The sequence below is a fragment of the Phyllobates terribilis genome, unplaced genomic scaffold (assembly GCF_046119375.1).
Source record: "Phyllobates terribilis strain yellow unplaced genomic scaffold, ASM4611937v1 Scaffold_10__3_contigs__length_209671492, whole genome shotgun sequence".
Taxonomy (NCBI): domain Eukaryota; kingdom Metazoa; phylum Chordata; class Amphibia; order Anura; family Dendrobatidae; genus Phyllobates; species Phyllobates terribilis.
The window spans coordinates 129,584,478-129,706,373 of record NW_027362770.1 but is presented as its reverse complement, the minus strand read 5'-3'; the positions used below and the strand labels follow the sequence as shown (position 1 = coordinate 129,706,373).

Below are 121,896 nucleotides of genomic sequence, written 5' to 3'. Positions count from 1 at the left end.
CACAGTTCTTATTATCCAGACCACTTCTGAAGGTAACGGCTGCCCACGTCGTACTGTGCTCACCAGGTGAGGGGCTCGGCCGACTCCCAGGTATCTCTGGAGTGTTTCACAGGACCCCCTTTGTGTGTTCTTTCTCTGGCCTGTCATACCCCGCCAGTGACCTCGCTTCTGTCCGGTTGCCTCGGGCCTTCTCTTGGTAAACTTGGCGCCAGTTTCCCTGACCCTATATAGTGCCTTCCTAGCGGGTGTAGCGAGGGGCTGCGCCACATAAAATATCACAGCCTCCGGTTTCTAGCTGAAGGTAGTTTCCCGCCTCCACTAGTTTCGGGGACCGGTCTCCCACTTTTGCCTGACCCTTCTACGCAGGTGGATTCGGGCGTGCGGTGGCGACTCGCCGGTCCTGGGGTCCCTTCTTACCTTGTTCCTGGAGCCTCCTCCGCTCCTCTTCCATCCTTCTCCTTCTTCCAGGCTCTGGCCTCTCCCTTAGGCCTGCCTGCGGAGCAGAGCCCATGCCGAGCCTCTGCTCCTGACTAGCCCAGGGGAATGTGGATGACTCGGTACCCGGGCCTTTGCCTTGGGGATGTCGCGGTGGTCGGCTTCCGGGCCCGTACCCTGGGGTCGCTCCTTTAAAAAGGGTTGATATTTATTAATTCTTATAAAAGTTCGTGACGCCACCTGTGGCTTCTGGTGAGGATCACCAGCGCTGCGCAGTCCACTGAGGTCGGTGATAAGGCAGCTCGATGGTATGGCTCCCCACAGGTGGAGCTAGGCCTCAGGGCAGTGTATGAAGGAGAATGCAGGACAGACGAGACCCAGCCAGGTCAGAGCAAGAACAGGGACAGACACGATAGTCACTTCAGTACCTTTTACTGATGGAAATTCAGGCACGTCCCGCAGCACTGTAGGGTGAAGGGTGCATATCAGGATCCTCCCCAATGAGCGGGTTTTGGGCCTCCTGTTTCTTGCTTCTGCGTAGTAAGTTTCTGACCTGCCTGGAGCTAGGCCTAACTTTGTCTCTGTCCTGCGCTGGCTGACTTTGTGGTAGGGCCTTTTCTTGAATTACACGCTCCCGACTTACGGGGCCTATGTGTCTCCTGGCTCTGGTACGTATCAGCACTTTAGCGATCCTGGGACTTGTAGTTCTCCAGGGATTCCGGTTATATCCTACTGAGTCATAGAGATCCCGGTAAACTTCGGACCCGGTGTCCGTTAACCGCTTCGGGGTGAGCCAGTTAAGCTCCTCTGCCCCCTATGTACTAACTCTCCACCCGCCTTCGGCCTACTCGGGCCCTCACTAGGCTATACACACTAACGGCAGCTTGACGCGCTTCACCAATCTTATGGCGCCGGCATACCTAAAGCTCACCTCTCTGAGCTACACGGAGTCTTGATCTGGATAAGCTCCACTGAAGGATAGCAATTGCAGGAGCTGGAACAGGCTTTTGTCCTCTGAGGTAACTCTTCTCAGACTGCACTGGACTCACTGCTAAACCAGACTCTGACTAACTGCTGCCTGGCTCCACCTTCCCTATTTATCTATCCCTAACGGGCTCCCTCTGGTGGTCTGAGGTTGAAGGTGAAGATGTGTGAATGGTTATGGGGGCCTCTTGTGGAGGAATCCATCAGTGCACTCTTCCAGGATCTGTGATACCAAGTGCAGCTGGGCGTCACATTCCCCCCTAGTTAAACTCAGCACTCCCGGGCTGAAGTACATTTTCTAAAACAACAACAATAAGAAACATGAACAATACAAAAACAATCTTCCCTTTATGGGAGGCACGAATCTTAAACGTTGCATAACAATAACAATACAAAGTGTCCTCAGAATCCAAGTCTCCTATGGTGAGGTTCCTAGCAAAGATGTCCATCTCACAGGGTAGAATACTTGGTGGTTTTTGAGGGACCTGTCCTAAACCCCCAACGTAGGCCCTGGGGTGGCTGCAGGGCATGAAGATCCCGAGTTGGACCTCCAAGAGAGCCACTCCAGACAGGTTTTTCTTCTGAGATCACCTAAAGGGGGCACTCCAGGGAGTGCAATTATATACAAGAGCAGTTTTTGGGCTGCACACAGTCCTCAGCCACGAAGTTCATAGGTAAGTAGCAAAGAGATTAATAAGGTGAAGCACAAATTGATAAGCATATGCACAAAAATAAACAATTAATTCAGTTCATTACAATTCAATACACAATACCCCAGGGGTAACTATCTACACTTGTCAGCAGTTTTATTCAGTGTACCTGACAGGGGTTTTACTTCTCTTGTTACGTGCTGATCTGCGCAGTACTGGTATGTGTGAAGCACTTGTAGGTGCACTACTTCCCAATGTGTCAGTAATAGGTGTGGAGGGGCTATATGACTGTATTGACCTCACTACTGGACTAGCTAGCATACCATTGGCTGGGCCTTCTTGCTCTGTTCCTACCGGGGATCCTTCATCCGGGGGTTCTGCTTGAGCAGGCACTTCTGCAGCACTTATAGGTTCCTCTTGCTGTGGGTAGAAGGTAATTACAGGGATGACTACTGCTTCTCCTAGTTGGGGGTTTAGGACAGGTCCCTCAAAAACCACCAAGTACTCTACCCTGTGAGATGGACATCCTTGCTAGGAACCTCACCATAGGAGACTTGGATTCTGAGGACACTTTGTATTGTTATTGTTATGCAACGTTTAAGATTCGTGCCTCCCATAAAGGGAAGATTGTTTTTGTATTGTTCATGTTTCTTATTGTTGTTGTTTTATAAAATGTACTTCAGCCCGGGAGTGCTGAGTTTAACTAGGAGGGAATGTGATGCCCAGCTGCGCTTGTTATCACAGATCCTGGAAGAGTGCACTGATGGATTCCTCCACAAGAGGCCCCCATAACCATTCACACATCTTCACCTTCCACCTCAGACCACCAGAGGGAGCCCATTAGGGATAGATGAATAGGGAAGGAGGAGCCAGGCAGCAGTTAGTCAGAGTCTGGTTTAGCAGTGAGTCCAGTGCAGTCTGAGAAGAGTTACCTCAGAGGACAAAAGCCTGTTCCAGCTCCTGCAATTGCTATCCTTCAGTGCAGCTTATCCAGATCAAGACTCCGTGTAGCTCAGAGAGGTGAGCTTTAGGTGTGCCGGCGCCATAAGATCGGTGAAGTGCGGCAAGCTGCCGTTAGTGTGTATAGCCTAGTGAGGGCCCGAGTAGGCCGAAGGCGGGTGGAGAGTTAGTACATAGGGGGCAGAGGAGCTTAACTGGCTCACCCCAAAGAGGTTACCGGACAGCGGGTCCGAAGTTTACCGGGATCTCTATGACCCAGTAAGATATAGTCGGAATCCCTGGAGAACTACAAGTCCCAGGATCGCTAAAGGTACCGTCCCAATTTAGGGTCACCTTGTCGCTGGTGGGACGGCTTGTATACTTTTTTTGATCAAAAATAGTTCACTAAGTACCCTATATGTCATATGCAACTTTGCTTTACATTTATATATAATGATGGTAGGGTATGAGAGATATTTTTTGTCTTTTGTAGGTTTTCATTCTGACTAACTGCTGCCTGGCTCCACCTTCCCTATTTATCTATCCCTAACAGGCTCCCTCTGGTGGTCTGAGGTGGAAGGTGAAGATGTGTGAATGGTTATGGGGGCCTCTTGTGGAGGAATCCATCAGTGCACTCTTCCAGGATCTGTGATACCAAGCGCAGCTGAGCGTCACACTCCCACCTCCTGCTCCCTCTTCTTCTGTCTGACTGAACTAAACACTGATCTAAGATGGTGCCCACCTTTTATACCTCCCTCTAGGTGCACCCAGGAACTGCTTCCTCCCTGCTCCTGCACTACAGGGTTCCCCCTTCCTCGGTGTTTCCTCCCCCCACTCCAGCCAGGAACAGGGACTGTCGTGCTCTACTTGCAGCATATCGGTCCCCCTGCCCCCCCCGGAAATGTGGTGTAATGCATGCAGGTGTCAGGGTCCTGATCCACACTCCATCCTTACCTGAGAGTGAGATATCGCACATCTGGCTGAGATGCAATACCTCTGTAGCAACCGAGCCCTCGGGGTGCTACATATACCCATGTGTGGGTGTGAAAAGGTGCATGGGAATACACCTCCCAAGAAAAGACACTGGATTTGAGTTTATGTTACGCTGCTATCATTCGGTGGTGTTGAGAAGTCTGGCCCAATCCAGCCTTTGTTCATTTTTATAAGAGTCAGCCTGTCAGCATTTTCAGTTGACAGGAGGGTGCGCTTATCAGTTATAATTCCATCAGCGGCACTAAAAACCCGCTCTGATAAAATGCTGGCGGCAGGGCAGGCCAGGACCTCTAAGGCATAGAGAGCCAGTTCATTCTACGTATCCAGCTTGGATACCCAATAACTATAAGGCACAGCGGAATCACGGAGGACGTTGGTACGATCGGCAAGGTACTCCCTCAGCATCTTCCCAAACTTTGCACTCCTTGTGAGAGTACCCCGCGCCTCAGGGCCTGTGCGATGGGAGAGTCTGAGAAAACTCTCCCAGAACTTTGACAGTGTTCCCCTGCCTCTGTTGGATTGAAGTTGTGTCTCTCTCGCCTGTACGCCTTGGTTGTCCAACGAAGTGTGCCCTCTGCCGCCAGCGTTTTCAGATGGAAATTTTTTTAATAGTTCCACAACAAGGGCCTTCTGGTACTGCCCCATTTTTGTAGACCTGCTCGCCTCAGGAATAAGAGATATAAATTTCTCCTTGTAGCGTGGGTCTAGAAGTGTCACCAACCAGTTATGACTGTCACTCAAAATTTTGAGAATGCAAGGGTCATGGGAAAGGCAACGTAACATAAACTCGGCCATGCGTGCCAGACTACTAACAGGCAAGACTTCCTTGTCCTCACCAAGAGGATGACTGACCATTCTCTCCTCCTCCTCCTCCTCTCTATCCTCTGGCCATCCATGCTGAACAGATGGTATGACGGCTGTGCTTGTAGTACCCTCTATAGTGCATGAAACTAGCTCCTGTCCTTCCTCCTCCTCCTCCTCTTCCTCATTGTCACCCAATGCACGTTGGGATGAGATGAGGTTTGGCTGTCTGTAATCACCCTGTATGGTTCCTTGCTCCATCTCATCGTGCTACGCCTGCACTGCATCCTCTTTGATTGTGAGCAGAGAGCATTTCAGAAGACAGAGAAGCGGGATGGTGACGCTAATCATCTTTGTGGAGTCCTCAAAGTTTTGGAGGATGGTACATATGTCTGACATCCATGTCCACTCCTGAGGTCTTATGTGTGGAGTCTGAACTGAATACCGACGGCCTTGTTGATGCTGGTACTCAACAACTGCTCTCTTCTGCTCACAAATCCTTCCCAACATCTGCAGTGTATATTTCCAACGCGTGGACACATCACACACCAGTCAGTGAGCCGGAAGCTCAAATGCTGCTTAAGCACGACAAGGGCGGCGGAAGCTGTAGCTGTCTTTCTAAAATGGGCATACAGGAGGCGTACTTTGACAAGCAGATGTGGCAGCTCCAGATAGGATTTGAGAAATCACTGAAACACAAGGTTAAGCACATGTGCCAGGCATGGTACTTGTGTGAGCTCGCCTCGCCTCAGAGCCGCCACCAGGTTCCAGCCATTGCCACACACGACCATGCCTGGCTGTAGGGTCAGCAATGTGAGCCACAGATCTGCCTGCTCTTTCAGAGCTGTCCACAACTCTTCAGCATTGTGCGGTTTGTCACCTAAGCATATTAGCTTCAACACAGCCTGTTGCCGCTTGGCCGAGGCAGTGCTGCAGTGCTTCCAGCTTGTGACAGATGTGGTCATTTCGGAGATGGAGGCTGAAGAGGGGGAGAAGGCTGAGGAGGATGAGGTGCAGGAGTTGTAGACTGTGGGGCAACCCTGATTGACCTAGGGCCTGTGATCCTTGGTGTCGGGAGGACGTGTTCCAATCCAAGGTCCCACTGGGTCCCGGATTCCACTATGTTAACCCAGTGTGCCATCAGCGAGATGTACCGTCCCTGCCCACAAGCACTAGTCCACATGTCTGTGGTTAGGTGGACTTTCCCGGTAACTGCATTGTTGAGGGCACGGCTAACGTTTTGGGACACCTTCTTGTGTAATGCGAGGACGGCACACAGGGAGAAATAGTGGCGGCTGGGAACAAGTACCGAGAAATGGCCGCCACCATCAGGTTGCGGAATGCTTCCGTCTCCACGAACCTAAAAGGCAACATTTCTAGTGCAAGCAGTCGTGAAATGTGGGAATTTAGTAGTGTGGCCTGTAGGGCGTTGGCTGCGCATTTGCGCTTGCGTTCCAAGGACTGGGGTAAGGACGTGGACGTGCTTCCTGATGCTGCTACTTGAGAGTGTGCAATGACAGGTGCAGGGCAGGAGGCATCTTTGCATGCACCATGGGCAGGGGATTAGCTTGCATGCACAACAGCGGAAGAAGCAATGGTGCAACCCGCAGACACTGTTCCTGGACCCTAGGGTTCGGCGCACAAAGTCAGGTGCTTTGCTGCCATGTGCCTGATCATGCTGGTGATGGTCAGGCTGGTTGTTTTGCCACCCCTGCTGATGCTGGCCTGGCAGGTGGTGCAAATGGCTTTTTTGGGGTTATCGGCAGAGTCTTTAAAAAACAACCAGACTCGGAAAGACCTAATAGTTGTACTGGAAACTTCCTTCGTGTTGGTGTTACGGGGAACGGATGCCTGCCTTCTGTCTGCGGCCACCACACTGCTTCTTCCTGCCTGTTGGGGTGCTCTGCCTCCGTCCACCTGTGTGCTGCTCTCCTCGCTCTGCCAGGTTGGGTCAGTTACTATATCATCCACCACCTCATCTTCCAATTCCGCACCCTGGTCCTCCTCCTGACTTTCTGGCAATTGTGTCTCATCATCATCCACCTCTTGTGACACTTTCCTCCGTCGCCTTCGTGTGACCGTGGCTGCTCAAATATTTGGGCATCGCTACATGCAATCTCCTCTTGCCCCGCTTCAAGTGGACCGGGCTAGAGGCCAGAATCTATAAATGGAAAAGTGAACAGCTCTTCAGAGTGTCCAAGTGTGGGATCAGTTGTCTTTGGGCACTAGGCATGGTGGGAGGTAGGAGGTTCAGGGTGAGGAATATGCGGTCCAGACTCACAGCTACAGAGACTTGACCGTGTGGAAGACAAGGTGGTGGTGGTGGCTAAGTGACTTGAAACATTATCTGCTATCCAGCCAATAACCTTTTCACACTGCTCTGTGTTCAATAGTGGTGTTCTGCGGTCCGCTATTAATTGGGACAGGAAGGTTGAGGGAGAAGATGTGGTTGTTTGTTGTGGCACAGTTTCAGCTTGCCCATGGCCTCTGCATGAACCATCACCATCACGTCCAGTTCCCCGTCCCTTGCCACATGCCTTGCCCATTTTAAATGGAGGACAATATCTTCCACACTCACTACAGATGACTGAATTTGGAGCGAACTTATATGTGATCCATGTGACAGACAAACCACAGTTTTAAATACCTGGCCTGTAGGTAACTATTTTGAACAGCAAGCTGGTGTCAATGGCTTCACTGACACACTGAGAAAAATTTTAATGGATGCCAGAAATGGCAGTATTATCAGCACAATTATATGTCATCCGTGTGACGGAGAAAACACAGTTTTAAATAACTGGATTTTTAGCTCTGTAATATGGAAAGGACCTGGCTGTATTCTGCAGTGCCAACAAGCAAATGGCTCAGAAAAACGGTGTTCTCTGGATTGCTTTTTAAGCAAATAATGAGGATTAAGATCCAAAAAAAAATTATTCCTTGCCCCTGAGACCTGGGCCTATTTCTAGAAATATCTAACAGCAGCAGCAGCAGACAGAACTGGAATGGAGCCTCTTGTGCTATGTGCACTGCAGTCTGCTATATACCCTGCCTGCCTGCCTATATATACTGCCTGCCTGATATCTCTGCAGATGGATTAGTCCTCAGAAGGACTGTTAGTTGAGATGGATATGTTTCTCTAATATAGTTTTGTACACCTACACTAACTAGAAACAAGCAAATCTCTCCCTGACGCAGCAGCACCTCTCCCTACGCTGCCTGATTCCGCAGTGACTGTGACGAGCATGGCGGCGCCAGGTCTGATATAGATCTGATGGCGCTGTGCGACTAACCAATCACTGTAATGCCACAACCAACATGGCTGCGGCATTACAGTGAGTGGCAGACAATCCCTGCATGTTCATTGGCTCTCTAAAGGGCGCCAAACATGCAGGGAGGAAACCCGAGCTCCCGCCGCGCAACCCCGGAAATACTCGGCGAGCGCGGAGCATCTCGAGCAGTGAGATGCTCGTGCGAGCACCCTGCAGTAGCAAGCATGCTCGCTCATCACTAGTCAGGGTCCATCCAATTGAACGTTTGATGGCATATCCTAATTCTGTTATAATGTGCCGCAAAATAATGGCATGACACAAAACCATAGCCACGTAACACAAATTCAGTAAGGATTGATACGTGCCTTTTGGACGTGTCAGAGAGGAGAAAAAGTGCAATGTTTGCTCTGTATGTTGATGTGTAATTTGCTCTCTTCTTCCTCCTTCTTCATGGTTTCTAGAAGTTGACTTCAGAATTCAGAGACACAATTTCCACATCTCTGGTGAGCAATATAAAAAAGAGAAGTTCCCAGACAATTTCTAATAGTGCTTTTCGGAATAGTCAGTGCAATCTTTCTTCCAAACCAGGACTAGTGTCTGCATGTGAACCTGACGCTTTATAGTGGACGTCTACTGCAGTGCTGACCCATTACTGGAGGACACAATATGGGGGCAGCGGCACTGACCCTGCTGATCTTAATTAGTGTCAGAAATGGTGAGTTACTGAACAATTTTATTTTTATTGCTTCTTTTTTTTAATTTAATTTTAATTGCTTGAAAAAAAGACTGTGGTGACCCCAATAACAATCGACTTCAAGCAGAAGTTTGAGCCGAGGCTAAGGCTACATTCACAAATCCAAGGGAATTTTGTCAAGTGTCATCCTAGTTGCATACATTTTTTTCTTATCTTATTTTAAAAACTAAAGGAGGTAGACTTTCTGAACTTTTATTTATCCATTGACTCTTAACAATGGATCAGCTAAAAATTTATGAAACTCGGATGGAACTCGGAACTACAAAGTATGTCTCCCGTTTTACATCCATGTCCAACAGATCCCTGTAAACTTTAATGGCCGAGACTGATCCGCAAAACGGATGAGTATAAGATATGCTCTGAGTCTCACAGATGGAACACATGGATCCTTTTTTTTATATAATGGATGAGTGTAAGAGCTCAGTCAGACGGCCATATAAAAAGGTCTGAGATCGGACCGCAATGCTCGGACTAGCCAGCTGCTCTATATATCCAAGCCTGACAGCTGCATAGACATAAATGAAGCTGTCATGCTAGGGTTGGGAGACCGCCGGCCAGTCCGAGCATTGTGGTCCGATCTCAGTTCAAATTTATACAGCTGTCTTAGGAGCAATTAAACTCTATGGGTCAGAGATAAAAATGGACCTCACATGGATGTGTGACATGGATGTGTGAATGTACCCTAAGGAGCAGCTGATATATTTAGTCCTAAAGCCCATTTGAAAAAGGAAGATTTCCTGATTTTAGGCATCATGACTCCAGTGTATGTCCTCAGTTCTACATACTGGAATGTACTGGATCACTAAAAAATATAATCAATCAAGTAGAAAAGGAAATTGAAAAATTGGGTCACTGTACAGAAACTGTTTCATGTACTGGTTGCCAGTCCAACTCAAAGCAATCTAATATTAACATTGGCTTTAAGAACAATTATGAAAAAGAGAGATATGAAGTATGAAAAGACGAATAATGAGGTGTTGCATGTGACAACATTTCACAAAGTACCTATAATAGAAATCAGTATGATATAAAGGATTACTGGATGACAACAGTATCAGACGGCGACAATGTTGCGATCACACATAGGTCATATTATCCCTCAAAAATTAAGATTTTATTTGTGAGTCAACCCTTAAGAATTGTCCATAGCAGCACATGATGGGCTCCAAATCAGCTTCGTAATGAGTTGTCTTCGGCTGGACCTTTGGGAAAAAACACTGGTACACTGGTAGGTCAGCCCAATTGTGGATACCGGTTTGTAGGTTCATGGCGGTAGATTCATGGTCTGCAACAGTGTTTGCCTGGTGGAAGAGTTCCTGAGGTCCACCCGTCATCTATAGAGAACATGTACACGTCCATTAGTAGTTTCATAGATATTGATAATCTTTATCGCGATCATTGTACACAGGATATATACAGAAATTGGTAAGGTTGAATAGGTTATTTGTGACTCAACCCATAAAAATAGTGATATTCTAGATTTTAGAATGTTTTTTCAATATATTCTAATAGAGTATGTGGGTGTAATAGAGCGGGGTCCTAAATTCAGCACTTACACCGCAGAACAGAGCAGATTAATAGCCAACATGCAATTTTAGATTTCTCCTGCTACATTTCTGAAGCTGGGCTCATGATTACCTTGTAGCCAGTTTGGTTTTAAGATAAAAAAAAGAAATAAAAACAAAAACAGTTCTTTATGAACTGACAACCCCCATAAAGGGATTAGCTGAGCTCTTCTGCCCCTTCATTTTAGTAATTGTCGTGGGCCTCAACATTTGTTCCCCCATCGATCAAACCTTCTGACATTTTAATTTTTAAAAAATTACAGAAAGTGCATATATTAATATTGTTCATTCCTAAAAAAATTCCAGGTTATAATAACCCAATGCATAATCACTGTTCGACTCAGTGATTATTCATTGGGTAATTTCATTGATATTTGCTTGAAAGCAACAACTGCTACAACGCGTTTCGACACAATATGGGCATCTTGCCTGCCTGATGTAGGACATTGAAACGTGTTGCACTTTTTAGATGCTTTTGCCCTTTTTTGCTTGTATAACATGCAATGTTTATTCAATTATTTATTTTCATGGGAACCTGTCATCAGCGCTAGTTCCACTCCTCCTGACAGGAGTCCATACTTTTTATACTTTTTAACATGATTTGGGAACAGAAATAAGAGACTACCATCCAGAATATCCCACCCTGAATGATCTCTATGCACAAATAGGTGGAGACCTGTCGATCAAGTTGAGTTTGAAAAGTCAATGGAATAAAATAGAACAATACTATTAGATTAATACTGATATGGAGCTGGAATTTGGGCACTGTTGGTTTTATTTGAGCTCTGTATAGATATTTTGTGGAATTGCAAGTTATGTACTGTAAGGTATTATTTTTGTAATGTGTAGCATGGACTTTCTCTCTTTCTCTAATTATTAAGGTACCGTATAGGTGTATTATTTAGATAATGTATGGCACTGATTTTGAGAACCATATATTCTAAAACTTGTTTTTAGGGACTAGTGTTTGATAAGGTTAGTTGGACCCTATATGAGAGCACACCATATGAATAGGACACCTATGGATCACCACTTAAAACATTATTCAACACACTATCAGACACAGACAGTAGAGGGCCCCTGTGCAAGAACAATATATAGGGACTTTGCGGCCCAATAGTGCATCATACTGCACAAGTCCACATGGTTTGAAGGTGGTAGTGGGTCCCCTTACCTCTTGGGCCCTTGTGCAGCCACACAGGTTGCACCAATGATATGTCCACCCCAGATCCAACATAGGGTTAACCGTGCCTTCAAAATCAAATACTGAGGTCCAGTTGTGTTGCCTTTATACATCTTCTTCAGCATGCTTCACATGCTTCAGCACCACCCTACATCTCCTCTCTCATCTCAGTCTACCACCCTACCCGTGCCCTCCGTTCTGCTAATGACCTAAGATTAACATCCTCAATAATCCAGACCTCCCACTCCCGTCTTCAAAACTTCTCACGTGCTGCACTAATTCTTTGGAATGCGCTACCCAGGAATCTTTGCTTAATCCCCAATACCCACAGTTTTAAGAGTGCCCTAAAAACGCATTTGTTTAGACTGGCCTATAAGCTCACCTACCTAACTACCCCTTTTTTCCCCCCATACAAAACTTCCTTCCAAATCAGGTCCCTCGTATCATCTGTTCACACACCCCATCACTTAGGCTATGTGCCCACGATGCAGAAATGCTCCGGATTTTTCCTGAGCATTTCTGCATCTCCCTGGCAGAAAAAAAGGCATGCGGATTTTACATGTGTGGTGCCCCTGTGGGTTCAGTCACCACACAGGTACTGCATCTCACCCAGAGGTGTGGTATCTCACTCTCAGGTAAAGACAGAGTGCTGCCCGGGACCCTAACACCTACATCCAACATTACACTACTCCAGACCGGAGGAGGGGCAAGATGCGCTGCTCCTCTGCTGAGCCCTGTCCCTGGCTGGAGTGGGGGGAACCAAAGTAGGGGGAACCATGTAGTGGGTCTGGGTGGAGGAAATAGTTCAGGGGAGCTCAGTAAGAAGCGATATAAAAGAGAGGGTGGAACATTCTAGAGGGAGTCTGAGTCTGAGGAGATTGAGTCAGAGGAACAGTTGGGAGCTGGAGCTCTGCGGGAGCTCTGCTCAGGGAAGTGTGGGCCTGAGTGAGAGAGGCCCAGGAGAAGCAGAGAAGGCATGAACGGGAGCAGAGGGAAGGCTCCAGGAGTGAAGAAGGGATCCCAGGGGTACGGGCAGTGCTGGAGGCCACCCGTACGCCCGAATCTACCAGGCGGTGAAGGGATTGAGCTGCAGAAGGGGACCGGCCCCTAACTAGTGAGAATTACAACGTTCAACTAGAAACGTAGGCTTCTACTCTTTCAGGAAGTAGTTGCCGCATCCGCACTCAAGTCGCCAAAAAGGTAACCACATAGGATCCAGGGAACTCCAGGTTGCCCAGAAAGATCTGAGGATACCTGCTTGGGACTCTGTTTGCAAGGTGCAGGGCAGGAAGGGTGAGAGCCAGTGCAGGAAGACGGCTGAGAAAGACATCTAGAACGGGGTCCTGTCAGGCACTCTTGGATTACCTGAGGGATTGCTGAACCCCTGCCCGGTGAACGCAGCACGACGTGGGAGGTTATATGCTGGCCGTTGTAACCAGGAGCAAAGAGAGAACTGTGAGTAAACCCTTTTCTTTAAAACCCCTTTTATTGACCGCCCTGGGTCACGGACCGGGTCACCGCCACTGTGACATCTCCCCTAGCAACGACCGGCCCGGCACCGAGTACCCCACGGCCCAGGGGGCGCGTCATACTTGGCGTCACGAGCAGGATATGAACCCACCCGTTATCACTGGGTATTGTGCGCCTAGAGACTGTGTTTGATACTGAATGTGGTGCCCGCCCCAGAAGAACGGGTGCCATTATGTGCGTGATCAAAGACAACAAGAAACCACCTCCCATCATGGGCCGGGTTCCAGAATGGTGCCAAAAGCGGGGCCCGCCCCGAGCAACAGTGGCCATGTATGTAGATGTGTCCATAAAGGTGGGGGGCCGCCCCTCGGTGTGGCCAACAGCAAGCTGCCATGGAACCACCCCCAAAAGGGGAGAGGAGAAGAGAAACAGTGGAGACAGGGTGTGGTCTCCAACAGACCAGACAGGCCGCACACGGCAAGCAGCATGGAGAGGAGTCAGGACCGAGCTCCCACCCGTGGCCTGCAGCAACCCGAGATGCCCCTCACCCTGGGGGAGGCGATCTCCAAATTATCCCTGGAGGATACGGAGTTCCTCCACGCCGAGGTACAGGAGCTAGGCCGGAGAATGGAGAAGGCCCAGCAGGCTGCCATCACTAGCTGGAAGGAGGAGCTGCTGGGGAAGATCGTGACCCGGCAGCAGCCAGCCCTGCGTTCCACTAGCAGCGCCCCAGCCCTGGCGGAGCCGCACACAGACCAGGAGGTGTCAGTCGCGGGAGCAGGTAGGAGTGACGTCCCTGTCCCGGACGCGGCTGACGCTGCCCCATCCCTGGTCCCCCTGCCGGAACCTCTGTCCCTGGGCGCTCACGCCCCAGATCTGCTCCTGGGCCCGGAACCATCAACCCCGGGCGCTGGTGAGGCGGACCTGCTCCTAGGCCCCCTTCAAGAGCCGCCTGCTCCCACACCCGAATTGGTGTATGGGCGCACGGCCTGGGACTGGCACGCGGAGGTGGGAGACCAGAGCCTCCCGTTACTGCCCACTCCTGAGTCCCCAGTTGTCCACCAGGAAGAGGAAGACCACTTCCTGTGGGATAACCCAGGGGGGGACCTCATGGGTTTTCCCCGGGAGACCCGGAAGGAGGCTGCATGTCGGGAGGAGCATTGCCGGTGGGAGCTCCTGCAGCTGGAAAAAGAGCGGCGCATCCGGCCGGTGCGCTGGAAGAAAATGGAGGCCCGTAACCTAGAGGAGAAGACTCGGGCCCGCAAGACAAGAGCAGCCACACCCGGTCCCCGTGCAGAAGGGACTGTTGTAAAATTTAACCTGGAAGCCAGCTGGGGCTTCATCAGGGAGCCACAGGCCAAGACGAATCTCTTCATCAACAGGAGGAACGTGGAGTCCCACCTCAAGGAAGGACATCCAGACAGAGACCTGTACCCTGGTGACCGCTTCACCTACACCAGGCACCGAGGTGAGAGGGGATGGTATGCCCTGAATGTACACAGGGTAGTGGAGGAGGATATGCCCCTGCAGTCTGAGGTTGATGACCTGGCTGGGTCAGCCTGCAGCAACCAGATGTTTCCCAGGAGGGAGCACCACTATTGAACTCCCTGTTCGAAAGATGAACTGTATATAGTTAGCCGGAAGGGTACATCACTGTTGAGTGAACTGAAAAAGTTTGTGTGTGTTTACTTAACTACCCGGTAAGGGTACCAAAAACTGACAGGCTGAGGACTGTGAGCAGCCAAAAACTTTACCTGTACATAGTTTGCACTTATTAAAGTGCCTCTTATTGGTTTTATATTAAAAGACCACTGAACAAAAACCCGCCCAGGGCCTATGTTGAGGGTTTTCGGACGGGTCCCTCATGTTGCTCAAATTGCACCTTCTCCAGTGAGATGGACACCCGGTTATGTATCTCACTGTATTCAGCTGAAAAATGTTTTATATGAGGAATGTTTTATAAATGTGAAGAAAATTGTATTAAAAAAGTTTTAGAATGTTTTAAAAAGTCTTGATAAGAAACATGTAACGTTCAAGTAATGTGCCTCCCATAAAGGGAAGAAAAAGTTGTGTATTATTCTTCTATGTGAATGCATTCTAAAAATTGTATGTCTAAAACCTTGTTTTACTCTGTTCCAGCCCGCGGACGTGCTGTGTTTTCCCAGGGGGGTTTGTGGCTCCCCTGCGGGTTCAGTCGCCACAGAGGTACTGCATCTCACCCAGTGGTGAGGTATCTCACTCTCAGGTAAGGACAGAGTGCTGCCCGGGACCCTAACACCTGCATCCAACATTACACTACTCCAGACCGGAGGAGGGGCAAGATGCGCTGCTCCTCTGCTGAGCCCTGTCTCTGGCTGGGGTGGGGGGAACCAAAGTAGGGGGAACTATTTAGTGGGTGTGGGTGGAGGAAGTAGTTCAGGGGAGCTCAGTAAGAAGCTATATAAAAGAGAGGGTGGAACATTCTAGAGCAGGGGTCTCAAACTCAGCTGGGTATATGGGCAGCACATGGAAAAAAATTAATTTGGGGGGCCGCATTATTTGCAGGACAAAGTGACATTTTTAGTGATACCATTTTTTTTCCTATACACCTTTTGAACTGGTCCCTATCCTGCGCATATGTCCCCATCCAGGCCCCCCCCATACTGCGCACAGGTTCCCCCCCTAAACTGCGCACAGGTTCCCTCCCCCCCCGTACTGCGCATAGGCCACCCCCCCAATACTGCGCACAGACCACCCACCCAATACTGCGCACAGGCCACCCACCCAATACTGTGCACAGGTCACCCACCCAATACTGCACACAGGTTACCCCCCCAATACTGCGCACAGGTCACCCTCCCAATACTGCGCACAGGTCAACCACCCAATACTGCACACAGGTCACCCACCCAATACTGCGCACAGGTCACCCACCCAATACTGCGCACAGGTCACCCACCCAATACTGCGCACAGGTCACCCACCCAATACTGCACACAGGTTACCCCCCCAATACTGCGCACAGGTCACCCTCCCAATACTGCGCACAGGTCAACCACCCAATACTGCACACAGGTCACCCACCCAATACTGCGCACAGGTCACCCACCCAATACTGCGCACAGGTCACCCACCCAATACTACGCACAGGTCACCCACCCAATACTGCGCACAGGTCACCCACCCAATACTGCGCATAAGTTCCCTCCCCACCATACTGCGCACAAGTTCCCTCCCCACCATACTGCGCACAGGTCACCCACCCAATACTGCGCACAGGTCACCCACCCAATACTGCGCACAAGTTCCCTCCCCACCATACTGAGCACAGGTCACCCACCCAATACTGCGCACAGGTCACCCTCCCAATACTGCGCACAGGTCACCCACCAAATACTGCGCACAGGTCACCCTCCCAATACTGCGCACAGGTCACCCTCCAAATACTGCGCACAGGTCACCTACAAATACTGCACACAGGTCACCCACCCAATACTGCGCACAGGTCACCCACCCAATACTGCGCACAAGTCACCCACCCAATACTGCGCACAAGTTCCCTCCCCCCCATACTGCGCACAGTGCCCCCCCCCCCCATACTGTGCACAGGTCCCCTGTCCTGTATTTCACATAGGAATGACAGAAAAAAAAAAAAGATTATTCTCACCTGTCCTCCATTCTCTCGGCGTATTCTCTGCACCTGTGGCCCGCAGGAACATAGACACCTTGATGATCGCGGCCCGGTCCAGGAGCCGCCGACATCAGCGCTGTAGTGCAGTGTATTGCCGCGCGGAGACAGGCTCTCTGCACAGCAATACCAATGCCAACCGCCGGCGTATCAGAGGCCAGCAACTGATATCTGCGTCCCAGCGCATGGCAGTGACGTCATACTCCGCTGGGCTGGGACGCAGATATCAGCTGCTGGCCTCTGATAGGCCGGCGGCTGCCATTGATATTGCTGTGCAGAGAGACGGTCTCTGCGCAGCAATACACTGCACTACAGTGCTGATGTCGGCGGCTCCTGGACCGGGCCACGATCATCAAGGGGTCTATGTTCCTGCGGGCCGCATGAAGCAGCCGGAGGGGCCGCTTGTTTGAGACCCCTGTTCTAGAGGGAGTCTGAGTCTGAGGAGATTGAGTCAGAGGAAGAGTTGGGAGCAGGAGCTCTGCTCAGGGAAGCGCGGGCTTGAGTGAGAGAGGCCCAGGAGAAGGAGAGAAGGAAGGAACGGGAGCAGAGGGAAGGCTCCAGGAGTGAAGAAGGGATCCCAGGGGTACGGGCAGTGCTGGAGGCCACCCGTACGCCCGAATCTACCAGGCGGTGGAGGGATTGAGCCGCAGAAGGGGACTGGCCCCTAACTAGTAAGAATTACAACGTTCAACTAGAAACCGTAGGCCTCTACTCTTTCAGGAAGTAGTTTCCGCATCCGCACTCAAGTCGCCAAAAAGGTAACCACATAGGATCCAGGGAACTCCAGGTTGCCCAGAAAGATCCGAGGATACCTGCTTGGGACTCTGTTTGCGAGGCGCAGGGCAGGAACGGTGAGAGCCAGCGCAGGAAGACGGCTGAGAAAGACATCTAGAACGGGGTCCTGTCAGGCACTCTGGGATTACCTGAGGGATTGCTGAACCCCTGCCCGGTGAACGCTGCACGACGTGGGAGGTTATAAGCTGGCAGTTGTAACCAGGAGCAAAGAGAGAACTGTGAGTAAACCCTGAAGACTGCACCCCACTGTCTCTGTGAATCATTGCTGCGCCAACATCCCCTGCACCACTCTGCACAACCACAGTTACTTCATCATCTACCATCACCGCACCGCCCTGGAGCTTAGATCTACCTGTGGAGAGCTGAACCAACTCTGCTGCATTAACATCAGCTCCAGAGGACCTGCTCCGCAGCGGCGGCTCCATATAGCCGCATACCACAGGCGGCGTCACGAACATTAAACATAAAACCTATAATCCTTTTCTTTAAAACCCCTTTTATTGACCGCCCTGGGTCACGGACCAGGTCACCGCCACTGTGACATCTCCCCTAGCAACGACCGGCCCGGCACCGAGTACCCCACGGCCCAGGGGGCGCGTCACATGCGTTTTTCCTGCCTGGGACAAGCGGAAGTGAAGCGTTTTTCACATGCGATTTCGCATGCGGGTTATCAAGCGCTTTTCCAAGCGATTTTAGCATCACTTGGAAAAGTGCTTGACAATTTGTTCACACTATATAAATCCATGCAACCCACATGGATTTATCTAGTGTGACCAAGTTATAGTAAAAGAATGATAAAAAATAAATATTATACTCACCTTCTGATGGTCCCCGGTCTCCTCCGGTGCGTCCAGTGTGTTGGGCGGCTCGCGGTGGTCTAAAAGGACCTTCCATGACGTCATTTAGTCATGTGACAGGTCACGCGACCGCCGGCGTCCTTTTAGACCATCGCGAGCTGCCAGGAAGCCAGGACGCATTGCTAAGGAGACCGGGGGCCATCAGAAGGTGAGTATAATGTATTTTTTTATTTTAAATTCTTTTTTTTACAGGTACTATGGTACCCGGGTCCGGAGGAGAGTCTGTAATGCCTTTTATTGTCTGTACAAATCCCCTCCAAAATGTAAAGTGCTGCGGAATATGTTGGCGCTATAAAAATAAAAATTATTATTATTATTATTCGATTGATATCAGATCCTGTTGACACCAGTGGAACCTACAGCCAGTTAGGATTTTAACCACTGTAAAGCAGGCCATACACGGGTTACAAAGGTGGCCATTAGACAAGTATCACAAGTATCATTGGCCATAGACTTCTATATTCAGTTGACCACAGACAAAAAAAATCGAACTTGACAGATCATATTTTTAAACCATATTAGACACCACAATCATTTGACTGTGATTTGCAAAATTGGTCGGCCAAAACGGTCAGCTTGGTATGGGCAACTTAAAAGGGTATTTCCAGCTAGCAAAAATGATCCCATCTGCTAACAGATGTCTGTTTCTCAAAAAATATAGATATATACTAGATCAATGTTGGTCTGATTTGGATGGAGTAGTTAATTCATTTTTGTGTCTGTATTAAAAAAATGGTACTTGATTTATTAATTGTGTAAATAGGTTCCAAAGGACAAACATTTACTAAGTGTTCTTTGGTCCACCGGGGGACCTTCTGGTACTACGAGGGCCAGTTAAACGTAGGGTAGAAATGTCTCAACCTGGCCTGACAAAATAGAGATAAGCCTCATCTATTTCTTCATGCCTTTCTGTTTTGAAAAGTGCAAAGTAAATATTCACTTTTTTTGAGAAATGTCCCCACATACAGTAATTAGACGGTAACACCAGTTTCTAAATCATCTTGCATTGACTGGCTTCTGTTGGATGGGTTGCTTGGAGTTAAGAGGTACCTCATACAATTTTTAGGACACATAGGAAAGATCAGTAAGGGACACAGACAAAAGAGGTCTCCTGTGCTAGAGCAGTATATGGGCACTTTGCAGTCCAATAGCTCATCGTAATGCGGTGGTAGTGGCCCCCTGACCTCTTGGGCCCTTGTGCAGCCGCACAGGTTGCACCAATGATATGTCCGCCAATTGGATAGCTCTTGTCTATAACTTAGAGGAACCATAAAAGAGTTTTTGACAGTCATGGGATTTTTAGAACTGCCTTGAAACTACACAGATGTCAGGAACATTACAAAATCAATCAAGAGAAGGTGTAGACATGTGATATTTCTTAAGACTTACTAAAACCAATTAGAAAATCAAAAACACCACACTGACCGGGGTCACATGCAGCTAAACGTATCTTTTCTATTATTTTAATAACATTTTATGAGTTAGTGAACTGTGACGGACAAGGATTGGTAAGGCAATGTCACAGGGGATATTATCCAAAATCCATAAGCAACAAGATCTTTGTAAATTGTAATCCAACAGCAACAGGGTCTCTAAACAATACGACTACTGAATGTGGGCTTGACTTTATCACAGTCTCTCCTCTTAGGATCGTTCCGCTACCTCGCCTTTACATATACACAATTACTTACTGTACTACTCAAGCCTACTTTTTCATTTTGGTCAGTACCTCAGGTTAATTGACAGTCTGTCGCGCACTGTTCTGCACTCCCTGGTTCCTTCTGTAGCTTTCAATTAAAGAGTAAATGATGTTTCAATTATTATTTTATAACTCAGTAGTACAAATGAAAATAAGCAACTTTGTAATATATCTTATCCGAAAAATCTGCTTCTTTCTCCTACTCAACAGATCTTTTACTTTAACTTCATGTATTCATTGAAAACAGATTTCCTATTGCTGAGATGGGAGATAACAGTTGGTGCTTATACGATTCTATGGAGAAGGAGCTAGAGGCCGACATGAACATTCTACAGAAAGCACTCCTGAAGCAACAGTTCAACTTCTCCATTGAATCTTATGAGCACCAACTACCATCTCCTATCACAGTAATGGGGAAATCTGCACTCACTGAAGACAGATTTTACCCTTGAATTGAGAATTTTGAAAGATCAGTCCAGGAGGGAAAGAAGATGATTTCTTTTATAATATAAATTACAAAGTTTCTTATTTTTATTAATTTATGAAGAAAAATTAACATAACGGCCACATTATTTTTATTTTATCAGATGTGTTGGGCACATGATTTTGTGGCATCTACTACTATATAGGTGACAGGTTCTCCTCCTGCTCTTCTTACTGTAGCTTTCCTTACAGAATGCACAGTTCTCCTCTCCATGCAATGGCTGCTGGCGGAGGAGCATGTGACCAGACCTGTCCATCAGTCTCCTCCAATAGAAAAGCAGTTTTAATACATGAGGTTTTCCATTGGACAATGCTATTGGACAGGGATGGTCACATGCTCCTCTGCCAACAGCAATGTTATGGAGTGGAGAACTTGTCATACCTGTATAATAAGTGACACAAATCCTGTCCCCAATACATCCGATAAAATAACGATAATGTGGCCAACCCTGTCACCTCATTCTGTAGCCCACAAATGCACCGGCTATAGGAGGCAAGCAGTGCAATATTTTTTTTAATGAAAGCCAATTGCAAAAATGGTTCTTAACTGTGTTCTGAAAAAAATACCCCTTTTTACGTTTTACGTCAATGAATAACACTCTCTCCTATTTCGAGTGACGGGGCATTCTTGCCAACCTTTCTGTTGAATAGTATCTATTCCTGAGCGAGGTTGACTGATGAATTCAAACCCCCTGATAGTTTGCTTCATTTAGGAGTTTTGTAACGTTTCCAAGGATGACCAATGCATTAATCTTCAGATGTACATTCAAGTGACAAGGTGGGCCACACTGCCAGCGTTGACGAGGAGGCACAACACCCACAGTGTCTTGGTAGTTGGTGACTAGGGATGAGTGAGCATGCTCGCTACTGCTCGGTGCTCGCTCGAGCATCTCACCGCTCGAGATGCTCGGCGCTCGCCGAGTATTTCCGGGGTTGCTCGGCGGGAGCTCGGGTCCCTTCCCTGCATGTTTGGCGCTCTTTAGAGAGCCAATGAACATGCAGGGATTGTCTGCCATGCACTGTAATGCCGCAGCCATGTTGGTTGTGGCATTACAGTGATTGGCTGGCCACACAGCGTCATCAGGTCTATATCAGACCTGGCGCAGCGTACTCGTCACAGTCACTCCGGATCAGACAGTGTAGGGAGAGCTGCTGCTGAGCTAGGGAGAGATTTGCTTGTTTCTAGTTAGTGTAGGTGTACCAAACATATCCATCGCAACAAACAGTCCTTCTGAGAACTAATCCATCTGCAGAGATATCAGGCAGGCAGTATATATAGGCAGGCAGGCAGGGTATATAGCAGACTGCAGTGCACATAGCACAAAAGACTCCATTCCAGTTTTGTCTGCTGCTGCTGCTGTTAGATATTTCTAGAAATAGGCCCAGATCTCAGGGAACAGGAATAATTTTTTTTTGGATCTTAATCCTCATTATTTGCTTAAAAAGCAATCCAGAGAACACAGCTTTTCTGCGATATTACAGCGCTAAAAATCCAGCTATATAAAACTGGTTTGTCCGTCACACGGATCACATATAATTGCGCTGAAAATACTGCCATTTGTGGCCTCCATTGAAATTTTGTTTCAGTGTGTCAGTGAAGCTATTGATACCAGTTTGCTGTTAAAAATAGTAACCTTTGTAGTGAGCGTGGAAGATATTGTCCTCCATTTAAAATGGGCATGGCATGTGGCAAGAGACAAGGAACTGGACATGGTGGTGATGGTGATGGTACATGCAGAGGCCGAGGCCGTGGGCAAGCTGAAATTGTGTCACAACAAACACCCACATCTTCTCGCTCAACCTTCCTGTCCCAATTAATAGCGAACCGCAGAACACCACTATTGAACAAACAGAGCAGTGTGAAAAAGTTATTGGTTGGATAGCAGATAATGCTTCCAGTCACTTAGCCACCACCACCACCACCCTGTCTTCCACAAGGTCAAGTCTCAGTAGCCGTGAGTCAGGACCGCATATTCCTCACCCTAAACCTCCTTCCTCCCACCATGCCGAGTGCCCAGAGACAACTGATCCCACACTTGGACACCCTGAAGAGCTGTTCACTTTTCCATTTATAGATTTGGGCCTCTCGCCTGGTCCACTTGAAGCGGGGCAAGAGGAGATCGCATGTAGCGATGCCCATATATTTGAGCAGCCACGGTCACACGAAGGCAACTGTGGGAAAGTGTCACTAGAGGTGTACAATGATGAGACACAATTGCCAGAAAGTCAGGAGGAGGACCAGGGTGCGGAAGTGGAAGACGAGGTTGTGGATGATATAGTAACTGACCCAACCTGGCAGGAGGAAATGCAGAGCGAGGACAGCAGCACACAGAGGGAGGGAGGCAGAGGACCCCAACAGGCAGGAAGAAGCAGTGTGGTGGCCGCAGACAGAAGGCAGGCAACCGTTCCCCGTAACACCAACACGAAGGAAGTTGCCAGTACAACTGTTAGGTCTTCCCGAGTCTGGTTGTTTTTTAAAGACTCTCCTGATAACCCCAAAAAGGCCATTTGCACCACCTGCCAGGCCAGCATCAGCAGGGGTGGCAAAAGTATCAGCCTGACCACCACCAGCATGATCAGGCACATGGCAGCAAAGCACCTGACTTTGTGGGCCGAAACCCAGGGTCCAGGAACAGTGTCTGCGGGTGGCACCACTACTTTTTCCGCTGTTGTGCATGCAAGCCAATCCCCTGCCCATGGTGCATGCGAAGATGCCTCCTGCCCTGCACCTGTCGTTGCACACTCTCAAGTAGCAGCATCAGGAAGCACGTCCACGTCCTTGTCCCAGCGCAGCGTTCAGTTGTCCATACCCCAGTCCTTGGAACGCAAGTGCAAATACGCAGCCAACACCCCACAGGCCACACTACTAAATTCCCACATTTCGCGACTGCTTGCGCTCGAAATGTTGCCTTTTAGGCTCGTGGAGGCGGAAGCATTTCGCAACCTGATGGCGGCGGCCGTCCCTCGGTACTTAGTCCCCAGCCGCCACTATTTCTCCCGGTGTGCCGTCCCTGCATTACACCAGCACGTGCCCCAAAACATTAGCCGTGCCCTCAACAACGCAGTTACCGGGAAAGTCCACCTAACTATGGACACGTGGACAAGTGGTTGTGGGCAGGGACTGTACATCTCGCTGACGGCTCACTAGGTTAACATAGTGGAAGCCGGGACTCAGTCGGACCTTGGGACAGAATACGTCCTCCTGACGCCAAGGATTGCGGGACCTAGGTCAATCAGGGTTGCCCCCACAGTCTACAGCTCCTGCACCTCATCCTCCTCAGCCTCCTCCTCCTCTTCAGCCTGCATCTCCGAAATGACCACATCAGTCACAAGCTGGAAGCATTGCAGCACTGCCTCGGCCAAGCGGCAACAGGCTGCGCTGAAGCTAATATGCTTAGGTGACAAACCGCACAATGTTGAAGAGTTGTGGACAGCTCTGAAAGAGCAGGCAGATCTGTGGCTCACACCCCTGAACCTACAGCCAGGCATGGTCGTGTGTGACTATGACCGGAACCTGGTGGCGGCTCTGAACCGAGGCGAGATCACACATGTACCATGCCTGGCCCATGTGCTTAACCTCGTGGTTCAGCGGTTTCTCAAATCCTACCTGGAGCTGCCGGATCTGCTTGTTAAAGTACGCCGCCTGTGTGCCCATTTTAGAAAGTCACCTACAGCTTCCGCCGCTCTTTCCATGTTTCAGCAGCATTTGCAGCTTCCGGCTCACAGACTGGTGTGTGATGTCCCCATGAGTTGGAACTCTACATTGCAGATGTTGGGAAGGATTTGTGAGCAGAAGAGGGAAGTTTTTGAGTACTAGCATCAACAAGGTTGTCGGTATTCAGTTTAGACTCCACACATAAGACCTCAGGAGTGGACATGGATGTCAGACATGTGTACCATCCAACGTCCTCTGTGATTCCTCTGTGTCTTATAATTATTGGGTATCCAAGCTGGATACGTGGAATAAACTGGCTCGCTATGCCTTGGAGGTCCTGGCCTGCCCTGCCGCTAGCGTTTTATCAGATCGCGTTTTTAGTGCCCATGTTGGAATTATAACTGATAAGCGCATCCGCCAGTCAACTGAAAATACTGACAGGCTGACTCTTCTAAAAATGAACAAGGGCTGGATTGGTCCAGACTTCTCAACACCACCGAATGATAGCAACGTAACATAAACTCAAAACCAGTCTCTTTTCTGGGAGGTGTATTCCAATGCACCTTTTCACACCCACACATGGGTATACGCTTACTGATTTGGGCTATTTGCTCTTGTCCTCCTCTTTCTCCTCATCCTCATCCTCCACCACCATATCACCAGGGTGACTGTGGTCCGTGATGCAACACCCACATAATTTTTTTAAAGGGTGTTTATGATGCCCGTAAAAAATTTTTTTTATACACTATGTTCATGTATACCCCCCAAGGGTAAATGTTTGTCAGCCCTTACACTTAGTGCATGGGCATTACAAATATAGGAGACCCGCTCCTTTCTAATGGGAACATTTTTTATGAGGCCTCCTCCATGTCTCTTCCAAGGGGCATTGGAGTGCCTCCCAAATTTTGGCAGCCCTTGCATTCAGTGCATAGGCCAACACTATGGGAGACCCACTTCCTATTAATGGGAACATTTTTTCATGAGTCCCTCTATGTCTCTTCCAAGGGGCATTTGAGTGCCTCCCAATTTTTGGCAACCCTTGCATTCAGTGCATAGGCAAACACACTGGGAAACCCACTTCCTAATAATGGGAATATTGTTTTCAGGAGGCCCTCTGACCTCCACGTCTCTTCCAAGGGGCATTGGAGTGCCTACAAATTTTTGGTAACCCTTGCATTCACTGCATAGGCCAACACTATGGGAGACTTACTTCCTAATAATGGGAACATTGTTTTCCGGAGGCCCTCTGATCTCCACTTCTCTTCTAAGGGGCATTAGAGTGCCTCCAAATTTTTGGCAACCCTTGCATTCACTGCATAGGCAAACACAATGGGAGACCCACTTGCTAATAATGGGAACACTGTTTTCAGGAGGCTCTCCTCTAAGTCTCTTCAAAGGGGTATTGGGGTGTGTCCAAATTTTCAAAGGGGTGTTGGGGTGCATCCAAATTTTCAAAGGGGTATTGGGGTGCGTCTAAATTTTGGGTAGCCCTGACACTCACTGCATACGCAATAACAGTATAGGAGATCCACTCTTTAGTAATGGGAACAACAAAGTCTAGCCGGCTGATGGCTCTCAAAGAATAGTGAGGGCCGACTGCTGGCCCTTTAAGAATAGTAAAGGCCGCCTGATGGCCCTATAAAAATAGGCTTTGTGACTTTCAGAGTCCCTCCTTCATAAATGAAGCAGGATGTGTCTGATCATGTCTCACACACCACATGGCCAAATAAGGTTGTAAAATGTTAAAATGACATTTCCTGGTGAATGCATTTGTCACGGTTGAAAGCAATGCAAAAGTGCACAAATGCATCAAAAACGCTACGTTTGAACATACCCCAAGGTGTGGAGGAGTATTTTTGTTTTTGGTTATTTATTTTGCCTCATATACAAGTCATTACCCTGGAAAGGATGTTCCTTAACATATTTCCCAGGAAAATCCATTTTGGTTTAGTTTTAGTATGTTTTATTGTGTGTCCATAAAAGTAGCATAATACCTCTGACAATGTTGTTGACAGCAGTGACCTGGGAGTCAGAAATGCATTCAGGGGTCTTCCCCATGCTGTTCCCATGCCATTTGAGCACTGTTCCCATCGATTTGGGCAATTTTTAGGCCCTCTGCAGACCGCCGGGGGGAGCCGCCTGAAAGATGCTCGAGTTTCCCATAGACTTACATTGGGCTCGTTGCTCGGGTCGAGCACCAGAGTATTCCAATGTGCTCGACCCGAGCAACGAGCACCCGAGCATTTTAGTGCTCTCCCATCAATATTGGTGACTAGTCACCTAGGATTGTCCACTCTCCCTTTATGTCAGCCTGGCAAGGAGGCAGATTGACATGTCTTCCCCGAAACAGATAGTAGATCAAGGAAAGGGTATCACAGTTGAGGATTTACAGTTTTCCATTAAATTTTAAGGGGGCTGAAGAAACAATCACATCACCGATACTGTTTCTAAGTTTTGGGACTGATTTGGGAAAATCTGGTCAAAGATCTTCCCCTCTTCTTGGGAAAACAGAAGTACCACACTCCTTGCCTCTCTCTCCAAAGTGTGGAGAGCTAGTTCAGCCTTCTATTATTGGGCCGGACAACCCCTAAATTTTCTCACAGCAGTTTTTCAGCAAGTGTAACCTGTTCAACTTTAGCAGGTAGTCAAAGAAAGCTTCCACAGATGCCATAGGCATGGCTTTAGGTCATTGTTGTTCCTTCAGTTGACATGCTGATATCCTACCCTCAAGAGTTGATGGACCTGAGTTTGTAAAACAATGGTACAGGGTGTATAAATTACAAACAGGATACAGCCAAGCTAAAGGAAAAAGTAACACTATCTTTGATAATGGAAATCCTTAGGCCCTCCTCTCTCTGTGGCCAGTTCTTTAGTCACTTAGTCACCTTAGTACCTGTCACTCATTGCTGCATGCTCGCTGGTTTTCTATGGAGCTTCCTGTGCAGCTTCCCTCCGCTACATCACACACTCACCAGCCTCTGATTTGGCTTGCTTGAGTCAGCGCCCTGTGGCCAAAAGTCTACTGTTTTAGCAGTGCCGGCTTCCAAGACACTCCATGTGGTGTCAGGCACATATTGCTTTACTTCCTGTCTTTAGCCCCTTTTATAGTTTGTGATGCTGCACTGGTGTGTTGTGGCAGCAAGGAACATTGCAGGTGTGAATTCAATACAAAGAAATAGCCAAAGTAGGCATAATGCCCAAAAGTCACATGAACAATCTTTGCTAAGTAGACACTCTGAACCCTCTTACAGGACCATTTTGACCAAGAAGCATGGGTATCTTCTATAAATAGGTGTCCTCTATATTACTTCATTCCCCTTTTCACATATACGTCCTGTCCATTGATGGTTGGACGTGGAAATGAGTCACTAAAGTGTTGAAAGTAAAAGTGGTACAGAATTTAAACAACCCTACTTCACCATATTTAGTAAACGTTCAAAATTTCAAGATTCTTCCTAAATTATTTAAACATAAACCTGCAATATAAAGTAAAAGTAATGATGGAAATGATGGAAACAAGACAAATGATATGGCCATAAAGAACAAGAAAGCAGAAAAAGGTAAAGAAATTGTGTCGTGAAGACATCCTTGAGTACTCTTACCATGGCCTACTATATGCTAAATGCTTGGCTGCTTCGGTCCCTGACAATAAGTCATTTGCTGGGGATTTCTTAAGACAAACTCATGACGTGCAAGGGGTTAACTTCTTTAAAATAAGAGAATGGAGATGTTAAAGGGATTGTCCAGGCTTGGGCTTCAAGTTTGCATTCACTATATTTGACTGCAGACCTGTGAATTCTCACCGATGCCAGTGCCGAGAGCAAGCAGCTATGTAACCACAAGTATGTGATTTGCATACTTTCAGTCACATTCTGACTAGACATTTCCAGTCTCGCCCAATTCACTTGTATTGAGCGAGTCTGCACACGTCTAGTCGGCACGTGACCATATGTATGCAAATTGCATACTTGTGTCACGGGTGTGTCAGAAGTGACAGACAGTCGCCCTGCAGTTGGTCGCAGGAGATCTTTTTGTTTGCATTACAGACACTTTCTTAGAAGCTGTCTCTCCAGGACCCAGCAGCTACCTTCCACTTGCTAATTAACACCCTGGCCTGGGTGTATAAATACCTGCTGTTTGCTAGAGGGAGGTGCCGGCGATATTCACATGACCCCTTGTGAAGGCTTGAGAAAGAACAGTACCTCTTCCTCTCTGGAGCTAAGAGGACATGTGTTCATCTCTCTGAAGTCAACTAAAGCTAAGCTATCTTCCCTTGTTTGTTCCTCCATGTTGCTTTTAGTTGTCAGTGGGGATCGACTAGCGCTCATCCCCTCCCTACCCTAGCAAGGGCCAAATGCCAGAGAAAGATGGCGCGAGGTTTCTGTGCAGCGATTGGTGCGGAACCAATATAGGGACATTAGAGGAGACAGGGTGATATGAGATCAGCCTAGGAGGTCTCCACTATTCCCTTTCCCAAGAGTCTGGGCTCCCTTTTCCCCCTTCCCTTTATGTTGCGCTTAGTCTTCCCTACACCTTGCTTGACATTATCGTCGGCTGTGCACGTTTTGTAAAGAAAAAAAAAAACTGACACTTTGTTGTTTTTTTTTTGTGTGTGTGTGTTTTTTGGGCGTGGACTTTTTTTTTCTTTTCTACCTTGGTATGGGTTCAGTTTCGGAGCTCGAAGAGAGGTTGCACAGTCTGTCTCTGGATGTGAATGACCTCTGCTGTGAGGTTCAGCAATAGCATCAGCGGCTACAGGTCGCTAATGTGGGAGTCTCTGCAGGTAGGCCTGCTCAGCCTGAACCCAAGGTTGCCCTCCCGGACAGAGTTTCAGGAGGTAGGGACAATTTTTTTGTATTCAGGGAGGCCTGTAAACTGTATTGTATTTTAAACTTCGTCCTTACTCCTCCGGAAATGAGGAGCAACGGCTTGGAATTGTGATCTCCCTACTGCAGGGAGAACCTCAATCTTGGGCGTTTTCTTTACCGCAGGATTCGGTTTGTCTCCAGTCTGTGGAGGGTTTTTTGGGGGCTCTTGCCCTCATCTATGATGACCCTGACCGAGTTGCCTTGGCTGAGTCTAGGCTACGTCGCCTTCAGCAGGGGAATCAGTCAGTGGAGACATACAATTCTGAATTCCATAGATGGGCAACAGATTCTAAATGGAATGACGTGACCCTTAGAAGCCAATTTTGTGAGGCTCTTTCTGAAAGTTTGAAAGATGCCTTGGCAGTATATGAAACCCCTCTGTCCTTGGAGGCTGCCATGGCTTTGGCCATACATCTTGATAGACGCCTTAGAGACAGAGGGGTGAGATCACCTTCTCCTGGGCCTTCTTGTCGGGGTTATGTACCTCTGCCAGGGGAGCGGTCTGGTGGTGAACCAGTACAGGGGGAGGGGGAGGAACCTATGCAGTTAGGGAAGGGCCTTTACATCATACATTTCCACGGAGATTCGCAAGAAATAAGGTGTATGTTTTTTTTGTGGGAAAAAGGGACATTTTATTTGGACGTGTCTTCAATTCCTAAACAAAAGGAGACTCGATTAACTTTTGGTAGTCTGGAGTTGGATAAACAAGGGGTGCATTTGTTGTCAACCTGCAGTTCCGTGTTTGTCCTGACAGCAGAGGTGGTGCTAGAATGCAAAACCGAGAAAATTTATGTGTTTGTCGATAGTGGAGCAGTGGAGCATGGTTGATGCTGAGTTTATGAAAACTCATGGTCTTGCTTGCTGTACTTTAGCTAAACCTATTTCCATCTTGGCCATTGACTCGGCGCCACTTGCACAGAAAACATTTACTCAAATTGTACATAATGTAAAACTGAGGGTGGGGTCGGTTCATTATGAAATAATCCTTTGCTATGTCCTGGACAGTTTTCCTACCCCAATTGTTCTGGGTCTCCCCTGGCTGGTGAAACATAATCCACTGGTGGATTGGCAATCCATGGAGATCATTGAATAGGGAGATTACTGCCATGAGAACTGTTTAGATATTTCCCTTGCTACTGTCTCTAAAAAAATATTACCTGCTTTTCTGTCTGGTTTTGAGGACGTTTTTCTGAGAGGGAGTGTCAGGAATTGCCCCCTCATCGTGCATATGACTGTCCTATTAACCTGACTCCTGGAGCTAGACTACCAAAGTCCAGACTTTATAATCTTTCTGGCCCTGAGAGACAAGCCATGAAGGATTTCATTGCGGAAAGCCTGGAGAAGGTAAACATCAGGCCCTCATCTTCGCCTGTGACAGCAGTGTTCTTCTTTGTGAAGAAAAAAGATGGCGGTCTACGTCCCTGTTTAGATTTCTGGGAATTAAATCAAATTACCATCCGTAATCCATACCCTCTTCGTCTAATTCCTGATTTGTTCAGGCAGGTTATAGGAGCTAAGGTATTCTCCCAGTTGGATTTAAGGGGAGGCTACAATCTGGTTAGAATCAGAGAAGGGGACGAATGGAAAACAGCGTTCAATACCACTGAAGGGCATTTCAAGAGTCTGATTATGCCTTTCGGTTTGACCAACGCACCTGTGGTATTCCAGCATTTCATAAATTATATTTTCCATCATTTCGTGGGGAGGTTTGTGGTGGTCTACAGTGGTGGCCAAAAGTATTGGCACCCCTGCAATTCTGTCAGATAATACTCAGTTTCATCCTGAAAATGATTGCAATCACAAATTCTTTAGTACTATTATCTTCATTTAATTTGTCTTCAATGAAAAAACACAAAAAGAATTGTCCTAGAGCCAAATTGGAAATAATTCCACGCCAAACGTAAAAAAGGGGGTGGACAAAAGTATTGGCACTGTTTGAAAAATCATGTGATGCTTCTCTAATTCGTGTAATTAACAGCACCTGTAACTTACCTGTGGCACCTAACAGGTGTTGGCAATAACTAAATCACACTTGCAGCCAGTTAACATGGATTAAAGATGACTCAACCTCTGTCCTGTGTCCTTGTGTGTACCACATTGAGCATGGAGAAAAGAAAGAAGACCAAAGAACTGTCTGAGAGCTTGAGAAACCAAATTGTGAGGAAGCATGAGCAATCTCAAGGCTACAAGTCCATCTCCAAAGACCTGAATGTTCCAGTGTCTTCCGTGCGCAGTGTCATCAAGAAGTTTAAAGCCCATGGCACTGTGTCTAACCTCCCTAGATGTGGACGGAAAAGAAAAATTGACGAGAGATTTCAACGCAAGATTGTGCGGATGGTGGATAAAGAACCTCGACTAACATCCAAACAAGTTCAAGCTGCCCTGCAGTCCGAGGGTACAACAGTGTCAACCCGTACTATCCGTCGGTGTCTGAATGAAAAGGGACTGTATGGTAGGATACCCAGGAAGACCCCACTTCTTACACCGAGACATAAAAAAGCCAGGCTGGAGTTTGCCAAAACTTACCTGAGAAAGCCTAAAAGTTTTGGAAGAATGTTCTCTGGTCAGATGAGACAAAAGTAGAGCTTTTTCGGAAAAAGCATCAACATAGAGTGTACAGGAAAAAAAAAGAGGCATTCAAAGAAAAGAACACGGTCCCTACAGTCAAACATGGCGGAGGTTCCCTGATGTTTTGGGGTTGCTTTGCTGCCTCTGGCACTGGACTGCTTGACCGTGTGCATGGCATTATGAAGTCTGAAGACTACCAACAAATTTTGCAGCATAATATAAGGCCCAGTGTGAGAAAGCTGGGTCTCCCTCAGAAGTCATGGGTCTTCCAGCAGGACAATGACCCAAAACACACTTCCAAAAGCACTATAAAATGGTTTGAGAGAAAGCACTGGAGACTACTAAGGTGGCCAGTAATGAGTCCAGACCTGAATCCCATAGAACACCTGTGGTGAGTTCTCAAAATGGCAGTTTGGAGAAGGCACCCTTCAAATATCAGGGACCTGGAGCAGTTTGCCAAAGAAGAATGGTCTACAATTCCAGCAGAGCATTGTAAGAAACTCATTGATGGTTACCGGAAGCGGTTGTTCGCAGTTATTTTGGCTAAAGGTTGTGCAACCAAGTATTAGGCTGAGGGTGCCAATACTTTTGTCCGGCCCATTTTTAGAGTTTTGTGTGAAATGATCAATGATTTGATTTTTGCTTCATTCTCTTTTGTGTTTTTTCCTTGCAAGCAAATTAAATGAAGATATTAATACCAAAGAATTTGTGATTGCAATCATTTTCAGGAAGAAACTGAGTATTATCTGACAGAATTGCAGGGGTGCCAATACTTTTGGCCACCACTGTATCTGGGCGATATTTTGGTTTACTCACCTGATTTTGAGACACATCGGGGGCATGTTAAACAGGTGCTCCAGATATTAAGGGATAACAAACTTTATGCCAAACTGGAAAAATGTGTTTTTGCCGTTCAGGAGGTGCAGTTTTTGGGGTATTTGTTGTCATCTTCGGGTTTTCGGATGGATCCGGAGAAGATCCATGCAGTCATTGGGACCGCCCTGAGAACCTGAAGGCTCTTCAACGTTTTCTGGGCTTTACTAATTTTTACCGGAAATTCATCCAAAATTACTCAGTAATTGTGAAACCCCTTACTGACATGACTAAGCAGGGGTGTGATTTTTCCAGATGGTCGGAGGCCTCCCTCCAGGCTTTTTCTTCCATAAAGAATTATTTTGCCACTGCACCTATACTCAGTCAACCCGATGTTTCCCAACCCTTTATTGCGGAAGTTGATGCGTTGGATGTGGGGGTTGGAGCTGTGTTGTCTCAGGGTCTGTCGCTTGGTAAATGGTGTCCATGCGCCTTCTTTTCTAAAAAATTGTCTTCGGCTGAGAGAAATTATGATGTGTGTAATAGGGAACTCTTGGCAATCAAATTGGTGTTCGAAGAATAGCGACATTGGTTGGAGGGGACTGTCCATCCTATTACTGTTATTACTGACCATAAGAACCTGTCATATCTCCAGTCAGCTAAACGTCTCAACCCTAGGCAAGCCAGATGGTCCCTGTTTTTTACTAGGTTCAGTTTTTTTGTCACTTTTCGTCCAGGGGTCAAAAATGTCAAGGCTGATGCTTAGTCCCGGAACTTCCCGGCTGGCGGTGATCATGAGAACCCTGCCCCGATATTACACAAGGGGGTAGTCATTTCGGCATTATGTTCTGAACTGGAGGGTGAGGTGTTGAAGGTTCAGGGGGACGCCCCTGCCTCCTGCCCTCCAGGAAGGTTATTTGTACCATCCAATCTGTGCCGTAAGGTTATTAAAGAACTTCATAATTCTGTGCTTGCTGGTCATCCAGGTGGTAAGGCAACCACAGACCTCCTCTCTCATCATTTTTGGTGGCCGGGGTTACATCGGGATGTGATTGAACATGTATCTGCTTGCAGTATTTGCGCGCATTCTAAGGTTTCGCATACCCGTCCATCTGGTACTCTTCTTCCGCTACCTATTCCTAGTAGGCCATGGACACCCTTGTCCATGGATTTTGTTACTGACCTACCGGTTTTTGCAGGCAAAACGGTGGTTTTGGTGGTTGTAGATAGGTTCAGTAAAATGGTTCACTTCGTCGCATTACCTGCACTTCCAAATGCCAAGACACTTACTTAGTTGTTCATAAATGAGATCGTGAAGCTTTACTGGGTTCCCTCCGATGTGGTGTCAGATCGGGGGACCCAATTTGTTTCCAAGTTCTGGAAGCCATTCTGTTCTCGACTGGGGGTGCAGCTGTTCTTTTCCTCTGCCTTCCACCCTCAGTCAAATGGACAGACTGAGTATGTCAATCAGAATTTGGAGACCTACCTCAGGTGTTTCGTCTCCGAAAATCAGGAGGATTGGGCATCCTACTTACCACTGGTAGAATTTGCCATTAATAATCATCTACAAGAATCCACTGGCAGGTCACCGTTCTTCGGTATTGCATATGGTTACCACCCACAGTTTGGTACTTTTAGTGGGGGAGGAGCTTCATGAGTTCCTGAGGAGGAACGGTTTGCTTCACCGCACTCCTTAGTACGGCGGGGTGTTCTGAGTAATTTAAAGATCATGGGAGACAGGTATAAAGGTATGGCTGACAGAAAACTCTTGCTAGGTCTGGACCTGAATGTGAATGAATTTGTTTGGTTGTCTACCAAGAATATTAGATTAAAAATTCCTTCTTGGAAGCTGGGACCTAGGTTTATTGGTCCCTATAAAATAACTGCTGTCATTAACCCAGCAGCGTTCCGTCTTGAACTTCCTCAGGCCCTTAAGGTCCAGAACGTGTTCCACAGGTCCTTACTCAAGAAGTATGTGGAACCTCTTGAGCCCTCACCTCTACCACCGCCCCCAGTAATGGTTGATGGTAATCTGGAGTTCCAGATTTAGAGGATTGTAGATTCTCATCTCCAACGTCGTTCTCTACAATACTTGGTGCACTGGAAGGGTTATGGTCCAGAGGAGAGGATGTGAGTTTCAGCATCAGAGGTGAACGCTCCCAGGTTGGTTCATTCATTGCACACCTCTTATCCTGAGAAACCCAGTCCTGAGTGTCCGGAGGCCTCTCGTAGAGAGGGGGGTACTGTCACGGGTGTGTCAGAAGTGACAGACAGTCACCCTGCAGTTGGTTGCAGAAGATCACTTTGTTTGGCATTACAGACACCTTCTTAGATGCTGTCTCTCTAGGACCCAGCTTCTACCTTCCTCTTACTAATTAACACCCTGGCCTGGGTGTATAAATGCCTGCTGTTTGCTAGAGGGAGGTACTGGCAATATTCACACCCTTGTGAAGGCTTGAGAAAGAACAGTACTTCTTCCTCTCTGGAGCTAAGAGGACATGTGTTCATCTCTCTTAAGTCGACTAAAGCGAAGCTATCTTCCATTGTTTGTTCCCCCTTGTTGTCTTTAGTTGTCAGTGGTGATCGACTACCGCTAATCCCCGCCCTTCCCTAGCCAGTGAAAAATGGCAGGAAAAAACAGGGCGAGGTTCCTGTGCGATTGATGCGGAATCAATATAGGGATGTTCGGGGAGACAGGGTGATATAAGGTCAGCCTAGGAGGTCTCCACTACCCCCTTTCCCTAGAGTCTGGGCCCCCTTTTCCCCCTTCCCTTCATGATGCACTTAGTCTTCCCTACATCTTGCATGACAACTTGTGGTGAAGCTCCTGCCCGGTCCTGACGCGTACACTGGAGAATCCTGATAGCGTACGGTGTGCGCATTGTGAGGAGTCACAAGTCTCCAGTCACATACAGTGACTGCTGACTTAAAGTCCAAGCCTGGACAACCCCTTTAAGCCTTTTTAGTCTGAAGAATAAGGTAGACCCCTCTTACAAATGTCATACAGATAGATATATGATTCTTTTATAAAATAGTCTAAGGCTTCTTGTTACTTTTTAGCTTTGCTGTGTATCCTGGGAAGGATAATTAGAAACATCAATATAATTAGAGGGCTTAATTATTATAAAATTGGAGGAGGATAACACAGAATCACACCATTGACAAGAAATAATGAGGACATCTCACCTCCTACTACCACTTTACTGCACAGTGCCTACATTATTCTCCTATATAAATCACTGACTTGTTTTCTGACATTTTTGCGTTCCACAAGGGAGGAGTTTTAGAAAGACTAACCATGTTTTTAAATATAAAGACAGCCCAGGAATGAACTGATTGCTATTGGTGTAACTACTGAACTCATAGTAATCAACTCCTATTGGTGGCAGAGGCTGAAACTAGCCATACCATACAGTAGAACTGGCATTTTTCACACAAGTCAAGTAAATGTGCCTGGCCTCCGAGGACAGAAGTCACTTTATGTTAGCATCTAACCTCTCTAACTCATAAAAGAAGGTCCACATAGAAGACCCCCAATAACAGGTTCTGCTGTGCTTTTAATAGTGCCTTCAATTTTACAAGTGTGCCATATAGTGTTGAAATGAAATGATTATTCAGTATACTAATAACACCAAATAATGTTCAAATAAATAGTGCTTAAAAAATAACCACCATTCAATTTTTAATTCATAAATCAATAATGCACATGCAATAAGCAACTTTGTAATATATGATATCAGAGAATTCTGCTTCTTTCTTCACTTGAATTGATCTTTTGATCTCAGTTCATGTGTAAAATCGGTATTCAGTGAAGACAGACTTTCTTATTATTGAGATAGGAGATGGCTGTTGGTGCTTTTAAAATTCTATGGAGAAGGTCGAAGGGAGGAGTTGAGAGGAGCTATTACATCTCCTATCTCAGTAATTGAAAAACTATATTCACTTCAGATAGATTTTACCCGTGAATTTAGAATTTGGAGAATGAATGATCAGTCCAGGAGGAGGAACAGATTTCTCTAAAAGATATATTACAAAGTTTTTAATTTTAACACGTATTATTCATTTATGAAAAAAAAAAAAAAATGACTGTTACTCTTTAAGATGCCAAAATAATACCACACAGAAAATACTTCCCAATTAATAAAGTAAAACATTCAGCTGGACCCAGTACAACTGTCTTTCCATGAGTTTGGGCACTAAGGGTGGGATTCATCATTACCCCCGATCAGTGAATTTTTCTGTACTTTGTCGTGCCCCTCACTCTCCTAAAAGGAGTTATTTGAAGAGCCGCATGTGAATGGCGCCACAGTGCGTATGATTGGCCACAGCTCCATTTACACGGTGCTCTACAGAGCTCCGATTCTCGGGATCATGGAGGTCCGAACAGTCGGATCTCCAGCGATTGGACAGTTATCCCCTATCCAGAGGAGAGGAGATTACTTAGGATAATCAATTTAAACAGGTTTTCCAATATTTATTTTTATTTGGCCTTAGTAATATTTAAAATACTAAACCAATATTGACGCCTCTCCGACAACAGGACTGGAGAAGTGGTACTGTGCAGTGTATATGCAGGAGAGGAGGAGTGGTACTGTGCAGTGCATATACAGGACAGGAGGAGTGGTACTGTGCAGTGCATATGTAGCACCCTGAGGATTCGGCTGCTACAGGGGTATTGCGCCTCAAGCCAGAGGTGTGATATTCCACTCCCGGGTAAGGATGGAGTGTGGAACTGAGCTCAGTTAGCTGCATGCACTACACACATCCCATTTCCGAGGAACAGACCGAAGGTACTCCCACTAGAGAAATGTGCAGGTACGACAGTGTCTGTTCCTGGCTGGAGTGGGAGGGGGGTGGAACATCCCAGTAGTGTAGGGGCAGATAGGGGGAGCAGCCTGGGTAAAGTTAGGAGCTCATTGGGTGCTGGTCACCTGAGCTCACACATAGAGGGAGTATATAAGGTGGGAACCATCTTAGATCAGGGTCAGTCTTTTGCAGAGTGAGGTCAGTCTGTCAGAGCAGAGGAGAAGAGCAGCTCCAAGGCCAAGAGAGAGAGAGGAGAAAGAAAGACCCAGAGGGGGAGAAAGAAGGAACTCCAAGAGCCCAAATTAGACCAGAGGGTGAAGAGTTGGCAACAGGGTACCGGATCCCAAGCTGGCAGAGGCTACAGCACACCTTAGCCAGGAACCGGAGGTCGTGGGCAGGATCTGCCACGATCACCCACTAAATCCACCCGGAAGGCAGACCAGGAATAGGGTCAGGGAACCCAGAGACAAGGGTTTACCACCAAGAGGCCCGAGGGAGCCGGACATAGGTGGATCCCTGGTGGGGAAGGCCAGAGAAGAGGACAGGACAGAAAGGGAGCTCAGGACCACGCTCCAGAATCACCTGGGGGTTGGCCGAGTCCAGGACCTGGTGGACGCAGCACGGCTCGGGTGGTCACTTAAGGCCGGAGTGACCAGAACAACTGCAGTAAGTAAACAAACCCTGAACTGCACAGCCCGACTCTGAGTCTCATTTCCATCCCCGCTGCACCACCACAACCCCCATCCTCTGCAACTGACCCCCTGAGGCTATACCCCTCCCGTTGGGGGTTATACTACCTGAGCTGCACATACATCACCAGCCTCAGCGGACCCTGCTGCAGCGGCGGCCGTATTGACCGCAATTCAACGGGTGGCGTAGTTGACACAAAGAATACTAATAACATCTGTAAGGACTGCCACACACTGAGCTTGACACCCTGGGCACGGACCGGGTCACAGCCACTCGGAGACTACAACCCCCATCTGATCCGGCTCCGGGTATCCCCAACAACACTGGCCCAGGGGGCGCGTCACATATACAGGACAGGAGGAGTGGTACTATGCAGTGCATACATTCAGGACAGGAGAAGTGGTACTGTGCAGTGTATATATACAGGAGAGGAGGAGTGGTACTGTGCAGTGTGTATATACAGGACAGGAGGAGTGGTACTGTGCAGTGTATATACAGGACAGGAGGAGTGGTACTATGCAGTGCATATATTCAGGACAGGAGAAGTGGTACTGTGCAGTGTATATATACAGGACAGGAGGAGTGGTACTGTACAGTGTATATATACAGGACAGGAGAAGTGGTACTGTGCAGTGTATATACAGGACAGAAGGAGTGGTACTGTGCAGTGTGTATATACAGGACAGGAGGAGTGGTACTATGCAGTGCACACATTCAGGACAGGAGAAGTGGTACTGTGCAGTGTATATATTCAGGACAGGAGAAGTGGTACTGTGCAGTGTATATATACAGGACAGGAGAAGTGGTACTGTGCAGTGTATATACAGGACAGAAGGAGTGGTACTGTGCAGTGTGTATATACAGGACAGGAGGAGTGGTACTATGCAGTGCATACATTCAGGACAGGAGAAATGGTACTGTGCAGTGTATATATACAGGACTGGAGAACTGGTACTGTGCAGTGTGTATATACAGGAGAGGAGGAGTGGTACTGTGCAGTGCATATACAGGACAGGAGGAGTGGTACTATGCAGTGCATATATTCAGGACAGGAGAAGTGGTTCTATGCAGTGTATATATACAGGACAGGAGGAGTGGTACTGTGCAGTGTGTATATACAGGACAGGAGGAGTGGTACTGTGCAGTGTATATACAGGACAGGAGGAGTGGTTCTATGCAGGGAATATATTCAGGACAGGAAAAGTGGTACTGTGCAGTGTATATATACAGGACAGGAGGAGTGGTACTGTACAATGTGTATATACACAGGACAGGAGAAGTGGTACTGTGCAGTGTATATACAGGACAGAAGGAGTGGTACTGTGCAGTGTGTATATACAGGACAGGAGGAGTGGTACTATACAGTGTATATATACAGGACAGGAGAAGTGGTACTGTGCAGTGTATATACAGGACAGAAGGAGTGGTACTGTGCAGTCTGTATATTTAGGACAGGAGGAGTGGTACTGTGTAGTGTATATACAGGACAGAAGGAGTGGTACTGTGCAGTGTGTATATACAGGACAGGAGGAGTGGTACTATACAGTGTATATATACAGGACAGGAGTAGTGGTACTGTGCAGTGTATATACAAGACAGAAGGAGTGGTACTGTGCAGTGTGTATATGCAGGACAGGAGGAGTGGTACTGTGTAGTGTATATATACAGGACAGAAGAAGTGGCACTGTGCAGTGTATATATACAGGACAGGAGTAGTGGTACTGTGCAGTGTATATACAGGACAGAAGGAGTGGTAATGTGCAGTGTGTATATACAGGACAGGAGGAGTGGAACTGTGTAGTGTATATATACAGGACAGAAGAAGTGGCACTGTGCAGTGTATATATACAGGACAGGAGAAGTGGTACTGTGCAGTGTATATATACAGGACAGGAGAAGTGGTACTGTGCAGTGTATATACACGACAGTTGAAGTGGTACTGTGCAGTGTATATATACAGGGCAGGAGAAGTGGTACTGTGCAGTGTGTGTATACAGTGGGGGAAATAAGTATTTGATCCCTTGCTGTGTTTCTAAGTTTGCCCACTGACAAAGACATGAACAGTCTATAATTTTAAGGGTAGGTTAATTTTAACATTGAGAGATAGAATATCCAAAAAAAAATCAAGAAAATCACATTGTATAAATTAGATAATTTTTTTTGCATTTTGCAGTGAGAAATAAGTATTTGATCCCTCTGGCAAACAACACTTAATACTTGGTGGCAAAACCCTTGTTGGCAAGCATAGCAGTCAGATGTTTTTTGTAGTTGATGATGAGGTTTGCGCACATGTCAGGAGGAATTTTGGTCCACTCCTCTTTGCAGATCATCTCTAAATCATTAAGATTTTGAGGCTGTCACTTGGCAACTCAGAGCTTCAACTCCCTCCATAAGTTTTCTATGGGATTAAGGTCTGGAGACTGGCTAGGCCACTCCATGGCCTTACTGTGCTTCATTTTTAGCCACTCCTTTGTTGCCTTGGCTGTATGGTTTAGGTCATTGTCTTGCTGGAAGACCCAGCCATGACCCATCTTCAATGCTCTTACTGAAGGAAGGAGGTTGTTGGCCAAAATCTCGCGATACATGACCCCATCCATCTTCCCTTCAGTACGGTGCAGTCGTCATGTCCCTTTTGCAGAAAAGCACCCCCAAAGGATAATGTTTCCCCCACCATGCTTCATGTCTGGGAAGATGTTCTTAGGGTTGTACTCATCCTTCTTCTTCCTCCAAACACGGCGAGTTGAGTTAATGCCAAAGAGCTCAATTTTTATCTCATCTGACCATAGCACCTTCTCCCAATAACTCACAGAATCATCCAGGTGTTCATTGGCAAACTTCAGACGGGCCTACACATGTGCCTTCTTGAGCAGGGGGACCTTGCGGGCACTGCAGGATTTTAAACCTTTAAGGCGTAATGTGTTAACAATGGTTTTCTTGGTGACTGTGGTCCCAGCTGCCTGGAGATCATTTACAAGTTCCCTCCGTGTAGTTTTAGGCTGATGTCTCACCTTCCTCATGATCAAGGATACCCCACGAGGTGAGATTTTGCATGGTGCCCCAGATCGATGTTGATTGACAGTCATTTTGTATTTCTTCCATTTTCTTACTATTGCACCAACAGTTGTCTCCTTCTCACCCAGCGTCTTACTTATGATTTTGTAGCCCATTCCAGCTTTGTGCAGGTCTATGATCTTGTCGCTGACATCCTTAGAAAGATCTTTGGTCTTGCCCATGTTGTAGAGGTTAGAGTCTGACTGATTAATTGAGTCTATGGACAGGAGTCTTTTATACAGGTGACTATGTAAGACAGCTGTCTTTAATACAGGTAAAGAGTTGATTAGGAGCGTCTAACTGGTCTGTAGGAGCCAGAACTCATAATGGTTTATAGGGGAACAAATACTTATTTCTCACTGCAAAATGCAAAAAAAAATTATCTAATTTATACAATGTGATTTTCTTGATTTTTGGGGGGGATATTCTATCTTTCAATGTTAAAATTAACCTACCCTTAAAATTATAGACTGTTCATATCTTTGTCAGTGGGTAAACTTACAAAAACAGTAAGGGATCAAATACTTATTTCCCCCACTGTATACAGATACTTAGATTTGCACGGTCTCAACCCGGCACCTTATCACTTTTGGAACCCTTGCCACCTTAACATAGCCCAGCTCTGCTTCATGAACACTGTCAGTTTGTAACCACATTAGTATTTTACCAGTGAATACTGGAGGAATGGTACCTGTGTGAATGATTGTTCTGACAATGACAAACTCTTCAGAGCAAACTCTGCAGTTAGAGGCATTAGAAGCTATTAATTAGTGCACAATATACAAGACCAGCTTTTCAAAGTCAAATCGGTGTCTGGATTGCCCATCCTAACCTCTTAAAACTTTGAGTTGTCCAGTCATTTGTTTATTTACCTACCATAAAGATAAGTGGATAAGCAGATAACCTCAGATTCCACACAGAATGCATGACTCACTGATACACAATGGTACACTGACAACAATAGCCAGGCAGCCCATTTTATGACCTAACAGACCAGCCCACCTTGCATCTGCCCGATAAGGCAGATTAGCAGTCCAGGTCTGATGCCTCTACATCGATCTGGAGCATCTGACGACTAGAAAACGCTTCCATGTGACTCGCCCCCTGGGCCGTGGGGCACTCGGATCCGGGCAATAGGGGAACGATGGGAGTAGTAGTGGCAACCCGGTTCCGTGGCTCAGGGTGGTCAGGCCAGTGGTAGTCCGTTATGTGCTGATGATTATGTCCGACTACGCCACCCGTGGATTTGCGGTCATTAGGAACCGCCGCTGCAAGGCAGACCGCTGGGGCTGATGATGTATGCAGCTGGGATGGTGTGACTCCCCACGGGAAGAGTGCGGCCCCAGGGCAGTGTAGTGGATGTTGGGAGTGATGGTAGTGAGAGTCCCGGTGCTGATATTGCTGGAGGAGCAAGGAGCACGCAGACAACAGGTTGCAGTCCAGGGTCTTTACTAGAACAGGTAAATTGACCCACAAACAGTCCCAGCTAGGAGGGGACCTGGATGTCTGAGAGCAACGGGGAAATTGGCCCTGGTCAGGGTGAGGGTGTAGGCCTACCGTGCTTTCTGTGCTCCTTCTGGCTACCTCCTCGTTATAGGGTAACAGCCCACGTTTCCGAGCTTTCCGTGTATTCTCGCCTGTGTGGCCTGCGACGTGGGTTCCTTTCTGCTCCCAGCCTTGTACGGCTTTGCTGGTCCCTTCTGTTATGGCAGGGCCTCCAGGCTTCTTAGGCCAAGGAATATACAGTCCCCTGCGGGCTGGTAATCTGCTGGGGGATGTGGAATCCTCCCAGCCTCAGACACCAAAGTCTGGTAAATTAAGTCCGTTATCTGCCAAGACAGGCTCACTTCGCCTCTTGTCTCTGGCTTGTGGCTCTCCTCCTGCCACACTTCCTCTTAGGTGCAATACAACTTTCTGTCCCTGCTCTGCTCCGGGACACGTCTCAGTGCTGAGACAGGCCATCCAGTTCTCCCTAACCCTGCCCCCAGCACCAGCTTTTATAGGGGCAGCCTGCTCCCCCTACTGGCCTGAGACAGGAGGTACTGCATGCTAATGTTCCCCTGACTAGAGAACCTCCCCCTTGCTCTCAGACACAGCTTTATTACATTTTGTGGCATCCAGGCCAGGGTGACACACATGCACCACATCAGAAATCTCATTACAGTCAGATACTGGAATGAGATTTCTGTCTTAGGGAATGCCAAAGCTCATCTTGAATTAGGTGAGCTGTGGTGTCCTGCCCCCGCTTCACCACTGTCCCACCCCAGTTCTGCCCATTTTGTCGGAGCTGGGAGAAACTTGCGTAGCAACACAGAAGTCATAAAGTTTTGGTACAACTTAGAGTTGTACCTAAATTTTGCGACTTTTCAAAGCTTTTACACCTGAATTCTGGCCTGAAAGCTTTGATGAATCGGGCCCCAAGTGCTTCATAAAAAAATCCAAGATACATGTGCCCAGACCATCAAGGCCCTTTCAGGAATGCAGTTTGCACAACTGCAAAGGTCGGACATTGTTTGGCCAGCCTTGCTATCTATGACATTAATAGGTGGATTATAATGAGGGCAATCTGGGTTGCTTCCCAGGGCCCGAGGCTCCGGGAGGGCCGATGGCCAGATTGCCCCCATTGTAATGTTTAGTGCACCACCATCGGAGGCGCACATCTTTGGGCAGGGAGCTTTCGTGGAGCTCCACTGCCGGCAATATAGAAGGGCAGCACAGCTCCAAGGGAGCTCCCAGCCCTGCCCTGACGAAGCCGCTTGGACAGCGGTACGCGTAGGCTCTGCTCACACTTGTGGTCTCTATTATTGTCCACTTTTGCCCACCCTCTAACCTTATTATATAGGTACTCACTTGAACAACTCTGCCTTGACAGGTAAAATAGATCAGGTATCTTAGCTCTGATTAGAGCTTCTGCTTCCATCTGATTACTATATGGTGAGACATACACAAGACGCTGGTTATTGCACTGTGACTGTTAACCCCTTCCAGGGATGCCTGGTTTTGTGGGCTTACTTGCACTATTGCTATATTGCATAAATCTGTGTATTATTGATCTTTGCATATTTTTTACTTTGTTGTGGATACATTTTGGTATACCTGATCTCCATGGCATATGATGGCTATAACTAAAATACAAGTTTGTGGAAGTGGATCTATCTTGACCCATGTTATAATCATTCTTATATGAACTTTCATGTTATTGGCCACTTCGTGATTTTTGGACATGGTCTTTTCTTATGGTCTTTGTTTTTAATTGTTTTAGCATGTCCGTGCACATTAATAAACTTTGCAATCTTGATATTATTGATTTGAATCCTGGTGTTCACATCCAATTTTGCATTGTCTCTTTCCTCTCTTTTTGCCACATATGATTATTTCAATGCAGGATGTAGAACCCGCTAATTATTGATATATTTAGTGACTGGTGTATGGTGCACCCCTCCCCACATATATTCAGCATGTACACACTGGCCACAAGAAGAAGTGAAGCCCTTGGAACTGGAGCAGAACGCTGGGGAAATGGGAAATTTTCTTAAATATGTGTATGGAATGTGTGCATGTATATAGGGGGCTATGTCTGGGCTCATACTGTATATAGAAGGCTATGTGGGGGCTCACACTTTATATAGGAGGCTATGTGGGGGCTCAAAATGTATATATGAGGCTATGTGGGGGCTCATATTGTATATAGGAGGCTATGTGAGGGCTCATATTGTTTATAGGGAGCTATGTGAAGGCTCATACTGTATCTAGGGAGACTATGTGAGGGCTCATGCTGCATTTAGGGTGCTATGTAGGGGTTCATGCTGTATATAGGAGGGTATGTGGGGGCTCATGCTGTATAATGGGGCTATGTGGGGGCTCATGCTGTATATAGGAGGGCTGAGTGGGGGCTCATACTGTATATAGGGGGGCTGTATATGGGCTCATACGGTATATAGGGGATGTCAGAATACTTCATTCTGCTCAATATTAAGTGATTGAATTAATATAAAATAATAATTATAATTAATATTTGAATATTAATACTAAATAGAATTATTTTCAACCTACTGGTTCAGCCTCCGCAGCAGTCAACATCTGACGTGTGGCCCCTTAGGAAAATTAATTGTCCACCCCTGGTCTCTTATGCATAGCGCTGTACATAAGGGAAGAAAAATAGCGTTGCACGCTGCCATCTCTCTTGTTTTGCATTTACAGATGTGCACCAGAGCACCTGTGCGTTCATCACGTGACTTACCACATGATCTATCAAAGGGAAAATGTGATATGTCACGTGATATATTGGGGGATAAGGGGGCCGGCGCCGTCTAAACTCCCCGTACCCCTGGCTACTCTTAATCCGCCCCTGATGACATTCATATGAACTAACAAAGTATATCGAAAAATTTATTTTATTTTGAAAAATAAAATGATTTCAAAACTAAATTGTATCAAATAGTTCGAGATAGTGCAGAATTTGACATCTTCTAATGTTTGAATTGGGCTTTGATCAGGCTCACCATGGCATCATTGCTTTTATTTAGGTGCCCTAAATATGCCAATAAACAAATAAGAAATCAGTTTGAAGGGGTTGAGATACTTCCAGGTCTACTGTTCATGGTTTAGGACTTAAGACCTAACACAAAACATCAGTATCAACAATGTGAAAGAAGAAGTCAACCAGATAAGATGTGGGTATTAATGCAAGAGGGAAGAAAACCATTTTCCTTATGCAACATGTTTCCTGAGTCTTACGAAGTGTCCTCAGTGTACACGCTCAATTTCTCTCCACTTTTACGTTGCCCCTCAAGTCTCACTTCCTTATCTCTACTGGTAGCAGGTTTTCTGCTGAATTATCAAAATGCTTTTCTCCTGAAGTTGTGGTTTTTTTCTTGTAAATGTTGCAAAATATTGTCTGACGTGTAACATTATGAGACTTAAGTAGGGCAGAAAACTTTAGAATGTACGAAACTCTGATGTTGTCATAAACTTTTAGTTCTTTGTCTCTCTGTCCCATTCGGGGGAATTGCGAGACAACTAAGGGCCATTTCACTCTACGTTTTTTCTTCTCCATTCAGTGGCCCCGTCGGGGCTCACGTGCGAACACTAAATGAGATCCGGGTGTATCCGCGCGATGGGACCTATAATGGTGCAGATGGAGTCACTGTATGCTCTGTCGTGCATCATTTTTGACCATATATGCTTATTGAAGTTCTCAAACATGTTCGGAACAACCTTATTTTCCTTCAAAAACTGTGTGCAAGTGGAGCTAGAAGAACTGATGCTTTGATGCTCTTTTGAAGGCAAAGGGCGGTGACACCAAATATTAATTTGATTTCAATTTCTCTTTTGTTCGTTCTCTTTGCATTTTGCTAATTGATAAAAATAAACTATTAATGCTTCAATTTTTTAAAGCATTCTTACTTCGCAGAATTTTTTCACACCTGTCTATAACTTTTGAACACTACTGTATGGCAAGAGGCAAAAAAAAACTATTGTACCCCACTTTTCTTTTCCCCCTTCCTTAGATTTCAATGAAGGATCTGTCTTTGCTATAAGTCTTTCAGTTATAAACCCAGTTCTTTTATTCTTCCATAAAGTGTATACATTCTGCTGATCTTGCCATACATTTTTTTAATATAAAATATTAATTAATTGAATATAAAATATATATCAAAACTACCATGGCTTGTGTCTGTAGCCGGTAGCACTGCAAAACTGGTAAGTTTAGCAATGACTTCACAGGTAAGGGCTCTTCTATACAGAGTGATAGCGCTCGCTCACATGAGTGTATAACATGGCTGAGTGCTATCTGATGTTTTATCGGATAGCACTCGGCCCAGTGTTATACTATGGGGCAGTGCCAACCAGTGGATTACCGTGGACACAGAGAATGGAGAAGATGGAGAAATTAAGTTCTTGTCTCTCATGCGACAAAATAGAATCACATTAAGATGACACTTGGATCAAACTCTGACGGAGTTTGAGCCGAGTGTCATTACCATAATCGGCCAATTCTCTGTCATGAGTGATTCAATGGCCGTCTGACCGCAGCCTTAAATGAAGTCTGGGTGCCAGAGATTGGAAAGGGATCCTCAACAATTTTTTTTACCTTGGGGTCTCTAGTAACTTTCATCAGGCTCTGCCTCCAATCACAATCTCGGCAACACATTCAACAAGTTAGAAGGGAAACAACTGCAAAGCAGTTCTTCCCCAATTTCCTACAAACTCAGAGGAAACCCACGCAACCATGGGGAGAACATACAAACTCTATGTAGATGTTGTCCTTGGTGGGATTTGAATCCAGGCTTACAGATGGAAGAATGGATTAACGGACTCTGGTCTGTCAGCAACTGGATATAAATTTTGCAAATTTCCTTACCTCACGGCATTCCCGGTTCTACTTCTGATTAGTCGGCACAAAGTCATCATTGCCGAGTGCACACAACATCGTGCCAGTCAGGCTTATCAAAGGAGGAGCAGGGAATGCCGGAAGGTAAGAAGATTCACAGGCCTCCTGTTCAGCGGTGACAGATATCTGATCTGGCTGATGGACCAAAGTCCTCCAAATCAATCATCCCATCTCTACCCAAGACCCCAGCACTGCAAATTCAATAGTGCTAACCACTGAGCCACCGTGCTGCCCATCATCATGAACCTTATATATAATGTCTCACTGTTTACACAGGTTCAAAAAACCAAGACTTTGTGCCAGCCGGGAGTGAAGAAGTTATAGAACCCGGCAGTCACATCAATTTAAAATGCAGGGGAAATGGACCAGTGAAATGGATCATTCAAGGAAAGGAAAACCAAAATTATACCAATGATGTGATTGAAATTGAAAAAGCTACATATAAGGACACGAGAAGCTACAGATGTGTGTACGATTCCTCCAACTCTACAGAAAGTGCTTCAGTGCATCTCTTCGTAAAAGGTAACTGTTAAACTGAGAATATAATACTCTCTCAATTAAAAAATAAAATTATTTCATACTGCTAAACTGAGATATATACTGTATAACAAAATGAAACAAGGGGGAAATTGGAATGATATGCTATTGTCCCATCCCCTGATGACGCCACACATGCAGTGAAACATGTTGGGAGGGGGATGTGTGCTTTAATTGTATGTCCTGTTCTGCTATTTAGTGATGACAACTCAGGGTGCCATTAATTTAACAAATATAGGAAGTTATTCTTAAAGTCAATAAATTGTAGGTGGAATAGGGACATTATTTTATCAATACCACGTATGCATCTTAGATTTAGCATTAAAAGTTACGTTTTATGGCTTGCTAGAGAGGGATTTCAACATTCTTTCTAATTCAGATATATATATGTGGCACCCCAGGGGTCTGGTTTTCCACAGTAATGTAATGTTATGTCTGAGAGCAGGTGGGAGGTCCTTTGGTCAGGGATCCTGTGCATGCCACACCTCCTGCCCAGTCTTGGGAGGGGAAGAACTTCCCCTGTATAAACCCGGGGCTGAGGCAGGGTGAGTCAGACAAGGAGAGTGGAGACAAGAAGCAGCATAGGAAACAGCAGAGTTACAAGGAGTCAGGGGCTGGCAGCTGCAGAGCTCGCCCTGACTAAGAAGATTCTTTACCGGACCCGGAGTCCGAGGCTGTGGGGACTAACTCCTACCCAGCAGCAGAATCCGTCAGGCAGGGGATTTCAGGTCCTCTGGCCCAGAAGCCCGAAGGCACGGTCACACGCGTGGGACCAGCACCGCCATCGTGGAGCGGAAGCCATTAGAAGGCCCCGAGTCACCGGCCATACGGGTGAGCACCACACGGTACACTCAGGGACGTGGGCTACTTACATCAGCTTCTAGCAAGGTAGCCAGAAGAGTACAGTCAGTTTGGGAGGCCTATAACTACGCCTGGCCAGGGGAGATCCCATCTGCTCAAAGACTGACCAGGCCCCGTTTGCTAGCAAGTACTCCGGGAGGGTCTGTCGTTGTTACCAGTAAAGACCCTGAACTACACCGTACCGTCTCTGAGTGGTTCCTGCTACCCCCATCATCCACGTCGGCTGCCCTGAGGCCATACCCCTCCCGTTGGGGGTTATACTATCACGCTGCACAATCCTACCACCGGCCTCAGCGGTCTGCCCTGCAGCAGCAGCTTCCTGGCTGCACTCAACGGGTGGCGTAGTCATCAACTATTTACTACTAATAGACTGCCGTCTAGTTTGACTCCCTGGGCACGGACCGGGTCACCGCCACGAGACTACAACCCTCCACTGATCCGGCTCCGGGTAGGCTCCCGCGTGCGCAACGCAGCGCGACACAGGCCCAGGGGCGCGTCAACTTTGGCGTAGTCGGCAGGATTTCGTGCCCGCAACCACCGGGTACTGCGTGCCTGAAAAGCAAAGACTGTTCAAACTTACCAGTGGTGAAGATTCCCGCTATCCGTGGAGGTTTCCCGCCATCCGGCGCCATCTTCTACCTTCTTCCCGCCATCCGGCGCCATCTTCGACCTTCTTCCCGCCATCCGTGGAGTTTTCCCGCCATTGGACGCCATCTTGAGGACGCCGCGCGGGAAGAAGAGGGGCGTGGACTCCGAAAGCGCGCGAGAACTGAAGCCCCGCCTCACGTCCGGACGTTGCGTAAGGTCCTGGAAGGAGCCCAGCAGACGCCGACGTCACAGGAGCGCGACGGAAGGTCCTCAACCCTGACGATCCACTGCGGAGCCGCGGCCTACGGAAGAGGATCATCGCAAGGTAGGCCACGGTCCACTAGGGGGGAGGAAGATGTCGGATACGGAGGAGAGCTTCACTGCCTCAACCCCCGCCAGCGCTACCGCTGCTGCAGTTATGCCCTTCACCATGCCCTATATCCCGGGAGCAGCTTGGCTACACCAGTACTCAGGGGAGTCACATACCCTGCATGACTTTAGAGAAAAGCTGGATAGCCTCTTCCAGGTGTACCCCCTCACAGAAGAGCAAAAAGTGAGCATCCTGGTGGCCCAACTAACCGGGGCAGCCAAAAGGGAAGTAAAATCTTGGCCACCTGGGAGGAAGACTGTCGCAGGGATACTAACCCGGCTGAAGGACACCTTTGATACCCGCACCTCAGCCGAGATTAAGCTTAGATTCTACGGGTGCAAGCAGCGAGCGCATGAGAGTATAAGGGACTATGCACTAAACCTACAAGAGGCCCTGAGGGCCATAAAGCAGACCGACCCTGATGGGGTGGGAAACGAGGACAGGCTATTGACTGAACAATTTATAGAGGGTTTATATTGCAATGCCCACCGAACCCAGTTGCGGGCAATGGCCTTACAGGATCCCCATCTGGACTTTGCACAGTTCAAGGATAGAGCTATCCGGGTGCTCCGAGAACCAGCACCGGGTGGCGTTGTTACCCACAGGCGCCCAGCTATCACTTACCACCAGGAGGCGGCGCCCTTGTCGGCAGGGCCTGTGGGAGCTGATGCGCAGGCTTTGGACAATGACCCGGCTCCAGACCTACACCATCAGGTCCAAGAGCTAGCTAAGAGCGTTGCTGCGCTAACCCGAACTGTGCAGTCTTTACAGGTTTCCACCCCAGGGAAGATCCAGCTGGCATCCGGACCGGAGGACATCCCGTGGCGTCGACCAAGGAGGACCCCACCGGCCAGAGGAAGACCCAGTGACCGATACAGCGAGGACGGACGACCCATCTGCCGCCGCTGCAATCAACCCGGACATATGGAAAGGTACTGTTCTTTAAACGGGCACAACCTGGGGTAGAGGGCCAACCCCCAGGAAAAAGATCACCAGGCCCATCGAACTGGCGCGACAGATATGTGGGAGGACGTCCAGTCTTGCCTGTGGTACTGGATGGCATTCCCATGAGTGCCCTACTGGATACCGGGTCACAGGTCACCACCATCCCGTACGTGCTCTTCAAGCAGTACTGGAATGACTCGGATATTACCCGCTACCCTGACGACGACTTGAGTATCATCGCCAGCAATGGCCAGCCCGTGCCACAGATCGGATTTAAAGAGGTGACCCTCAAAATCGGTAGAGTCGAACTGGCCGCACAGGGACTGATCATTTTAGATATTGATAAACATGAGAGTCACCCAAAAATAACTCTAGGAACTAACGTAATTGAAAATTGTCTTGCAGAGGTGATTTTCCTTTTACAGCAGGTTGCCAAGAACGCCAGCTCCGGCGAGCAGCGGGTGCTCCAGAAAGAGATCCGGGCACTGATGCAACGGCAACAAGTGGAACTCTCCGGCGGTGAGATTGGTAGCGTAAGAATGTGTGACCCTTTTCCTATTGCCATGCCCCCAAAAAGTGAAATGATGATTTGGTGCCGGGCAGCTATTGGTCTGAGAGGTAGAGATTACCAGGCAATGGTAGAACCAGTTTACTCAGACAGTAGGCCCACCATTTTGACAGCACGGGGGGTGGTCAATGTACGCCATGGGAGGGTGCCCATTCGCATAATAAATATCGGGGAGAGGGAAGTGTACCTGCCCCGGTATGCCACGCTAGCCAAATTATATACCACTAATCAAAATTCTATACAATCTGTGGAACCCTTGCCTCCATCTCACCCGGAGGAAGGTAACGGCTCTAAGAAAGACATGGAGGACTGGTGTCAGCAACTACATTTGGGTACTGATTCCACTCCCTCACATCAGAAACAAGGAGTCTATCGGGTGGTTCAAGAGTATGAGAGAGTGTTTAGTAAACACCCGTTAGACTTCGGGCGAGTCAAGGGGGTAGAACACCGCATCCCCACGGGAGATCATCCTCCCATAAAAGAGAGGTATCGACCCGTACCCCCTGCACATTACCAACACGCCAAGGGGATGCTTAGAGACATGAAGGAGGCTGGGGTAATCCGGGATAGCTGTAGCCCCTGGGCAGCCCCACTAGTTTTAGTCAAAAAGAAAGACAACACCATGAGGATGTGTGTAGATTACCGGAAAATCAACCGTATCACACACAAGGATGCGTACCCCTTACCAAGGATAGAGGAGTCATTGGCTGCTTTAAGATCTGCTAACTTCTTCTCTACCTTGGATCTCACTAGCGGGTACTGGCAGGTTCCTGTAGCAGAGGCGGACCGGGAGAAGACCGCATTCACCACCCCGATGGGACTTAGCGAGTTCACCTGCATACCGTTCGGACTCTGCAACGCCCCAGGAACCTTCCAACGATTAATGGAGTGCTGTCTGGGCCACAGAAACTTCGAGACGGTCCTGTTGTACCTGGACGATGTCATCGTATACTCCAAAACTTATGAGGACCACCTGAAACACCTGGCGGAGGTGTTCGAAGCTCTGGCGAGTTACGGCCTAAAGGTGAAACCCTCCAAGTGTCACCTCCTGAAACCAAAGGTGCAATACCTGGGACACGTGGTGAGCGCTGACGGAGTGGCTCCCGACCCCGATAAGATCACCGCAATTAAGGGATGGCCAAGCCCCTCCAGCGTAAAAGAAGTGCGGCAGTTCCTAGGGTTGGTAGGCTACTACCGAAGGTTTATTCCCGGTTTCACCAAAAAGGCAGCGCCTATGCAGGACCTCCTGATAGGCCAGTCCCGAAAGGCCAAGAACCAGAAGCCGCCCTTCAAATGGGAAGAGCTAGAAGAAGAGTCCTTCCGCCAGCTGAAGATGGCCCTCACGGGGGATGAAATCTTGGCGTACCCGGACTATAGCCAGCCCTTCATCCTCTACACCGACGCCAGTAACATCGGGCTAGGAGCCGTACTGTCCCAGATTCAGCAGGGGAGAGAACGAGTAATCTCCTATGCCAGCCGAAAACTGCGACCCACCGAAAGGAACCCCGAGAATTACAGCTCATTTAAGCTAGAGTTCCTGGCCGTGGTATGGGCAGTCACCGAGCGCTTTAGGCATTACCTCGCTTCTTCCCGGTTCACCGTATACACGGATAACAACCCGTTGACACACCTGGACACGGCAAGACTCGGTGCCCTGGAGCAGAGGTGGATGGCCCGTCTGTCCAACTACGAGTTCACAATCAAATACCGGGCAGGACGCTCCAATACTAACGCGGATGCCCTGTCCAGGATGCCCAACCTGCCGGACGAAGGAGAAGATCCGGAGGGACTGGAAGAAGTTGAACTCCCTGCGTTCCACCGTCATGGGACTATCCAGTATTCCCACCGGGTAAGGGGTAAGCAGGCTGCTACGTTGAACCCCTTACCCCACTACAACTGGGCGGAAACGCAAGACAGCGACCCTGCCGTCCGACTGGTGAAGGAGATGCTGACTCGGCCGGAGGCTCGCCTTGAACCAGACGCTCCGGAGGAAGCCAAACAACTATGGGCGGAGAAGAGTCGACTATTCCTTTACAAGGGGAAGTTGTGCCGCAGAATGGTCAACTCCCGGACGCATGAACTACTCTGGCAAGTAGTGGTGCCACGAAGAGACGCAGCCATGGTGATGGAGGCATACCACGACGGAGCTGGACACTTCGGGTGGAAAAAGCTGGAGTTCCTGCTGCGCGAGCGGTTCCACTGGGTAGGCATGAGGGGAACCATCGAGAAGTGGTGCAGAGACTGTGGCCCGTGCAATCTGAGAAGGAAGGACCGGGCCAGCCAGAAGACTCCCCTGCAGTCCATCGTCACCCGGCAACCGTTGGAACTGGTAGCCTTGGATCATGTAAAACTGACCCCAAGCAGAAGTGGCTACGTCTACGCGTTAACCATCGTGGATCATTACTCCCGGTTCTTGGTTGTCGTCCCCGTCAAGGACTTAACGGCTCAAACAGCAGCTAGAGCCTTCCAGCAGCACTTCTGCCGTCCACACGGGTACCCCGACCAAGTGCTGACGGACCAGGGACCTGCCTTTGAAGCGGAGGTCTTCCAGGAATTCTGCAATCTGTATGGCTGCCGGAAGATAAGGACGACACCCTACCATCCGCAAACTAATGGACTTTGTGAAAAAATGAACCAGGTGGTAATGGATCTTCTAAAAACATTGCCCCTGGAAGAACGCAGTCTGTGGCCTGAGAAGTTGCCCGATCTGGTGGACCTATACAACCACATCCCGGTAGGTTCCACCAACTGTACCCCGGCTTACCTAATGAGGGCGAGACCTGGTAAGTTACCTGTTGACCTGGAAATGGGAGTCCTGACACCTGAGGACACTTCACCAGAAACAGACTGGGACACAGAGAGGCAGCAGCAGTACCGGAGAGTACAAGAGAGCGTGGAGCGAAGTCTCTGTCAGGCTAGGGAAAGACAAGAGAAGACTTACAACCAGTATGCTCCCGCTGTTCCCCTGGTACCCGGAGAGCAGGTCTTGAAGAGGAAGAGACGGCTCCACAAGTTGGATGACCAGTGGGAGAAGGACCCGTACACCGTACTGCCCTCAAGCCACGAGAACCCGAAGGTCTGTACCATCAGTAAAGACGGAGGGGAAACCACAGCCATTGTATCCCGGGACCACCTGAAGAAGTGTCCCGAACAACTGAGGAACCCTGAAGAAGAACAAGAAGACCATCGACCCGTAGAGGAAAGGGAAGATATGGTTAGTACCGTGCTCGGGGACTTCCCTCGGTCTTGGACTCAAGTCAATGGTGCAGTTGTGGTACCCGTACTCACCTTCCTCCAACCATCATCCCAAGAACCTACGGAGCAACGGGTAGAGCTGGAAGAACAGCCGGTCCAGGAGGCAGAAGACTCCACACGAGTAGAACAGGAGAATCAACCCTCTGCTTATAGTGAGCCTGCCGTACCCCTAGTGAGACAAAGAGCCGGTAGACAGCTGCCCAGTTTACCCTTGACAGCTCCTACACCCTGTAGTTCAGGGCCAGACAGTCAGCTCCGTAGGTCCACTAGGGCCACTAGAGGCCAGTTACCCGCACGCTGGAGAATTTGAAGTGTAAAAATAGTTTTATTTATGTTTATCTGTGTATTGTTGCTTGTGTATAATTTTGTGTTTCCAGTTGTTTTTAGGAAACCTTGGTGGATTTACCGGGAATCCTTGTATATAGTTGGAGCGTAACCCAGGATGGACTAGAGACTGTTAAGGACTCGGGGTAGGACAAACCCCTACCTGGTTACGTCTCCCTGTGTTGGTGAAATGGACACCTTTGCTTTTCTTCAAAGACTGCATCCGGTTGCGGACACGCCGTAACCATCTTATGTGTTTTTCTTATAGTATTGTTATTGTTATACTTTGTTATGTTTTTCTAATGTGTTTAGTCCCGGAGTACTAAATTTCACTAGGGGGGAATGTGGCACCCCAGGGGTCTGGTTTTCCACAGTAATGTAATGTTATGTCTGAGAGCAGGTGGGAGGTCCTTTGGTCAGGGATCCTGTGCATGCCACACCTCCTGCCCAGTCTTGGGAGGGGAAGAACTTCCCCTGTATAAACCCGGGGCTGAGGCAGGGTGAGTCAGACAAGGAGAGTGGAGACAAGAAGCAGCATAGGAAACAGCAGAGTTACAAGGAGTCAGGGGCTGGCAGCTGCAGAGCTCGCCCTGACTAAGAAGATTCTTTACCGGACCCGGAGTCCGAGGCTGTGGGGACTAACTCCTACCCAGCAGCAGAATCCGTCAGGCAGGGGATTTCAGGTCCTCTGGCCCAGAAGCCCGAAGGCACGGTCACACGCGTGGGACCAGCACCGCCATCGTGGAGCGGAAGCCATTAGAAGGCCCCGAGTCACCGGCCATACGGGTGAGCACCACACGGTACACTCAGGGACGTGGGCTACTTACATCAGCTTCTAGCAAGGTAGCCAGAAGAGTACAGTCAGTTTGGGAGGCCTATAACTACGCCTGGCCAGGGGAGATCCCATCTGCTCAAAGACTGACCAGGCCCCGTTTGCTAGCAAGTACTCCGGGAGGGTCTGTCGTTACCAGTAAAGACCCTGAACTACACCGTACCGTCTCTGAGTGGTTCCTGCTACCCCCATCATCCACGTCGGCTGCCCTGAGGCCATACCCCTCCCGTTGGGGGTTATACTATCACGCTGCACAATCCTACCACCGGCCTCAGCGGTCTGCCCTGCAGCAGCAGCTTCCTGGCTGCACTCAACGGGTGGCGTAGTCATCAACTATTTACTACTAATAGACTGCCGTCTAGTTTGACTCCCTGGGCACGGACCGGGTCACCGCCACGAGACTACAACCCTCCACTGATCCGGCTCCGGGTAGGCTCCCGCGTGCGCAACGCAGCGCGACACAGGCCCAGGGGCGCGTCATATATATATATATATATATATATATATATATATATATATATATATATATATATATATATATTGATTGCATTATGTAGATGCTTGACAACTCTCCTAAATAGTCTTCCCATAATCACGGAAGAGTTGGCAAAACTCCCAGGTACCGCCAAAGCCTCCAGAACTCCCAGCTTCATGGAGGCATCTTGTTCTTAATGCCAGTTCTTCAGCATCCAAAGTACATTTAGTGGTTGAGAAAGAGTGTGTAATTGTGAAAAAAAGTTTTTAACTTCCCGACTGGCACTGCAAAAGTTGGCAAGTATGATTATACATAATACCAGTAAAGTGTTTGTACTTTTCACCTATCCATAAAGGATCCCTGGAAGTCCCAACTCTGGTACCCTCTTATGAACATGAGCATTTATTGTTTATGGGACTGAAGGCGATAGTCAAAGTCAGAGCTCTCATTATAATTGGTGGTCTTAGACTAGGCTCCCAGCAAATCGGCAATTTATTGCCTAACCTGTAGAAGTTGTAATCCTGCTACAACCCCTTTATACTCCTTATACAAAGATAGGCAAATGAAGGCAATATAAGTTATAAAAGTACTAAGCATGGGCGTATCTATAGGGGGTGGAGGAAGCACTTAAATCTACTGTAGAACCTGGTACATGATAAACCCAATGGTCCCTTTACCAGTAATAGACATAGAACACACAATGGTTTAGGGACTGGGTACAGATATGCAACCAGGAGCTTAAAAAGAACCTGTCATGTCTCCAAACGCTATTAACTTGTAGATATGGGTTTAATCTGCAGGTTACCAGCATTCTAAAGCAACCCGGAACTGAAAGCCCCGGCTACCAGAAGGAAATGAACTTTAATCTTCCTGGCAACCACCGGCTTTCAGTCATAGAGGCTCCCGTTACTGCTCAGTATATAGTGAGCCGCGGCTGTAACCGCGCCTCGGCACTGACTGACAGTTGGCTCTAAACTGATGCACTGCTGAGTCGGCTGGTATGTACTGAGTGGTGACAGAAGCTGCGTTGGCCCCGCCACTATGACTGAAAGCCCGGGGCTGCTGGGAAGAATAAAGTTAATTTCTTCCTGGCAGTGGGGCTCTCAATGTGTAATTTCCTCCAGGCAGCTTTGAAACAATACTAACCTGCAGATTAACCTCAACTCAGCAGATTAATAGTGTTTTTGGGTACATGACAGGTTCCCTTAAGTTATGCTTCTGATACATCACAAAAATAATCTATTCCCACTGCATAAAAGGAGTTTCTATATTTCTAAACTTAAGTTATACCACTGAAGTGGTGCCACTAATCTAAGTCCTCTGCCCCCTAGTATCAAACCTACCAGAAGCCATCTTCATCTGTTCTCGAAGCCGCTCCTGTCAGTCTAAAACAGTTTGCAGGACCTGCCGAAAGTCACTACTCAATGTAAGTCTAAGAGAGACAGAATGAGGCCAGAACGAGGCTCTCGTAGACTTACATTGAGAACCTGTGACCGTTAGCTTTGACTTCTGGAAAGTCGCAAGTGGTCACAAGATAGCGGAACAGGACCGGAGCGGCGCCAGGAAGAGCTGAAGATGGTGGCTGATAAGTATATTAAAATGGTCAAGGAAATTACATTAGTGGCACCACTCCAGCGCTGAACTAGAAAAAAGACTAGAAGTGGTGCTTCAGACTTCATGGGAATCAGTCAATGTAAAATTATGTAGCAATAAGAGTTTTTCTTCAAAGGGGTTATATGAAATTCGAAAAAAAACATGTTTAAATTCAGAAAGTTAGTCCCATTTATTTTACATACAAGACATTTAAATATCATTCATGTTTTTTCTTCATTTCACAGATCCATCCAAATATTGGAATTCCCTAAATGGATATGTTGTAATTTTTTATGAAGGAGATGATGTCTTTATTCCATGTCTGTTAACGGATCCTTCAGTTCCAGACTCTGCTGTTTCCTTTGACCCAACAACTAATTTTGGAAAAAAACTAAATATATCATTTGATGCAAAGAAAGGATTCACAATTCGGGATGCTCAGATGGATCTTAATGGAAACACATTCATGTGTAGTGCCAAAGTGAACGGCATTAATAACAACAGCAACCGGGTGAAAATTTACGTCAGGAAAAGTAATAAAAAATTAATAGTACAAAAATGAAATTACAGTGATTAATTTAAAGGGGTTTTAGAAAAATGTAAAAATTAAACTTAATATACACAGGGTTGTGTAAGAAAGTAAAAAAACTATATTCACCTCCCAGATCTGTGCCGCTTCTGCACTTGGTACTGTGTCCCCCTCTGGACTCCTGGCATCAAGGTCTAACAGAAGACATCACATGATTGCTGCAGCCAATCAATGGCTACAGTCTCAACCGATCAGTGGCTACTGATTGTCTGCAGCGGTCATATAACCCTTTCTTTTTATGTTCACACATGGAGACTGGTGGGAATCATTGTACATTATGGGGAGGAATGGAGTCTTTGCAGGAGATGAGTATAGGTTTTTATTAATTTCTTTAACCACCCTGGACCCATTAAGTTTAAACTTGTAAAGTAGGGGACAACCCCTATAATGAAATGCAATTTATAGAAGACACATTCAGCTCTGTATCATTCTTCTTAAACAGTCTCAAAGTGTATTCGCACAATGTATTTGACCTGCAACTGCAATGTTGTGCAGTTTTGGTTTAGCAGCAATGTATAACATGTACTGTAAATACACCCTTGTAGAAATTTTGTAAAAATACTTTTCTTCACTCATTTACTTGTAGATGACAGATGGAAAAGACTTAAATGCATAAAGATCCAAAACGATCCATTACATGATATTAAAAGGGTTCTCTGATGCCTCTCACTGTCAAATTGTGAGGTGAGAGATGCTGTCACCAGGTGCCTCTCAGGATACGTACAATGCTGGCAAAAATTGTACATGTACAGTCCTGCTTATCGTTATTGGCACCAAAGAAGTTTAAGTACATAATGTGGAATATCTCCTGAAAAAAATGAATCAAGTATTTAACATGAGTATATAAAGCCACATGGTAGGCCCTGTTCCTTTGTCACAATGGTGAAGACAAAGGAGCTGTCTGAGGACATCAGAACTGCTATTATTAGCAAACACAAGACTTCCAAAGGGTATAAGGCCATCTTCAAAGACCTTGGTATCCCAGTTTCAACAGTGTGCAATGCTATTAAGAAGTTTGCCAAGCATGGAACCGTCAAGAACCTCCCTGGACGTGGAGGAAAGAGGAAAATTGACAAGAGATGTCTTCGAAGGTTGGTGTGAATGGTGGAAAAAACACCACGTCAAACATCCAAAAACCTGAAGGTCAACCTGGAACAGTCTGGGGTTATGGTTTCAACAAGTAGCATATGCTGCACACTAAACCAAGCAGAGCTTTATTGTTGAAGGCCAAAGAAGAAACCATTGCTGAAGAAAAGACATCAAAATAAACTGCTGATCTTTGCCAAAGAGTACCTTGACAAACCACAATCCTTCTGGGAAAACGTTCTGAGGACAGATAAAACAAAAATAGAGCTGTTTGGTAATGCAAAGCATCAGTTCATTTACAGACGGCGCAATGAAGCTTATAAGGAAAATAATACCTTACCAACAGTTAAGCATGGTGGAGGATCCATAATGCCGTGGGGTTGCTTTGCTGCGTCTTGTACTGGAGTCGTTGACCGTATCACAGGAATCATGAAATCAGAGAATTATCATGAAATTTTAGAGGGAAATGTCCTACCCAGTGTAAGAAAACTTGATTTGAATCGAAGATCATGGGTCCTCCAGCAAGACAATGACCCAAAGCACACATACAAAAGTACACAGGAATGGCTGAAAAAGAAAAAAATCGACTGTTTTAGTATGGCAAGCAATGAGTCCTGAGTCCTCAATCCCATTGAAAATCTTTGGGGTGAGATGAAATCCGCCATTGGGAGAAAAGAACCCTGCAAACATTCAAGAGCTTGAACAAACTGCAAAGGAAGAGTGGGAGAAAATTCCAGCTGAGAAGTGCAAGAAGGTTATAGATGGCTACAAGAAACATTTGGAGGCTGTCATCAATGCCAAAGGGTGTGCAACCAAGTATTAATTAGGGGTAACTTTATTGCTGCACATGCTGTTTATTCTGTTTCTTCCGTGAAATGTTTTATTGTTGCATTACTTTGGACCACTAATTAAAAAATCCTGAGGATATAACTTTGGTACATTTCCATTTATTTTTGAGGATATTGTACAGTCTATGAAAAAAATGGAGGGGTGCCAATAATGGTGAGCAGCACTGTAGGACAGAGTAGGATACGAAATCTGGCAAGCACAGCACACAACATCTTTCACATCAGTAGGTGAGAGGAGCTGGAGAAGCCCTTTAAAGGAGATTTGTTACTTACCATAAACTGTAATTATTTTTTACCTGGTGCAAATGTCAATGTTCTCCTGGCGTTGTTTTTCTTTTGTTCCTCCTGCTCCTCTCCATTCCTGAGATATAGCCACCTATTCCCTCCATGTAAACCTAGTTTCTTTAAGTAACTGGGTGTGGTCATCAAGACACCCACAGAGACAAGATGAGGACCACGCCTCTTGGCTCAAATGGCAAGATTTACATACAAGTAAGAGGGGTTTATATCTCAGGAATGAAGAGGCGTAGAAACGAAAGAAAAACAATGTTGGATTCAGGAGAACAGTGGCATTTACACCAGGTAAAAAAATATATTTTATGGTAAGTGATAGTGAATGGTGCCCATACATATACTTGCTTGCGCCTATCATTTCCCGGCCTAAGAAGTCCACCATGTCTCCTGCAGAACTATTTTAATCATTCCAAAAGCTTTATATGTAGAAGAGATCAAACCTTCAGTTTTCTTTCTGTTTAGAGCCGATCATACCATCAGTTTTTCTGACAACCCATGAAAATATCAGAATTCAAGGTGAAGACTTCATCATGACCTGCATAGCAACTAGTAACGTTAAGTCAACTTTCGAATGGATGCACAACACAACAAAAGTAAGTACACCCCAGGCGATCTTTTTTCTTCATTTTCTACTTTATGGAAATTTTAAGATAAGCAATACACAGAGGCAATACACAGAGTCTATTTTTGCACTGTATGCCAATATCATATCACAAATTCACGTAGATGTTTATTTTTATTAATATTTTTATTTTGCTTGCTTTTTTCATCTTCTCTCTTGTGAAGATCTGAGGTTGTGGGTTTTAATAATCACCTAGGCAGGTAAACTATACAACAATATTTTATTCCTTACAACAAATCCAGGTAGATGGCCAAAATACAGTTCTCTCAGTCCTCAAGTTCCTACCAGGGATCAGTAGTTCCACTGCCTTTGTATCAGGCGATACCCAATGTCTCCCAACTTTTGGTTGGCCCACAGATTTCGTATCTCCAGCCAGTATAGTCTTTATTCACATTCCATGACACTCCAAATGACAGATAAAAATGCTAGAAGCACAGGTATCCAGTAACAACAGTCCTTTAAGAAAGTTTATCAAATCCCAGCGACAGATCCCACAACTGTAGTACGTTTATCCAGCCCAGTCAGCAGCCGGTCTCTACTCCATATGCCATCGATCCATCCATGGTCCAAGTCCTCAGTCTAGATCCTATCCCTTCAACATCATTCCACCAACTCTCTCACTACACATGTGTATTATTGTCCTGCCTCCCTGGGATCAGCCCCCTCCTCCCCAAAGCTAAATGTGCATTAGTGGAGGTATTTTTTCTCAGGTCAAACCTATCACCTGAGACTGCATTTGAGATCCCCTATGGTGACGGCTCCCCTAGGTCTTAGAAGACCATTCACACAATGGGTCTAGTGGCTGATTAGAACAATGGCTGGAGGCTGCTGAGATACTAATGAGATTACTGGAATGCTGGACACTTTACAAGTGAAATTAATGCACATACAGTGATGAGCAAGCAGTGCATTAATAGAACACAGCAAGCAACTCTCTAATAAAACACAATAATAATATTGACGCAACCAGTGCTCAGTGCTGGAAAAAGTCCAATTAGTCTTAGTTAGTGGCCAGCTCCTCACAGTCACTTTTAAAAGTGATGATAAAATTGGGCAGGATTTAACTAAAGGGAAAGGCTTTTCAACTGAATGTAAAATTGACAAATTTAGCAAGGGACGTGCACCTCTTAATAAATGTGGTTCATTTTACTCCAGTGAAATATGGGCAGCACAGTGGCTCAGTGGTTAGCACTGGCTTTGCAGCACTGGAGTCCTGGATTAAATCCCACCAAGGACAACATCTGCAAGGAGTTGGTATGTTCTCCCCGTGTTTGCGTGGGTTTCCTCCGGGTTCTCCGGTTTCCTCCCACACTCCAAAGACATACTGATAGGTAATCTAGATTGTGAGCCCTAATGAGGACAGTGATAATAATGTCTGTAAAGCACTGTGGAATTAATGGCGCTATATAATTAAAAAAATAAACATATTCAATTTAAGGCTGGACTATAGTAAATTGCCTAAATTATGAGAAAAATGTATATTTGTAACATTGCTTTGTTTTATAGATTACGCAAAGACCATCAGTAGATATTGATACTGTAAATGATGTTTGGACTATAATTTCCAATATAACTATTCCAAATGTGGCATTCAACGACAGTGGGAACTACACCTGCATTGCTCAAAACAATGGGGGATCTAACAGTACTTCAGCAAGCCTCCAAGTTATAGGTACTGGGATAAGAGTTACGCTCATACAGAATACACACATCAATATACACCTAATCCAATGCGGTTGTTATTTCAAACCCATTGGATGACAGAGACTCTAGTTTGAATTAAAAAATATATACAGTACAGACTAAAAGTTTGGACACTCCTCATTTGAAGATTTTTCTGTATTTTCATAACTATGAAAATTGTACATTCACACTGAAGGCATCAAAACTATGAATTAACACACGTGGAATTATATACTTAACAAAAAAATGTGAAACAACTGAAAATATGTCTGATATTCTAGGTTCTTCAAAGTAGCCACCTTTTGCTTTGATGACTGCTTTGCACACTCTTGGCATTCTCTTGATGAGTTTCAAGAGGTAGTCATCGGAAATGGTCTTCCAACAATCTTGAAGGAGTTCCCAGAGATGCTTTGCACTTGTTGGCCCTTTTGCCTTCACTCTGCGGTCCAGCTCACCCCAAACCATCTCGATTGGGTTCAGGTCTGGTGACTGTGGAGGCCAGGTCAGTCATCTGACGTAGCACCCCATCACTCTCCTTCTTGGTCAAATAGCCATTACACAACCTGGAGGTGTGTTTGGGGTCATTGTCCTGTTGAAAATTAAATGATGGTCCAACTAAACGCAAACTGGATGGAATAGCATGCCGCTGCAAGATGCTGTGGTAGCCATGCTGGTTCATTATGCCTTCAATTTTGAATAAATCCCCAACAGTGTCACCAGCAAAGCACCCCCACACCATCACACCTCCTCCTCCATGTTTCACGGTGGGAACCAGGCATGTAGAGTCCATCCGTTCACCTTTTCTGCGTCGCACAAAGACACGGTGGTTGGAACCAAAGATCTCAAATTTGGACTCATCAGACCAAAGCACAGATTTACACTGGTCTAATGTTCATTCCTTGTGTTCTTTAGCCCAAACAAGTCTCTTCTGCTTGTTGCCTGTCCTTAGCAGTGGTTTCCTAGCAGCTATTTTACCATGAAGGCCTGCTGCACAAAGTCTCCTCTTAACAGTTGTTGAAGAGATGTGTCTGCTGCTCGAACTCTGTGTGGCATTGACCTGGTCTCTAATCTGAGCTGCTGTTAACCTGCGATTTCTGAGGCTGGAGACTCGGATAAACTTATCCTCAGAAGCAGAGGTGACTCTTGGTCTTCCAGTTTGAGCCAGTTTCTTTGTAGCGCTTGATGGTTTTTGCAACTGCACTTGGGGACACTTTCAAAGTTTTCCCAATTTTTCGCACTGACTGACCTTCATTTCTTAAAGTAATGATGGCCACTCGTTTTTCTTTACTTAGCTGCTTTTTTCTTGCCATAATACAAATTCTAACAGTCTATTCAGTAGGACTATCAGCTGTGTATCCACCAGACTTCTGCACAACACAACTGATGGTCCCAACCCCATTTATAAGGCAAGAAATCCCACTTATTAAACCTGACAGGGCACACCCGTGAGGTGAAAACCATTTCCGGTGACTACCTCTTGAAGCTCAACAAGAGAATGCCAAGAGTGTGCAAAGGAGTCATCAAAGCAAAAGGTGGGTACTTTGAAGAACCTAGAATATAAGACATATTTTCAGTAGTTTCACACTTTTTTGTTAAGTATATAATTCCACATGTGTTAATTCATAGTTTTGATGCCTTCAGTGTGAATGTACAATTTTTATAGTCATGAAAATACAGAAAAATCTTTAAATGAGAAGGTGTGTCCAAACTTTTGGTCTGTACTGTATATACCTTTATTGAAGACATATCCCAAAAACAAACATTTCACAAAACCGAGACAGGGTGGGAACAGAAAATATCCAATGCAGAGAGATGCGGTATTGAACTAAGTCATATCTCAATTTATATCATATTCCAATAAACAACTGGAACACCTTTATCAAGCAAGGTTATACAACTTGAAAAATATATGGAAGAAGCTTAATAGCGAAATGGCTTAGGGGTCTTGAGAGGTGATCCTTGATGTAGCGGTCAGCCTCCACTCATTCCACCAACAGGTAAAAACAACTATTATATGTTATGAAATGTTTGTTTTTAGGATATGTCTTCAATAAAGGTATATATTTTTTAATTCAAACTAGAGTCTCTGTCATCCTATCCATATTGAAGTAGGTATATATTGATATTGTTACAGTGTCTAGCATTGTTTGAAATTTTGTTTTGGACCTTTTGATGTGTAAGAATACACACATCGCATTGTACACATGAGCCAGGAATCCTACAAAACAGACAGCGATGGACAATCCTTCACTCTTCCATATAGGATCCATTCTTATATCCCCCATATTAACACAGTTGAGGACCATATATACAATTTAATGCGTGAAAGGAACCTATAAGTTTAAAAATTAAAAAGCCATTCCTAGATATAGGGTTACATCTAATATTTTCTTGCATATTAGAATCCACCTACCAAGAAGGTCACACCTTGAAGGTGTTGTCCCATAGACAACATCTATAAGCTATCCGCAGGATAGCGACTTTGGGATCTCAAGCAATCCTGAATATGGAGATTTCAATGTTCCTTGTGTGATTGAAATGGTTGTGCGCATGAGTAAACCCAGATACATGTAGTGTCCATTGAAGTTGGGGTCAAGAATAAGGAATGGAGCAATGGTCACACATGCACACTACCACTTCATTCACACAGGAGACATAGGGACCCCTATCCACAGGAAGATTCAAGAATTTAAACTCCCACATTAAAAGAAACCTGTCAACTGATTCATACTGCCCAAACCACGAGCAGCATGAATCAGAACTTTGCTGCACGATTGAAGCCAAGTATACTTTTCACTGAAATGCTCCAAGTTGAAGATCCCGCCAAGTACCATAGGGAGAGATTGGACTAATCTGGCGCCACCACCATTCGGTTTCTCCCAGTGCCACTCCAAGTGATTGACAGATCTTTCTTAATGTAAACACATGGCGACCTGTAAATCAACTAGAGCACACATGTCAAACTCTGGCCCATAGGGTGGTTTTATTTGGCCCATGACACCAGAACCACAACCTCTATGTGGGGCCATTACTCTGTATGGAGGACTATGTAGGGCACATTATTCTGTATGGAGGACTATGTGTTGCCCATTATTCTGTATGGAGGACTATGTGGGGCCCATTATACCGTATGGAGGACTATGTGGGGCCCATTATACTGTATGGAGCACTATGTGGGCCCATTATACTGTATGGAGGACTGTGTGGGCTCATTATTCAGTATGGAGGACTATGTGGACCCATTATTCTGTATGGAGGACTATGTGGGGCCTATTACTCTGTATGGAGGACTATGTGGGGCCCATTATTCTGTATGGTGGACTATGTGGGGCCTATTATGCTGTATGGAGGAGTATGTGGGGCCCATTATACTGTATAGAGCACTATGTGTTGCCCATTATTCTGTATGGAGGACTATGTGGGGCCTATTACACTGTAAGGAGGACTATATGTTGCCCATTATTCTGTATGGAGGACTATGTGGGGCCTATTACTCTGTATGGAGGACTATATGTTGCCCATTATTCTGTATGGAGGACTATGTAGGGCCCATTATACTGTATGGAGGACTATGTGGGGCCCATTATACTGTATGGAGGACTTTGTGGGGCCCATTATACTGTATGGAAGACTATGTGGGGCCCATTATACTGTATGGAGCACTATGTGGGCCCATTATACTGTATGGAGGACTGTGTGGGCTCATTATTCAGTATGGAGGACTATGTGGACCCATTATTCTGTATGGAGGACTATGTGGGGCCTATTACTCTGTATGTAGGACTATGTGGGGCCCATTATTCTGTATGGAGGACTATGTGGTGCCCATTATGCTGTATGGAGGACTATGTGGGGCCCATTATACTGTATAGAGCACTATGTGTTGCCCATTATTCTGTATGGAGGACTATGTGGGGCCCATTATTCTGCATGGAGGACTATGTGGGGCCCATTGTACTTTATGAAGGACTTTGTGTGGCCCATTATACTGTTTACTGGTTGGCCCACGACTTTGTCCAAGTTTTATCACTTTGGCCCTCTGCATGTTTGAATTTGCCATCCCTGAACTAGAGCAATATGTGGAGAAGCCAGCCACGGTCAGCTCTGAACTAGTATCATCTTTGAATATAGTGGCCCAGCTGGGAGGTTTCTTCCCACACTACCCTAGTTAATTGACAGTTCTTCCCTGTGTGTGTATTGGAAGAGACCTGTCAATCATGCAGCCAGGCTCTAATTCATGGTTCGGGCAGCATGAATAAGTTGACTGATTCCCTTTCACCTATTCTGTGGATTGGTGATATATGTTTTTTTATGGGAAAACCGATTTATGTTTGGCTTTAAAATGTCTCCCTTACAAAATTGAGCAGTTCAGTGAGGTAGGCTCCTGAAAATATCTAGGATTATCTGCAGCCTTCTCAGTGCTGATGGCTGCTTGTCCTCCTCTCAGTTCCATAGCTCTAAGTACCTAATTAGCATATAAATATACATAATTTACATAAAAGTCACAATGTTCAGTGTCTGCATATGTAGAATGTCATTTTAACAGACAGCTTTTCATAGGACCTATAATTAAATCTGGCTCATGTTCTTTAAGCCTAAGAGGAGAGGCCTACAAGACCCCACCTAAATATTGACAGAACTGATATAATACCTAATGGCCGGTTCATCTGATTCAGTCAATAAAACAACCATATTCTTTTTTTCCAGAAAAAGCCTTTGTGAATGTTTCAACATCACAGGACAGAAGTCATACATTGTTCAAGGGTGGCACTATAGATCTCATAGTAGACATCAAAGCTTACCCAAGTCAACTGTCCTGGAAATGGCTACACAACAATGCCGGCAATACGAAGAATGTTTGTCCTTTATCAAAATGGGAGGAAAAGGGACCTTACAGGTTTGTCTTTAATGCACAATGATATGAACATGAACTTTTTGATGACCAACCTGATGTCATACTTGACGACTTTTGAGAATTGACATGCGGGAGATTTCAAGAAGCCAGCACTGCGCAAAACTTTTTTTTTTTTTTTATAAACCCACCAATTAATATAGTGCATGTCCCCACCTGAACAGGTAGTAAATATGAACATTTTCATCATATTTTAATATGCATGTAGCCTCCAAACCAGTCATACAAACAAAACTGACTAAGATGAGACCCCCCACAAAAAAATAGATCCTGTCCTCCTAAACAAATAAAGACCCCAAACCAGATGCAGTACCATAAACTATTAGACCAGTCCATTTAAGGATCCCTGAATTGACACAAAAAATATACTCCCCACTCCAGACTCCTTAAAGAAGTAGAAATCAAGACTAGTCCCTATGAAAAAATACAGACCCCAGATAAGATTGGAGATCTCCTAGGTGGGGTCACAGGCAACATCCTGGCCCCGGCCACCATGTAGGAAAGTTGTCTGTGCCAGCGCCTATAAGCAAAAAAAATGACCCCTTAAATGTGGAAAAGTGACTATTTAAAATGGACATGGCACCTAGAAGACCGTCTGGTTCTTCCAAAAGTCCGGGAGATGTGTCCATTTTTTTAGAAGTCTTCCAGATTTTCCCGGAAAGTAGCCAATTATAATTGGTTTCTAAGGTATAAAGCAAAAAGGAGAATGCCTTATATGTAGATATACAATATATGGCACTTTCCATCTAATACCATACTACAGAGGCATTTGCTCCTAGAAGTAAAGTACAACTTTATGCGGAGAAAACCCATATAATGTTGTGCTGTACAGAAGTACCACTTGGTAGCACACGAGGGTCGTATTGCTCTATCTTAGGAAGCTGTAGGCCTCCGTGTGCTATCCTAATGGATTTGGGGTTGTTCAACATTATACATTTGAAAAGGAGGACAACCCGAACATGCGGTCCTCCTGACGAAGGACGGTGGTCCGAAACGCGCGTCGGGGTGTATGCTGCGCAGTAGGTGATCACTACACAAGTATGTCATTGCACATTCAGAGACATGATCTGGTAGCATTTTCCATCCCCTTTTCCTCCGCTACCTTAGGCATGCTTGTCTCAGCACAGACGGACTCAGGGTCATATGGTCTGTGCACACGCTAGTGAGTAGTGCTAGATTATATATATCTAGCACTACTAAGCCAGACACCTTGCTAAGGGGTTACATTTAATCCCCAATAACGTGCTGAGCATTAACCAATTCCCTTTTTCTTTGTGTAAGGATATATGGGGTTTAAGCTGGTCAAATGTATCAACATCTACCTCTATCATTATCTACCCTATATTCTACCCATACATCGATGGACTAGTGGATGGGTTATTGGACATTTTATGATAGGACAGACTGTCATATACTAGTCTGTTCTCCTGTGTAATCACATTATACAACAATAATAAATTTAGTATTAAGCACGTCACGTGCTGTGCACGTTCTTTTCCTCTTGTATGTAGTACCATTTTTTCAATGTTTAATGAAGGTATTTTAACTGCTATTATCTTCAGCTACTTTTTATCGCTTTCTACAGCCTTATGGACCGCATGTTCGAGTTGTTCTCCTTTTCATATGCATTCTTACCGAATGGTCTGCCGCGCTATGGTCGTTGTGCTGAGTTCCACATTTTGGATTTCATGCCAGAGACTGGATTCCAATACATTCCATATTTGTATAGTTTTCCAGGGGTCTCATCTTCCAAAATTATACATAGTAGACACACATGAGATTTGGGATTATTTTCCCCATTGGAAGCAAAGTATGCGGTTTTACAATTTTTGTGCTTTTTTAGACGCAGAAGTATCCTGCCTCTGAATCGTCTGAATGAAAATGAGAGTGGGACATACACGTTCTTTGTAAACAATTCAGAAACCAGCGCTTCCTTGTCCTTCGAAATCTTGCTGTACAGTAAGTTCTTATTAGTTGAAGAGAATACTTATCCTTTACAATACTTTTTTATATGTAATATCCCCCTTCAACATACTATAGATCAGGGGCGGTCCAGCTCTCGAGAACCCCTCCAATCAAACAAAAGACTGTACACAAAGGGGCATTTTTATTGTATCCCAGTATTTAGCACAGATACAACCCAAGGAGGCGCAATTTTGCCAAATACATCAGACTTATACTTAACTGGTTTGCCCTCTGCCTGCTATAGACGGAATGAGACTAATGCTGTACTGATCTGTTACTTATGTGTTCCAGGTCCTCCAACTGTTGACATGAATACTGTAAATGGTACCCAGGAAATAAGTTGCACATCACAGGGGTATAACTTACCAACTATTGAATGGTTTCAATGCTTTGATACAAGGTGAGAACTGAAAAAGTATTGAAAATGTCACTTGAATAGATTTATTTAAGATCATAAAGAAGTAAACAGATCCAGTATTTCTGTGAAAGCCACAGAGGGACAGAAAAGTACACAGAGAAAAGCGCAAGAAAACATAAAAGTACACCGCGCAAAGCACAAAAAAACATAAAAGTACACAGAGCAAAGCACAAGAAAACATAAAAGTACACTGAGCAAAGTACAAGAAAACATAAAAGTACACTGAGCAAAGTACAAGAAAACATAAAAGTACACCAAGCAAAGCGCAAGAAAACATAAAAGTACACAGAGCAAAGCACAAAAAAACGTAAAAGTATACAGAGCAAAGCACAAGAAAACAGAAAAGTACACTGAGCAAAGTACAAGAAAACAGAAAAATATACTGAGCAAAGCACAAGAAAACAGAAACGTACACCGAGCAAAGTACAAGAAAACAGAAAAACATACTGAGCAAAGCGCAAAAAAAAGAAAAGTACACCGAGCAAAGCACAAGAAAACATAAAAGTACACAGAGCAAAGCACAAGAAAAAATAAAAGTACACTGAGCAAAGCACAATAAAACATAGAAGTACACCGAGCAAAGCACAAGAAAACATAAAAGTACACAGAGCAAAGCACAAGAAAAAATAAAAGTACACTGAGCAAAGCACAATAAAACATAAAAGTACACCGAGCAAAGCACAAGAAAACATAAAAGTACACAGAGCAAAGCACAAGAAAAAATAAAAGTACACACAGCAAAGCACAATAAAACATAAAAGTACACTGAGCAAAGTACAAGAAAACAGAAAAGTACACTGAGCAAAGTACAAGAAAACAGAAAAGTACACCAAGCAAAGCACAAGAAAACAGAAAAGTACACAGACCAAAGCACAAGAAAACAGAAAAATATAGTGAGCAAAGCACAACACAAGAAAACAGAAAAGTACACCGAGCAAAGTACAAGAAAACAGAAAAGTACACTGAGCAAAGTACAAGAAAACAGAAAAGTACACCAAGCAAAGCACAAGAAAACATAAAAGTACACAGAGCAAAGTACAAGAAAACAGAAAAATATACTGAGCAAAGCACAAGAAAACAGAAACGTACATCAAGCAAAGTACAAGAAAACAGAAAAGTACACTGAGCAAAGTACAAGAAAACAGAAAAGTACACCAAGCAAAGCACAAGAAAACAGAAAAGTACACAGACCAAAGCACAAGAAAACAGAAACGTAAACAGCCCAAAGCACAAGAAAACAGAAAAATATAGTGAGCAAAGCACAACACAAGAAAACAGAAAAGTACACCGAGCAAAGTACAAGAAAACAGAAAAGTACACAGAGCAAAGCACAAAAAAACATAAAAGTATACAGAGCAAAGCACAAGAAAACAGAAAAGTACACAGAGCAAAGTACAAGAAAACAGAAAAGTACACTGAGCAAAGTACAAGAAAACAGAAAAATATACTGAGCAAAGCACAAGAAAACAGAAACGTACACCGAGCAAAGTACAAGAAAACAGAAAAACATACTGAGCAAAGCGCAAAAAAAAGAAAAGTACACCAAGCAAAGCACAAGAAAACATAAAAGTACACAGAGCAAAGCACAAGAAAAAATAAAAGTACACACAGCAAAGCACAATAAAACATAAAAGTACGCTGAGCAAAGTACAAGAAAACAGAAAAGTACACTGAGCAAAGTACAAGAAAACAGAAAAGTACACCAAGCAAAGCACAAGAAAACAGAAAAGTACACAGACCAAAGCACAAGAAAACAGAAACGTACACAGCCCAAAGCACAAGAAAAAAGAAAAATATAGTGAGCAAAGCACAACACAAGAAAACAGAAAAGTACACCGAGCAAAGTACAAGAAAACAGAAAAGTACACCAAGCAAAACACAAGAAAACAGAAAAGTACACAGACCAAAGCACAAGAAAACAGAAAAATATAGTGAGCAAAGCACAACACAAGAAAACAGAAAAGTACACCGAGCAAAGTACAAGAAAACAGAAAAGTACACTGAGCAAAGTACAAGAAAACAGAAAAGTACACCAAGCAAAGCACAAGAAAACATAAAAGTACACAGAGCAAAGTACAAGAAAACAGAAAAATATACTGAGCAAAGCACAAGAAAACAGAAACGTACATCAAGCAAAGTACAAGAAAACAGAAAAGTACACTGAGCAAAGTACAAGAAAACAGAAAAGTACACCAAGCAAAGCACAAGAAAACAGAAACGTAAACAGCCCAAAGCACAAGAAAACAGAAAAATATAGTGAGCGAAGCACAACACAAGAAAACAGAAAAGTACACCGAGCAAAGTACAAGAAAACAGAAAAGTACACAGAGCAAAGCACAAAAAAACATAAAAGTATACAGAGCAAAGCACAAGAAAACAGAAAAGTACACAGAGCAAAGTACAAGAAAACAGAAAAGTACACTGAGCAAAGTACAAGAAAACAGAAAAATATACTGAGCAAAGCACAAGAAAACAGAAACGTACACCGAGCAAAGTACAAGAAAACAGAAAAACATACTGAGCAAAGCGCAAAAAAAAGAAAAGTACACCAAGCAAAGCACAAGAAAACATAAAAGTACACAGAGCAAAGCACAAGAAAAAATAAAAGTACACACAGCAAAGCACAATAAAACATAAAAGTACGCTGAGCAAAGTACAAGAAAACAGAAAAGTACACTGAGCAAAGTACAAGAAAACAGAAAAGTACACCAAGCAAAGCACAAGAAAACAGAAAAGTACACAGACCAAAGCACAAGAAAACAGAAACGTACACAGCCCAAAGCACAAGAAAAAAGAAAAATATAGTGAGCAAAGCACAACACAAGAAAACAGAAAAGTACACCGAGCAAAGTACAAGAAAACAGAAAAGTACACTGAGCAAAGTACAAGAAAACAGAAAAGTACACCAAGCAAAGCACAAGAAAACATAAAAGTACACAGAGCAAAGTATAAGAAAACAGAAAAATATACTGAGCAAAGCACAAGAAAACAGAAACGTACATCGAGCAAAGTTCAAGAAAACAGAAAAGTACACAGACCAAAGCACAAGAAAACAGAAACGTACACAGCCCAAAGCACAAGAAAACAGAAAAATATAGTGAGCAAAGCACAACACAAGAAAACAGAAAAGTACACCGAGCAAAGTACAAGAAAACAGAAAAGTACACTGAGCAAAGTACAAGAAAACAGAAAAGTACACCAAGCAAAGCACAAGAAAACATAAAAGTACACAGAGCAAAGTACAAGAAAACAGAAAAATATACTGAGCAAAGCACAAGAAAACAGAAACGTACATCGAGCAAAGTACAAGAAAACAGAAAAACTTACTGAGCAAAGCACAAAAAAAAGAAAAGTACACCAAGTAAAGCACAAGAAAACATAAAAGTACACAGAGCAAAGCACAAGAAAAAATAAAAGTACACTGAGCAAAGTACAAGAAAACAGAAAAGTACACTGAGCAAAGTGCAGGAAAACAGAAAAGTACCCCAAGCAAAGCGCAAGAAAACATAAAAGTACACTGAGCAAAGAACAAGGGAACAGAAATGTCAACTGGGCAAAGCACAGAAGGCAAAGTACAGAGGGACAGAAAAGTACACTGAGCAGAGCAGAGAGGGACATAAAAGTAGTGAGCAAAGTACAGAGGGACAGAAATGAGCAATGAGCAGAGCACAGAGGGACAGACAATTACTGAGCAAAGTGCAGAGGGACAGAAAGTACACTGAGCAGAGCACAAAGGGATAGAAAAGTACACTGAGGAGGGCAGAAAGGGACAGAAAAGAACACTAAGCAGAGCAGAGAAGGACAGAAAAATACTGTGCAGAGTACAGAGGGGTCAACAAGTACATAGAGCAGAGAAGGACAGAAAATTACTCAACAAAGTACAGAGGGACAGAAAAGAGCAACGAGCAGAGAACTAATGGACAGAAAAGTACTTAGCAAAGTACAGATGGACAGAAAAGTACTGAGAAAAGCACAGGTGGACAGAAAAGTACACTGAGCAGAGTAGAGAGGGACAGAAAAGTACTGAACAAAGCACAGAAGGACAGAAAATAACAAGTAGCAGAGCACAGAGGGACAGAAAAGTACTGAGCAAAGAACAGAGGGACAGAAAAGTACTGAGCAATCAGAGTGGGGCAGAAGAGTAGACTGAGCAGAGCGTCTAGTTTACAATTCACATCAAGAAGTGCATACAATGCCCAAATACAGTAGTAGATGCTCTGCCCAGATCGCACTATGCAGTGCCTGGATAAATAGAGTATGTATAGCACTACAATTGCCATACCGTACCAGTGTTCAGGAAACACTGTCAGTGCCTTCATGCTGGTATAGACTAGGTAGATACAATGATATTAAATATCAATGTAAACCTTCATGAACAAAAGAAACATAAATGTATTTGGTATCTTCGTTTCATGCTAAACCACTTCCTCAGGGGGCGTCAGGAAGTGGTTTGGAATGAAACACGCGTTGGGGCTGTGAGACATGGGATGGCACTGTGCACATTGCGTATAATATAACTCCACACAATAATATGTAAATTACCGAATGCATGTATGTTTCTGTTGTTCCCTTCAGCATTATGTTCCCGTGAACTTTTTATTGGGCAGTACAATGTATTTGAATAGTGGAACATCAGCTTTACATAGGATGATACTCTAGTGATGCCTTCTGCTATTGTTATATATAAGTTAGCTGACTATACACCAGAAGCTTAGTTATGGTAGTTATTATTGAGTGGAAGATTTTCTGGTTACTTACATTCTTATCAAATTTGTTCTGTAGTAAAAGTTTTGAAAAGTCGAAAACTTTAGGCACAACTCTGAGTTGCATCTAAATTTTGCAATTTTGGTGTTTTCACGACAGTTTCTGCCAGTTCTGTGAAACGTTGCAGAGCTGGGGTGGGACCAGAGACAAAGCTAGGGCAGGACAAGGAGCATGGCAGGGGCGGATGTTGATTCATGACACCACAAATCCCACTCTAGTACCTGACTGGAGTTAGGTTTCTGCCATGGCAAATGAATATCTATTCACCTTTTTCAGATCAGATTTCTTTTTTTTCTAGTTGTTCAGATGAAGAAAAAGTCCCCTTAAGAGGTGATCAATCCCAGCATATACAGGAAGATAAAGTGATCAGTGCCATAAGACCAAGTGACATTCTCAATAATATCACCATTTTCTGTACAGCTACAAACAATGCCGGGACCACATCTGCAAAGATATTATTCACAAATATTCAGCCAAGTAAGTCATAACTTATAGTCACACGTCTTTGAGTCAATCTAGGGTATGTGCACATGACATCTTTTAAACTCAGATGAACCTGAGTTTTTCAATTGGAAGACGCTTCGGGACACGTCAGCATTTTTTGTCTTTTTTTGCGTCTTTTTGGTCATTTCCTGAGCACTTGCTTTTACGTTTTTGACCAGCGTTTTTCTGGTCGTCTTTTGGTCATCTTTTTTATTAGTGTTTCTTGATCATTTTTTTACTTTAAGCATCAATAAAGAAACCGCTAGCCAATGATGAAGCGAAAACACCAGCGAAACACTAAAAAAAGACTTAACGTATAGAATGTCTTCCAAGCATAAGCCACCTGATGCATCGACAGGTCGCTTCTTTTAGCCGCTTAGCATCTTTTAAAATCTGAAGGGGTTAAAAGATGCTCAAAAGCCTGAATAAATTAATAGCAAGTAGTTTTTACATAGAAATATATGTGTTCAATCAATGGAGTGTTTTCTGAGTGCTTTATCAGGTGGTGTCCACCTGAAAAAGATTGCATTGATGGAGAGCAATTATCAGATCATTTTCCTCTGGATTTTCTCTAACACTGAAAATGATGGTCTAACTGTGGTAAATATAAGAACCCGGTGGCTACATCTTAAAAGGATTTAAATCTGCTGTAGGAAGCCCTTTAATAAATGTCATTTTGGTTATTATAATATGGAACTTCAGGGACTCAGGGGTCTGCATTGTGAAACCATCACCTTGAACAAAAAGAAAGAAATGTTATGGTCAAAGATACAATAACATAATTTAATGTTCACATTTATAAATATTATTTCATTTTTGGCCATTTTCCCATTGTTTCCAGCAGTGATGCAGAGTAGGACTGAGCCCCAACAATTCAGCCCTATGATGATAGTAGTGGCAGTACTTGGAGTATTCTTCCTTTTGCTTTCAGCATTCTTCTTTTACAAGTACAAGCAGGTATGTAACTGCAGAAGTGTTTTCTGCCTTTTTATGATGATAAATAATATGGCTGTAAAAGATGGGTGCCATAGAATACTCATAAGAGGCTGAATATTTCTAAAATGCTTCCCTTGTTAGTCTGGTTTGTGTATTCTTATATACAACTACTCCACATTTCTCTGGGTGGGGGAGGGGACAGATAAGGGCTGATTCAGGATCTCAGCAAGGTACGTGGCCCCGGCTCCTTCACCATTAGAAGTAATCCGAAGAGCAGGAATAGCTAGGGTGTCCCTAGCCCCGGGATATGAAACAACAGTCACGTGACAGGTGCATAGACAGACAGCTATATTCCCAAGAATATGTGCACACGATGTCTTTTAGATGTTGGCGTACCCGTCAAGTTTTCAAGAATTGTTTTTACTTGAGCGTATAAAATAGTAAGCGGCCAGAAGAACGGTTATTTCACTTCTTTTAACCACATGGAATCTTTACAAACCTGAAGCAATGCTCAAAATACTGAACATATGAACAGCAAGTCGTATTAACAGTGCAATGCATATGTTCACTCTTTTAGTGTTTGGTAAGTGCTTTTTTAGGCAGGTAACTGAGAGTACTTGCCTGAAAACATGCCGTGGCACACACCCTAATGCCTTGGAATGATATATAACTGTAATATCTATTATTTAAAAACATTTTAGTACCTTTTCTACAAAAGTTTAATAAGTGATAGAAAAAAAAGAACATTGCTATGCTTATTCTGAGAAGAAATATCCAAAAAGACCTGCTAACAAGATTGGGGAAACAAGTGTAAAGTTAAAGCAGAACTTCAGACAATAGTTTTGCCTACATAGTGACATATACTGTAGATTATTATTAAATAAGAAGTCTCAGCAACATTTTTTTTCCCTAATCCTTTCTAATTATGTATGTAATGTAGTGTAAGTGTACTAAAATACTTACAGATCACCATCTGTCCCAGTTTCCAGCATTGCTCTGGTCCTCTTCTAGCCCACACTACCACTCTTCAGCTTTGCTGGCTCACATTTTATGGAGCAGTTCTGCTTTTCCAATGTAAGTCTATGAAACTCAGAATGAGACCCCATAGATTTTCATTGAGAAAGTGACTTTTGGTCCAGATCTGAACTCCTGTGTGAGCTGGCTAGTTTGATTTCAAGTCATGTGAGCTAGAAGAGGATGGGAGCAGCGCTGGAAACTGGAAGACGACACGGTAAGCATTTTAATGCACTATACTACATTACTTACATACAGTGCCTACAAGTAGTATTCAACCCCCTGCAGATTTAGCTGGTTGACACATGCGGAATTAACTTGGCATTGTGACATTTGCACTGTAGATCAGTCTGGAAGTGGGAAATGCACTGCAGCAAATTTTTTTTTTTTTTTTTAAACGTTAAAAGTTAATTCAGAGTGTCATTTATTATTCAACCCCTCAAACCACAAGAATTCTGTTTGGTCCCCCTAAAGTATTAAGAAGTAGTTCAGGCACCAAGAATAATGAGCTTCACATGTGTGGATTAAAGATCTCTTTTGCCAGCCTTTTCTGACTATTTAAGACCCTCCCCAAACTTGTGAACAGCACTCAGACATGGTCAACATGGGAAAGACAAAGGAGCATTCCAAGGCCATCAGAGACAAGATCGTGGAGGGTCACAAGGCTGGCAAGGGGTACAAAACCCTTTCCAAGGAGTTGGGCCTACCTGTCTCCACTGTTGGGAGCAGCATCCGTAAGTGGAAGGCTTATGGAACTACTGTTAGCCTTCCACGGCCTGGACAGCCTTTGAAAGTGTCCTCCCGTGCCGAGGCCAGGCTTGTCCGAAGAGTCAAGGCTAACCCAAGGACAACAAGGAAGGAGCTCCGGGAAGATCTCATGGCAGTGGGGACATTGGTTTCAGTCAATACCATAAGTAACGTACTCCACCGCAATGGTCTCCGTTCCAGACGAGCCCGTAAGGTACCTTTACTTTCAAAGCGTCATGTCAAGGCTCGTCTACAGTTTGCTCATGATCACTTGGAGGACTCTGAGACAGACTGGTTCAAGGTTCTATGGTCTGATGAGACCAAGATCGAGATCTTTGGTGCCAACCACACACGTGACGTTTGGAGACTGGATGGCACTGCATACGACCCCAAGAATACCATCCCTACAGTCAAGCATGGTGGTGGCAGCATCATGCTGTGGGGCTGTTTCTCTGCCAAGGGGCCTGGCCATCTGGTCCGCATCCATGGGAAGATGGATAGCACGGCCTACCTGGAGATTTTGGCCAAGAACCTCCGCTCCTCCATCAAGGATCTTAAGATGGGTCGTAATTTCATCTTCCAACAAGACAACGACCCAAAGCACACAGCCAAGAAAACCAAGGCCTGGTTCAAGAGGGAAAAAGTCAAGGTGTTGGAGTGGCCTAGTCAGTCTCCTGACCTTAACCCAATTGAAAACTTGTGGAAGGAGCTCAAGAATAAAGTCCACATGAGACACCCAAAGAACCTAGATAACTTGGAGAAGATCTGCATGGAGGAGTGGGCCAAGATAACTCCACAGACCTGTGCCGGCCTGATCAGGTCTTATAAAAGACGATTATTAGCTGTAATTGCAAACAAGGGTTATTCCACAAAATATTAAACATAGGGGTTGAATAATAATTGACCCACACTTTTATGTTTAAAATTTAATAAAATTCAACTGAGCAACATAACTTTTTGGTTTGTAAGATTTATGCTTCTGTTCATAAAGCCTACTCTCGTTTGCAGTTTGAAGGCTCTAACTTATTTGCATCTTATCAAACCAGCTAAATCTGCAGGGGGTTGAATACTACTTGTAGGCACTGTAATTAGGAGGGATTAGGGAAAACATTTTTTGATTAGACATCTTCTTTAAAGAATAATGTAAAGGCTCCTGTGTATGCATTGCATTCCCATTTCCCTGTGCAAGAACAATATATGGGCCATTTGCAGTTGAATAACTCATCATAACGCACAATTTCACCTGCTTTGGAGGTTGATGTGGGCCCCCTTACTTCCTGGGCTCCTGTGATGCAACACAGGTTGCACCACACTTGCGACCAATAACTGTCTCCTGATCATACTGTAAAATCTCAGTATATCCCATGTGACGCAGCTTCAGCCTGTCTCCCCTGCCTCCTGCTTGTGATAGGTTTCTCTGTCAGCTCTTAGCTATGTAAAGGTGCACCTCATAAAAATACACAGAGGACTGTGCTCATTACAGCTCTTAAATATACACAGAGTGAGTCAGGGGTGTTTTATAACAATGCAACTAATCATTGTATGGATATCATGGTACTACAATGAACAGTATATCATTGTTCTCATATACAAAGAAGAAATGATATGTTTAGCTGCATTGGGGGCATACAAAGGGACAAAGCAGATATTGGGGTGGAAAGTTGTCTGAGAACTGTCAATAGATATTTGATAGTTGATGATGTCATTGTGTGGTTACCAGGAAGTCAGAAACTGACTTCCTGTCTTCACTTGAGAGAATGTACTGAACTAGTTGTCAGAGGGGAGATCATATCAGACAGCTGCCAATAATAAAGGAGGGAATGTGCATCAATGTAACTGGGATGAAATCACACAGATAGAATATTACTCGTGAGCTACCTCTTATATGTGAGAAAAAAAATTGTTGGGTGCTCCTTTAAAGTTTTCTCATCCTCACATTGAACAGCATATGTAAACTAAAAATGTAAGTTGTGTATATTTTCCATGGGTTTGAATCCCACCCATTATTGTCCAAAAGAAGTCATTTTAGACAGGAGTAGAGTCTGAGTGTAATACTCTTCATTTTTCCTGTGGTGGCGCTGCAGGAAATGATAGCAGATCACTGGTGGTCTAGCTATGATCCACCTATTGTTGGGGAGCAAGAATGGACTGTTCAAAGCAGAGAAGCCCCTGAATCAGGTCCAAAGAGTGAGGACACGCAGTAGCCCAGATCTGTCTTTGGACACTTATGAGCCCTAGTTTAGCAAGAGGATAAATAATTTAGGATTAAATGCACTCAAACCTGAATGTTTGTGAGATTGCATATATGCCAAAATATTTCATACCCATAATACATAACATTTCCTTTGTTCTAAATGGTTCCCAGTGGTAAAACATTGTTGCAAAGCCAGCAGAAAATTTATCTGATTCTGCATTTCATAAGAAAGTAAATATGCATTTCCAATTCTAAACTCTAATTTTAATAAAACTCCATAAAAAATGCGCACACTACAATAAACAGCTGTCATTTTTCTCACCTAAGGCACAATCTTGGAAATCCCCAATGTTTTCATACAAGCTGATTGAAAAGACTATTATTTTACCAGTATAGTGGATTGCACGATCCATCTATATAAGTAAGATTTTGTCTTATGGCCTAAATCTCAAAAGGAGATGCTAAAGAAAACCAAGTTTCCCATGTGAATTGTCTGACTTACAATGGTCTTCCACTTTTAGAAAACTGGACCCCAGCCAGTTAGATAGCACTCACCCTCCGTCAGTCCACCGCTACCGCCCCGCCACTGCTCCCATGTCAGTGTTTTGGCTGCAAGTTTAAGTCACAACTAAAGCGCCCATCTGCAAAGTGCGTGAGAGCAGTAGTTATACTGCTGTCCGGTTACGCTCCAGCACTTTACAGACAAACGGTGTCCCAGTCCCAGTGTTCTGTCAAGTGTGGGGTGCATCACACTCACTTGTAGGCCACAGGCCTCCGCTGCATCAGGATTCCTTCCTCAGGAGCCGCCAGACACAACTCAGGGGACTCCAAGTTTTTTACACCAGGCAAACGTTTACTAGTCAGTTCAAGTTCATCAGGTGGTGACATGTAGGATAGGGCACAGCATCTCACGCTTCCTTCCTCCTCAGTACAGCATCTCTTCAGCCCTGCCATCCATTCATCCTGGACTACCCCTAAGCTCGCTGATTCCATCAGCCTCAGGGATTTCCTGTCCACTTCAGCAGTTCATTTGGGACTGGCCACCTGCCTTCCACGTAATTCCACGTCCACCGACCTCGAGATGTCAGAAGACCAAGGCCCGCTCCTTGGTACCTGATTCGAGCTCTAGGCTCCAGGCGTTGCAGGAATGTCTATCAGGGATCTCAGTATAGCCTCCCACTACGTCAAATGATTGGTCCATGCTGCCCCTAGCAGCCCACTGCACCTGAAGTTGACCTTGACACTGCACTTCCCTAGCCACTCACTAGCAGGAAGTGCCCCCCTTTTATTAGCGCTAGTTTCCACCCACTGGGCTAGTTCTATTATTAACTATTTCCTATCCTATAGACTGAACTTATTGTCCTCATCTTTTGTCCTATACCGTTGCTAACCCACTTACTATATAAACTGTACTTATGATATCCTAAAGCTAGTCCTATGCTTACCTTACACTATACACCACTCACATTATACATTAACACTTTACATAACTTATATGCTGTACATTCCCATAACACATTATATAAGACGCACATCACTATTACATGGAAAACCGTGTGACACTGTACACACAGCGCGATTGTTGTCTACAGGAACAGGGTAAGACAGTCCATATTTTTACACATCACCGCTGCTGTCAATCACTGATCTCAGATGTTCTGCTATTGTTGACGGCACAAACTCAGTGATAGGATGCAGCAGTGATGTGTGCGGTAGTTGTGATGTCACCGCCGCAGCCAAAACACAGACACAAAAGCAGCAGTGGGGATCTGGTGCTGTACCGAATGAGGGTGATCACTATCTCCATTTGTTTACTACTTTTTGACTGGTCCATTATTCTAAATGTTGAAAACCCATTTAAAGGGTTTGTGCCAAGTTTTGAAGTTATTGTTTGGGGTCTGACCATTAGAATCCCCTCCAACCCTGCGAACTGGGTGTTGAAGAGCTGGAACTGAATGCAGGGGTAATAAATGTGCACCTCCGCTCCATTCATTCTCTATGGAACTGACGGAGAAAGTCTACTATAGCGCTCTGCTATCCTTTATATAGAATCAGCCTGTACACAGAACATGCACCCACAAAGAGCCAATCCACATATAGAGAATCTCCCCACATAGAGTCTGCCCAGACTCACATCAATACAATCTGTCAAGATTAGGGTAAGGATAAATGGTGGGGAGTGAAATTTAAACTTTTAAAAACTCTGACAAGTCCATTATGGAGTCAATTTAAGGATAGGTCATTAATATCAGATCACAGGGGCTTTGACACTGATCAGCTTTCATCAGCTCCAACGGTGACTGGATTTTAACATTGGATGGAGTTTGTGTAGCAGCCGCTGCTGGGTACTGCAAATCAGCTCCGATTTTCTTGAGTGGGAATCTACTTGAACTTCAGCAGAATGTTAGATTTAAACATTGGATGGAGCTTGTGTAGCAGCTGCTACTGGGTACTGCAGATCAGCTCCTATTTTCTTGAGTAGGAATCTACTTGAACTTCAGCAGAATGTTAGATTTAAACATTGGATGGTGCTTGTGTAGCAGCCGCTGCTGGGTACAGCAGATCAGCTCCGATTTTCTTGAGTGGAAATCTACTTGAACTTCAGCAGAACGTTGGATTTAAACATTGGATGGAGCCTGTGTAGCAGTTGCTGACGGGTACCGCAGATCAGCTCAGATTTTCTTGAGTAGGAATGTACTTGAACTTCAGCAGAATGTTAGATTTAAACATTGAATGGAGCTTGTGTAGCAGCTGCTGATGGGTACTGCAGATCAGCTCCAATTTTCTTGAGTAGCAATCTACTTGAACTTCAGCAGAATGTCGGAGCAAAGCGACCTAATTTCCAATAGTTTTCTTTTTCCGTGTTAGTAGGAAATATGGATACCTGTGATCTTACTATCCAGCTGCATACTACGGTTATATTTATGTAAAAAAAAAACAACAAAAGCGTGGTTAGAACCCAAACAGGAAGCATACTGTCCGAACTCTTGAGAAATCTCAGCCAAGCGTTTGTTCTGCAGATACAGAGAAAAAAAATCAGAATATCAAAATACTGAACACGAAAATAGGAACAGAAACAAAGGGAAATGTCAATACCCTAAAATCAGAAATTCATAGCGTAAAGTAAAAAAAAGGTTGTGTAAGTCTGTAGCATGTAATTATAAGGAGGCTGTACACCATTTAATAAATATGGCTGCATTCTTCCAAAATCATCCTCACACTTGTCCACATGTGTTTGGTATTGCATCTCAGGCTATCCATGCCATTGTAGTTGAGCTGCAGTGCCAGATACAACCCATTGTAAAGTTTTATAATCCTGTACAACCCCTTTAATAAGGAGGATTTTTGCAATTATTAGAAATTGAGTCAAGTCTCAAATATAGCATATTACAACATAATGCATGTCTCATGTAGCGTTAGGAATCCGAGTGGCCATATGTAGACAGTCTTTAGGCATACATAATATACTATGCTTAATTACCTTACTACTTTCCTGGGTTGCCCACCGGTCTCTGTTCATTCACCTCCAGAGATGGAGTGGTGACACGTGAACAATGCAGCCAATCAACTAAGAAATAGAACAGTATGCCGTAAACACCTAAGCTCCCTCTACTTGTGGCTGCAGGATACTATCATGTTTTCATTTAAAGGGAACCTGTCATGTAAAAAATCAGATATGGGGTTAATCTGCAAGTTAATAGCTTTCTGAAGCTGCCTGGTGCTAGCACTGAGAGCCCCTCTGCCGGAACGAAATGAACTTTTAGTCATAGAGGCGCGGATGGTGCGGCTTCAGTCACTGCTCAGTGCATAGCGAGCGGCATCTGAAAGCGTGCCCCCGGCACTGACTGACAGCACGGTCAGCATTAGAGATGGCTGTCAGTCAGTGCTGGGGGGGTAGTTACAGCTGCTGCTCTCTATACACAGAGCAGTGACTGAAAGCCAGAGGCTGCCAGGAGCAATAAAGTTAATTTCCTCCTGACGTCTGGGCTCTTAGAGTGTGGTGGCCGGGCAGGTTCAGGAGACTATTAACCTGCAGATTAGACCCATATCTGCAGGTTATTAGCATTTTTTACATGACAGGTTCCCTTAAAAAACAAAGTTCTGACAACTATTGTGGAGGTTTCACCAATTTAAGATCCACTAGGTAACTGCTCTCCTCCAAAGTAAAGATATCCGAGTGCATGCAGAGAAGCTAATTAACCAAATCTGCTAATCTGGTTGAAAAACTTCACTCAGAGACTGAACCACGCAAATGGCATACTTTATTACGCAGACATGGGGTTATATGGTATTCTCCTTCTAGGTGGGATTAGTAAAAATTCATTGCTCTTTCTGATAACTTGGCACACTGCAATTTGCTCATCCATGTATCTCTTGGCCTCAGTAACACCTTAGGAATTCTGATGGGAGGGGGTGAGTTCGTTTCTCAGCACCATCTTTGCCAACTCGACATGAATCTCTCTGTTATCAGCCATGCACATGCATACGTCATTCCCAGGAAATCATTTAGTTGTTCATGCCTACAATAAGAACAGAAACTGTTAGCTATATATTCATTAACTATTAACATAATCCATGTGCAGATACACATTTGCATACATACATACACATAGAGTATTCCATCATCTCTATATTAATTCACACTGATTAGGTAATCTACTAAAATAAACTAATTGATTTTTTATAATATATATATTTTACCTTGACACTATCAAGATATTTTAGGAATCAATTTGAATCTAAAATCTACATTAGGGAAATTAACTTTAAAGGACATTATAACCGTACTTCATTCAGCAGAAAAGCTAAAGAGGAAAATATGTTGATTTGTTTTCACTTTAACTTTATCTTCATATTTACAACATTCCTAACTTTCATTACAGAAACCAAAATATGAGGTCCGCTGGCAGATGGTCCAAGTGTCTGAAGGCAATCAGTACATATGCATCGACCCAACACAACTGCCATACAATGAGAGGTGGGAGTTTCCAAGAGCCAATCTGCAGTTTGGTATGTAACCCAGGACGGCTCGTACTTCTAGAAAATTCTGACCAACCAATGTCTTGTAGTCTCCTATCTCAGTAATGGGAAAGTGTCTTCACTGAATACAGATTTTATCTCAGAATTAAGAATTTTGATAATGACTGATCAATTCTGCCGGAGAAAGAAGTGATTTTTTCTGATAAGATATATTACAAAATTGCTTATTTTCCTTTGTACTATTGGTTTATGAAATAAAAATTTAAATGACAGTTACTCTTCAAGGGGGCAATAGCCAAGCTCAAAATGGTCTGATATTGCTGTAGGTTGCATGGATTTAACATTACAATGAATATAGAGTGACATAGGGATTTTTGTAGTTTACGGATAGGTGCACACGGTCCGGATTTTCTGCGTTTTTGACGCTGCAGAATTTCTGCACCATTTCCGCACCTAATATGCAAATTAGGTTTTTGGTGCGTTTTTTACATGCGTTTTTTTTATGCATGCATTTTTTATGTCTTTATGTCCGTTCTTAATCAAGGCCATTGAAATTTGCAGAGTTTCAGAGAATAGGGTTTTTTTTAAATACACTTTATTGATCATCATGTAGCGTTTTTGTGTACGTTTCCGCTGCGGAAACGCTATTGAAACACACATGCGGTTTTTATGCATGTGGATTTTCTTCATCTCATGCAAGTCTATGGGGAAAATCAAATTGACATGCTGCGGTCTGGAAAGACGCTCCTCATGTCAGTCTTTGCGGGTGAGCCACGGGTGCACAAAAACGCACAGTGGGCATGGGATTTCTCGAAATCCCATCCACTATGCTGTAACATTTGGCCGCTGCGGTTTTGATGCTGCATAAAAAATGCAGCATCAAAACCGCAGCATATCCGGACCGTGTGCACATACCCTACTCCCGTACATGATAATGTTGAATTCTTTATTTTGTTACCTAAGTTGCCTTAACCTAAACTACTCAAAACATTTCTAAATACAGTAACTGTAGCCAGTCCTTAAATGCTACTGCTATACAGTGCCATTACGTCAGTGTCAAGTAGGGCTTAAAGGGAATCTGTCACCAGGATTTTGATACCTCATCTGAAATCAGCATAATGTAGGGAGAGAGACCCTGATTCTAAAGATGCATCACTTAGTTTACTGGGAGCAGCGGTTCTGACATAATCAGAGTTTTTAGATGTAGCATATATCAGAGCTCAGAAAGCTATCCCAGCCCACACCACAGCTTTCTATGAACATTGTCTATTGACAGTGAGCTGCTTATCAGAGGAGGGGGGCGTGGTCTGACAATTTGGCAGGAGACTTAGTCTCAGAAATGATAATGTGCAAGTGACAAAACCTTGTAAGTAAACAGCAGCACACAGCCTGATAAGTGACACATCTTTGAATTCAGTGATTTAACCCCTACCTCATGCTGTCTTCAGATGACATAGCAAACTTTCTGACAGATTCCCTTTAAAAGGCATCACTGATCTGCCTCTTGACTTTTGTTTGCCGTGGTAGTTCGCTCCTGAAAATTGACCATTTGACTCAATGGCACGGTTAAGCCACTGGTGTGAACTTTACACTCTCCAAACCTGTGACAGCTTTGAAGAAGCACAGAGACAATAAAGCTGGCCAGATCGTGCGTTCCAGCAATCCTGCCAGCTTTGGATCAGTGCTTACATGCTCTATTAAAACAGAGCTTGTAAGCACTGAGCATGCTCGGCCACTCTGCGAGACTGCAGTGGAGACCAGTAACCAACACACCAAACATTAAACAGTAAAATCATGGCTAATGCCATGAGACACTGGGGGCAGGAACCAGTAGTCATACCCCCATGCCGCCTACCATTAAATGATTTTGCCTTGGTCATTGGAAGGCTGGTAAGGAGTGGTGAGCTCAGGAAAGGGGAACGGCACATGAGGGAGCATTTAGGAGGACACTGGGCTGTAACATTATGGGGGAAAATATCTACAAGAGTTGAGGCAACATGAGATGTGTTTTTTACGGCCTGTGCAGAACCCCTATCTGAATCAGACCTTCCTATGGCCTCCTCCACAATCAGTGAGCTACATATGATCAGTTTTTTAGAAATCACTCACGTCAGACCACGCCTGAGTTGACAGCTGCAGAAAATCCCATCTACTCAGTAGATTCTTCCAGTAGGACTCCCTATTACCTCTCCCTCCATGGCCTTTGGCACTGTCTAGTAACAGATCTACGTTAGATCTCCTTTCATTTCCTCCTTAGCAAACAAGTGTTGCCACAACAGTCCAAACATTTTGTGCTTTGCTTGCTTTCTTGTGGTTTTCATAAAGGAGAACTTGTGCCGTCATCAAAAAAAAGTTGAAAGTTAAAATGTGTCATCTCGCGAACAGGAAAGACGATTGGAGCAGGTGCATTCGGAAAGGTGATGGAAGCAACAGCTTTCGGGATGGGGAAAGATGACTCAGCCCTCAGAGTCGCTGTGAAAATGTTAAAACGTAAGTAGACTTTCTCAATGGCTCGAAATAGGTTGTCTTTATCTAATCTCAAACCCTAAAAAAACTGGTCAGTAGAAGCATGGCAAATATGCAAAAATGTAGTCCCCAAAATTATATACAGTAGATCATACCTGCCAAATTTCTGATGCAATATTTTTTGCAAAACCACTCATCTTCTCTAGGTCATGCCACCATTTTCCATTCCCTGAATGTGTGTCTGTATGCCGAAAGGTCCATTTGATGATAGAGCATCCAAGTACCAGGAACATTAAACCTTCTAAAAGTGCTGCTTTATGGGAGGATTCTTGTGATTTGTCAACTCTTCCAGAAGTTCAAGAACTCTCCACTTTATTTCTGAGAGCCAACTACATGTTCTGGAAGTGATGGCAAGTTGGTTGTTTGGACTGGATGATGAAATGGGTGACCTCCTTTACTGCAGCAAAAATATGAGGATTAAGTATTCAGAACTGATGGTCATGGAGTAGGAGAAATGTTTGAATGGACATTCGAGACCAAATCTTTCGAACAATAAATGTCTGTAGTCACTTACTATAGAGTCTCCTTTTTTATTTATTTATTTAGCCAGTGCCCACACAGATGAGCAGGAAGCTTTGATGTCAGAGCTGAAAATTCTCAGCCACTTGGGCCATCATGGAAACATTGTGAACCTTCTGGGTGCTTGTACAAGTGGAGGTGAGTGGCTTTAATACTTTCCTAAATCGTCTGTACTTTATTCTCAATACTGGCTCCATTAGAAGCTCTGTGCACCTGTCTGCATCGTGAACTTGTATAGGAACTATCTGCCATTGCATGAAATATTCTGGGTCCAAAAATGGACTAGAATAATGCATATTGCAATTTTTTCCACCCAGACCTAAGGTTGGTGTAGAAAATTGCTGAAAATTGCTCTAGCATCTAGGCCAGTGTAGTTTCCACGTGTTCAGTGACAGCACATTGACTGTCTGAATGAGACTTAAAGTTGACCATTAGCCAATCACTCAAGCATTTAACTGTCCAACTATCTCTCCTGACTTTACCATTCTGTCTTGACTCCAGTGGCGTACCGCCAATGGCAGCAGGCAATGTGGCTGCTATGGGTCCCGTGAGCCGGTTGGGGGGCTCGGTGCCACCGCCGGCACTGGATCCCCTCTCCCCCCGTCATCACAAGTTCAACTGTATCGCATTCATTTGTGTGGGGTCAATCATACTGTGTGGAGAGCAGTGTGGGGGCCATTATACTGTTTGAAGGGCTAGTGGAGGCCATTATACAGTATGGTGAGGTGTGGGGCCATTATACTGTATGTATAATGTACTACCTATATGATTATTGCCTAAAATGTTTATTTTTGTTTTCTCAGGCCCAATTTTGGTGATCACAGAATATTGTCAGCATGGAGACCTGTTGAATTTCTTAAGGAGAAAAGCGGAAATCATGAACAATAACTTTACAGCCAGTCTTGCAAATTCTACTGAAGACTACAAAAATATGGCGGTAGACCAAAAGTATTTGGGAAGGTAAATCCATTTACCAACAATCATCCCAGGCCAAATGTATAGATTGTGGCTTCATTGGATTTGGATTGCCTATATGTTTTTATGGTTATCTTTTACCAGATCCACCAATTAATTTGAAGGTATCTAGAAGTGAAGTCAGTGACTTTATGTGCGGCATCAGAGGTTTTTTGGGTTCACCAAACCAGATGATTCTTTTCAGCGATAAGATCTTAAAGTTTATTTGTGAATCAACCCATAAGAAATAGATGATAGTAGTGGGAAATCTACTCCCAAAGTCACCAATAAAATGGGTTGACTACTGTTGGGCCCTTGGGGTAATTTGTTGTCTTAGAGCTCTTGACTAGGGATGAGCAGACCCATGGAAGTTCAGGTTCTGTTACCAGACCTGAACTTTTTTCCAAAGTTTGGTTTGGGTAACAGAACTGTACTGGAACTTGAACCAGGACCCAAAATCCATTGAAAGCAATGTGGACCAGAACTTTTGATCAGGAAAATATTCTCTTTCTCAACTCCCGGACTTCCCCCGGAACTCCGAACATTGCAAGAGACTTACTTCTGGAAGAAGTCCATGTTCGGCGTTTAACACCGGACACTGTCTGGTAAGAACTTAAAAGTTCTGTTTTGTTCATCTCTACTCTTGACCTCTCGAAGATCCTTGGTTCTCCTGAGGGTCAGTCCAGCCCAATTGTAACCACTAAATATCTCCCCCACAGTTTCCATGAACTATATAATAGTAATGGAGTCCAGGATAGTGATGACTAAGCAAAAATATACATTTATTGAAGATTGATTTTATTTTTCCAGTGACAATGGACTAGGAAGTGAAAGCAAAGACCATTATATTGATATGAAACCAATCTCCACCAACATGGGGGCTGCACCAGGTATGTCGTTTGGGCTTACTTATTACCTTAAGTTTGGGCTTTTACACTAATAATAATTTCAGTGACCTTAAGGATGCCCAATGAACACAGTTTTGAAATCTACAATGTGAACGGAGTCCAATGCATATGCTTTGTGCATGTGCCATTAGTTTTGCTGGTGCATGCACTGAACGTAGGGCTCAAACCCAATGTGAACACAACAAAAATCTTAAATAATCTCCTGTACTGTAGCTACAGGTTGAATATAGTAATTTCTTATGGTTCTTCTGTATCCTTAAAATACCACTCCGTGATTTTTATTTTCATTTTACACCTGGAGTGGTGCAGCTCCCTAAACTTAGTCTCATGCTTACCAGCCACCATCTTGATCTGTTATCGGTGCATCTGCTAGGCCATGGCCCCACTATCAGTATTTGGTCCGTATTCGGTCAGTATTTTTTCTCAGGAGTGGGAGCCAAAACCAGGAGTGGGTGATAAATGCAGAATTGGTGACTTGTTTCTGTGACGCCCTGCTGTGCATGGAGTCACAGACCAAAGGGGGGTGCATTTCAGGTTTTCTCCACAAGAGGCCCTCAGAGCATTCACACACGTCCACCCTACCTCAGAACCACCAGGGGGAGCCCTTTAGTGAATATATAAAGGAGGGTGGAGGCAGGAAAAGGGGGAGTTCAGTCAGTTGTCTAAGGAGTGAGTCCAGTCAGGAGTCTCTGCTGAGACACAGAAGGTTAGTGACTCAGCAGGTTTCTGCTGAGAGGAGTTGTTTGGAGTCTGCTGCAAGCAGCTCAGAGAGAGACAGCTAGGAGCGTTGCCGACTCTCTAAAGAGCGGCAGAAGAGGCAGCCAGCTTACTGCCAGTGTCTATAGCCTAGTGAGGGCCCAGAGTAGGCCGAAGGCTAGTGGAACAGTAGCATCGGGGACCGAGGAGCTTCATAAGCTCACCCCAGAAATATACTGGACACCGGCTCCAAGTCTGCAGAGCAGTATACCCTCTGTGGAAAACAACCGGATCTTTCCTGGAAGACTTCAGGTCTCAGGATAGCCCAGGAGCTGACACGTAACAGGACCAGGAGGCACGGAGGCTCCGCCATACCAGGAGCGTGCTCTTCAGCAAAAGGCCCTAACACCAGGTCAGCCGGCGCAACACAAGGACTAAGTTAGGCCTAGTTTCAGACAGGCCATAAACTACACAAGCGGCAAGGATACAGGAGGCCCTATACCTGCTCAATGGGGAGAGACCTGCAGTGCACCCCTCACCCTACAGTGCTCCGGACGGTACCGCAACTCCACCAGTAAAAAGGTACTGAAGCCAAACGTGAGTGTGTCTCCCATTTTTTCCTTGGACCCGGCTGGTTCACCGCCATATAGTGCACCTTACCGAACACCGCTGCCCTGAGGCCCAGCTCCACCTGTGGGGAGCTACCCCATCATAGTTGCCGTAACACCGGCCTCAGTGGACTGCCGCAGCGCTGGTGGTCCTCACCAGACACCACAGGTGGCGTCACGAACTTTCATTTTCCATTTAACCCCTTTTTTTTTAAGATAGACCCCAGGGTACGGGCCCGGGAGCTGACCACCGCGACACCCCCCAAGGCCAGGCATTAAGGCCCGGGCACCGAGTAGTCCCCATCCCCTGGGTGTCACATCTCTCTAACTGGCGTCACGAACAGGATTGCGTGCCCGCGGCAACAGAAGGAGTTGTGCCCGTTGCCACCGGGTACTGTGCGCCTTAAAAAACTGTAAAAAACTCACAGTGGTGAAGCTTTTCCCGCCATTTTCTGGAGTTTCCCGCCATTGGCCGCCATCTTTCCGGTCACCATGCGAGAAGAAGGGCGTAACCGCGGTAAAACTAGAGGACGTAACCGCTGAAAGCGCGCGAAGTCGAGGACACGCCCCATGCACTGACGCAACGTCAGGTCCTGGCAGGAAGCCCAAGCGAACGCTCTGACGTGGAACGTAAGCGACGCAAGGTCCTATCAGAAGACCTCCGCCTGCGGAGCTGCGGCCTACAGAAGGAAGGTAGGCCACGGTTCACTAGGGGGGCACCAAGATGTTGCAGCAACAGCCCGACGTCGCTGACCAGGCTGACAGCCCCGATGATGCGCCCGCAGCCGCCGCCGCGCAAGACGGGGCAGCCGCCCCATTACCAGGGCCTGTAGCCCCTATTGTACCATTGACTTTACCGTACATGCCTGGAGCAAAGTGGCTCCCCCAGTACAACGGCAAGCCGGACACCCTGTCCGGATTCAAGCGTAAAATATGCAGCATCCAGGACATGTATTCTATGACCGGCAAACAAAGAGCTGCAGTAGTTGTGGGACAATTGACTGGTGCTGCGGAGAGAGAAGTAGAGACTTGGTCGGCCGCAGACCAGGAATCAGTGTCCACAATTTTCAAAAAGTTACAGACTGCCTTTGAGGACCGCACTGAGGCAGACCTCCGGATGAGGTTCTACCAATGCTCTCAGAAGCCGGAGGACAGCGTTCGGGACTATGCCTGCCGTTTACAGGTGGCCCTGCGAGCTCTAAAACAGGTTAGTCCAATTAGCATAACCAATGAGAGTAAAATGCTAAAAGAACAATTTGTCCGGGGGCTGAGGTCCCAAGCGGAGAGCAGGACTGTGCGTTGGTGGTCCTTGGATCATCCAGATGCTACCTTCGACACCCTTAAGGACATAGCTATCAAGGGACTGCAACCCCTGGAGACAGCAGATACGTCTATCCAGCGTTACCAGGGTGGGGCCACTCCAACGCCAGCAGCACCCACCTTTTCCTCGCTGGCTGCTGAAGCCAAAGTGCAGGCAGCGCCCCCTACTGAGCTGGACTGTCTGCGCTCAGAAGTGCGCCAGCTGACCAAAAACCTGGCCACTGTGATGAGTGCCCTGCAACTGAGCCTGAGCCAGAGACGGAAGGAAAGATCCTGCTAGCCGACTGCCCTGAGGATGTCCCCTGGATGACCGGAGGAGAAGCAAACCCTGGGTCCGAGGGCCAGCACCCAGGAATAGACTCAGCAGGCCCCTCAGACTGGCACCGCAGGTTCGTGGGAGGAAGACCTTTCCTATCCATCATACTTGATGGCATTGCGATACCTGCCCTGCTGGACACCGGATCCCAGGTAACAATCATACCTGATATCCTCTATAGCAAATACTGGTCCATGGACAGTCTCCAACCCCCAAACCCAGACTTTTCAGTATATGCCACTAACGGCCTCCCTCTTGACCTACTCGGGGTTAAGAATGTAGCAGTAAAAGTGGGGAGAGTGGAGTTAAAGGACCAGGGACTCATTGTAGTGAAGACTGTCAATGAGGAAAATGGACTGAATATGGTACTAGGCACTAACATTGTTGGCAACTGTTTGGAGGAGGTTGTGTTTTTACTCCAACAGCTCGCTGACGTTGCCAGACCAGGGCAGAGGAGAGCGATCCAGAAGGAGATCCGAGCCCTGACGTACCAGCAGCAAGCGCAGCTGACCGGCGGTGAGATTGGTAACGTGCGGGTAACTGACCCGATACCCATTGTAATTCCCCCAATGAGTGAAATGCTTATCTGGTGTAGAGCAGCAATAGGTCTTAAAGGACAGAGCTACCAGGTGGTAGTAGAACCCCTTAGCTCAGAGCACAGACCTACACTCTTAACCGCCAGGGGGGTAGTAGATGTACGCAATGGGAGGGTGCCCGTCTGTCTTAACTATGGGGAAGACGAGGTTAAATTACCACGTTATGCCACTATTGCCAAACTCTACACTGTAAATAATAACTCTATTCACATGGCGGAGTCCTTAACCTCCCCAGACCAAGTGGAGGATAATGACCCTACAACACAGGAGGGGGATTGGTGTCAACAGCTCCACGTTGGGACAGACACCACTCCTGCCCACCAGAAACAGGGAGTACACCGGGTGGTTCAGGAATACGAGCAGGTATTCAGCAAACACCCGCTTGACTTTGGGAGGATTAAGGGTGTACAACATCACATCCCCACAGGCAACCATCCCCCTATCAAGGAACGGTACAGGCCTATACCTCCAGCACACTACCAGAAAGCCAAGGAGATGTTGCATGACATGAAGAAGGCAGGGGTAGTAAGGGATAGTTGTAGACCCTGGGCAGCTCCCCTAGTTCTAGTCAGGAAGAAGGATGGAAGCATGAGAATGTGCGTAGATTACCGTCAAGTAAATCGCATTACACATAAAGATGCATACCCTTTACCACGTATTGAGGAATCCCTGGCTGCCTTGAAGTCTGCAAATTACTTTTCCACCCTTGACCTCACTAGTGGGTTCTGGCAAGTAGCTGTGGCTGAGGAGGATCAGGAGAAGACGGCCTTCACCACCCCGATGGGACTCTGCGAGTTCAACAGTATGCCGTTTGGACTCTGCAATGCCCCCGGAACGTTCCAGAGATTGATGGAGTGCTGCCTGGGACACCGCAACTTCGAGACTGTGTTATTATACCTGGATGACGTGATTGTGTACTCCAAGACGTATGAGGACCACTTGAAGCACCTGGCGGAGGTATTTGAGTCACTGTCCCAGTATGGGATGAAGTTGAAGCCCTCCAAGTGCCACCTGCTCAAGAAGAAGGTACAGTACCTGGGACACATTGTCAGTCCAGAAGGGGTAGCACCAGACCCGGAGAAGGTCACTGCCATCCAGAAATGGCCGGAGCCGAAGAACCTCAAGGAGGTGCGTCAGTTCCTGTGACTGATAGGATACTACCGGAGGTTTGTAAAAGATTACACCAAGAGAGCAGCACCTCTGCAAGACCTCCTGGTAGGACAGTCCCCCAAGGGCAGAAATCCCCCATTCCACTGGGGTAAAGAACAGGCTGAATTATCTCAAGAAATGAAGGAGATCCTGACAGGTGATGAGATCCTAGCCTACCCTGACTACAGCCAACCGTTCCTGCTGTATACTGATGCCAGCAATGAAGGATTGGGAGCTGTCCTAAGTCAGAAGCAGAATGGTCAGGAGAAAGTCATCGCGTATGCAAGCAGGAAGCTCCGCCCGACCGAGAGGAACCCAGAGAACTATAGCAGCTTCAAGTTGGAGTTTCTGGCCTTGGTCTGGGCCATTACAGAAAGGTTCAAGCACTACCTAGCCTCCAGCAAGTTCACTGCCTACACTGACAATAACCCCTTAACTCATCTTGAAACAGCCAAGCTGGGAGCCATGGAACAACGATGGATGGCTCGGCTGTCAAACTACCAATTCACCATAAAGTACCGGGCGGGCCGCAAGAACGCCAACGCCGATGCCCTGTCCAGGATGCCTCACCAGTCAGACACAGAAGAAGAAGTGGATGACCTGGAAGAGGTTGAACTACCTGCCTTCCACCGGAATGGGATGACCCACGAGCTAAGAGCCTCCAGGAGGCAACGCGGTAAGACGTTAAACCCCTTGCCTCACCACAGCTGGAAAGAGAACCAGGACAGCGACCCGGTTGTCAGCCGTATCAAGGAACTGATAACCCAAGAAGGTTCCTCCCTGGAGAAGTATGCGTCTCTCCAAGCAAAGCAGCTGTGTAATGAGAGAAGCCGGGTGTTTATCTACCGTGAGAAGTTGTGCCGGAGGTACGTCAATCCCAAAACCCACGAGATGGTGTGGCAGATAGTGGTCCCCAAGACGGACATCCAGATGGTGTTGGAGGCCTACCACGATCAAGCGGGGCACTTTGGCTGGAAAAAGCTAGAGACCCTGTTGAAGTGCCGATTCTACTGGGTGGGGATGCGCAGCTCCATTGAGAGGTGGTGCAGAGACTGTGGACCCTGTGGCCTCAGAAGAAGAGACTACAGCAGCCAGAAGGCACCTCTGCAACCCATCAAGACGACTCGTCCTTTGGAGATCGTGGCCCTGGACCATGTCAAGTTGTCACCTAGTCGGTCAGGATACTCCTATGCCCTGACCATGGTGGATCACTACTCCAGGTTCCTGGTGGTCGCCCCTGTCAAAGACCTGACAGCAGAGACAGCAGCCAAGACGTTTCAAGCGTACTTCTGCAGACCCCATGGATACCCTGAGCAGGTACTGACTGACCAAGGCCCGGCCTATGAGGCTGAATTGTTCAAAGAGTTCTGCCCTCTGTACGAGTGTAAAAAGATCAGGACTACACCGTACCACCCCCAAACTAACGGTCTCTGTGAAAAGATGAACAACATCATCATCGATCTACTGAAGACCATACCACTAGAAGAGAGAAACCAGTGGCCAGACCTACTACCTGACTTAGTGGATCTGTATAATCACATACCAGTAAGCTCCACCAATTGCACTCCGGCATATCTAATGCGGGCAAGACCTGGGAAGTTGCCCAAGGACCTGGAGCTTGGTGTGGTAGAACCTGAAGCTGATGCAACCACTGAGGACTGGGACACAGCCAGACAGGAGCAGTACAGAAGAGTACAAGCCTGTGTCGAAGACAGTCTCACTCGGGTGAGGGATAAACAAGAAGCGCAATACAACAGAAGTGCACCAGCAGAACCCTTCACATCAGGAGAAGTGGTATTGAAAAGGAAGCGGAGGAACCACAAGCTTGATGACCAGTGGGAGAGAGAACCCTACACTGTGTTGAATTCAAGGTTTGACAACAGGAAGACGTGTTTGATCAGCAAAGATGGAGGGAGAACCACTGCAACAGTATCTCGGGACCATCTAAAGTTGTGTCCGGATCTGCTAAAACCCCAAGAAGAAGTGCCCCTCATCATCCAGGAGGAACCTGAAGAAGCAGTAATCCATACTGACTTAGGTGACTTCCCGGCAGATTGGCCTCAAATAGGAGGAGCGGTGATCGTCCCAGTACTCCACTTCTTCCAGCAACCAGAAAACTCTCTACAGCAAGTTGGACCTGTAAGTGCTGCTGAAGAGCCAGCTCAAGAAGGATCTCCGGCTGGAGCAGAGCAAGAAGGCCCAGCCAATGGTACACTTGCCAGTCCCATAGAGAGGTTAAGGCAATTTTACAACTTACCCACACGAAGGGCAGACAGGGTAACTGGTGATACAGACATTGATACCCCACAGACCAATGCATTACGCAGATCAGTACGCAGCACGAGAGGTAAACCCCCTGCTAGGTACATTGAATAAAATAGTACAATTTCTGAGAATGTAGATAGTTACCCCTGAGGTATTATGTATTATACTACATATTGTATTAATGTGTGTAACTTATATTTCTTCCCTTTGAATGGACAATTCAAGTGATATGGACACTTTAACTCTAACCTGTTTATTCCTTATATATGAACTCTGAGGCTGAGAACTTTGTGCAGCCCAAAGATTTTCTTTGTAAATATTTGCACTCCCTGGAGTGCCCCTTTGAGCAACCTCTCCGGAAGAGACTTGGACTTTCTGGTTGCTCACTGCCTACTGCTTTTGCAATGTATATATATATTTTTATTCATGTTTTGTTATGCAACGTTCAAGTGTTCTAACCTCCCATAAAGGGAAGCTTGTTATTTCTATTGTTTACAAAATGTGCTTCAGCCCGGGAGTGCTGACTTTAACTAGGGGGGAATGTGACGCCCTGCTGTGCATGGAGTCACAGACCAAAGGGGGGTGCATTTCAGGTTTTCTCCACAAGAGGCCCTCAGAGCATTCACACACCTCCACCCTACCTCAGAACCACCAGAGGGAGCCCTTTAGTGAATATATAAAGGAGGGTGGAGGCAGGAAGAGGGGAAGTTCAGTCAGTTGTCTAAGTAGTGAGTCCAGTCAGGAGTCTCTGCTGAGACACAGAAGGTTAGTGACTCAGCAGGTTTCTGCTGAGAGGAGTTGTTTGGAGTCTGCTGCAAGCAGCTCAGAGAGAGACAGCTAAGAGCGTGGCCGACGCTCTAAAGAGCGGCAGAAGAGGCAGCCAGCTTACTGCCAGTGTGTATAGCCTAGTGAGGGCCCAGAGTAGGCCGAAGGCTAGTGGAACAGTAGCATCGGGGACCGAGGAGCTTCATAAGCTCACCCCAGAAATATACCGGACACCGGCTCCGAGTCTGCAGAGCAGTATACCCTCTGTGGAAAACAACCGGATCTTTCCTGGAAGACTTCAGGTCTCAGGATAGCCCAGGAGCTGACACGTAACAGGACCAGGAGGCACGGAGGCTCCGCCATACCAGGAGCGTGCTCTTCAGCAAAAGGCCCTAACACCAGGTCAGCCGGCGCAACACAAGGACTAAGTTAGGCCTAGTTTCAGACAGGCCATAAACTATACAAGCGGCAAGGATACAGGAGGCCCTATACCTGCTCACTGAGGAGAGACCTGCAGTGCACCCCTCACCCTACAGTGCTTCGGGCGGTACAGCAACTCCACCAGTAAAAAGGTACTGAAGCCAAACGTGAGTCACCGCCATATAGTGCACCTTACCGAACACCGCTGCCCTGAGGCCTAGCTCCACCTGTGGGGAGCTACCCCATCATAGCTGCCATAACACCGGCCTCAGTGGACTGCCGCAGCGCTGGTGGTCCTCACCAGACACCACAGGTGGCGTCACAAACTTTCATTTTCCATTTAACCATTTAACCCCTTTTATTTTAAGAGATACCCCAGGGTACGGGCCCGGGAGCCGACCACCGCGACATCCCCCAAGGCCAGGCATTAAGGCCCGGGCGCCGAGTAGTCCCCATCCCCTGGGTGCCACATTTCTATTATACCTTTCCTCTGATTGTTCCTCATCTGGTTTTGTCTCCCACTCCTGAGAAAAAATACTGACCGAATACTGACCAATACTGATAGTGGGGCCGTTGCCTTAAGCATCTCTCCGGCATTTTTTTTTTTATTTAACTGTAAGAGTGGTGTCACTAATGTCTGATTCCTTCCAGTAGTGAAATAATTCTCAGCTGCCGTCTTCTGCTCTTCCCGCTCTCGCTCCACCATCTTGTGACCACAGCTTCTGACTAACCAGAAGTCAGAGGTAACGGTCACAAGTCTATGAGGGCACCATTCTGGCCTCGTTCTGGCTCTCATAGACTATCCAGAAGCTCACAACCTGGAGACGATGACCGGAGCTGTGCTGAGAACAGCAGAAGACGGCGACTGGTAATAATTTAACTATAGGTAGGGAACATACTCTGGGCGTGAAATAAAAAAATTGCTGAAGTGGTGCTTTAAGAACGTCTAGCCAGTAGGCTCTTGATTTTTTGTTATTTTTTGCTTTATGACTATGGGATTATACTGTGTTTTAGAGAATCCACTAGAAGAAGTAGAGGACATGGATGATCATTTACCACTGGACCTGCATGACCTTCTAAACTTTTCACTCCAAGTAGCACAAGGAATGTCATTCTTGGCCTCCAAAAATGTGAGTCTCCATTTACCCCCATTAATATCAATGGGAAAGACCTACAAAATGTATAGAAAATATACACTGCTAGCAGGTGGACTTATTTTTTCCTCCCTCAAAAAAATAATTTTTGCAATTGGGTACCATTAAGAATTTTGCACCGTTTTGCTTTGACAGGCTCTTTGTTTCTTGGCATATTCAGCTTTAGTCTGTGGCTATAAATCAGCTCAGAATAAGACAAGCAGAAGAGTTACTACTCCCGGAATAACCATCCTAATGGGCTGACAGATGGATTCTTATTTAACAAAATTCTGCAGCCTGCACTAGACGGTACAAAACAGAGGCTACAGAAGGCAAATGGTGGAAAATTTTTAACCTAATCCAACTGCAAAAATTATTTTCAGACCAAAATATATGCATTTGAGTAAAAAAAAAAGTCCTCATGGGTTGACAACCCAATTAAAGATACCTGTAGCCTAATTTGCCTTCAAAATCTGGTGATAGACCGGACATCCCTAGCATTAGTAGCAGCCAAGTGGTCTCCAATGCAATAAAGTTGGATTTTTTATATACTCCGTTGATTCACTGATGTATTATATCGCCTATGTACTAATATTTCTCACATTCCACGCGTAGTGCATTCACAGAGATGTCGCTGCAAGAAATGTATTAATAACTCATGGACGCCTTGCCAAGATCTGTGACTTTGGACTGGCCAGGGACATCGAGAATGACAGCAACTATGTTGTTAAAGGCAATGTGAGTCTTCCATATTTCTCCCCAAATTAATTGTGTATATTCCTAAATAAATGCCTACACACAGTGAAATGTAATATTGCTGAATGTGATAATATGGAGTCAATGATGATTTGCTGGACTGATAGTTTTCATATGGTTTAGTTTTTTTAATGATATCCTTTGTTTTACAAAAATGGTGCCAACCTTCCAGATCCCCACCGATAAGGGCTCATGCAAACGTCTGTGAAACTCAGTCCAAGTACGGGCTGCAATGCATGGACTGTGTGCGTGTCTCCTGACCTGAACTTGACAGCCTCATATAGGCCTTTGAGGCGGTGGAGCTTGGGTCGAGAGACCTACGGACAGTCCATGTATTGCGTTTCATGCTCTGACTGAGTTTCTTGGACATCTGCATGATCCCTCATGTCTACTATAGTCCCATATCTTCAGTGTGAATGGAGCTATAGTGCACATGTGTGACCACCACTCGATTAGAATTTATGGGAGCAGTGGTAACTAGAGATGGTGTTATGGTGAGATGGTCAGCTACGTCAGTCGCTGGATGGGAACCTGAGAGCCGCCTCTCATCTGATGGCACCTATGGCTCTTCTCTTGATTAGCCGGCCTGGCACAATGTCACATGTGCATCATGCCACAACAATGACATTGAGGTGGGTTGGCTAATGAAAAGAAGCCAAGGATGCCATTAGATAAGAGGCAGTTCTCACGGGTTGCATCCAGTAAGCATAGATTACTGGTGTGGACAATGGAGTGGACCCTGGAAATTGATTCACACCAACTCTAGTGGTCACACATTACGGTTTCCATAGAACCACAAAAATGAATGGAGCAGTAGTGCGCATGCGTGGCCAACAAACTATTCCTAGTTTACAGGAGAAATGGCCACACTAATGATTACCGTTTTTACACACAAAAGTAAAAGAAGCAGTGGATAGGTGATATATGTTGCTCATGGGATAACACTTCTTCATACAGAGGGTGGATGCAGGCATAAAAAACCATGTATGTCAGCCACCAACTCCTGATTATTAGGCCATGTTCACAATCAGACGTTGTGTATCTGTTAGTAATTTTCAGTGTAGAAAAACTGGTCTCCACATCTCCTAAATGTGCTGACATGGTGCAGACTCCAAGAGGAACAACACGTTCCTTGTGCCAGCAGCACTGAAAGCATACATGCCTCTGAGCTCTATGGTCGATGCTGCATTACTGGAACTATTGTATCCTCTGTAAACTATCACAATGGAGTCAACAGTTTCACTTCACACTGAATGTTTACCACTATTTCTAGTTTTCTTCGTATTTGGCAAATTTCCCTATTTTATTAAATTGAATTTATAGAATATTATGAATGCATTAAAGGTCTTCATGTACTAAGTGAGGATACAGCCATGCGATGAGCTAGCTGCATGCGTCTAAGCTTTACCCAATTGCGGTTGCTGCACGGCCTCCTTGTGCTGCCGTAAAGGCATTCCAGCAGTCAGATTGGTTTAATATAGACCATTATAATATTGAACCCCAGGCACAATTCAATGTTATGTTAATGTGCATTTTTTAAAAATGTTTTGTTATTTAAGGCTCGACTCCCAGTCAAGTGGATGGCCCCCGAGAGCATCTTTGATTGTATCTACACAGTACAAAGTGATGTTTGGTCCTATGGAATCCTTCTGTGGGAGATCTTTTCTCTTGGTGAGCCCAGATCATTGAAGACCAACTCCGTACACAGCTAAATATTTGATGGTCAAACAATGACCTTGAGGTCACGTTAATCTATAGAGTAATAGAAGTGGACCTGATTAACCACAGTGCAACCCAAGTTTATACAAGTCATAATACATACAGGCAGGATTAGTCTTGGATTGGTTGGTGTCCTGTGTATTACCTTCGATGGATGCCCTAACATAAGATGTGCCATATGGTGCCCAAATAACACTGTGAAATGAATAACCTATGGGATGTACAGTAACTGTGCACACAGCGTTGCTGCCTTTGTATAGGTTTCAGCACAAAACGTGAGAGCTGGGGTACAAGCTCTAGGTGCCCAGGCCATTGGGATTGATGTCAGCCCGTAAAGTTCTACCTTAGGCAAGTGATGCGTCCTATGTGACTGCAGGAGTACCTTTGATTGAAAATGTGGACATCCGGTAATTCTATATTCACAAATAGTGTGAATTATTTTTGCGCTTTGTTTTTAGACATGACTTTTTAGTTTTGATAATTTTTTGACACTCAATGTCTTGTAATACTCTATTTTATAAGCTACTGCTTCTTCATTACAGGCAGGAGCCCATATCCTGGGGTTATTGTCAACCGAAAATTCTACAAGATGATAAAAGATGGATGCAAGATGGACTGCCCAGATTATGCTCCCCTGGACTTGTAAGTGAGAGTAAGAACTAGCTAGGCTAAAATAACATAACGCAGTAAATTCAGACCAACTCAACGACAAGGACATAAAATTCAAAAAGCATCACAGAAAAATGGCAGCCAGATTTAGCAACACCAAGACACAAACTGATCAAACAACCACTCGCACGCTGACCAATTCATGGAGGTGTTGGTTGCTTAGTGTTAGAATTCCACATGGAGAAGACTTGTTTAGGGCGCCAGTCACATAGATGTACAGCCTATTAGTGATGCCCATGCTCTTACATTAGACGGGCTGCCCAGCTCTATAAATTCACGTGTAGCACAGTTCTAGTCAAACATTTCTGCGGAAAGGACTAAGATATTGATGACCTATCCCTAGTTCTGCCACCCCACCAATCTGCTCATTCTGGGTCCAGTAGTGGCCAGAAGTACACAGACTACAGAGTCAGATGTAAGGATGGGTCATCAATGTCTTAATACAGCCAGATGCAATGAACACAAGTAGCAAAAGTTACCAGAAAGGAATTGTACCAGCCATTACACAGTATATAGCAGGGGCACATTTGTAACCAATTTTTTAACGCATCCAATTATGGAACTTAATTTTCTTCCAAGATCTGTTAATTAAAATGCACTTTGTTCATTGAACAACCCCTCTAAGTAATATGCCATTTACTGATGATACATTCGCTTTGACAATCTTAGATATCGCCTAATGAAAGAATGCTGGGACTTGGAGCCTACTCGTCGACCAACCTTTAACCAGATCACGGATCTCATCAACAGACAAATGAATTTAATCTCAAACCAGGTAAGGCCACAATTAAACGGGTCGACGACGAGTCTTGATTAGACTTCTGATTGACTACATGTGGTCATTTGACAGCCTTTTTAGCCAGGCTAACGCACTTCCATGCTCACGGAACGATCATTAATACAATTGTTCTGTAAACAGAGAATATCATCTGTGCTCGGCAGCACACAATGCTCGGCAGCACATCAGGATGGTGTGCTGCCGAGAACGATCATTTTTAAGCTTAAACATCATTTCTAGTGATGATCGAGCGTGTTCCATTAACCCCTTCGGCGAGCAGAGATAGCCTGTCAAACAGCCGTGACACTTGCAGGCGCGGCGACATTAAAAGAAATGCAGAGCACGCCAAAATGCTCAGCGAGCACCTGAGCATGCTTGCCGGAAAGGGTTAATAGAACAGGCTCGATCATCACTAATCATTTCATCTAACAAAAGAGTTATTGGTCCGTTCATCATGTGATTGCTAGTCTGTTTTGATAGGCCAATACTCAGTCAGGAGCATTCATATCAACACTCATTCCCGATAATTAGCCAGTGTAAATGGCCCTCAAGACTGTGTATGATAATAGAATGGAAAACACCCATGTAATTGCTTGCAATTACTCTCATTCAGATGTCCAAGAGCCAAATGTGCTGTCATATACACTGCTCAAAAAAATAAAGGGAACACTTAAATAACACATCCTAGATCTGAATGAATGAAATATTCTCATTGAATACTTTGTTCTGCACAAAGTTGAATGTGCTGACAACAAAATCACACAAAAATCATCAATGGAAATCAAATTTATTAACCAATGGAGACCTGGATTTGGAGTCACCCCCAAAATTAAAGTGGAAAAACACACTACAGGCTGATCCAACTTTGATGTAATGTCCTTAAAACAAGTCAAAATGAGGCTCAGTATTGTGTGTGGCCTCCACATGCCTGTATGACCTCCCTACAACGCCTGGGCATGCTCCTGATGAGGTTGCGGATGGTCTCCTGTGGGATCTCCTCCCAGACCTGGACTAAAGCATCCTCCAACTACCGGACAGTCTGTGGTGCAACGTGACGTTGGTGGATGGAGCGAGACATGATGTCCCAGATGTGCTCAATCAGATTCAGGTCTGGGGAACGGGCGGGCCAGTCCATAGCTTCAATGCCTTCATCTTTCAGGAACTGCTGACACACTCCAGCCACATGAGGTTTGGCATTGTCCTGCATTAGGAGGAACCCAGGGCCAACCGCACCAGCATATGGTCTCACAAGGGGTCTGAGGATCTCATCTCGGTACCTAATGGCAGTCAGGCTACCTCTGGTGAGCACATGGAGGGCTGTGCGGCCCTCCAAAGAAATGCCACCCCACACTATTACTGACCCACTGCCAAACTGGTCATGCTGAAGGATGTTGCAGGCAGATCGCTCTCCACGGCGTCTCCAGACTCTGTCACGTCTGTCACATGTGCTCAGTGTGACCTGCTTTCATCTGTGAAGAGCACAAGGTGCCAGTGGCGACTTTGCCAATCCTGGTGTTCTGTGGCAAATGGCAAGCGTCCTGCATGGTGTTGGGCTGTGAGCACAACCCCCATCTGTGGACGTCGGGCCCTCATACCACCCTCATGGAGTCGGTTTCTAACCGTTTGTGCAGACACATGCACATTTGTGGCCTGCTGGAGGTCATTTTGCAGGGCTCTGGCAGTGCTCCTCCTGTTCCTCCTTGCACAAAGGCGGAGGTAGCGGTCCTGCTGCTGGGTTGTTGCCCTCCTATGGCCCACTCCACGTCTCCTGGTGTACTGGCCTGTCTCCTGGTAGCACCTCCAGCCTCTGGACACTACGCTGACAGACACAGCAAACCTTCTTGCCCCAGCTTGCATTGATGTGCCATCCCGGATGAGCTGCACTACCTGAGCAACTTCTGTGGGTTGTAGAGTCTGTCTCATGCTACCACGAGTGTGAAAGCACAGCCAACATTCAAAATTGACCAAAACATCAGCCAGAAAGCATTGGTACTGAGATGTGGTCTGTGGTCCCCACCTGCAGAACCACTCCTTTATTGAGGGTATCTTTATAATTGCCAATAATTTCTATCTATTGTCTATTCCATTTGCACAACAGCATGTGAAATTGATTTTCAATCAGTGTTGCTTCCTAAGTGGACAGTTTGATTTCACAGAAGCTTGATTTACTTGGAGTTATATTCTGCAGTTTAAGTGTTCCCTATTTTTTTGAGCAGTGTATATATTGCAGATTTAGAAAGACTCCCATTCTGATTCCTAATGGGTGATAAGAACTTGTCGAGGATTCAAAAACATGGCTTCTATCTTCCAAAAAAACAGATACACATGTGCCCTGCTGCCGGGTCAGTACTCTGTAGCCCTGCAACCCTCCTCCTAACTGCTCCTCTTTTGATTATTTGGCCTGGTGCGACATGGTGTGCGCGTTACTCTGCAACGATGATGTCGCACCAGGCGGGCTAATCAAAAGTGGAGTCAAGGTTGTTGGTAGGTAGGAGGCGGTTTGGGTAGTGCTCCCTTCCAGCGGCCATGGAATACTGATCTGGCTGATGGACCAGTGTCCTGCAAGTCGATTTGCTCATCTCTAATTGTGAACGGTATTACGACTGAACCATGTAGAGTCCATGAGCTGCAAACCAAGGACAGATATCATGCAGTTTCTAGAAAGCAACAATGTTTTTCTAACCCTGGACAACCTCTATAAGAAATGCTCAATCTCCCTGTGGGCATTGTTATGTCAGTAAGTGAAGGGAAAGCCCTCCAACCTCCAATCGAAGAGTCCTAGAATAAAAGGGGGATGACCGGGGGCAACATACTTAAGGATTCATATAGAGTGATAGTGGGAACCAGTGGACCCCATTGAGATGTCAGCTATGGGGTAGTCTTTACTCTATATACTCCTATGTATTGCCCTCAATTGAGGAGGTAAATTGGGATACCAGAGGTCAGACCACCAAAATCATTAAAGGGGTATTACCATCTCCAAGATCCTATCCCAATATGTAGTAGGTGTAATAATAATATTAGCAAATACCTCCAAATAGAAATCTAGTATAGTATTTTTGATTCGCTATTTCCTCATGTGCAGGCATTGCAGGACCTTAGGTATCCATGGTTACGTCCACTGATAACGTGACAGTTAGCTAGCTGCTAGTGGTCATAATCATGGATACCTAAGGTCCTGTATTGCCTGCACATGAGGTAAGTGGCATAGTGAATTAAAAATACTATACTACATTTCTAATTGTAGGTATTTGCTAATATTATTATTATTATTACTACACCTACTACATATTGGGATAGGATCTTGGAGATGGGAATACCCCTTTAAGTAACGAAATGCCATTACTTACGGTGGAAACCAGAAGTTTATATACACTATGTAAAAAACACATATGCATGTTTTTCTCAATATCTGACATGAAATCAGAATAAATCTTTTCCCTTTTAGGTCAATTAGGATAAGGCCCGGCGTCAGCACCCGGGCAAGTGCCGGGGCCCTGAGCAGGTGGGGGGCCCACTCACTGTCGGGCACCCCAGCGCACTATGAGACCCATGAATGGTGCGGTGCCGATGCCAGTGCCCCCCCCCCCCGGCAGCCAGCACAATACTTACCTCCCCCCGTGCCTCCGCAGCAGGTCCTGCATCTTCCGTGGCTGCTGCGCTGTGACGTCTCAGGTCAGAGGGCGCGGTGATGTCTTTACACTGTGCTCTCTACTGAGCCGCCACAGCGCAGAGCGGGAAGATGCCGGCATGGGTGAGGAGTCCGAAGCAGCGGCAGCAGGTGAGAAGTGAGGTATTTGATTTTTTTTTTTATAAGTATGGAGGCATGGGGCATTATAAGGGAGGGGGTGTGTGTGTGTGTGTGTGTGTGTGACATCCTGCATGGGGCATTATATGGAGGGAGAGGTGACATCCTGCATGGGGCATTATATGGAGGGAGAAGTAACATCCTGCATGGGGCATTATATGGGGGGGTAGGGTGACATCCTGCATGGGGCATTATATGGGGGGGTGACATGCTGCATGGGGCATTATATGGGGAGGGAGAGGTGACATCCTGCATGGGGCATTATATGTGAGAGGTGATATCTTGCATGGGGCATTAAATGGGGAGAGAGGTGACATTCTGCAAGGCGCATTATATTTGGGGGGAAGTGACATCCTGTATGGGGCATTATATGGGGGGGGGAGTAATATCCTGCATGGGGCATTATATGGGGAGAGAGGTGACATCCTGCATGGGGCATTATATGGGGGGAGAGGTGACATCCTGCATAGGGCATTATATGGGGGGGCATCCTGCATGGTGCATTATATGGGGGGGACATCCTGAATGTGGCATTATATTGGGGGGAAGTGACATCCTGCATGAGGCATTATATGGGGAGACAGGTGACATCCTGCATGGGGCATTATATGGGGGGGGGAGTGACATCCTGCATGGGACATTATATGGGGGGAGAGGTGACATCCTGCATGGGGCATTATATGTGAGGGTGACATCCTGCATGGGGCATTATATGGGGGGGGGGACATCCTGCATGGGGCATTATATGGGGGGGCATCCTGCATGGTGCATTATATGGGGGGGAAGTAATATCCTGCATGGGGCATTATATGGGCAGAGAGGTGACATCCTGCATGGGGCATTATATGGGGGGAGAGGTGACATCCTGCATGGGGCATTATATGGGGGCGGGGCATCCTGCATGGTGCATTATATGGGGGGGGACATCCTGCATTGGGGCATTATATTGGGGGGAAGTGACATCCTGAATGGGACATTATATGGGGGGGGGGGAAGTGACATCCTGCATGGGGCATTATATGGGGAGACAGGTGACATCCTGCATGGGGCATTATATCGGGGGGAAGTAACATCCTGTTTGGGGCATTATATGGGGGGGGAGTAATATCCTGCATGGGGCATTATATGGGGAGAGAGGTGACATCCTGCATAGGGCATTATATGGGGGGAGAGGTGACATCCTGCATGGGGCATTATATGGGGGGGGCATCCTGCATGGTGCATTATATGGGGGGACATCCTGAATGTGCCATTATATTGGGGGGGAAGTGACATCCTGCATGAGGCATTATATGGGGAGACAGGTGACATCCTGCATGGGGCATTATATGGGGGGGAAGTGACATCCTGCATGGGACATTATATGGGGGGGTGACATCCTGTATGGGGCATTATATGGGGGGGACATCCTGCATGGGGCATTATATGGGGGGGCATCCTGCATGGTGCATTATATGGGGGGAAGTAATATCCTGCATGGGGCATTATATGGGGAGAGAGGTGACATCCTGCATGGGCCATTATATGGGGGGAGAGGTGACATCCTGCATGGGGCATTATATGGGGGCGGGGCATCCTGCATGGTGCATTATATGGGGGGGGACATCCTGCATGGGGCATTATATTGGGGGGAAGTGACATCCTGAATGTGACATTATATGGGGGGGAAGTGACATCCTGCATGGTGTTATGATCTGCTACAAGCACTAAGAAAAGAAAGGAGATCTGTCCCTACAATAGAACTAAGCTAGATCCCTACGATGTAACGGGGAACCTGATCCTGCGATCAGACCCGCTAAAGTCCTCGGCTAGTCTGTACCAAGACCTATAGATGCAAGGGAGGGATCCCTACAAGAACTAGGGACTGGGATAAAGTTGGACACCTCCTAGCAGAAATAGTAGCAGTAAAAGACAAACACACAACATAGAACATAAAGGTCCGAAGACCTAGCTAAACTGACTGAGAAAGGTAACTAAGCACCAGGCTAGCTTAAGTGTAGAAATTACAATGAAGTCCAGCAAGGCCAGGAGGGCGGAGCAGGATTAAATAGGCAAAAAAGGTCATGTGACCAGCAAGATAGAAAAAACCTAACAGGAGAGTTCTAACACATGGGGCATTATATGGGGAGACAGGTGACATCCTGCATGGGGCATTATATGGGGGGGAGTGACATCCTGCAAGGGGCATTATATGGGGGGGATGACATCCTGCATGGGGCATTATATGGGGGAAGGGACATCCTGCATGGGGCATTATATGGGGGTGGGGAAGTGACATCCTGCATGGGGCATTTTATGGGGGGGGAATGACATCCTGCATGGGGCATTATGTGAGGGCACAGCCTGCATAGGGCATTATGTGGGGGCCAGTATTCCCCATGTATGGAGCGTTATATGGGGGCCAGTATTCTGTATGGAGCATTATAAGGGGGCCAGTATCCTCTACGGAGCGTTATAAGGGAGCTAGTTTCCTCTATGGAGCGTTATATGGGGACCAGTATACTGTATGGAGCGTTATACGGGGACCAGTATTCTGCATGGAGCGTTATATGGGGTCCATTATTCTGTATGGAGCAATATATGGGGCCCTTTATGCTGTATGGAGGACTATGTGGTGCCCATAATACTGTATGGAGGACTATACTGTCCGGTCTGCACTGTGCGCTGTGAGGATTCGCCGGTTTCTGAGCTTTTGTAGAATTTACTATAGATATCGCTCATGTAATGTAAGAAGTGAAATCTTTGGCCTTGTACTATATATATATTGCTCTGCGTTATCTGTGCATCATGAATCGTGGTATGTGTTAAAGGGGCCCACTGAGACTCTTTCACCCAGGGCCCACAAAAACCTGGAGCCGGACCTGATTAGGATTACCACAATTTTTAATATTTGCCAAATGCCAGAATAATGAGCGAGAGAGAGAGAATGTTTTAAAGCATTTTTACTACTTACTGCGGAGTCAAAAGTTTACATACATTTCATTAGTATTTGGTACCATTGCCCTTAAACTGAAACGTTTGGGATATCCTTCCACAAGCTTCTCACAATAGTTGGTGGGAATTTGGGCCCATTCCTCCTGACAAAACTGGTGTAGCTGATCCAGGTTTGTAGGTCGCCTTGCTCGCACCTGCCTTTTCAGCTTTGCCCATATATTTTCAATAGAATTGAGATCAGGCCTTTGTGATGGCCACTCCAAAACATTGACTTTGTTATCCTTAAGCCACTGTGTTACCATTTTGGCAGTATGCTTCGGGTCATTGTCCATTTGGAAGACCCATTTCCGCCCAAGCTTTAACTTCCCGGCTGATGTCTTGAGATGTTGCTTCAGTATTGCCACATAATCTTCTTTTCTCATGATGCCATGTATTTTGTAGAGTGCACCAGTCCCTGCTGCAGCAAAACAATCCCACAATATGATGCTGCCATCCCCGTGTTTCACAGTTGGAATGGTGTTTTTAGGCTTCCAAACTTCTCCCTTTTTCCTTCAAACATAACGATGGTCATTATGCTCAAAAAGTTCAATTTTCACTTCATCAGACTACAGGACATGTCTCTAAAAATTAAGGTCTGTGTTCCTGTGTGCATTTGCAAACATTAATCTGGCTTTTTTATGTTTCTTTTGAAGCAATGGCTTCTTCCTGGCAGAGTGGCCTTTCAGCCCATGTTGATACAGTACTCGTTTCACTGTGGTTATTGACACAATCTTACCAGCTTCTGCCATCATCTTCACAAGGTCTTTTGCTTTTGTCCTTGGGTTGATATGCACATGTCGGACCAAAGCACATTCATCTCTGGGACACAGAACCCGTCTCCTTCCTGAGTGGTATGATGGCTGGACCTTCCTATCTTGTTTGTATTTGCGTATAATTATTTGTACACATGAACAAGGCACTTTCAGGTATCTTGAAACTGTACCCAAGGATGAGCCAGACTTGGGCAAGTCCACAATTCTCTTCCTGATACCTTGGCTGATTTCTTTAGACTTTCCCATGATGCTACACAAAGAAGCAGTGTTTCAGGTGTGCATTAAGATACATCCACAGGTGTGTCTCTAATTAACTCATAAGTTGCCAAAAAAAACAAAAAAAGCTTCCAAACACATGACATCATCATATGGGTAGTCCAGAATTGTTTAAAGGCATAGTACTCTTAGTGTATGTAAACTTTTGACTTTGCAGTAAGCAATAAGAATGCCTTAAAACATTCTCTCTCTCATTATTCTCGCATTTGACAAATATTAAAAATTATGGTAATTCTAATGGACCTAAAACGGGAAAGGTTTATTCTGTTTTCATGTCAGATATTGCGAAAAACATGCATATGTGTCTTTTTATCTAGTGTATGTAAACTTCTGGTTTCAACTGTATATATACTTTTTGACCAGCTGCCATATCTTTTCACATTTCACAATACATTTAAAACTTTGTTTTTTTATCTTAAAGGATTATACAAACATCATTCAGGGGCAGCAAGAAGAGGATTGTGCAGATACAAAGTGTGCCGATTCCGTGAAGCCTCTCATGAAAGGAAACAACTACCAATTCTGCTAGTCGGAGACTTTGACAAAACCATTCCGATGTGTAGTAGCGTTGGTATTATATGGAAGGACAGCCAGCATTAATCTTCTGAAATATTCATTGGGGCATTATTTTTAATAGTTATTAAGCTAAGAAGTAAAACAGTCTCTCTATTAGCAGAATTGTAGGGAGATTGGTAAAATGTAGCATTAACGTGGTAGCACTGGAAAAGCAGATACTGAAAGGATTCACCAAATATTCGATGAACTACTGACAATCGTCAACTGATCGAGCTCTCTGCAGAAACTATTAGTATCCACTAGGGAATCGAGAATAAAAATGTGTCAAAAACAGAGAAAGGAGGGCACTTTTTTTTCTTTTTTTTTTTACTATATATATATTTTTTTTACTTTTGACATTTGTAAACAGAAAGTCAGATATTTACAGCATTATATGTTTTCCTTAACTATACTTTATAAAAGTTGCCATCTGAATTTGCATTAACAGTACGGTTCCTACATTGTCACAGTGCATGGCTTATTGATCACACATCTGTAAATGTTATTTTAGCCAAACTGTTGATTATCACTTAATTGGTCGACAGTAGGAATCAGCGGACCCATGGATGTTCTCTCTTCTCGACACTAGGTGTCCGGTAAGAACCCCAAACATTACATATCTAGTTTGCTCATCTATAGTTGACAGGTATTCCTAACGAACTCCAGATTTTAGTTTAAGTCGCTGCCAGATATCTCTGCTAAGAGAAAATAGGATCAGGCTTGTTGAAAGTCAACATGCCCAATCTTTATTTTACCCTCAACATATGTCGAACAAATAATGGCCAAATATTTCATACACATTAGATCATCTGGTTCCTGCCAAAATTGGCAAATCTGGCAGACGTAAGTCTGATTTGTATTAACGATTACCTTTCCATACACAGTTTCCAAACGGAAGCAGTCACAGTGGCTTATGATAACCTTAGAAAATGGTTAGGGGTTCCCCCAGAAGATGTTAAAGGTCAGAGGTGTAATTTAGTCGTCAATGTAAAATCTGTAGCAGGGTCCCCCACCTTTGTAATATTGGTGTCCTATTATTTTGGCCATGTCAGACATTGGGGCACCTATACCCCTAGCTGTTACCTTTAAAGTAGGGATGCGTTATTTGTAGGGGTTCCCCAGGTGGTAAAGGTTAGAGGTGTAATTTGACCCCAATGTAAAATCTGTCCCCCATTTTTATAACATTTGGAAAGGGTCTTTCAACCATGTTAGACATTGGGTCACCTATACCCATCACCTTTACAGTAGGGATGCGTTAGTCGTAGGGGTTTCCTAGGACCTTTTTCTCAGTCCTGAATAATCAAGTTGTGAATAATGATTCTGATAAATACTAATATATTCCAGCTAGACTGAACTACTATATGTGCTTGAATTCCTTAACTGGATGAAAAGGGAATTTTATATCACAATAAACCGTACATTATAAGCTATCTTGGTATATCGTATTGTGATGTTTAAGGCAGCAGTTATCAGTACAAAGCTAAGTGACCATACATCACTTCGGTAGCGCCTACAGTATTATTACGTACAATTAGTTCCATATATATGTGGACAGAGACAACATTTTTCTAATTTTGGTTCTAGACATTACCACAATGAATTTTAAACAAAACAATTCAGATGCAGTTGAAGTTCAGACTTTCAGCTTTCATTTGAGGGTATCCACATTAAAATTGGATGAAGGGTTTAGGAGTTTCAGCTCCTTAACATGTGCCACCCTGTTTTTAAAGGGAACAAAAGTAATTGGACAAATTAAATAATTGCAAATAAAATGTTCATTTCTAGTACTTGGTTGAAAACCCTTTGTTGGCAATGACTGCCTGAAGTCTTGAACTCATGGACATCACCAGACGCTGTGTTTCCTCCTTTTTGATGCTCTGCCAGGCCTTCACTGCGGTGGTTTTCAGTTGCTGTTTGTTTGTGGACCTTTCTGTCTGCAGTTTAGTCTTTAACAAGTGAAATGCATGCTCAATTGGGTTGAGATCAGGTGACTGACTTGGCCATTCTAGAATATTCCACTTCTTTGCTCTAATAAACTCCTGGGTTGCTTTGGCTTTATGTTTTGGGTCATTGTCCATCTGTAGTATGAAACGACGACCAATCAGTTTGGCTGCATTTGGCTGGATCTGAGCACACAGTATGGCTCTGAATACATCAGAATTCATTCAGCTGCTTCTGTCCTGTGTCAAATCATCAATAAACACTAGTGACCCAGTGCCACTGGCAGCCATGCATGCCCAAGCCATCACACTGCCTCCGCCGTGTTTTACAGATGGTGTGGTATGCTTTGGATCATGAGCTGTACCAAGGCTTCGCCATACTTTTCTCTTTCCATCATTCCGGTAGAGGTTGATCTTGGTTTCATCTGTCCAAAGAATGTTCTTCCAGAACTGTGCTGGCTTTTTTAGATGTTTTTGAGCAAAGTCCAGTCTCGCCTTTTTATTCTTGATGCTTATGAGTGGCTTGCACCGTGCAGTGAACCCTCTGTATATACTTTCATGCAGTCTTCTCTTTATGGTAGATTTGGATATTGACACGCCTACCTCCTGGAGAGTGTTGTTCACTTGGTTGGCAGTTGTGAAGGGGTTTCTCTTCACCATGGAGATTATTCTGCGATCATATACCACTGTTGCCTTCCGTGGGCGCCCAGGTCTTTTTGCATTGATGAGTTCACCAGTGCTTTCTTTCTTTCTCAGGATGTACCAAACTGTAGATTTTGCCACTCCTAATATTGTAGCAATTTCTCAGATGGGTTTTTTCTGTTTTTGCAGCTTAAGGATGGCTTGTTTCACCTGCATGGAGAGCTCCTTTGACCACATGTTTACTTCACAGCAAAATCTTCCAAATGCAAGCACCACACCTCAAATCAACTCCAGGCCTTTTATCTGCTTAATGGAGAATGACAACGAAGGGATTGCCCACACCTGTCCATGAAATAGCCTTGGAGTCAATTGTCTTATTACTTTTGGTCTCTTTAAAAACAGGGTGGCACATGTTAAGGAGTTGAAACTCCTAAACCCTTCATCTAATTTTAATGTGGATACCCTCAAATGAAAGCTGAAAGTCTGAACTTCAACTGCATCTGAATTGTTTTGTTTAAAATTCATTGTGGTAATGTCTAGAACCAAAATTAGAAAAATGTTGTCTCTGTCCAAATATATATGGACCTAACTGTATATCCTATGTATATGCATATAGAGGAACTAACACAGCCAACAATGGTCGCATATTATTTTATTAAAATGTAATTGCAGCATCTATGAGTATCAAATTATTAATAAAATATCACGTAACGGTCAGGATTTGATATGGGTTTAACCTTTTAATCAATTTAAAGGGAGAGTCCACTTAGGACAACCCTTTTATGTTAGAAGGGTCTCACAATAATAAACTAAAGACCCAGGGGATCCTGATAATTTATATGTAAGGAGGCCCAAAATTTTTCATTGTGGCCCTTGGTTGAGTGCCTGGTCCTCCAGAGGGATAAATGGTATTTGTAGGTGCCCTATACTATAATTGGCCAACAATGGACGATCCTCTTCTCAGGGTCGGCCGTAGGGATGTAAATTTTTGAATTTGCACATAGCTTGTCCTATTTCACTCCTTGAAGAGTCACAATTGGTGGTTTTCGGCTCCTAAAACTTGCACCCCCATTCCCACTTTTTGTGCCCTAAGCTATGGAAAGCCACTGGATAATATTACATTGGCAACTTTCTAAAGAGACCACCTTGTGACGATGTTATTTGAGTACTGTGTGAGTCTTTTGGGACTATTTGGTTAACCATAAGGAATGTGGAGGTCAATAGAAGGTACCATAGCGGTCACCATTTACCCCAAGATCATCCCTGCCCCCTATTGATAGAATGTTCTGAAAAAATTAGATGACCCTTTTAATTTCACATTTGATTGTATTTTCCTTACTAACCGCTACATATGCATGAAAATCAGTAGGAGCTTCTAATGTTTTATTACGCTTCGTTGTGATTAGTATTGGAGAAGTGGTAAATGGTAGAATCAATAACAGAAGTGGTTTAATATGTGATTCTTTGAAAATGGATAATTCTACATTCTAATTATCTTCATGGATAATTCTATACTGAACATAACAAACATCACATTTTTTTTGCTCCCATTTGTAGACTAGGGGGGTGACTTTGTTAGGATCCACTGATATTACTAGGAGAGACAGATCATGAATACTTATTTTCCTTGTAGCTACCATTACCCACAATGACCTCCTTGGACAACCACTTATGGCTTAATATGGAACACAGAAAGGGGTTGCACCCTCTGGTTTCTATTGTTACGTCATTATCTTGTGTCCTCCAACAAAACATAACCATAGCCAACAACTGACCGCAGCTAAAGTATGACGTCACATTAACTAAGCGTGGTTATAAAACCCTCTAAGGACAACTATTGTCTTTATGTCCTGTTCCATGAGTCTAATCAGAAAACCACAGGCAAGGAAAGGCTTTGGTTCTGGTGGCCCAAAAACATCCAAGTATTACATGGAAGACCATTCATGTAATTAGCCACCATTATCGTACAACAGTAACCTCCAGCAGCTATTGTAGTGGAGAAGCATATCCCGATGAACCTTATCCTAGTAAAACTAACTATTTGCTGTATGGGGTCCGCAATTGGATTATTGGGGGTGTCTACAATGTCTTCAAAGGGGTCGTCTCATCATTATAAATGGGTTAAATTGCAAAGTGCTTGTAAAAACAAGCAATTTTGCAAAAAAACGGGGAAGGTAATTAAAGCTGAGTTTATGGGTTAAAAATATGTAAAAGGGGAGATCCCCTCTAACTATACAGTGACCATAACACCATATTTTTCCTTTATATCTAATAATAACTTGACTTTATATTCAGCCAAAGTTTATTATTAATGTTCCTTTTTATAACTAATCTGATTGTGCTTTTAGAACTGTATAAGACTTGTAAGAAACCAATAACAGTATTACTTTTATTCTAAATAAATTTTTCATTTACTAAACTTATACGAATATTGACTAAATGAATTTAACATGCAAATGTGGGACCGTAACTGTAAGAAATAATACCTTATTTATGAAAGTAATGACATTTTTGGTAGTTATTTTTACTCAAAGCCAAAAACTGATTGAAGAGAGGAAAACTATAAATTTGGCCATGTTCACACCACGCTATTGCTCTCTATCTGACATATACCTGTGCGCCTGGAAAAGCTCTAGACATTACCTTACAATGTATTCTAATGACTGGATATGTTGCCCATAGGGTCCTATTGTAAAGAAATGTATACTGCACTTTGTGCTATTTTTTCTTCCTCTCTATGCTGCTGTGACGCTAGTCACTACTCATGGATAAGCAGTGAGGCTGGGTAGTCAAGAGGTCCGAGGTCAAAAGCCAAGAGAGTACGTCATAGACAGAGGGGTGGGACAAAGAAGTAGTCAGGAAACAGTATGAGGTCAGAATTACAAGGTAGCGGATCACGACAAAAGGGCTAGGCAAATGGATGGTCAAGACAAATCCAAGTGTCGAGCAGCAAAGATCAGAATATCAGACAAGGAGCACAGAGCAAACGCACACCTCATGAGCAAAGCTACAATTGGCAGCAATCAAGGGGAAAGAGCTGGTTAAATAGCCAGGTAATTACTCTGGACACACATGGATGAAGCCCCGATACACCCTGGTCCGGATTGGACAGCTCAGCACGCCCCTGCATCCGATTGAACAGCTGAGCTGTCAATCACTATACTAACAGCTCAGTATGCCTCATTTCTAGATTGGAAGGCAGAACTGTCATTCACTGCTTCCAGACACTCTGATAGGAGGAATCGTGACACCTGCCCTATAGAATAATTCAGTCCAAATAGACTCTTTTTTGGCCTTCATCAGAAAATTAAAGCCCTAAAGATAAACTTGGGTGTAGTCTCGGAGCTATTCTTGGGCTACACACTAAGTGTAATTCACTTACATGATGTACAAAGTGGTTAAAAGGCTTGAGTGAATTTGGTTGTAGGTCTGTGAAAAATGTGCAAGGAAAAGGGATCATAATCATGAATCCAATGACAACTTCTGGGACATTATGTATCAGAGCATCCAACTCCACCAAGTAGCATCACAGACTGTCCTTCAGCTCACAGATGCCCTGATCCAGGTGCGAAGAGATTCCCCAGAACACCATCTCATCAGGAGCATGCACATACACACTGATGAGTCACATTTTAAGTTGTCATGATGAAATTCACACAAATTGGATCTGCCTGTGATGGATTTCAATTTTTCTACTTTGATTTTTGGGCAGATTTATAATTCAGCCCTCAATTTGTTGGAGATTTCGGCATCCCTTGACTGCTGATACGCCATTTTTTGAATAGGTCACTCACAATCTTTCACTCCTCCTCCTTTTGGATGGAGTCATCAACAATCGCAAAGATGTCACTGCTCAATATTTGGAGAATAGGTCACATGCTAAGCTTGGTGGTAGCTTTTCTCACATCGTAAACCTAGTGGTGCCAAAAATGTACAAGGGTCCTATCAATGTGCTGGACATTATTCCCTCAATTTAGGAGATTGAACGCTCCACACATTGCTTCAATGAGAGTCAGTACTCCTCTCCCAAAGCTGTATTTAAGAGATGTTATCTAGCCAACCAGTACGTTGCCCTGAACTGGTGAGGGGCAAGAACACCACTCTTTTTGCCTGGCCTTCGGGCTAGGTCAATCTAAGGAATTTTCATAATTCTGTTCTGATGTCCAAGTCAGATACACAGCACACATTTATTTTTTTATGTTCACATTTCACGTATCTGTCCACTTTGATCTTTCAGATTGCTCTTATGGATGTCCTTTCTGTTTGTGCAGCCATCAGGTCCCTCACCCATCTACAACTCCTTTTTGGCCCTTCATTGGAAGGAAAAAAAAACCTTGGTGGATGCCCGGCTGTCAACTGGAAGCAAGACGGGCTCTCCCTAAGCTTCAGAGGACCACCATTTCTTAACTCTTAATGTAGCCTTCTGGTCTGAAGGTATCAGCTAAAGTTTGTTGGGCATCTTTATCCTTTGGTAAAGAGCTTGGGATAACAGCCTTCAAACTTTGTGTAGCAAGCTAAAGAAAGAAGAAAATCATAGACTTGAGCAAGCTTAAGCTGTCAATTAGGACGTCATGCAGAAGAGCAGCAAAGTGGGGAACGTTTCTGGAGCTCAGGCATTTACACTTCTTCAAAGATGTCCGTCACGTTTACCGGTATTTGGAGCAGACTCGACCATCAACACTCATTTTTATTTTGGAGCACTGAGATAAATGCGGGAAAGTGAGTAGGGTAGTAACAATCAAAGTCAAGTTCCTAATCATCCCGAGAAACCAGAAAGAAACAACATATATAAAGCAAGATGGGATTTCCGCAGAAATTAAGGAAAATATTCCAATGACAATGTCATCTGAAACAGAATATTGGGGATTACATTAAACAGGTCAGAATTTTCATGAACACATGATCGCCACTGTTGTGGCGATCCCATAACTTAAAACAATTAACACATTGCTCATAAAAAATATTCTAATATATGAAATATCCACTAGAATAACTAGAAGACAGAAACAAATAAATAAAAAAAAATGAATTTTTCAGAAATAAATAAAATTTATTTTAACAGAACTAATAAAAAAAAAACTAAATATAAATAAAAATGTGCAAAAAAGAGAGAGCATAACACAAAATAACTGCAATATGAATTACAAATTCAATACAATTTGCACCTCAATAATAAATTACATTAAGGCAGATGTTAAAGAGGAGCTGTCACCAAAAAGTGGCCCGTTTTTGCTCTTATTTTAATCCCGCTGCTCACTTTAGTTTTCCGTTTTTTTTTTTTTTAACTCCGCCATGTAGCCCAGGAGATATGGGCCCTTTTATTCACTGGTAAATTTTTATGGTCTTTAGCAGATAACGTTGCTCATAGGGTAATAATAGAGCAGCCCAAAGACGCGCCCCTGAGGATCCTGTGAGCCACCCAATGTTGTAAAGACCATAAAGTTAGCGCGAAATAAAAAAGCCCATATCTCTGGAATCGTATGGCAAATTAAAAAATAAAACTAAAAAGAAATAAAACAAGGGCAAAAAAAGTGTCACTTTCGCCCTAGTGACAGGTCCTCTTTAAAGCAGATAACTTTATAGACCGTATCAGTGAAGAAGGTGCTAGAGCTTAAAATGGACCAAATGCAAGTAGAAAAAATTGAACATTATTTTTTCAGATATTTTCATGTATTTTTTGCTAGCTATTATTCAGATTTTTTTTTTTTACAATGTAAATTTTCTTATATTCTATTGTTCCAATGCATCTAAAATAAAAGGATTAAAAATCTAACATGTTGGGGCCTGATTCATTAAGTCTGGCCTTGGACAATCTTAAATGATGGCCACGCCGGAGTAAGAGGCACATGATTCGTTAAGGGGAACACGCCACTTAATGAATTAGGCACATCTTATACCTGGCGAGTGCCGGGAATGTGATCCAGTTAGGGATTGGAGTACACTTATAGTGGCGTAACTTACACCAGATTTTTATGAACTTGATAGATGCTTCGTCCCACCCATACTCTGCCCACTTTTGGTGGATCTGGCCATATATAGTGTGAAAATGCTGAAAGTTGCCAAAATTTTATGCAACTTTTCCAAGTGTTTTACGCCTCAATTCTGCAAGGAACACTGCGATGAATCGGGAGCCTAAGTGTGTTCAGGACCAATGGCAGTTTTTGTGTCTCCACGGTAGGAGACCAACCCTTCCATCAGTTCCATACGTCTACTTCTTTCCAACAGCCTCATAATAAGACAGTATTACTGTAGGATGTGAATGGTGGTTACCCCATTTGTGGAGCTGCACGTAAGCCTCAACGATCAAGAATTAGAAAACAGCATGCCTGCAGCATCTGACTACACTGTTTGTAGTCTGTTACCATGGAGATACATACATTTGAATAAGAGCTGGAGCTGTTTGGATTTTTCTTCAGTTTTCATTTTAGATGCATTTGAACAAAAAAAAAGGAAGATATAACAACCTTTCACCAATTAAATGACATTCATTAATAAAAGTTAAAAGTCTATCTCTTAGGATTAAGTAACCATAATTAACAATAATGCACAATGCTGACCTAGAGCTATAGTGATCACATAATTGAGGCATGTACATGTCATGAAGTCCTGGCTATAAAAACAGTCTTACCCTACAACAGAGTTTGAGAGTGGACGTAAAAGAAGACAGCAGAATAAAACAAGTAGTGTTAAAGTGCTGGTGACTTTGCAGTGATTCTCATGTGATAGTGTTGTGTTATTTTTGGACAACCCCATAATATTATTACGCTCTTATATTAAGTATTTATTTCAATGAGACCAAGCAAGGTCATAAATTTGCAAAATTGCATATTCATCTTATAACTACATCATTTTGAACTTGCAAAATATTTTCATTATTTACGGTTAAAAATATAGGTCATGCCTGGTATTGCAGTTTACCGTCTATTCAATCGAAGCTGAAATACCGTATACAACCCAGAGGTATCTGTTTTAGGAAATACTGGGTGACAGCTAACATGCCCGCCATTGCAATTCTTTTAGGCTACATTCACACATTTAGGATTGCCAATAGCAAATCTGTATTTTGCAAGAGGAAGAGGATCCTCGACCGAAAACTGAGGCTAACACTCGGACTTCTGATATGTAAAGAATAATGGATATGCTGATTATTCACTTTTAGGCGGAATCCGAGTCCTTATGAAATTCTGAATGTGTGAACTAGGGGTTGTTCTCAAGTTTTCCAGCAGTTGTCCCCCACAGATGATACTGTGGATATATGATGCTTATGGGATGACCCCTTAAATCCATGCGGTTTGTCACCCATTGTTGTCAAAAAGCAAAAAAAAAGGAAATTTTTAGCCACAGAAGAGATCAGAGACACTAAAGAACATTGGCTATAGAAGGGGTTGTCCGGTCTTAAAGTCGTTTCATGTGACTGCAGACTTCTGAATCCTGACATTGTGTACACTGTGCACTCTCAGGCTTCTCCAATGCTAGGAGCAGGCGGTCATGTGCATATTTCCGGCCACATTCCGACTAGACTGTATTATGCATGTCTAGTCAGCACGTGACCATATGTAT

At 45.0% G+C, this 121,896-nt stretch overlaps 1 protein-coding gene across 2 annotated transcripts; it reads left to right on the top strand.

The window, feature by feature from the left end:
- The first annotated feature begins 8,551 nt into the window (after positions 1 to 8,551).
- CSF1R (colony stimulating factor 1 receptor) lies at positions 8,552 to 113,349 on the top strand. 2 transcript variants are annotated; one of them, XM_073649783.1, is made up of 21 exons: positions 8,552 to 8,786; positions 47,666 to 47,911; positions 57,983 to 58,270; positions 61,017 to 61,147; positions 62,683 to 62,848; positions 67,567 to 67,756; positions 69,615 to 69,730; positions 70,028 to 70,136; positions 75,217 to 75,395; positions 76,246 to 76,358; positions 85,176 to 85,302; positions 87,658 to 87,762; positions 88,345 to 88,455; positions 89,121 to 89,277; positions 90,082 to 90,161; positions 99,329 to 99,444; positions 100,063 to 100,185; positions 101,763 to 101,874; positions 102,465 to 102,564; positions 103,261 to 103,366; positions 111,621 to 113,349. In XM_073649783.1, the coding sequence occupies exons 1-21, from the start codon at positions 8,738 to 8,740 to the stop codon at positions 111,726 to 111,728; spliced, it is 2,832 nt and encodes a 943-aa protein (XP_073505884.1). In that variant the 5' UTR covers positions 8,552 to 8,737; the 3' UTR covers positions 111,729 to 113,349. The 2 variants fall into 2 exon arrangements, with proteins under 2 accessions (XP_073505884.1, XP_073505882.1); XM_073649781.1 differs by having other exon boundaries at positions 76,243 to 76,358.
- Positions 113,350 to 121,896: the final 8,547 nt, after the last annotated feature.

Bases quoted from the DNA above. Each gene is read 5' to 3' on its own strand.
- CSF1R (XM_073649781.1), top strand. From the start codon at position 8,738: ATGGGGGCAGCGGCACTGACCCTGCTGATCTTAATTAGTGTCAGAAAT. The intron at 62,849-67,566 runs GTACTGGGATAA...CTTTTTTTCCAG, and splicing joins AGCAAGCCTCCAAGTTATAG to AAAAAGCCTTTGTGAATGTT. The intron at 88,456-89,120 runs GTGAGTGGCTTT...TTGTTTTCTCAG, and splicing joins GGGTGCTTGTACAAGTGGAG to GCCCAATTTTGGTGATCACA.